Below are 143,463 nucleotides of genomic sequence, written 5' to 3' on the forward strand. Positions count from 1 at the left end.
TCTATGTATGTATGTATGTATGTGTGTGTGCGTGTGTGTATATATATATATATATATATATATATATATATATATACATACAAGCAAGTAAAAATGAACCAAAAATTTATGAATAAGCCAAAGCACCTTTAAAAAGTACCAAGTAGGGGACTTCCCTGGTGGCACAGTGGATAAAACTCCACACTCCCAATGCAGGGGGCCCGGGTTCAATCCCTGGTCAGGGGGACATGCATGCTGCACTGCTGGTGGGAATGTGAATTGGTACAGCCACTATGGAGAACAGTATGGAGGTTCCTTAAAAAACTACAAATAGAACTACCATATGACCCAGCAATCCCACTACTGGGCATACACCCTGAGAAAACCATGATTCAAAAAGAGTCATGTACCACAATGTTCATTGCAGCTCTATTTACAATAGCCAGGACATGGAAGCAACCTAAGTGTCCATCAACAGATGAATGGATAAAGAAGATGTGGCACATATATACAATGGAATATTACTCAGCCATAAAAAGAAACAAAATTGAGTTATTTGTACTGAGGTGAATGGACCTAGAGTCCCTCATACAGAATGAAGTAAGTCAGAAAGAGAAAGACAAATACCGTATGCTAACACATATATATGGAATCTAAGAAAAAAAAATGTCATGAAGAACCTAGGGGTAAGACAGGAATAAAGACACAGACCTACTAGAGAATGGACTTGAGGATATGGGGAAGGGGAAGGGTAAGCTGTGACAAAGTGAGAGAGTGGCATGGACATATATACACTACCAAACGTAAAATAGATAGCTAGTGGGAAGCAGCCGCATAGCACAGGGAGGTAGCTTGGTGCTTTGTGACCACCTAGAGGGGTGGGATAGGGAGGGTGGGAGGAAGGGTGACACAAGAGGGAAGAGATATGGGAACATATGTATATGTATAACTGATTCACTTTGTTATAAAGCAGAAACTAACACACCATTGTAAAGCAATTATACTCCAATAAAGATAAAAAAAAAAAGAGTTTGCACGTCACAACTAAGGAGCCCTTGAGCTGTAACTAAGGAGCCCGCCTGCTGCAACTAAGACCCAGTGCAACCAAATAAATAAATATGTTTTAAAAATAAAAAAAATTAAAAGTACCAAGTCTAGGAAGGAGCCATCAGCACTAGTGATTTCATAAAATTATCATGACCAGATAAAAGACAGTCCAGCAGTTACTCAGCACCAGATTAACAGTAAGCAAGTAAAAATAGAGTTCAACAGATATTCTAAAGATGAGAAAAGTGAATCAAACTTTCATCTCTCAGGTGATAAAACAACTAAATGGCCCTACTACTTATAATAAAATACTGGTTAGAAATACCTAAGTTTTCAAGCAGAATGATGTTATGTAATGGCAGGATGATTGATTAGGGACTATTGATCATGCAAAACTTAGGGCTTACAAAGTTTCCAGTATAGACACTAAGCTTCAAAAATTAAAAACCATAAGGACGACAGAGAGTTATGTCTTATGATATTTTTTTAAATTTTACTACTTAAAAAAAGGCTTTTAAATTAGTCTAAATTACCTTGAACATCAAAACTAGGTCTTAAATCCCAACTAAGAAAGAATTAGTTGATATCGCAAATCCCAGAACCTCAACTGGTCTAAAACTGCATTTTTTTCCTATTGAATTTGGTAATATTTCTGAAATCCCAGAAATATTTAAAATAATATTACTGAAACCTTAAGAAGATAACGAAGTATAGGTATAAACTTAAGAGGTATAAAAACAGTGCAAAAATAATGCAGTAATATTTAACCTACGGCATTGAATAGGTTAAATATAAGTGTAGTCAATTGTGTAATCTTTGCATTTGTACTTGCTTTGCTGATTTTTAAGGCATATGAGATATTCAAAAGTATCAACCAGGGACTTCCCTGGTGGTGCAGTGGTTAAGAATCCGCCTGCCAATGCAGGGGACACGGGTTCGAGCCCTGGTCCGGGAAGATCCCACATGCCATGGAGCAACTAAGCCTGTGCACCACAACTACAGAGCCTGTGCTCTAGAGCCCGCAAGCCACAACTACTGAGCCTGTGTGCCACAACTACTGAAGCCCGCATGCCTAGAGCCCATGCTCTGCAACAAGAGAAGCCACCGCAATGAGAAGCTCGCGCACCACAACAAAGAGTAGCCCCCGCTCGCTGCAACTAGATAAAGACAGCGCGCAGCAAGGAAGACCCAAAGCAGCCAAAAATAAATAAATAAAGTATCAGCCATATTAAATTTGTAACTGCAGTTTAAATTGTTTAAGGAAGTTAAAGTAATCAAACGTGTATTCCATGTTTAATGCTCAAGAAAAAGATGATTTCAACATATTGTTTATTAGAAATATGACTTTAGTAAATTGGGTGTTAAGCAACAAACAAGTAGCTGTGAGTATTCTCCCCCAGGCACAAAAGTCCCCTGGATGTAAAAGAATCCATCAAATATACTGAATCATGGGCTTCCCTGGTGGCGCAGTGGGTGAGAGTCTGCCTGCCGATGCAGGGGACACAGGTTCGAGCCCTGGTCTGGGAAGATCCCACATGCCGCGGAGCGGCTAGGCCCGTGAGCCATGGCCGCTGAGGCTGCAAATACTGAATCATAAGTCACAAAGTAGATAATATGCTTTTACTACTCCTTAGGAAGAAGGGAATGTAATAAATGGGGGACTGGAATAAAGGGTTGGTTGAAAGAATCAGGGAAACTGTGCCACATACACTTTCTGAGAAGGACAGACAACCAAACAGATAATTAGTCTACAGTGTGGTGAGTATTACAGAAGAGATACTCTGGGAGCACAAGGAAAGAGAAGTTAACTGAAAAAAAAAAAAAAAAAAAGAAGTTAACTCAACCTGTGTACCCTTTACATACCAGACATAATAAAATACTATGCAATTGGCCAGATGTTTGTAACCAAAATCACGGAAACCTCACATCCAATGGCCACAATCTGAATCCTTCGACCACCTAAATTTGCTCCACCTGTGAAATAATATATTAAGATATCCCACTTTCTGACTACAGCCTTCTATCTTTTCTATTTTCTCACTCAATTTCTCTCTCTAAAGCTATACTTCTATCTTATGAAGACATCTGGTTCCTTAATCAGTCTATTTTCATCCTATTAACCTTCCACTGTCTTCTCTTCCTTTTAGATTTTTGTACTAGTCACTTGCCAATACGCTCACCTTTCTCCTGTGGCCCTTCTGTTGTATCTACCTGGAAAAAACAACCCTGAATCAACTTCTCCACGCCTACACCTGGGCTGCTTACTATTGTTGGTAAAAAATCATACAGCCTACCAGGCTGGCATGAATATACATTCAAGTTCCTCAACCTCAACTGTGCTAATGGTATTGTCCAGAAATCTTCCCATGCCTTTTTTGTCAGTTCTCTCTTTCATTCTTCACAATGACTATTCAGAGTTTCTCCCTTCTCTTCAAATCTGTGACCCTTTCATCTCACTCATGGCAGATGACCTGACCTCTTAGTCCATAGAGAAAATACCATAGAAGCCATTAAATAAGAACTTCTTCAGTTCCTGGCACCAAACTCACAAGGTTTTCTGCAATTATACCAACCATTCTTTCTTTCCTCCAATTACAAAGGAGGGAGTGTCTCACCAGCTACCCCTTTATCTTCTTTGTCATAACAACACACCTCTTGGAAGAGCTGATTATACTCACTGTTTTCATTTCTTCATATCACACCCACTCTTGAATCCACTGCTATGATACCATATTCACTGCTTTGTGATACAATATTCTCGTACGCCTTGGTCATTTCTTTTTAATCTCTTTCCTATGTTCCCACATCTGTACTAATTTTTAAATTATCAGTGCTCCTCAAGGTCTCTCTCTTTGGTCTTCTTTTCACCTCATTGTACCCACAATAATTGTACTCTCATCACCCACTTCTGTGGCTATAATCATCAACACTGTGGTGACCCAATGCTATAACTCTTTCCCAGATGTTTCTTCTGAACTGTTCCAGCTGCCTATTAAATATTTTCCTTTGGGTATTCCATAGGACCTGAAACTCAACAAATCTAATATTGCACCCATTATTTGCCCCAGTGCCCCACCCCCTCAACTACTTCTCCTTCTCCTGTGTTCCCTATTTCATGGAATGATACCACCATCCACCAGGTTTTCTTTCCACCACCACCGCCCCCCCCAATTGGCAGTGGAAGTGCGAACTCCTAACCACTGGACTGCCAGGGAATTCCCTACCAGGTTTTCTGATCATCATGCTTAACTCCTTCATCTCATACTAATCCACAGTGATTTTCTCTTAAACATCTCTTTAATAGGTCCTTTTTTCTCCATCCCCACTTCTACTCCTGGGTCAGACCACCATCATCTCTGATTTGGATTACTACAGCAGTCTCTGAACTGGTCTTCAGAAGTGGTCTCTGTACCTACAGCTATTCTGCCCTTCCTACCCTTACCCCCAACCAGCCAAAGCAATTTTTCTAAAGTGTAAATCCGATCAAGTAACTTCCTTGATTAAAATTCTTTTGTCTTCCCACTACCCTTCCCACTCCCTAACCTAGTTTATAAGGCCCAACATGATGTGACCCCCATCTACTTCCAGCCTCAATTCTAGCTGCTACTTCCACTTTGTATAATAGGCTTCAATAATAGTGAATTTATTTCAATTCCTCAAATGCTTCAAGCTCTTTCTTGCCTCAGCCTTTGAACAGGCTGTTCCTGGAATACTCTTCCCCCTTCTCTTTGTCTGGCTAAGTCCTACTCAGACTTCTTATATCAACTTTTATGTTATTTTCTCCTGGAAGCCTTCCTTGACCTCCAAGCCTGAGCTAGATGGGAACTTTTATGGGCCTCCCAGCATCCCATACTTCCACTCTCATAGGGTCATGCTGGTAATACCTAGTTACATGTCAAAATCCCCCACTAGACCAGCTCTATGAAGGCAGGAATTTGTGTCTATCTTGGTGCTTTTTTTAATCCCTACCATCTAGTATAGTGCCTGTCACATAAACAACACTCAACAGATACCTGTTAATTAATAATAATAATTAATGATATTCAGCACTTACTTTTGGGCAGATATTATGCTTTATATACATTTTCCCGTTTGATCTTCTCAGCAACCCCATAAAGTATTATTGTCATTTCCATTTTACACATGAGGAAACTGAGGCTCACACAGGTTAACGCCCAAGGTCATTCAACTAGTAAATGAGAGAGGCAGAATTTACACATGGGCTGTCTGACTCCAAAGATAGTATTGTTATATGCTGATCTTTAAAATGGGAAGATGAGCTAACAGGAAAAGAATACTATTATTTCAGATATTACCAACTAGGTTGGCCCAGATTAAGTGACTCCAAGAGTTCCATGGAGGTCATGATGGAAACACTGGGGAACAGTGCCAAATGCCAGGCCCCTGTAAGATTTAATATCAGCTGAAAAAAATAAGCCAATTTCAAGGTGAATTTATTTAGTATTTGGTCATTTGTATTCATAGTCCAGAGACCGTAACAATGAGAAATAGAAACAAAGACATCCTGAGGCAGAAATGATACATTCACTGATCCATTCATTAAACAAACATTTATCGAGTGACTCCTTGTCCACTATTGTGTTAAGTGCTAGGAAATAAGATGTAAGAGGCAAAGACACCCAGTTTCAGAAACAGAGAAAGTGCACGTGAGGCAGAGATGCAGAGCAAGACTCACACAAAGAGTTTCGTCTGAGTTTGTTTGTGTGATAACCAGCAAATAAAATCTAAAATGTATTTCAAAGAATTGTCCTGAGACACATAATTAAAGTGCTTTAAAAAAAATTTTTTTTTAGCATAAAGAACCTTGAGGAGGGAGAAGGGCTCTTCAAGGAGACAAACAGAATTGACACATTCTTACTCTCCCTGTGGCACATTGTTCCACATATTGCCAGTTAGCTACGTACTCACAAGCTGGTGAAATCTCACACTACAGTTTTGCATCATTCTTTGACTCTTGATTTCTTTTTCCCAGCAAATTTATGAGGATTTTTCCCCATTATAAAAGTGATACAAGGTTATGGTTGGGGTGGTGGGGGCGATAAATAAATAAAGAAATAAATATTTTAAGTTGTAAGGGAAAAAGAAATCTACCCTCAGTCTCATTGTCTCAAAGACAGCAATTCTTTACATTTAGCATATTTTCCCTTATCTTCTTTCCGTGAGTTATTTTTTAAAATGTATTTGAAATGATGCTACTTATGCAATCCTCCATTCCAACTGTCCTCACTGTGTGGTAGCCATGTGCTTCAAAGAGGACTGATACTACCACTCAATTCCAAGGGTTGTCCCTGATATAATTCAGTAACAGTATCCTAGACTCCTTACCACACTAATTGGTTCAAAATCAGCACAAGATCCCAGATAGGCCAGCTGGTTGTGAATGAGAAAGTATACTCCATGGTAATGAGCTTGCTACCATGAAGGAGGCCAGCTTGAAAATAAAGTCAATCAAAGAAGGCAGAGCTGGGGCTTCCCTGGTGGCTCAGTGGTTGAGAGTCCGCCTGCCGATGCAGGGGACACGGGTTCGTGCCCCAGTCCGGGAAGATCCCACATGCCGTGGAGCGGCTGGGCCCGTGAGCCATGGCCGCTGAGCTTGCGCGTCCGGAGCCTGTGCTCCGCAAGGGGTGGGATAGGGAGGGTGGGAGGGAGACACAAGAGGAAGGGGATACAGGGATACATGTATATGTATAGTTGATTCACTTTGTTATACAGCAGAAACTAACACAACAATGTAAAGCAATTATACTTCAATAAAGATGTTTAAAATTTTTTTAAAAGGCAGAGCTTCATTATGTAATACACCTGAAACTAACGTACCTAAGTCAACTATATTTCAACTAAAAAAAAAAGAGGGTAGAGCTGAGAGAATTACAGAAAAATACAACCTAGTCCAGACAAGTATGGAGTTTATCTTCTTTCTATACTGTTCAATTTTATGACTCAATGCATTCCCTTTATTGTTTAAACCTGTTAAAGTTGAGTTATATAATACTTGCAAACAAGCATGCTAAATGGATATACTACCCAAATGGGATAATCAAATGAAGGAATTTTAGCACTAGACTCTAAAAAAATAAATGAAGCCTGTTTTTGGGGGGGGGGGGGCATAGAATACAAAGAATAAAGTTGTGGTATTAATTCCCATTCTTTCTGAACTCCTACTCTTGGGCCAAAAGCAGGATACTCTTAATATCTGGGTGTTTTCCTAAGGGTATGAATGTCATTGATTATGGATGAGATCCTGAGGGCTTTTCTTGGACTATGGCTTGACTCCTACTGGGCTTCTCTCTTTAGATACTTATTTCAAAGAGGTAAGTCAAGGAAACAAGTTGGGTTCCCATGCTTCATCCAAAAGTAACAGGTATGAATTTTAGGGCATATGCAAGTATGGAGGAAATAACTTACTTGTTTTCTCATAATCAGCTTAAATCTAAATCTGAGACCTCATGCTTACACTGGCAGAAAATTTAATCTCAGTCATTATTGGTGTTCCCGAGAAGAATGCCACCAGAGGTATGTATAGGTCCCATGGTGGGTCTTACTCGCCACCAAAGCATCATGGAATCTCTGCAGCTATTAGCTCAGTAGTCCAGACTGGTTACATCAGAGATGACCATTGCCCCAGTCTGCAGGTTCTCATCAGGACCAGTGGCTTGATCATGAGTATCTTCGGCAAGGATGTAACTCCTTATTCTCAGGGTCCAGCACTCTCCCCATAATGCGGTTGAAGAACATGTTGCAGGTCCCCTAAAATCACAGAACTATAGACCTTCATCCTCTTCCTGTAATTCTGAAATCTTTTCTTCCTTGGTTTCCTCTAAGGCATCTCTCTGCCTCCTGTCTCCCCTAACAACTCTCTCTCTCTCTCCCTCCCTCCCTGGATAATTTCATACTCTTTTCAGTCAGACTGAATTTTTACAAAACACGAGACCAGCTCTTGACTTCCAACAGCTTCTGCTTTTGGTCCTACTAAAATCCCTGAGATAATGATGCAAGGGAGGAAAAGTGTACAACAAATAACACAAATTAATATCTCAAAAATTAGATAACTGGGGCTTCCCTGGTGGTGCAGTGGTTGAGAGTCCGCCTGCCGATGCGGGGGACACGGGTTCGTGCCCTGGTCTGGGAAGATCCCACATGCCGCAGAGCGGCTGGGCCCGTGAGCCATGGCCGCTGAGCCTGCACGTCTGGAGCCTGTGCTCTGCAACAGGAGAGGCCACAGCAGTGAGAGGCCCACGTACTGCAAAAAAAAAAAAAAAAAAAAAAATTAGATAACTGCCCCATGAACAAGCAGTTTGCACACCCGATGGAAGTCCTCACCCAGAACGAGGATTCAATTTTTTTTATAGTGTTTTTTTTCTTTTTCCTCAGTCCTGTTATCAGAAGCAGAGGTATGCACTCACTGCTCCAGTTCTCTTAAAGTTTCTACACAAAAGGTAAGGCTTTTCTCATGGATATTTTTTACTCGTAAGAGTCATTCATTAGAAACAGGAGCCTATACATCTTATAGGCTGAACTGCTTTATCTTGCTGAGTGAGACAAACTTTATGAACCTAGAAAGTAAAACACATTTATTGTTAGGAATTGCTCATGAGTACATTTATTAAAAGACAGGATTTTGTGGACTTCCCTGGTGGCACAGTGGTTAAGAATCTGCCTGCCAATGCAGGGGATAGGGGTCCCATCCCTGGTCTGGGAGGATTCCACATGCCACGGAACAACTAAGCCCATGCACCACAACTACTAAGCCTGCGGTCTAGAGCCCGCAAGCCACAACTACTGAAGCCCACGCTCCATAACTACTGAAGTCCATGCACCTAGAGCCCGTGCTCCGCAACAAGAGAAGCCATCACGAGAAGCCCACGAGTAGCCTCTGCTCGCCGCAACTAGAGAACGCCCATGCGCAGCAATGAAGACCCAACGCAACCAACAATAATTAAACAAATTTATTTAAAAAAAGACAGGATTTTGTACTGCAAGTGACAGAAAACCAAGTCAACATAGGTTAAGAAAACCTAGGGCTTCCCTGGTGGCGCAGTGGTTGAGAGTCCGCCTGCCGATGCAGGGGACACGGGTACGTGCCCCGGTCCGGGAAGATCCCACATGCCGCGGAGAGGCTGGTCCCGTGAGCCATGGCCACTGAGCCTGCGCGTCCAGAGCCTGTGCTCCGCAACGGGAGAGGCCACAACAGCGAGAGGCCCGCGTACAGCAAAAAAAAAAAAAGAAAACCTAATGTCTCACATAATTTGAAAGTTCAAGAGTTGGACATCTGGGGCGTCCCTGGTGGCGCAGTGGTTAAGAATCCGCCTGCCAACGCAGGAGACAGGGGATCGAGCCCTGGTCCGGAAGATTCCACATGCCTCGGAGCAACTTAGCCCGTGCGCACAACTACTGAGCCTGCACTCTAGGGCCCCCCAAGCCACAACTACTGAAGCCCGTGCGCCCCAACAAAGAGAAGCCACCACAATGAGAAGCCTGCTCGCTGCAACTAGAGTAATCCTGTGCGCAGCAACGAAGACCCAACACAGCCAAAAACACAGCAAATAAATTAATTTATTTTAAAAAATAAAAAAAGAAATGTCCAAATCTGGCTGCCACCTATAATACATAGGGCTTCAGGGCTAAACTCCTAGTCCCTAGTCAGGGATCTGAACAGCCCCCTCGCCCACCCCCAAGGTTGCCTTTTCCTATTGACAGAAAAGTGGCCCAGAGGCTGGGTGGGCGGGGGTGGGCGGCGGATGCACTGCGCATGCTCGGCCGCAGAGAACGCCGGGGAAGGGGTGGGGCCTGCGCGACCGTTTCCCGTTGAAGTTCTTTTGAGAAACGTAGCGCGGCGACCGTCGGTGAGAGAAATTAGTAAGCCTCCTTAAGCGCTTGTAGTGTCGGTCTTTATTTCTGTGCTTTACCAGAGACGGGCGGAGAGTTTGGCCAGTCGGAGGAAGGATGAAATGTCTGGGAGGGCCGGGGTTCCAGGGACTCAGCCCTGCGTGCGGATGCCGCCATGTGGGGGCCGGGAATTCGGGGTCAGGCCCCTGGATAGTGTTTGTCGTCTCCTTTAACCTAGTCTGCAGAGAGTCGGGGCGTTTTGCCCCCCCCTCGACTCCCCCGCTAGCTTCCTGCGTTTCTCAGCGCTTACTCTGCTCCTGCGCCGTAACTGCCTTCAGCCTTCGGTCTTTCTCCATGGCCTCCGTTTCTAAAACATTACTTTGATCCCACCTGTGGCTCTCCCTCGTTAAGCAGTGATTTTTTTTCAAACTGAAAAAAAAATCATGGAACTCCTTTTGCAAATAGAGTTGTACATGGGATCTTAAATAAAAGGTATTTTTTAATTGTTATAAATGTTTGGCTCGTCATGAAATGGGATTTGAAATTTTGATTAGATGAAGGTACAGTCTTTGTCATTTTATGTTATGTCATTTTGCTTTTGTGTACAAGATTGAATCGAAAGTATCTTGGTTGCATGGACTAATGTTTACAAACGGTGACTTTTTTAACTTTCTCAGGTTGCAATCTCATCATACTTTTAAATTAAACTGACTGGAAAGTAGGTAAGTGGAGAATTTTCTCTTTAAGTGTTGAATCACTGATAACATCTGACGATAGCTTGTATTCCTCATCACAAATATATAAGACAAGAAGCCCCCGAAATTTATAACAAGAACTACATTTAGTCCTAACACTTTGCACATTTAACTCTTAGGTTGAGGCAAGAGTATTAGTTAAAGGAGTAGATGCCCTTGCTAAAACAGTAAATTCACTTCTAGGATTTTCTGTGAGTGGACATATACAGTTCAGAACAAAAAGTGTAAGTGCAAAGCTGTAAACTTCCTCATCAATAACACAGCTACAAGGCATTGAATTATATTCACCCTGATGGCAGGAAAAGCTATTTTCTGAAGGTCTCTGTTAATCTAGCACAAATTAATGCTTTGGAGGTCACCAAAATACTTCACATTTGGTATGTAACACAGTTAAGTGTATCTCATAATTTTATTAGTTTTTTTAAAGTAAATTTTTACTTAAAGAAATATGAAGTGTTTGATGAACCCCAAAAGCTACTGATGTACAAGACTTAAGTTCAAGGTTTTTGGTATTTAAGGACTTTCCGGATATGAACCACATCTGCTTTTCCAACTTCATTTCCTTCCACTAGCACTCTTGCATTTTATCTTCATCAGTAACTCCACTTCTTATAGTTCCCATATATTTGTGTTTTTCCACATACTGTCCCTATATCTGAAATATCCCCCGTGATTGCTTCATAGACACCTACTTGAAAACCTAGCTCAAATATAACCTTCTAAGACTTCTTTGACCATCTTCTCTTACCTCATTTCTGCTTTGTACCTCATGTATGCTTACATTGTGCTAGGCAGAGTGTTATGAGAGTCTGCATGTGGTAATTATCTCTATAGCCCCAGCACCTATGCACTTCATCAGTAGTGGCTCCCCATTGCCTACAGAACTAAAAATGGACATTTTAGTTTGGTTTGAGAAGCGTTTAGCCTTCTGCCTCCAGTCTTCCTATCATTCCAGTAAAAGAGCTTGCAGAACTCAACGAATAAAACAAATCTTTGGAAAGTGTAATGCGTAAAGAAGTAGCTGTAATGCAAAGAAATAAGAGTATACCTGCTTCTGGACTCTTACATTACTCATTTTATTTTTGCTTGTGTCCATACCATACCATCTTAACTACTGTAGCTTTTTAGTAAGTCCTCAAATTTTTTTCTTTTTTGAGATTGTAGTGCCTATTTGAGGTTGTGTATACATTTTATGTACATTATGGTCATCTTGCAGGTTCAACAAAAACTGGGATTTTGATCTGTAGCTCAGTTTGGGGAAAACTGACTTAATATTGAGTCAATCACTGTCTCTCTCCATTTATTTAGATCTTACTTTATTTCTCTCAGCATTGTTTTGTTTTCAGTCTAGAGATCTTGACGTATTTCATTAGATTTATTCCAATATTTGATGTTTTATGACACTATAGAAAAGTTATTTTAAATTTTTAAATTTCTAATTCTACAAAGAAATATAATTGATTTTTTTAATATTGACCTTGCTAAATTTACTTAATAATTTCAGTAGTTATTTGGAAATCCTTTTGGATTTTCTATGTACACAATATGTCATCTATAAGTAATGATGATTTTAATTTTTTTTTTTTTTTTTCTTCGGTACATGGGCTTCTCACTGTTGTGGCCTTTCCCGTTGCGGAGCACAGGCTCTGGACGCGCAGGCTCAGCGGCCATGGCTCATGGGCCTAGCCACTCCGCGGCATGTGGGATCTTCCCGGACCAGGGCACAAACCCGTGTCCCCTGCATCGGCAGGCGGACTCTCAACCACTGTACCACCAGGGAAGCCCTCACTTTTATTTTTGAAGGATGTTTTTACTGACTATAGAATTTTAGATAGATTTTTCCCCCCAGCATTTTAAAGTTATTCCATTGGCCTCTGGCCTTCATTGTTTCTGACAAGACAGCCTTCATTCTTATTTTTGTTACCCTGTATGTTAACGTCCTTTTTTTCTAGCTGCCTTTAAGATTTTCTTTTTATCTTTGGTTTTCACCAGTGTGACTATGATGTGCAGAGTTGTCTTTTCCTTATGTTTATCTTATTTTTATTCATAGAACTTCTTGAATTCGTGTGGTTTGAAATTTTTGTTCATTTTGGGGAAATTGTCCAGCCAGTATTTCTTTAAATGTTGCTCCTGTTTCATTGCCTGTTTTCTCTTATTCTCAGGCTCAGTTTACATGTGTGTCAGACCATTTTGCTATTTCCCACATGTTGCTTACATTATTTGTATCCTTTTATGTATCAGTCTGACTACTTTGTACTAACCTGTCTTCTAGTTCACTAATTTGATATTAAATTCATCTGTTGAATTCTTAATTTCCCTATTTTACTTTTCAATTCTCAAATTCCCACGATTTTTTTAAAAATTGAATTCCAGGATTCTGCTGAACTTTTCCATCTTTTTCTGTATTTTCTTAAACACATCAAAGTTCTTGCCTACTAACATCAGTATGAGCCACACTGTGGGTCTGTTTCTGTTGTCTTTTTTCCCCTTGGTTTTTAGTTTTGTTTTGTTTGATTAAATTATTTATTTGGTTGTGCTGGGTCTTAGTTGTGGCAGGCAGGCTCCCTAGTTGCGGCATGCAAACTCTTGGTTGCAGTATGCGAACTCTTAGTTGTGACATGCATGTGTGATCTAGTTCCCTGACCAGGGATTGAACCCGGGCCCCCTGCATTAGGAGCACGGAGTCTTAACCACTGCACCACCAGGGAAGTCCCTTCAGTTTTGTTTGTTGGGGGGTTGGGGGGAGTTTGCTCATACATTTTTATTCTGGACATTGTGGGTGAAAATTTTGAAAGACTCCTCCAGAGAGGACTGCAGTTCATTTAGGTGTGCAAATAGTACTAGCAGATTACATTGATCCTGTTGAGGGATTCTGTTAGGCATTAATTAGGGCTGATCTATTTAGGTTTGCCCTTTCTTCTAGGAAGTAGTCTTTTCTCCTGGGTTGTGGCCCTTACTCTTAGGGCTTGGCCTCCTGGAGTCTCAACTGAAAGTCCACATCTTTACCAAGTCCCCTCTTCCTTATCTGGGCTTAAATTTCAACTGTTCTTAGCTTTGCAAAGCTACTGTAATCTCTTTTAGCCTCCCAACTGCTGTTTTCTGCTAGGTTTTTTGGAGTCTTGCTCTGTAGATGTGCAGTTTAAGGGTTAGCTAATGAGTGGAGATGGGGAATATTTGTGTGCAAATTTGGGGGCTTATTTCTCTGAGGTTCTTTCCTCCCAGATTGTGCCTCTTGAGTTCCAGCTACTTAGGCACCCAGAACTCCTATCTCTGTAGCTCACGGTGCTGCTATTCTCTGCTTGGGCATTTTCCTTTATCCTGGAAGGTGCCCTCAGAGGTAAAGCCTGTTAATTTTTTTTTTTTTTTTTTTGCGGTACGCGGGCCTCTCACTGTTGCGGCCTCTCCCGTTGCGGAGCACAGGCTCCAGACGCCAGGCCCAGCGGCCATGGCTCACAGGCCCAGCCGCTCCGCGGTATGTGGGATCCTCCTGGACCGGGGTACGAACCCGCGTCCCCTGCATCGGCAGGCAGACCCCCAACCACTGCGCCACCAGGGAAGCCCAAGCCTGTTAATTTTATAATTGTTTCCAGTGGAAGAATTTAGCATACTAAAAGCTATTCTGTTATACCTAGATTTATCTTATCTAGGCATATCTTATTTTTAATTCTTGCCAATTTGATAAAATCTAGAGCTGAGTTGGTTTAGAAGCTGAGTAGAATTTGAATAGGCAGAAATGACTTTGCAAGTAGAACAGTAAGAGCACAAGTGTAGTGGGGAGGGAAATTCTCTCTTTCTTAGATTGACAATTAATTAATCTTTCATCGACAGGTTTATGTATGCAATATTGTACTAATTTTCCAGGAGGAAAGTATATACATTCCGTCTGGAGGTCTGTCTGTGTGTCTAGAAGTAACTGCTAATAGCTTGCCATTTCTTTGCAGTCTCAAGGGTTTTTGTTTGTTTTATTGAAGTATAGTTGATTTAAAATATTGTGTTAGTTTCAGGTGTACAGCAGAGTGATTCAGTTATATATATATTTCTTCAGATTATTTTCCATTATAGGTTATTACAAATATTGAATATATATATATATATTTACTGTGCTATACAGTAAATCCTTGTTGCTTAGCTATTTTATGTATAGAGGTTTGTATTACTTAATCCCATACTCCTAATTTATCCCTCCCCCTTCCCTTTCCTTTTGGTAACTGTAAGTTTGTTTTCTGTGTCTGCTTGTTTCTATTTTGTGTATAGACTTATTTGTATTATTTTTTAGATTCCACATATAAGTGATATCATACAATATTTGTCTTTGAGTGACTTACTTCACTTAGTATGATATTCTCTAGGTCCATCCTTGTTGCTGCAAATGCAATGTTTCATTCTTTTTTATGGCTTAATAATATTCCGTTGTATATATATACCAATCTTCTTAACCCAGCCATCTGTTAATGGGCACTTGGGTTGTTTCTATATCTTGGCTATTGTAAATAGTGCTGCTATGAACATTGGGGTGCATGTATGTTTTTGAATCAGAGTTTTCATCTTTTCCTGATATATGCCTGGAAGTGGAATTGCTGGATCACATGGTAGCTCTATTTTTAGCGTTTTTTTAAATTAATTTATTTATTTATTTTTCACTGTGTTGGGTTTTTGTTGCTGTGCGCCAGCTTTCTCTAGTGGCAGCAAGCAGGGGCTACTTTTCGTTGAGTGCGCAGGCTTCTCGTTATGGTGGCTTCTCTTGTTGAGGAGCACGGGCTCTAGGCGCACGAGCTTCAGTAGTTGTGGCTCACAGGTTCAGTAGTTGTGGTTCGTGGGCTCTAGAGTACAGACTCAGTAGTTGTGGTGCATGGGCTTAGTTGCTCCGTGGCATGTGGGATCTTCCTGGACCATGCCTCAAACCTGTGTCCCCTGCATTGGCAAGTGGATTCTTAACCACTGCGCCACCAGGGAAGCCCTATTTTTAGTTTTTTAAGGAACTTCCATACTGTTCTCCATAGTGCCTGCATCAATTTACATTCCCACTAAAGTGTAGGAGAGTTCCCTTTTCTCCACACCCTCTCCTGCATTTATTATTTGTAGACTTTTTGATGATAGCCATTCTGACTGGTGTGAGGTTATACCTTATTGTAGTTTTGATTTGCATTTCTCTAATAATGTTGAGCATCTTTTCATATGCCTGTTGGCTATCTGTATGTCTTCTTTGGAGAAATGTCTATTTAGGTCTTCTGCCCATTCTTTGATTGGGTTGTTTGGGGTTTTTGATATTGAGTTGTATGACCTGTTTTTATATGTTGGAAGTTAAGGCCTTGTCGGTCACATCATTTGCAAATATTTTCTCCCATTCTGTAGGTTGTCTTTTTGTTTTGTTGATTGTTTCCTCTGCTGTGCCAAAGCTTTTGATGAGGTCCCGTTTATTTTTGCTTTTATTTGTTTTGCCTTGGGAGACTGATCTAAGAAAATACTGTTACGATTTATGTCAGAAAATGTTTTGCCTTTGTTCCTTTCTAGGAGTTTTATGGCGTCTTACATTTAGGTCTTTAAACCATTTGGAGTTTATTTTTGTATGTGGTTTGAGGGGGTGTTCTAATTTCATTGATTTACATGTAACTGTCCAGCTTTCCCAACACCAGTTGCTGAAAAGACTGTCTTTTCTCCATTGTATTTTCTTGCCTCCTTCGTCATAAATTAATTGACCATAGGTGTGTGGGTTTATTTCTGGGCTCTCTATTATGTTCCATTGATCTGTATGTCTGTTTTTGTGCCAATACCATGCTGTTTTGATAACTATAGATTTGTAGTATAGTCTGAAATCTGGAAGCATTATGCCTCTGGCTTTGTTCTTTGTCTTTTATGGTTCCCTATAAATTTTAGGATTATTTGTTCTACTTCTGTGAAAAGTGTCATGGGTGTTTTGATAGGGATTACATTAAATCTGTAGATTGCTTTAGGTAGTATGGCCATTTTAACAATATTAATTCTTCCAATCTAAGAGTATGGGATATCTTTCCATTTCTTTGAATCATGTTCAGTTTCTTTTATCAATGTTATATCGTTTTCAGTGTATTGGTCTTTTACTTCCTAGTATAAATTTATTCCTTAAGGTTTTATGGGAGTTTCTAACATGATTTTGAATGAGATTTTTTTTTTTTAACTTTCTCTTTCTGATACTCATGTTTTCCTTTAAAAACATGTGACTTTGGTTTTCTGCTCCATGATATATCCCTCTTTGGTTTAAATTAAAATGTTTTAAATTACTTATTACCAAGTAGTACTAACTAGCAGAAAGATATTTATCCTATGACGGCTAATAGTCTCCAACATACATAGTTTAGCCCCAGTTGGGGAAGATGGGTGCGACTATGTTAAAAAGAGGTCTCTAGGATTTATTTTACTCCTTTGTTCATTGTACTGAAAAAGGAAGTAATGAATTTGTTATTCGTATATGTCTTTTGCTCTTTTTGGTTTTTTAGTAGCTAAAGAAATGTTATATACCATTTTCCTCTACCTCAGAAGTATATATATATTTTTTAATATTTAACTGCTCTGCCTTTTTTTATACTTTATTTATTTATTTATTTATTTGGTTGTGGCAAGTGTTAGTTGCAGCACGCAGGATCTTCATTGCCGGGTGCAGGATCTTCGTTGTGTGGCCTGCAGGATCTTTTAGTTGTGGCACGTGGGATGTTTAGTTGCAGCATGCGAACTCTTAGTTGCAGCATGTGAACTCTTAGTTGTGGGATGTGGGATCTAGTTCCCTGACCAGGGATCCAGCCCGGCCCCTTGCATTGGGAGTGCAGAGTCTTAGCCACTGGACCACCAGGGAAGTCCCAGAAATATATTTTAGATTAATTACACTTTCAGGGTACTTTCTATTCTTTGCCTATGTGATGACTGACATGTATGAAGGGATTCCTAGATGTTTTATTTTTAATTGATCTTTAGACTTAACATAGCATATTTACTTTCAGATGAAGGGAATATACAATCTAGTAGTTAATTTCCAGTGAGTTTTGCTTTGCTGGTTGTATGTAACACTCAGATGGGTTGAGCAGAGACTATATGAGCTTTTATTGCACTTCACAGTCAGGCCTTATTTAATTTTCTGCCTTGGGATAGGAGTATCAACTACAAATTAGCACTTGCCGTTGGCACTTGCCAACTACCTCTACAAGGATTAAATCATGAGCTGCTGCAGCTGCTGACTTTCAACACCCCCTGAAAGGAGTTCAGGGTGGAGAGCAGAAATGAGGCACTCTGTGCTCTGGGAAAAACTGGCAGAACAGGTCTTCAGATAGTTATATATTTTCAGGAGCCGATTTTATGAGCCCAATTCTTGTTATCTCCTCATATCTAGAAAAGCACTAAAATCCTTCATGGTGATGACTGCTCCTCCGACTAGCAGAAGTATACTCCCCCTTCACCAAAGTCACATATATACTGACCTTCCCCTCTACCTCTTTGGAGCAGTTTCTCAGAGCTATCTGAAATGCTGTCTCCCTGTCCTCATTTTGCCCCAAATAAAACTTAACTCGCAACTCTTACGTTGTGCATTTTTTAAGTCTACAGGAGCTTTCAGTAAGAGCTGAGTTAAAGATCAGTGAGTTGAGTGGCGGAGTCCCAACCTCAAAAATAAAAGACAATTACGGAACTTCGGGGTTTTCAACGTACTAACTCAGAATAAAACCAGAGACCTGGAGTTACTCCAGTAAGAACTTTAACTTAATCATATCTGTTTTACTTATCTCCTACCCTCCATAATCATTAGTTGTAAAGACCTTTTTTTAAAAGAGTATCCTTTTCTCTTGGAGGTGATGTAAGAGGAATCCAGGAGACTTGTCCTCTGCAGCCAAGTTAGGATTGCAGGAAGGGAAAGAGTTGCAAAGGATTTAGAATTGGAGGTGGCAGCTACAAGAAAAATGGAAAATAGACCTCAGTTAAGGAAAAAGAAGAACACAAGGAACCAGTCTGTCCTTAAGAGAAGAGGCCTTGGAGCTGAACAGTTGTTACCTGAAAACTGGGTTTGCCCCTTGGTGGGCGTCAAGCCAGTAGACGCAACCAAGCCAAAGATCTGGAGAAGGAAGGATTTATTTATTATTACTTGCAGCAAATAAGGAGAACACTGGGGATCTTTACCAAAGCAGTATCTCCCCAACAGCAAAATTGGGGAAGTTTTAAGCTAAGGGTACATGCCTGTTCATGAAGGGACTTGAGCAGAGGAGAATTCAGCGTAGAATTGGGGGAAAGGTCGACAGAGTCCAAGCTTTAGTTGATTGAAGTCTGGAGGCTCAGCATCATCTTTCCATCCTCCACCTGGGTGGGAGCCTTAGCTCTTACAGAACTGAAAGATATATTGTTATTCCCTTGAGGAACCAGGACCCTTGCCCCAAGGCTGCACTGTTGTTTCTTGACTGCTCCTCCCTTGTTTCTGTATTCCCTCAAGATCATTAATTACTGAGACCTGTTCAAGGCCAAGCATTGAGGCCAGGCTTAGATCACAAAATGGCTTAGGCCAAAATGGGTTCTCTTATGTCAGGAAAGCCATTCCTGGTTCTCTTCCTCCAGGGACCCCCTGAGCTATCTGCTTACACAATCCAAGGCTCCTGTAGTTCCTCAAAAGTTATAAAATGGAATTCTTTTTTAAGCTTGAGTGCACAGCAATCTTTTATATTGATTTTGGATTTTAGCTATTGTTTGGGGGTCTTTTTTGCAGTTTTTTGTTTGTTTGGCTGTATTGGGTCTTCATTGCGCGCGGGCTTTCTCTAGTTGAGGCGGGGTCTACTCTTCATTGCGGTGCGTGGGCTTCTCATTGCGGTGGCTTCTCTTTGTTGCGGAGCACGGGCTCTAGGCACACACGTTTCGGTAGTTGTGGCACATGAGCTCAGTAGTTGTGGCGCACAGGCTTAGTTGCTCTGCAGCATGTGGTATCTTCCCAGACCAGGGCTCGAACCCATGTCCCCTGCATTGGCAGGTGGATTCTTAACCACTGAGCCACCAGGGAAGTCCTTAGCTGTTGTTTAAAAAGAAAAAAAAAAGTCAACCCAGTAAATTTGAAGATCTAACTGACCTTATTCATGAATCTGGCAGTATCCCATCTAGTAAATAGCAGGGCACTCAAGGAACTGTACAAGATGGAACGTTTTTATAGGCAGAAAGAGGGTAGGACAAGAAAGCTAAAAGAGTGGACTAGTTTAGACAGGGTCACCTTCCCTTAGGGGAAAGCAGGGGGTCTTGGGCAGATTACCTCACTAGTGCTGACCAGGAAATTAAACTGATTGGCTTAAAATTCCACTCCTTGGAGAGGCTGAAACTACAGTTCTGTTAGGAATTATCAATAAGTCTTGGCGGGGCTTAGCACAGTTAAGGCCAGCTTGGGCTTGTTGTTTCTTCTTAACACTATTTACCAAAAAGGAATCCGTTGATGGGGGGGGGGGGATTAAGTATAATGGGGAAATAGCTTCAGGACATAATTAGAAGGTATATTTGATATAATTTGGTGATTAGATGTGGGAGAAGAGGCATTTAGGACTGTCCCTAGATTTCTGGCTTGGGAAATTGAGTATATACCATAGTGTCATTTCCCAAGAAAGGGAACATGTGTAAAGCAGGTTTATGTGGATAATATAAGAATATGATTTTAAATCTCCTGGACTTGAGGGACCTGTAGAACATACAAGTGGAGATATTTAATAGGCAATTGGGTATATGGGCTAGAGCTCAGGTATGTAGGGGAAAAATAGCCTATAGATGATAGTTGAATCCCAGGTTGTGCCCATAGAGCAAGCAAGAAGAGTCCTGAGGAATTGTGCTTTGGAGGAACACAGATGTTCAGAAGCAGGTGAAATAAATGTTTGAGAAAAAGACTGGCAAAGAGGTAGGAGGAGAGATAGGTCTTGGAGTCTTAAGAGTCAAGGAAGGAGAGGGACTTCCCTGGTGGTCCATTGGTAAAGAATCCGCCTTCCAATGCACAAGACATGGGTTGGATCCCTAGTTGGGGAGCTAAGGTTCCATGTGCTGCGGGGCAACTAAGCTCATGCACCACAAGTACTGAGCTTGTGCACCTCAAGGAGAGAGCCCGCGTGCCACAAACTACAGAGCCCATGTGCTCTGGAGCCTGTGCGCCACAACAAAGAGCCCGCACCGCAATGAAAGATCCTGCAGCCTCAACAAAGACCCCTGCATGCTGCAACTAAGACCCGACGCAGCCAAACAAATAAAGAAAATAAATAAAAGAAATCCTTCACCTTTAAAAAAAAAAAAAAGTCAAGGAAGGAGAGAATTTCAAAGACAAGTGAAGGAACAGTCAGAGGGAGGGCAGTAGCTTTAGAAATTTTTGAATGTATTTAAATGATTCTATGAGAGAAACCAATAAGGAGGGGAAGAGGCGACCTGAGGGAATAGAAATAGAGACTAGTCTCTATGCAAGAAAAAAGCATAAAGGTTTATCTACTGGAGAAGGCAGAAAGCAAAGCTATATTGGGGAGTAATGGATGAGGGAAGGAAGCTAGTGTTGTGAAAGAACGTTTTGTGCTTCCAGAAAATTACTATATTTGAAGGGACTAATGTTTAAAAATCAGATTCTTGAGACTTCCCTGGTGGTGCAGTGGTTAAGAATCCACCTGCCAATGCAGGGGACACACGTTCAATCCCTGGTCCAGAAAGACACCACATGCTACAGAGCCAACTAAGCCCGTGTGCCACAACTACAGAGCCTGCTCTCTAGAGCCCTCAAGCCACAACTACTGAGCCCGCACACCACAACTACTGAAGCCCGCACGCCTAGAGCCCGTGATGCGCAACGAGAAGCCACCACAACGAGAAGCCCGCACACCACAACAAAGAGTAGCCCCCGCTCACCGCAACTAGAGAGAAAGCCTGCGTGCAGCAGCAAAGACCCAACACAGCCAAAATAAGTAAAATTAAAATCAGACTCTTTATCAGTTCATATTTTATTTTAGGAATCTGGATACTGTTTTCCAAGAAAAAACCCATTAGTTTGGAACTGGAGGATTTCTTTGCATCAGACAGTAAGATGAAAGAATCAACAACAGATGGTGAATGTGACAAGGCAGTGGCGCCACAACTGAAGAGGCTAGATGAAATTAAGGCAGAACCTGACAATGCTCAGGTAAATATTTTACCTTATTTTCTATTTTCTAGAGTAGTAGTTAATTATAAATTTTAGTTATGCAGGTGCTGGTTTATCAGTTGAAAATCTTAATTCCTTCCCGAAAGCAGTTGACCAAGTAACAACAGGGTGTGCAGTAAGTGCTGTAGTGAGCATATGCAAGAATATGAGAGAAGGTTGGACTGTTTGGAAGTGGGTTTGGGGGTTGATAAAAGGATTGCTTAGGGTATTAATGGGCCTAACTGAGGTTAACACATTTTTGTTTTCATTTTTCTTAACTTGAAACAATACAAATAATTACTTATATGTTTTTATGTTGCTGTCTCTATTAAGTAGTAGAATTATTTAGTACATTTTAAATTCTTAGAATTTTTCTTTATTATTTGTTTATCCAAATTAGTTTCATATTTATCCTTAAACTTCTTTAAACATGTCAGATGCTAAAGAACCTATAAAGGAAAAACTGAATCAAGCTGTGAGTGTTTTGTAAGTAGGGCCAAATTTCCTTAGAATGTTTATATATGAACCAGCTGAAATTTATAGTGAAATGAAAAGTAATTTCATTTTTAATTAATTTCTAGTATTCTGTTTACAAATAGCTAAAGTAAATCAATACCAAGTAAGGGTATGACTCCCACTGAGTTGGTGACAATGGGAATATTGTCCATCTAGGAAGTACCCATTGCTCCTTCAGCCCGTGGACATTCAAAGACATAGATCAAGTTTAGGTAAATTGCCTGCTGCTCTGAAAAAAATCCTCCTTCGTTAGACTCATTCAGCCTAACCTAACAATTTTTGTGTTTAAGGACTTTATGAAGACAATTAGCTATTGGTGATCAGAACAAGAAGGGAAAATAGGATCATTGAGTATGTCTACTCTCTTTTTGTAGTAGCTAGTGAGGGACTCTGTTAACAAAACTTTATAAAGTCATATCTAGGTACAGTAGGAAATATTGTAGTAATTGATGGGTGTTATCAGCCAAAGGTCACCAAAAGGGTAGTGCTTACTTATGTACCATGGTTCAATTCAATTATGCAATTCACTGAACAGACTTGAGCATAATATATCATTTTCTATTGATTGACTGGTCGTTTTCATTATTTTTCAACTCTTTTTTAGGAGTATTGTCAAGCCCAACAGCCCAAAACTCAGGAGAATGACCTGAAAATAAACACTACGTTTTCAGACAATGGTAATAGAATTACTTAAGTTAATCATATTTATTCTGACCAATGTGATAGCCAGTTTATTCTGCTTTTTTAGAATGCCTTTGAATAGTGCATTGATTGTTTTGGGTTTCAAGTCCAAGACAAGTAACCTCTATGAGATAATGGAAGAATGCATGCTTAATATTATGTAAATACTAATTTTTTTCCTTCCTGTTTTGTGTTTATAGCTTCTCCGATGACTACAGGCATTCAGCTTTCTCTGGCATCATCTGGCATGAATAAGATGCTTCCCTCAGTTTCAACCACAGCTATTCAGGTTTCCTGTTCTGGCTGTAAAAAAATTCTTCAAAAGGGGCAAACTGCTTATCAGAGGAAAGGGTCTACTCAGCTTTTCTGCTCCACACCGTGCATCACTGAATACATTTCATCTCTCAATTCACCAGCTCTTCCGAAGAGAACTTGTTCAAACTGCTCAAAGTATATAATTTTAAATTATGGCCCCTTTTACTTCCCTACATAGATCTTGATCAGAATCTTGGTTGTAATTTTCTGCATGTTTTTTTTTTTTTTTTTCTGAAGAAGTAATCACCTAGGTTTAGGTAAAAGAAGCTACTTCTGCTTTTAGTTCCTCTAATAGATTCTTCAGAAATAGTTTTTTTTATCAAGAGATTTCCAGAAATTAAAATGATAGGAGCTGTGTTTCTCTTCACCTTTAAATAATGACTTCTGAAACTTATTTTCCTATTCTTTTCATTTGAAATTCTCTGTAAGTGGGGTTATTGCGTGCCCATTATATTTTATCATTTAACTGTATAGTGAGCAACCTACTAAAAATTTAATCATATAACAGTTATTTTTTTGACCTTCCAAGGTGTAAAGTTATTTAATGTTTATCTTGTAATGGCAAGTGAAGTAGTTTAATTGTTTTGAAAATTGAATAGCCTTAGGTAAACATAGATGTATGTATGTAATCTTTTTACGTTTTCTGTGAACTATTATTGGGGTCTTTTTTGCTAACGTTTTTACATATGTAAAGCAATTTAGATGAGAAGAAGGGAAGTAGTAGTGATTTCATAATGTCCAGAACTTTGAACACTACACTAAGATGTCTAAAGGATCAGTGCTTTGAGAGTCCCATAGTATTATAATTCTGGTTTGTTAGCACTCATTAAATGCTAGTGTTAAGTTTAAATGTCTTTGTTTCAGAACAAGAAAACGCATAGGCTACCAGTTTTGCCAGTAAATATAAATTCCTTTCAGATAATATCTTGTTTTGGAATCAGATTGCCACAATTTGAATCTTGCTTCCTCAATTTACATTTTGCTACTCTATGTGATCCCTGAGCCACTATACAGCATCATCATTTGGGAGCTTGTTAAAAATGCAGAATCTCAGGTGTCACCCAGGCCTATTGAATCAGAACTACATTTATCCCCAAATGATTCATATACGTGCTAAAGTTCGAAAAGCATTGAGAACTTCTTTTTTAGTATTCCCATCTATTTTGTTAAATGTATGTAAGAATTTTGATCATTAAATAATATATTTAAGTGATCAAAATAATATTTGCATGTAATAAGAACCCAGTAAATGTTGGCTGTCACTATTATTCTCTTAACAAACTCACATACCCTTTATACTGGTTGCTTCAGCTCCTCATTTGGCTGCTGCTTCAGGAGTTAACCTTTGCTTCAAGTCTTCCTCCCCAGAACTCTACTTACCTTTCTTTTGTGCTTTGTAAACCCTTTAACACTATACTGTGTCCTTTTTCTTTTTTGCTGTGAGCTGTATGGCACTCTCTTCAGCATGCTTTCTTTCTCTGCAGAGTCATAAAACTGGAAGGGACCTTAGAGATCATCCAGTCCAAATATTTTCTTTTGGTTTTGAGGAAACTGAGGCTCTGAGAAGTTAAAGTATCATGTTGCTGTGTTTGGAGTTTACCCATTATACATCTTCAGCGGAGCTCCCAGACAGATGACAGATTGAAAAGGCTGAAGCAGGAAAGATTTAGTGTGTAAGTTGTTCTCTAAGGCAAAGAAATCCAATATGAACAAAACATGAAATAAGTTTTACTTCCTTTGGAATAAAAATGTTTTGATAGAAAATACTATTTTATAGGTTGGTGGAAATGTGGTACAGTGATGCGTAGGCTGCGAGAGGCTGTCCATTGTTCAGAGTAACCTTTACTGTTTTCAGAACTTTTTACTGTACATTCATTAGCCTCTTGTATTAGGTATGTAGTTCTCAAGATTTTAGCTAATTATCAGTTGAGGTTTTTGATGAGGTTTTTTTTTAATAGTGATTTTAAATCTGTTCTGAGTCGCTATAGGTTTTTTTTTTAATTGAAGTATAGTTGATTTACAATGTTGTGTTAGAGTCAATGTAGTTTTTACTATGTTTCATGAACCAAATGAAAGATAACTTTGAAAATGACATTTAAAGTCATGTTAGAAAGATAAGACTGTTCTTTTGAGAGCTATGTATTTAAGTGTATTTCTGTACTTCTGTATCCCAATTGAAGCTAACCAGAGGTCCTGAAAGAAATTAGTGGAGTTTAAAATAGGCCTATGCACTAATGATGTAACACTTATTTGTAAGAAAGTTGTTCAGACCTATGCTCAGCCTTTGGTTAAGCTAATTTTAGGCACTTTTAACAAAATTCATTTTTGATTTTTTTTTCTTTAAATAAGGCCTTAGTAGATTAGAAGCTAGCAATCTAATATGCTAATAGCAGTAAAAGCCAATAAGCATTTTCAGACTTCAGTGCTTCTGCCAGTGCTATTTCTTCTGCCTTCCTTCCCATCTGGCTAATTTCTTACTATCTTAAAGGTCTGCCTCAAATATCTGTACCCTTTGTCTATTCCCATACCATTCCTTCCTCTTATTCCCCCCAGCCACCCAGATAATTGTTCCATGGTCTGTGTTTCCATAGTGTTCATAACTCCCAAAACATTGATTGTAAAATTAATGTTATTAAAGAATTGATAATGCTATAGTTAGACTATGAACCTCTTGACATTAGGGACCAGATTATACTCATTTTTATGTCCCCAAGGCCTAAACACTGCTTGGCACACAGTGAATCCTAGAAAAAAATTTGTCACAACTCAGATACTGCATGTAGAGCTACATCTTAAGCCAGTAAAATGACTGGTGTTGTGATAATGAAAATTAACCTGTAATTTTGGTGCTGTTTAAGGAGGCAGAAAGATTATAGTACAGATAGTCCCTAACTTACAATTGTTCTACATAATGATTTTTCAACTTTACAGCAGTGCTAAAGCGATACACATTCAGTAGAAACCTACTTCGAATTTTGAATTTTGTTCTTTTGCTGGGCTAGTATGATAGTATGCAGTATGATATTCTCATGATGCCGGGCAGCGGCAGTGAGCCCCACCTCCCAGTCAGCCACGTGATCACAAGGGTAAACAACCCATACACTTAAAATCATTCTGTACAACCATTCTGTTTTTCATGTTCAGTACCATATTCAGTAAACCACATGATATGTTCATCACTTTATTATAAAACAGGCTTTGTGTTAGATGATTTTACCCAAGTGTAAGCTAAGGTAAGTGTTCTGAGCACCTTTAAGGTAGACTAGGCTAAGCTATGGTGTTCTGTAGGTTAGGTGTATTAAATGCGTCTTTGACTTATGATATTTTCAATTTAAGATGGGTTTATCTGGACATAACCCCATTGTAAGTCAAGGAAGATTTGTACACTAAAAATTTGTAAATATTGAGGTTTAAAATAGTGTTGATTTCAGGAGTATTTCATCTGGAAAACTTACCCTGAAAGATTGATATTCTGAGGGATCTAGGTAGCCAGATATCTTGGTATTTCCTGTAGTAGCAGTTCTCACATTTTCTGGTTTCTGGACCCCTTTACAATCTTAAAAATTTTTGAAGACCCAAAGAACTTTAGTTTTTTTTTTTGTTTGTTTGTTTTTTTGCGGTACGCGGGCCTCTCACTGTTGTGGCCTCTCCCATTGCAGAGCAATGGCTCTGGACGCGCAGGCTCAGCGACCATGGCTCACGGGCGCAGCCGCTCCTCGGCATGTGGAATCTTCCTGGACCGGGGCACGAACCCGTGTCCCCTGCATCGGCAGGCAGACTCTCAACCACTGTGCCACCAGGGAAGCCCAGAACTTTAGTTTATGTAGCTTACATCTACCTATACATATATTGTGTTAGAAATTAAAACTGAGGAATTTTTAACTATTAACTCATTTAAAAGTAATAAACTCTGCATGTTGACCTAATTTTTTTTTTTTGAATAATAGCGTTTTTTAAAATTTAGGAGAAATTTTAAGAAAAATTTAGTGAGCACTGTTTTATTAGTTTTACAAACTGCTTTACTGTCTGGCCGGGTTCTCATATCTGCTTCTGCATTCACTTGGTTATAAAATGTTGTTTTGGTTGAAGTCTGAAGAAAAGCTGACCTTACAAATAAGTATTTGGAAAAGGGAGGAGTGTTTTAATAGCATTTCATATAATTGTGGAAGTTCTTTGATACTACAATTTTCTTAAAGGATACTACAGTTTCTTAAAGGTTAGTTACAATGTAGAATCTGAAGCCATATCAATGAATTTTTTGTACTGTCACATTAAAATTTATTGGTCTAGGGCTTCCCTGGTGGCGCAGTGTTTGAGAGTCCGCCTGCCGATGCAGGGGACACAGGTTTGTGCCCCGGTCTGGGAAGATCCCACATGCCACGGAGCAGCTAGGCCTGTGAGCCATGGCCGCTGAGCCTGCGCGTCCGGAGGCTGTGCTCCGCAACGGGAGAGGCCACAACAGTGAGAGGCCCGCGTACCGCAAAAAAAAAAAAAAAAAAAAAAAAAAAATGTATTGGTCTATTTGTACTTTGAATTGTTCTTCTACCCACAACTGATTTTTGCTTCATGCTATCATCATTTGGAAAATATTGATTCCTTGAGGTATACAGATCTAAATGTCGTGTTTCATTATGCAATATTTTAAAAATCACATTTTAGAAAATATCACTAATCTCACTAAGAAAGTCTACGTATTAGGAAGCTATCAAGCTGGAGGTTTTCCAAAATTCTAATTTTCAGTGAAAGCTCATATTTTATCATTGGCAATAACTACTGCCAGTTGTTTTCCTTGAGGTAACAGTCTTACTTTATTCATTTTTGAGAAAATATCTGCCAGATACCTACTTCTGGTTAATAGTTTCCCTGATAGTCATTCTTTGAAATAAATAGGTATTCCATGAAAAAAGTAGCTAACTCAGTTATTTGTTTGTTTGTTTGTTTGTTTATGGCTGCGTTGGGTCTTTGTTGCTGCGCGTGGGCTTTCTCTAGTTGTGGCGAGCAGGGGCTACTCGGGGGCTTCTCTTTGCGGTGGCTTCTCTTGTTGCGGAGCACGGGCTCTAGGCACTTGGGCTTCAGTAGCTGTGGCATGTGGGTTCTAGAGCACAGGCTCAGTAGTTGTGGCACACAGACTTAGTTGCTCCGTGGCATGTGGGATCTTCCCGGACCAGGGCTCGAACCCATGTCCCCTACTTTGGCAGTCAGATTCTTAACCACTATGCCACCAGGGAGGTCCCCTAACTCAGGTTCTAACTCTTAACATTCCTACATGAGATTTTCCTTGAAACAACCATCATACTTTGGTGTGCAGGAGAAATAATTTATGCCTCCGTCCCATTTCATCTCACAGAATCTTAAAAAGATGTACTGAAGGATTGAGTTTTAATAAAGTAAATAACTTACAACAAATTCATGGTTGTGAATAGTGCGAATACTGGTACCTTTTGGCGTCACTGCCTTGATTTATGCTAAATAAGGCTCTGGCAGTTTTACCCACCGTCGCTTTTTTTTTCTCTCTATTTATTGAGGTGAAATTCATATAACAAAAACCATTTCAGTACCTTTTAGTACATTTACAGTATTGTACAACTACCACCTCTATCTAGTTCCAAAACATTTCTATCATCCCAAAGTAAAATGCCTTATCTGTTAAGGAGTTTCTCCCCATTCCCCTATCTTCACTCCCCTCAACCCCTGGCAACCACCAATCTGCATTCTATCTATGGATTTATCTATTATGAATATTTTATATAGACGGAATCACAACTTGTGACCTTTTATGTCTGGCTTTTTTCCCTTAGCATAGTGTTTTCAAGATTCATTCATGTTGTGGCATGTGTATCAGTACTTCATTCTTTTTTTTTATAGCCGAATAATATACCACAATTTGTTTATCTGTTCATTTGTTGATGAACATTTAGGCTGTTGCTATCTGTTATAACTGTTAGGAACCCTTGTGTATATGTACTTTTTTGAGTACTTTTTTTCAGTTCTTTGGCGTATATACCTAGGAGTGGAATTGCAGGGGCCCACCGTTGCTTTTGCACCATCTGTTCAAATGTCAACACAGTGAAAAAGGCAAATAACATGTTAATATTATGAAAATAGTTTTGATCCTGTGGACCTCCTGAAAGTATCTGGAGAATCCCCAGGAATTTGTAGATCAAACTTCTAAATCCTCTGTCTTGTAGATTCCAAAGTTTGTCAGGTATGAATATGTGATTTCTCGTCATCACTCTATAATCACTAGCACCAACTAATACAGGCAAGGTAATCCTCAAACTGTACTATCAGATGTGTTTATAATCCTTAACGTTATAGATGAAGATATTAACATTTAGGGAATATAAATGACTGAATCACTGTTACTTAATGTAAGTGATAGAACTAGATACCAAATTCAGGTTTTCTTATTTCAAGGCTGATGTTCCTACTATTTCACAGTTCTTCAGGTAAATGAAACAACAGGGGAGAGGGTTATTTAAGGGAGTGATTTAGCTTATGAAAAGAAAGAAATAATTGTGGTAAAAGAGTTTAATGGTACCCTTGTTATTTATTTTTAGAGACATTGTAAATCTAAAGGATGTGATCAGTATGCAGCTGGAAGATACTACCACTAGCAAAACTTTTTGCAGCCAATCTTGTCTTTCATCATATGAAGAAAAAAGAAAACCATTTGATACCATATGTACTAATAGCATTCCAGCCAAGTGCAGCATGTGTCAGAAGACTACTGTTGTAAGTTGCAATATTTCTTAACCTTGAGGGACTCTGATTATTCTGCTTAAATATCAGAGTTTTTACTAAGTCTTTTTTTTAAATCCTAGATTCAGTATGAAGTAAAATACCAGAACATGAAACGTAGTCTTTGCAGTAATGCCTGTTTTTCAAAGTTTCACTCTGCTAACAACCTCATCATGAACTGTTGTGAGAACTGTGGAGCTTACTGTTCCACTAGCTCTAGTCTGTTCCATATACTTCACATGGAAGCACAGTCTCATTACTTTAATAATTCAAAGCGTATTACAGCATATAAGCAGGTATGAATAAAGATCTATTGCATAAAGTGAGGACCACTCCATTTGAATTTGATTGCATAAGACTCAAATGAAAAATGGAAGGTTGAGTTCCTTCCATTAGTTGGCTTGTGAATGTTTCCACTTTAGGAAACTGGCGGTATAGATATTAGTACCATTGGGAATATTTTTCGTTGGTAAGATGATGAAGGAGATGATATAAAAGACTTCTGACAGTTGTTTTTCACATAACAATTCATGATAAATGCTGCATGGAGATTTTCCTAAAGAATCTCAGGGTGATGATCTTGTCTTGAAGAAAAGGCAATCAGAGGGAAGCTTATTTATAAGTTAGATAGCAAGCATAACAATAGTCTATTGGTCAGTAGGACTCAACCACAGAAATGTTTTTTATTTTTTAATTCCATGTATTTCTTACACCTAAGCAAGGTTAAGATAAATCAAGAATGTCACATGCTTTTTTCTGAATCAGGAGTCCTAGTAGGCAATAAACCAATGAGAAATAATCCCCTATTTCTGATAGGAGAGCCTTGGATGGGTGGCTCTGAGAGCAGAGAAGCTGGCCCTGCTTTGCAGGACTAAGTGAGCTGAACACAATAGTGGTCTGAGCCCCTTTCATGAGGTGGACTGTCCCATGTCTTGCTTGTTCTGGTGACGCTTTGAGACCCAATTGTATCCCTATAAATTCTTCCTTAAAAACAAGCAACTGAAGATAGGAGTCTTAACAAGCCACAGTTCAAATAGGTCATTTGTGAGCCACAGCTTTTCTATGACAGAATGCCCACACCATGAGAGTACCCTGCCTTGGGACCAGAAATGGGAGAACAGAGAGCATAGAACCCTTTGTCTGAAAGCAGTTAATGCCATTCCTTCTTTTCTTTCTTTACCCCTCACACTCAATAAATAGACCTTCTCCTGTTTTTAAGAGCCTGTATTTGAGTACTCAGTTATTCCGCATATGTGATGGGGCACGGCTTATTTGGCTAGACGAGTTAAGAAGCACCACCTAACACTATGCCCTGCTGCATTTAAGATATTGTGTGATTGTGATAATGTAGAAAATCCATATTGTTAGTGAACTGTAATCAAGAATTAGATTCCCCGGCGGTCCAGTGGCTGGGACTCTGCGCTTTTACTGACAAGGGCCTGGGTTCAGTCCCTGGTCAGGGAACTAGGATCCTGCAAGCTGCACAGCGTGGCCAAAAAAAAAAAAAAAAAATAGTAAAGCACTCAAACTTATGAATCCAAAAATGCAAAAATGGGGTGGCTTTTTATTTTAAAAAGTTGATTGGTATAATTGTAATTATTTTGGCCACATCTTTTTAAAAATTAATTAACTTATTTATTTATTTATTGCTGCGTTGGGTCTTCACTGCCACGTGTGGGCTTTCTCTAGTTACAGTGAGCGGGGGCTACTCACTGCACGTTGTGGTGTGCGGGCTTCTCATTGCGGTGGCTTCTCTTGTTGCGGAGCATGGGCTCTAGGCACGTGGGCTTCAGTAGGTGTGGCACGCAGGCTCAGTAGTTGTGGCGCGTGGGCTTAGTTGCTCTGCAGCATGTGGGATCTTCCCAGACCAGGACTTGAACTGTGTCCCCTGCATTGGCAGGCGGATTCTTAACCACTGCACCACCAGGGAAGCCCCCAAAATTCTTAAAAGTATAAATTTCTGGGTCAACATACAGGGATACTTTAAATATTGATAGATATTAATGTTTTGTGAATCTTCTCAACCACTGTGCCACCAGGGAAGTCCCTGGCCATATCTTCTTACTAGAGTACATTAGTTAAGTATTAGCTTTCCCACATGAGTAATAAATTAGTTATAAATTATACCACTACTGTTGGTTAATGTAAACATTGGTGAGTTGTTATATTTCGTAAAATATGAAAATTCCTACTAATAAGGGACAAAAATAGTAATTTTCAAAATTACACTCTACTTTTTGTTTCATTGTTCCTTTGCCAATATCCCATTCTTTCCCAGAAAAAGAAAATCTGTGTAAGATATTTTCATTTGTCTTTGCACTTTGTGTACCCCTAAAAGCTGTTCCATTTCATCATTGTCGTTAGTGTTAACTTAGTATTAAGTCCAGGAATGATGGCTCCTGTTTCACCCGGAAGAGTAGGTGGTGAACCTCCCCATTTTCTATCCTTTTCCTTTGCAACCTTACTGCTTACAGAATGCACTATGTTCTGTACCTCTTACTGCTTGTGTGCTGCTTTTTTACAACGTGCTTGAATTTTCACCATGAAGTTAGGCTAGCAAAACAGTGTTTCCCACAGCATCTTGTAATGTGTGTTAGGCACCCTTTTTTGGCTCCTCCTTAGCACTAGTAAAAGGCTTTCCTTAGTTGATGCGCAAGTTGGCATTAAAGACAGACCTGTAATTATAAGACTTTTGTTGATTTGTCCAGTTGGCTTTAGTTGCCTGGGATGATGAACATCTTTTATGACCACTTTCTTCATTGCTTGCATATGTATTGTTATAGCTATTAATATACCTGACAAATAATACAAATAGTTACCTAATAGATTGATCAGTTTCCTTCACTTTAGTCATTACAATCTATAAGTGCCTTTTTTCTGTTTTTAAGAAAATACAAAAATATGACTTCATTGTTATTATAATATTTCAACTAAGCAATGGTTGTGAGCATATGTCATATACCAGGAATATGAATATTATTTTACTCTCTAACAGAAACCAGCCAAAACACTTACATCTGTTCTTTGCAAATCACTGAAACCCTCAGACGAAATGATTGAGACTACCAATGACTCGGGGAAGACAGAGCTTTTCTGCTCTGTTCATTGTTTCTCTGCTTACAGTAAAGCTAAGATGGAATCTTCTACAGGTACTATTTTTTTTAGCAGTTACCAAAGATTTAGTAACTGTTGAAGAATATTACTGCTTTCCTTTAATTTATAACCTTGATTCATTTCTAAATTAAACTGACTTAAAAGTCAAAACAATCTAAAACTTGTTTCAAAGAACAGTTTCCAGTATTTTTGCATAAAAGGAAGGCCACTTCATCACCAGAGATTTAATATTTATTTGTAAAGATTGTCATTTTAGAATATAGAATCTTCTAGTTAGCCCTGCTTTGTAAAAACAAGGCTATTAGTTACATTTTTCACATGGAGTAGAGCTAGTCGGAAATACTTTGATGTTCACTAATAGAAAGGGACAGAGAATCCAGAGCCAACTGTGTATTCTATCAAAGAGCCTCATATAGGACCAGTGGTGCTAATTTCATAGACGGTGGAATGAATGATTCCCCTGGGGCTTGTGCATCATGCAGACTGGCTTATTATAGAAAGCTCTTTAATACTAGCTTAGACACCAACTCAGCTCCATTCATATTGAGTTTATGAATCCTGGAATGGTTAGAAATGATACCCATTAGGAGATTCTCTAGCAATGTTCTTCATGGGTAATTTCACAGTAAAGATTTGCTTGACAGTTCAAGCAAATAATATAAAAGGACTGATAAACTGCGTGCAAAGGTAAAAGATATAAAATGATGGGAAATGTAAATTATCTGTTTAATGTTGATATTAATCTTATCCTAAAGAACCTGGATATTCCTAAGCCCTAATAAAAATTACTCCACCCCAATAAAGATGTTAAAAAAAAAAAAAAAAAATTACTCCAGTACCCACTAATACTTAAAGCAATTATTGATAGATATTTGCGTTATTCGTTGAAACACTTGTAATTAAACAGTGCTTTCTGACTGATTGATTCTGCCTGGTTTATAAGATACCATTTAATTTTTATCAGTAAATGTTTCCATGGTGCATGATGCTTCAACAGATCTCCTTTCTCCGAAGAAAGATACAACTCCAGTTATAAGCAATATAGTGTCATTGGCAGATACTCATGAAGCCCTGCCCGTCATGAACTCTGATGTATTACAAGGTAAAAATTGATGTGACATTCTTTGACATATACACTGTTTTGCCATACTTGATTAGAATATAGAATCTGTCTTTAAGTTTTCTTTTGGTTGCCTAATATGAAATAAGCAATTACATAGTTAATGATGCTATTTTATAGATTATGGTATAAGATCTAGAATTTATGCTTTATTTTAACAGGTACAGTTTCTTCAGTAACAGCAAATGTTGAGGATGTAAGTTTTATTCTTAATTGTTTTTGCTACTATCTTTTTTAAGCTTTCTTTTATAAACATATTGTGCATGTGTGTATTTGAGCATATTCATTCCTGATTTGATCATAGAGCTCAAAAATGTAGAGCAATAAACACCTTTTGTTATTCACGTTCAGTTTCCCAAATCTCAAGTTTGACTTGAAATTATTAATAAGAATACTAAGTTATAAATAATTGTTAATGTTTCCCCCTAGTGGAGCTCATACTGTTACCCACCCATTGATTTTTTTTGTTATTAGAATGGATATGTTCGATATTTTAATTGATTATTTGAAAACTGTTCAAAGAAATGTTATTTTGTCATTTTCTCCCAAGATTTCTAAGACTTCACCCAGTGAATCAAGTAATGGTGTTGCTAATAGTAATGTGGAACAGCCAAGCCTTGCACCATCTTCATCAGTACTCAGTCAGCATACAACTGGCTCCAGTATAGAAGTACAAAAAGATCATGTGTCAAACCAAGATGCTACAAACAGTATGAAATCCATGAAAATAAGAGATGGACTACGTCACCCAAAATTTACATCCAAAGTACAAAAAGTTAAAGGTAAATCACGAAGTATTAAAAAATCTTGGTGTTCAAATTTTCAGCAATTAGAAAACAGTATTAAAAAGGATGTGATATTCTGTTATTCGTGTCAGTTGTTCTGCCAAAAAAAATTTAGCTATGGAGGAGAGTCATTTGCAGCCCAAGGAATTTCCAATTGGAAAAAAACTCTGGAAAAATTCAGAAAGCATGAAAAAAGTGAAATGCATTCAAAGTCATTGCAATTTTGGAGGGAATACCAGTTTTGTGATGAAGCCGTTAATGACAGTTTATCTAATCATTCAAAACAGATTGAGGGAAATAAAAAGTACCTAAAGCTTATAATTGAAAATATTTTATTTCTTGGAAAGCAGTGTTTACTCTTAAGAGGAAATGACCAGTCTGTTTCATCTGTGAATAAAGGCAATTTTTTAGAATTGTTAGAAATCCGAGCAAAAGATAAAGGAGAAGAAATATTTCGACTTACGAATTCACAAGTTGACTTCTACAATAGTACACAAATTCAAAATGATATTATTGAAATAATAAAGACTGAAATGTTACAAGATATTGTAAATGAGATCAATGTCTCCTCAGCTTTTTCAATAATATGTGATGAAACAACTGATAGTGCCACTAAAGGGCAATTCTCTATTTGTGTAAGATACCCACAGAAAACATCAAAGGCTATATTAATTAAAGAAAGATTTTTGGGTTTCATAGATGTTGAAGAGATGACTGGAACCAACTTACACAGGAGTATTAAAACTTACCTGCAGCAAATTGGAGTTGATTTGGATAAAATACGAGGCCAGGCCTATGATAGCACCAGTAACTGGAGGGGAAAATTTAATAAAATTGCAGCAGAATTCAAGAAGGAAGAGCCAAGAGCTTTATACCTGCATTGTTATGCACATTTTTTGGATTTGGCGGTGATTAGGTTTTGCAAAGAAGTAAAAGAGCTCCGAAGTGCTCTAAATACTCTCAGTTCTTTGTTCAACACTATTCATGGGGAAATGTCTGTAAATTTTCAAAACATTTATAAGCTAAGTCAAAACAAAACATGCAAAAAACATACATCACAATCATGTTGGACAGTCCATGATCGTACGTTACTATCTGTGATTGAGGGTCTTCCAGAGGTTATTGAAACACTGGAAGTTCTATCAAGCCATTCTTCAAACACAAGTTTAGCTGATGAATTGAGTGATTTGTTGGCATTGGTTTCCAAATTTGAATTTATCTTTTGTTTGAAATTTCTTTATCGAGTACTAAGTGTTACAGGAATTCTTTCCAAAGAGCTTCAAAGTGAAACCATAGACATTTTTTCTTTGTCTTCAAAAATAGAAGCAATTTTGGAATGTTTATCATCTGAAAGAAATGATACTTATTTCAAAACTATCTGGGATGGAGCAGAGGAAGTATGTCAAAAAATAACCTGTAAAGGTTTTGAAGTTGAAAGGCCTTCATTTCAGAAAAGAAGAAAAATTCAGAAAACAATAGATCCTAGCAATTCAGACAGTATGTTTTTTCCTACCTCAACAGAAGAACAATATAAAATTAATATTTATTACCAAGGCTTGGATACTATATTACAAAATTTAAAATTGTGTTTTTCAGAGTTTGATTATTGTAAAATGAAGCAGATTTCAGAACTGTTACTTAAATGGAATGAACCGTTAAATGAAGCAACAGCTAAAGATGTCCAAGAATTTTATAAACTTGATGCAGACATCATCCCAGAACTTAGATTTTATCGGCAATATGCAAAGCTCAACTTTGTCCTAGATTATGATTGCATCAGCTTCAGCAATCTTGGCCATTTGTTTATTCAGCATGGTCTTCACAATAATATTCCTTGCATATCAGTGCTATTATATATTGCTTTGTCTTGGCCAGTTACTTCAGCAAGTGTTGAAAATTCATTTTCTACACTGTCTCGTCTTAAAACATATTTATGTCATACCAGGGGACAAGAAAAGCTTAGTGGCTTAGCCCTAATGGCTGTTGAGCAGGAATTGGTAAATAAACTGATGGAACCTGAAAGACTCAATGGAACTGTGGAAAAGTTTATCCTACAGGTGAAAGAAATATAAAACTTGCTAACTTGAATTTACCTGAAAGAATTTTGTATTTCTGTTGGCTATCAGTTTTTATTTCAAATTTTTGTCTTTTAAGAAAAGAAGTTTTTTCATCAGAACATGTAACATTCATTTGGTTCAAAATTCATGACACAGAATGATATACAGTGAAAAGTTTCCTTCCCTTTTTTAGTACCCAGTTTCCCCTCCCAGAAGTATTAACTGTTTTTTAAATATCCTTCTGGAGATACTTAATCATAAATGTACTGTGCAGTGCACATTGTTCTTCAGCTTGCCGTTTTCACTTAACATGATTTTTTGAGATTGTCCCATATCAGTACATAGAGTTTCTTGATTCTTTTTTTAATAACTGCGTAAGATTTAATCGTATGGATGTACCATAATATATTGGAGCAGTCCCTACTGACAAACATTTTCTTTCCAGTCTCTTACTCTTGCAAATAATGCTGCATTTAATAACCATGTACATAGGTCATGTTGCACATTAGTGAGTTGCTGTGAGAAAAAATTTTAAACTGAAGTTACTAGGTCAGAAGATTTGTACATTTTTATTTTTCGTAGATATTGGCAAATTGCTTTCTATAAGGATTGTATCATTTTATACTCCCACCAACGTGTGAGAGTTCCTATTTCCTCGAATCTTTATAAAGTATTAACAAACATTTTGATCTTTGCCAGTCTGTTGAATAATGATATGTTAATCTCTGTGGAGATTAAATCTCAATAGAATTTTTTATTTTCACTTAAAAATAAGGTTGCGTATCTGCTTGAGCCATTTGTATTTCCTTTTCTGTGAAACCTCATATATTAAACATTAAAACTCTAAATATCGCTGTGGTTTTGGTTGACTTAGCTGGGTGACACAATAGGAATTCCTAATCTACTTTATGAAAATATGACTAATTTTCAAATAATTCTGAAAGAAAGAACTCTTTCTGTCTTAACACTTTAGAAAAGTTTAGATAACAAGGGAAATGTGTTCCTCAGAGATTTGAAAGAATTTAGTGGTAGATATATCTGAGGCTGGTTTTCTTTTATAACTTGTAATTTTTCTAGAAAGAGCATCTATTTCATTGAGTCCTTCTTTCAAATGAATTTGCTTAGAGTTGTAGAAAGTATTCTCTTAATTTCTTCTATATACCTATACTTGCTTTCTTCATTGATCTTCTATACACATTTTCTTTCTTGATTAGGCCAAAACTAGTGATTTATTTTATTTAGTTGTTTTCCATACACATTCTTAGGTTTATTTATCAATCCTACTCTACTTTTTAATTATGGTTGATTTTTAACATAAAAATAAAAGAACGTAATAATTAACATTTAGTTCTATTAAATCCTAACATTTTGCCATGCTCCAGATTTTTACTTCAGAAATAAAATATTATAGATTGGGTTAAAGCTCCCTTGTAAATCTTTTCCTGATAATATTTTTGTTTTTCCACAGAGGCAATGATTATTTGGTGTGCATCATTCCATGCTTATATAATTTTATACTTAATACATAGCCTTGTTGCACATGATTGTAAACTTTATATAAAACTTTAAGTTGCATTGTGCTTATCTTTCTGCAATTTGCTTTCTTTCACTCAGTGTTGTTTGAGATTTATATGTGGATTTCTAGTTTGTTTATTCTAATTGCTGAATACCATTCCATTATATGAGTATACAAGTTCATCCTTTATTTATTTATTTATTTATTTTGTGTGCGCGCTGAAATTTTTTTTTTAACATCTTTATTGGAGTATAATTGCTTTACATGGTGTGTTTCTTTTGTATAACAAAGTAAATCAGCTATACATATACAGATATCCCTGTATCTCCTCCCTCTTGTGTCTCCCTCCCACCCTCTCTATACCACTCCTCTAGGGTGGACATCCTTTATTTAAATGGATATTTTATATGTCTGATTTTGCATTTTTATAATATTCCAGTGATCCTTTTTTTTATATAGTATGCACATTGAACAAATATTTATTGAGCAAGTACAATATACTAGATGCTATGCTAGCTGCTGGATATCCAGCAGAGAATAAAATAAGGCCTTGACTCCAATGAAACTTGGCTTTCTAATGTGGAAATCCAAGAAAGATATTAGAAGAGGTTGCTTACCAACTCTTCATGTAGATAGATAGATGATAATACAGAAAAGAATATTTGTATGCTTCATAGCATAAAAGATGAGGCTTTGAGAGCTGTGGCCACCTGAGGCTTTACCCTACTGGCCCACAAGTTGGGAAGGTCTGTTCTAAGGTACTTACTTAGAGGTGGACTTGATGGGCCAAGGCTATGTGCATCTTCCACTTTAATTAGACTTCTCAGTTATACCATTTTTCTACTCCCACCCACAGTATCTGTGTCTGTTGTTCCACATCCTTGCCAACATTTAATATGGTCATTTTACTCTTTTTAAAAAGTTCATTGATTTCTACTTTAATAGAAGGCAGTTAATCTTTAGTATTCAATGCTTATTGCTTACATTTTCATTCTTTTCTGTTTGGTAATGAAAGTGCTTAACACTATGAACTTTCCTCTGAAGTGACATTTGCCTACCATGTGTTCTTCTCATTTTCATTATTTTCTAGCTATTCGCATTTGTGATTTCTATCTTACTGTGGAAGCAAGAGTTAATTTCAAGAGGTAGGGTGGTTTTTTTCCCTTTTTTTTTTTTTTTACTTTTTTAATAGTCTACTATAAAGCCAGTAAAATAAGAGCTAGACCTGAAAAAGAAAAAAAGGATAACTACAGTAATTAAAACAGCTTTCCTGGGAATTCCCTGGTGGTCCAGTGGTTAGCATTCAGTGCTTCCACTCCTGGGGGCCTGGGTTCAATCCCTGGTCGGGGAACTAAGATCCTGCAAGTGTGGCCAAAAAAAAAAAACACAGCAGCTTTCTTTGTTGAATACCTACTATGTAACCTAGTACTTTTCTCAGTGCTTTATGTTATTTCACTTCTCACAACCTATTATTTTATGGGAGAAACTAAGACACAGAGGTTAAATATCACATAATTAGTAAACAGTGAATCTAGGATTTGTACCCAGGCAGTGTGACTCCATAGCTCATGCTTCTAATCACTGTGCTCTACTACCTTTTATATAAACTGTTATCACAGATATTCCTAAATAAAAAATTAACTACCAGAAGTACATTGAAGAATAGAAGATGACAGAAATAGCAGTGTATTTTTTTAATCTCCCAAATCCCTTCATAAAAGCAAAAACCCATGCATGGCATCTATAGCAAGTCTTGGTGACAAGGTATCCCCACAATCCCAAAATAAAATTAGATAGTGACAAACTCAAAAGCAACTGTAAAACCTGAGTAGTGCCATTTATGTATGGAAGGTCATGGATGAAAATCAGTGGGACGTCTGATGGCCTTGAGAATAGATCTCCCAAATCAACAGGTTTCCATTGGAAAGCATGGCTGGCCAATTTGAAAACTGCAGCCAAAAAGTGACCTGGAGATGCCAATTTGCAGGTGAGTTAAGGGGACTGTGCTAAATTCCAAATTTGTTGGAGTTATCTAGGTCCTTATGGGCTCTTGAAACTAACAAATGTAAGATTCATTCCAAAACAGAACCCTTTCAAGGAGAAACTGCTGGCTGTATACACCAAATTCTGCAGGACAGGGACAGTAGGGTCAAAAGAAAGACAGTGTATAGTGTGAAGTGAGGGAGAGAGGCAAAGGAAGCAGGTCTCAGAACTAGGTCATTTATTTTAGTCACTTTGTGAAAATAATAGTATTTCATGAACCTTGAAGACGGAAAAGTTAATTCTGTCTCAAAAGTACAGGTAAATGTTTCACTTAAAACTTAGCAACAGAAAAGAATTGTGAAATATACAAAATTATAAGAATAAAGAACAGTAAATCCTTACAAAACAAAAACCTGTTTCAAACCAAGCTAAAAGAAATTAAATGATAAAAGCTATAAAAGAACTGTAAACAAGAATTAGAAAAACTCAGATGAGTGGATAAAAGAAAGGTTTAAAAAGATAAATGACAAGAATTCAGGAAAGCATTAGAAATTAAAAGAAATAAAAGTCACTGTAAAAGTGAAAACTAATCTAGAAGGAACTCAAAAGTGAATAAACAATGGATAATCCCTAAGAGAAATAGAGGGTGGAAATGGAAAGAAGGAAAATGTTTTAAATCAAGAGAAGAGTGATATCACATATTGAAAACCTGATATCCATATAAATAGAGTCTGCAAAGAAATCCAAAGCAAGGGGAAAGAGCAAATACTAAAAACTATGTGCCAGTTATTATGCTATTTTCTATGCACCCACCCCTCTATACTCGGCTTTGTGGTGATCATTTCTGCTTTAGCAGGATTTATGTTAGCCTCTGCCAATAGGAGTCACTAGAGGGAGACTGCAAGTCTGAAGGAAAGGATTTGTTCCATCCTGTCTACTTTCTGTGAGCTTTATGTCTGCTTGTGGTTCTTGTGAGCATTATGCCAGCAATGCTGTTTTCATCCAGCACTTCCTTCCCTAGCAGCAGCTGAATGTGGTTGCAGTTTCTATTACACTTGCAGAAGCCTTATCGTCATGCTTCCTTCTGTCAGAGACACCTGCAGCCCCTCTTCAGGGATCTAGGTCTTAGGCCCAAGCTCAGAGACCAGCACCAGCATCATCCCTCCTCAGAGCTGTAACTTCCAGCTCCATGAGGCCCCTCTAAATTTAAATTCCTATCTCCTTTCTTTGTTCTCTCATCTCAGGATATTAGCTGCTACCTCCATGACATCTTGATGTTCTCTTTATCCTTTCAGTAACTTAGTTAACTTTATACTTAACGTGTTTTTACATTCTCTCTGTTCAGATAACTAGTATGGCTTCTGCTTCCTGACTGAACCCTGGCTGATGCACTGAATTCAAGACAACTTGCTTGAAATTAGAAAGACTTTATGCATTGAAAAGACACACTGTGCACCTAGGAACACCGACCCAGGATGGTCAGTGCTGAGTAATGGCCTAAAAAAAGAATGAAAAAATTTTTAAAGGGTTTTTTGAAGAAAAAGTCCTTTGAGAGTCCATGCCAAAAAAAAAAAAAAAAAAAAGGCAGGTATAGGGAAGGTAAATCCGATTATTTTCACACTTTTCCATAATGACACTCTATGCCAAAAGACAATGAAGTAATGTGAACTTACTCAGGATTTTATATCCAACCAAATGGACTTTAAAGCGTAAGAGTCACAGGCTATCATCAATATGCAAATTCATGGAACATTGTTTCCATGACCCCTACCTGAGGAATGTATTAGAATAGGGTTCAGATAACCAGATTGACTGAGAGGCACTGATGTAAAGCATGGTAAAGTTTTGCAAGTATTAAATGACGAATAAAATTAAAATAGTACCTTGTTTAATTAATGCATCTAGGCAATGATCATCATTGGCTGCTAACATCACTAATACAGCCAGACATTGTGTACTTCTAATAGACATATTCACCAGCTGAGATATGCATCCTTCTCAGAGGTCTGAATTTAAGGACTCTTCTTCCAGGCTTCTAAGTATTAATAATTCCAACTTCTCTTTTTTCTCCCAGTCCTAGCAGCTTCCTACAGTTGCTGCTGCTGTAATACCTTAGTGCTCTAGCCTTTCTAGTTCTATAGTTCAAACAACATGTGGTTCCAGTCTCCTGGCTGGACTTTGACTGATATAGCACTACCTATGAAGTAATCTTGCCAAATAATTTGATCTTGAATCTTATCAAGACCCTAGATCTAGCTGCATGTTTACTGGAAATACAGTGGGTCAGAGGAACATATTAAACAACATCAATGGGATTAACCAGCAAAATCAAATCCTAGGAGACTGCACAGGATAAACAAAAAAACTTTAACAAAAACTTACAAGGAAAACATAAGATGGCAGAGAATCCTATAGATTAAAGAAGTAGGAGTCATGTCAATGAATTGCAGTGTGTAAACCATGTTTAGATCTTTAAGCAACTGTGAACAATGGATATTTGTAATGACGTTGTGGTTATGTGTTTTTTTTTAAGTCACTTTTAGGGACTTCCCTGGTGGTGCAGTGGTTAAGAATCTGCCTGCCGATGCAGGGGACACAGGTTTGAGTCCTGGTCCGGGAAGATCCCACATGCCGCGGAGCAACTAAGCCCGTGCACCACAACTAATGAGCCTGCGTTCTAGAGCCCACAAGCCACAACTACTGAGTCTACGTGCCACAGCTACTGAAGCCCGCGTGCCTAGAGCCCATGCTCTGCACCAAAGAGAAACCACTGCAATGAGAAGCCAACACACCACAACGAAGAGTAGACCCCTTGCCACAACTAGAGAAAGCCCGGATGCAGCAACGAAGACCCAACGCAGCCAATAAATAAAAAGTCACTTTTAGACAAAAATACTTCAGGAATTAGTGGATGAAATTACATGAAATCTAGGGATTCAGAATAATAACGGGAGGGGGGGGGAGTACTTGAGGGTCAAGATGAAACAAGATTGTCCGTGATTTCATAGTTGTTGAATCTAGGTGATAGGTACATAGGGATTCATTGTATTGTTACTCAGCTTTCTTTTTTGGCTGCATTGGGTCTTCATTGCTGCGCACGGACTTTCTCTAATTGTGGTGAGCGGGGGCTACTCTTCATTGCGGTGAGCGGGCTTCTCCCTGTAGTGGCTTCTTTTGTTGCGGAGCATGGGGTTTTGGTGCACGGGCCTCAGTGGTTGTGGCTCACAGGCTCTAGAGCACAGGTTTAGTAGTTGTGGCGCACAGGCTTAGCTACTACGCGGCACGTGGCATCTTCCCGGACCAAGGCTCGAACCCGTGTCCCCTTCATTGGCAGGCGGATTCTTAACCACTGCGCCACCAGGGAAGTCCCTGTTACTGAGCTTTTACATGTGAAGTTTTCTATTATAAAAAATTTTTTAAGTGATGCACTATTACCCATTCCAGTTCATCTCAAGAATGTAAAGGTGTTTCAATATTAGGAAATTTATTTATGAAATGCAACAAAATATATCAAATTAAGAAAATGATACCAATATATACAATAAAAGCATTGATAAAGCTTTAACTTTTGTGCCTGATTTTTAAAACCTTGGTAAAATTAGAATTAAAGGTTTTTTCTGTTAACAATAAAATGTTGGTAATATATTTATTAATGTGTATGTATAGACCTAGACAATAGTATGTATAACATCATGCTTAAAGGTGAAATACTGGGAGCACTACCACAAAAGTATCAGAAACAAGACATAGATACTATCAACCATCTTATGTAACACTTTTAAATTAAGATATTTTTAGATAAAGTAGCAAGAAATAATACAGAAGGATCTCATATATCATTCACCCAGCTTCCCCCTATGGTAACATCTTGCATAACTATAATACAGTATCACAACAGGAATTTAAACATTGATACCATCCACTGATCTTATTCAGATTCACCAGTTTTACATGTACTCGTGTACTTGTGTTTACTTTTATGCAGTTTTATCATGTATGGATTTATGTAATCACCACTATAGTCAAGATACGAAACAATTCCACCAACACAGTGCTCCCTTGTGATACTTTTATAAGTACACCAACCTTCCTCTCTCCCTTCTATCCCTAACCATTGGCAACTACTAATCTATACTCCATCTCTATAATTTTGTCTTTTCAAGAATGAATGGAATCATAGAGCATATAGCCTTTTGGGACTGCTTTTTTCACTCAGCATAATACCCTTAAAATCTACCCAAGTTGTTAACGTGTCTAAATAGTCCACTCCTGTTTGTTTGTCCCTGAATAATGTTATTGATGTACTTGTTTAACAGTTCACTATTTTTTTTTTTTACAGTTCACGCTTTGAAGGACATTTGGATTGTTTCCAGTTTTAGACTATTACAAATAAAGCTGCTATGAACATTTGTATACATGATTTTTGTGTAAACATAAATTTTCATTTTTCTAGTCCAAATGCCCAGGAGTACCATTGCTGGTACAAACAAACAAAAAAAAAAAAAATTGCTGGTATAAAAAAAAAACAACCAAAAAAAATGCCAAACTATTTTCCAAAGTGGCTGTACCATTTTACATTCCACCAGCACTGTATGAGCGATCCAGATTCTCTACATCCCTTGCAACATTTGATGTTGTCACTACTTTTTATTTTAGCCATTCTGATAGGTGTGTAGTTATATCCCACTGGAGATTAGATGATAGATGATAGATGATGATAGATATAGATATATATACCCCCATTAATTTGCATTTCTCTTAAGGTAATGATGTTGGGGATATTTCCATGTGGTTATTTGCCATCCTCTTTGGTGAAGAAGTTGGCCTCAGCTAGAAATATGGACAGTTCATCCATTATAACAGAAGAAAAAGAATATGTAGGTACAGGGACTTCCCTGGTGGTCCAGTGGGTAAGACTCTGCACTCCTCATGCAGGGGGCTGGGGTTCGATCCCTGGTCAGGGAATTGGATCCCACATGCATGCCGCAACTAAGAGTCCGCATGCTGCAACTATGAGCCCAGATGCCACAACTAAAGATCCTGCATGCCACAACGAAGATCCCACATGATGCAACTGGGACCCGGCACAGCCAAAATGAATAAGTACATTTTTTTTTTTTAAAAGAAAATGTAGGTACAGATGTAGGTAGGTGGGGAGATATGACTGTAGAAGCTTGTGAAAGTTCTGAGTGTTTCTATTTTCTCAGTGAAACAGAAAAGGTCATCTTCTGAAAATGAGGATGAAAGAAGAGGCATTGGAGCTTTGAAGAAAGAGGATATGGCATGAAATAGAATTTAATAAAGACAAAAGTCGTGTGGTTGCTGGGCAGCAAAAAGGGATCCCTAGAGATCAGTAAGCAGACTTTAAAGACAGTCAATGTATATGGATTAGACAGAGAATTGGATTTTATCATGACTTTGATTTTTGCCAGATGAGTTCAATTAAGCAGAAGGCAGGCAGAGGAGTTAGAATGTATGCAATGCCAAATTAAACTTATCAGTATTAAGTATCTACCAGTTTCCCGAGTGCTTACCATCTACTAGGAACATTAAAAAGTAGCAAAGTATTGAAAGTAAACTTCTTATCTCAATCCATTCTTATATCTAGGAAATGGTGTTAACTCTTCATTCTGCTCCCTCTTTAGGCAGGCCAAATCTTCTAGGGAGATGGCAAGGGCAATAAGCACGCTGAAAAATGTTTCTAGATTACTACAATCCCAGGCCAGCTCACATGGGACAGTGGTAGAGAGCCTCCCTGTGAGCCTCCTTGCCCCTTTTCTTTAGTTCAAGGTTTTCTTCATGCAGTGATACTTACAAAATAGCAAACAGTCAAAACAAGGTGGGTATACAATTACGTGCTTCATTAATTACAATGACATTACTTGAGCCCTCAGGAGAAGCAGCACAGCTCCAATACCCTGAAAGTTCTCCAACACGCATGTTTAAATTTATATATGCATACAAAACCAAAAGCCCTCTCTTCTTTTTCCCTTGTTTGACTCCACCTGAGTGTCCACCAGTATGTCTCTTGGTAGAAGTCTATACCAGTTCCATGGACTACCCACTTTCACACCCCAGAGACCTTTGCTTTTACACCCATCTTGTTTTATTACCTTTATTAGTATCTGCTCAGTTCTTCCTTAATGCTAGTTATAATGTTAGTTGGTTTTCCTCCAAATATGTGGAAGGTATATTTTGCTTTTTAATCAAAAGTATGCCCCCCCAAAAAAAGTATGCCCCCCAAAATATATATATGTGTGCGTATAATCTATTGCTTCTGTTTCTCTGAAGACCCCTAAGATGTATATACTTATTCCACTAAATAAAATGAGTCCATAGAAAACCAAAGAAAATCTTTTCTTTAGGAAAAAAAAAAACTACTGAAACTCATATAAAGCAATGAAATTTAAAATATGACATCTATGTAGGAATGGATAGTTCACTGGGCCAGATATATAAAGAAATCTAGTATATGATGAAGACAGCTGAACTAGTGAAGGCAATTTTGATTATCAAGTGACCGAAGCAATTCTATAAAGCAGTGTTGGTAACTAGAGTCACCATGTTATACATTAGATCCTCAGATATTCATCTTATAGCTGAAAGTTTGAAGTGGTATTTCGGGGTTTTGATTTGCTTTTTTTGTTTTTGGCCAGACCGAGCAGCTTTTGGGATCTTAGTTCCACGACCAGGAATCAAACCCAGGACCCCTGCAGTGGAAGCTCAGAGTCCTAACCACTGGACCACCAGGGAATTCCCTGCACTTTCTTATTGACTAATGATGCCAAGCAACGTTTCATGTACTTAATTGGCATTTCTGTATACCTTCCTTGCAGAAATTTCTATTTAAATCCTTTGCCTATTTCTCAATTGGGTTTATTTTTCACATATTCTGGATACAAGTCCCTAACCAGTTATGATTTACAAATATTTTCTTCCATTCCATGAGTTTTCACTTTCTTGATGATGTCCTTTGAAGCAGTGATTAATTTTGGTAAATCCAATTTGCCTTTTTTGTTGTTCATGTTTTTGGTGTCATTTAATAATCTAAGTTTTATAATTTCATTCTTACATTTAGGCATTTCACTCTTTTTTAGTTAACTTTTGTATAGGTGTGAAGTAAGGGTCCATATGAAACTTAGAATCAGCGTTATCAATTTCAAGAAGTCAGCTGGAACATGGTAAATGAGTAAATTATTTGGGGGAATGCTACGTCAGTGAACACGGAATGTTTTTCTATTTGGATCTTTGTCTTTTTCCCCTCATTCCTTCTTACCTCAAGCACGTTTAGAACCCAACCCACTTTAGATGCAAAACATTACATGCCTGATAAACCATTTGTTAAAAATCTTGAGGACTGGGGCTTCCCTGGTGGTGCAGTGGTTGAGAGTCCGCCTGCCGATGCAGGGGACACGGGTTCGTGCCCCGGTCCGGGAAGATCCCACGTGCCGCGGAGCGGCTAGGCCGACGAGCTATGGCCGCTGAGCCTGCGCGTCCGGAGCCTGTGCTCCGCAACGGGAGAGGCCACAACAGAGAGAGGCCCGCATACCGCGAAAAAAAAAAAAAAAATCTTTGAGGACTTGTTTTGAGCTTAAGCTCCCCACTCGATTCCCCAACACACTTAAAATACCAACTAATCAACATACAACCCTGCTAGGCAGGGAATTTTTTTTTTTTTTTTTTTTTGGCTGCACTGGGTCTTGTGACATGCAGGATCTTCAGTTGCTGCATGCAAGCTCTTGGTTGTGGCACGTGGGATCTAGTTCCCCGAACAGGGATGGAAGCTGGGCCCCCTGCATTTGGGGTGCAGAGTCTTAGCCACTGGACCACCAGGTAAGCCCCTAGGCAGGGATTCTTAATCCTATTATAACATCATGTTAAGAGGTTATGGAAAAACTCAAACTTTTTGGCCAAACCAATATACAACTTGTCCAAGTTAAATGGTCTCTCCCACAAATCCCAATCCTCAGTCCTAAGGATCTATTACTAATTTCCCCTTGTGGACTCCACAGTCTAAAAGCTTACCAAAATTAACAATTTCCTATTCTCTATAAAATATAAAAATCCTGGACCTGTTGCCTGTGAACCCTGATGACTACTAAATTTGAAAATGCCACATGCTCCTTTTTTGTCTTCGTGCAAGTTCATTTATGTACACCCACCTTTTACCCCAATGAAGAAAAAGTAGTATGTTCATCCTATTGATGACCAAACTGCAGTTCAGGCAACTTGCCAGATAATGCAACTGGGCAAATTTCAGAATACTTTAACTCCAGTAGCAAGACCCCGTAACTCCTAACCAATATATTATACTGTAGATTTTTGCCGTGAGACCCATAAAGATGCTAAGCAAGCTGGCAATCAGAAAGGAGTAACAGGGCTTCCCTGGTGGCGCAGTGGTTGGGAGTCCGCTTGCCGATGCAGGGGACGCGGGTTCTTGCCCGGTCCAGGAAGATCCCACATGCCGCGGAGCGGCTGGGCCCGTGAGCCATGGCCGCTGAGCCTGCGCGTCCCGGAGCCTGTGCTCCGCAATGGGAGAGGCCACAGCAGTGAGAGGCCCGCGTATCGCAAAAAAAAAAAAGAGGAGTAACAGTTGAACCAAGACATGGACTCAGATGATTCTTGATTTGGGATCTCTCATTTGCCTCTCTGAAGATATGCCAATCACAGATAATCAGAATGATTATGAACACTTAGAGCAGGATCTTGGGCCTCATCCCTGGTACTGACTATACACAGCTTTTCAAAGCAAATTCCATGGGACCAGTGACTGCTGTGGCTTTCAACTCTCTCCCTTTGCAGTTACAAGGGAATTCCCCAGTGATCCAGTGATTAGGACTCTGTGCTTCCACTGCAGGGGGCACAGGTATGATCCCTGGTCAGGGAAACTAAGATCCTGCAGGCCATGTGGCACGGCTCCCCAAAAAAAACAAAACCAAAAAAAAAAAACACCAAAAAGCAAACCCCAAATTACTTTTAATACGTACCTCATATTAATTTGGTGTGAAAGATCCCTTTAACAGTTTGTCAAGTTTTAATGAGAGCTTCAAGAATGGAGGGGGCAAGCAGATTTTATAGCAAATTCCAGAATTTTACACTGCGTATAAAATTCAACTCCACTTTAAAGAAATTGCTACTCAGGGTAACCAAAATATGGTTATTTGGCAAGACGCAATTCAGTCTCTACTCGTTAGTGAAGTAATGTCTTGACTACCCATAACCATAATCTGATAATCCTTTTGTGATATACAAAATGCTTTTTAACTGCTAATCACACGGTAATCTCAGGAATAAAACTTACTAAGACTGAAGGCAATTTTAAAATAATGATGGCTAAATCAGGTGAGTTTGATAGTGTAGGGCCATCAGGTTGATTAGTAATTAAGAGGCTGAAGCAGCTCTGCCAAAAAGGCCTCAAGAAGTAGAGTCCTAAATTATGTAGTTTGTTTTATACTTACAACATGGAATGACTTTTTTAATGTCACCTAGAAACAAGTTGCTGACATATACAGAAAATTCTGGAAAACGGAAGAGTCCTCTAGTTAAAAACAAAACCAAAACAAATGGAAGGACAATCTGATTTTAAAATGTCTTTATTAAACAACAGGTTGTTTTATTCCTCTTTGCTCTCTTCCTCACTGGTTTTCGGGACAGAGTTCACCGGATCCTGTCAATTAAAGGAAACAATTACTCCAAAAGACCTAAGAATCACATATCAAGGTCTCAAATATTTATCAGCATCAACCAAGTAAACTTCCTAACAGCAAAGTAACATTAATCAAGGAATGTGGTAGTAATAGTATTTAATGATCTTTAGATAACTAAGGATTAAAGAAGCAGAAATGATTTTAATATCAGACTCACCCAATGAGTTTATTAAATTTTACTTCCATTTTCTACAAGAACTTTCTTACAAGGCAGATCTCTAACATTCAAGACACTCCATTAATTGGCACCCTCTTTCTAGGTATAAGATATAGCCTCAATTCTTCCATTTTTGTTAATTTCAAACTGATTATGACAGCCCTTTATACCTAAGTGATACCTTGAACGAATGCAATTTCTGTAAGATGAAGGGACAGTAAGGTACCATCTACAAGTCACCTTTTTGTAAAAAAGTTTTATTGGAACACAGTCATGTCCATCTGTCTATGACTGCTTTCCAGCTAGAACAGCAGAGTTGTTGCCAACCCTTCTAGATCATCATCTGTATTTATTTTTTCTTCCATCTGTTCTCAACTATAGGTAATCCCACCATTTAACTATCTGATGAAAAACAGGGAACTTCAAATCTTCTGAACCTTCTTCTACATGGTCTTATGGACCCAGAGATGAATACAGATATATATTTTTATTTAAAACTTAAGTCCTGTTTTTGTGAGGCTTTAGCCAAACAGACAAGGTCTACCACACCTCAGAAGGCTGTAAAAATGTTTAAATATTTAAGCGTGTGCTATAAAAACATATTTCCTGTAAGAAAGTTTTAACGTAGAATAAATTAAAATGAGATATCCACACGAGTAGTTATTTTTATACCACCCGAGAGTCCTCCTGAAGGCAGTTTACAGAGTAAGAATCACTCAACTCACCTAGATATTTCATCAGTCTAACAAGTTGTAGCTTTCCTTCTTGATCAGCTAGCTCATGCTGTGTGATGTCTTGAGAACAAATATCTTATCCACCTATCATTAAAATATTAACTGTGTTAAAATAACATATTCAGTATATATTACATTTTTACTAACATGTACATTTTATTCTGACATCAACAGGTTGAATGAACCTGTTGAAAACAGGTTTTCCCTCCTACCAATGACTAGACAACTGTTCCTCACAATTTATTATGTAAAAAGGGATGGGATTTTGAATTGGTCCAAAGTTCATTTTAAGAGTACTGAAAATACATGTCTCCACTAATTCAAGCCTTCTTTTCTGATCTAAATCTTTCATCTTTTTCTTCTATTGTTTGACATCTTTGTAATAATTTGTAATAATTGGGATTTGTAATAATCCCAATCTTTTCTCTTTCCAACTCACATACACCCACACGCATGCACACACATTAAAAAAAATAAATAAGGGTATTATCTTAGGAGAGGCGAACATCTTAAAAAAGAGTCAAACAGTTTTCACCCCACATAGCTAAATCAAATTATTTAACCATTAAATAGAAGTCAAACCCAAAATCCTCTACAGGTTAAACCTTCCAAGGAAACTTACTTCAACGGAATGAACACTCCAATATCAGCCAACATCAATCATTCTTACCTAAAGAATAATAAGAAAAAGTTAATATAAAAGACAAGGGCATAAAGATTTGAAAATGCTAGTTAATTTCAAAATTTAAAGAGTAAATTCCAGAGACAAAGATTGGGGGCAAGTTACAGCATAAAAAATAGGAAGAGACTTCATGGGGGGAAAAAAATCTAAAATCATTCTGACGTAAGGTAGCAGTAGACACCTGAGTTCGAATGAGAATTGTATCCTCTTTAAAATACAAAAGCCTAACTGCATTTTCACCAGTCTGACCACAATGAAGTTTGACTGCAATCCAAAATATACTATCCCTTATGTGAAGGTATGTGACAACGTTTACCTTACCAAATGAGTTTTAACATCGGCTCTTTTCATATAAAAGCACGTACCCTGCTCCCCACCAAGCATGTCTTCCATTCTCAGGTGGACTGACCACCTTCAGCAGGAGTCCACCAAGAGAGCCCTCCCCCTTCCACAGTACACAACAATGCAGTTGTTATCCTGCAATCCTATATATTTGCCTCATTCTTTCCCTCTTAAGTCCTCACTGAGTTTTAAGTTAGGGCAGGGAAGCTATGCCTTATCGGGACAGCAAGGAACCTGAGTTTTTCTGAGGGAGAAGACATTCACCTTCACTATATATGCCTGGCAGGGCCACAGTGCACAAAAACCAGAAAGATCAGCCTTAATTCAAATTCCAGGTTTTTCTTCCTCCCTGATTATCAGCAACTGCCAAGGGTATATGAAATAGTTCCCTGTTGCACATGTACCATCCATAAGGGATACTATATCGTTTTGCATTCTTCCTCCATTCTCCAGATTATCCTATGCTGCATCCAGCCCCTTTTTCACCCTCCAAATAAATCTTTTCAGCACTGGTGTTCAAAAGCAACATTTTTATGTTTGATGGTTTACCAACTGTGAGCTTTCCACAGTTGAGTCTTAAAAATTGCCAATCATTATCTAGCAGCAATGACAGATGATTGGGAGCAGCCAAATCCTCTGAATTCTTTCCCTAATAGGCAGCCATTTGAGAACTGCACTAGCTGACAGAGCACTGAAACATTATCAGCTAAAGCCAAAACCAAATAAAGGCCCAGAACAAACATCCTGGCTCTCTAAAACCTGTCCAAAATCATTAAGGGAAAGGCAGTAAATGCAGGACTGTGTATCATGTCACTGCAGCTGACAATGATTAACAATAGGAAACATGCAACCCCCATTAAGGTTAAAAGTCCAAAACTAGTCACACGCATCTCTTTATTGGGGAAAAGTGAAACTATTATGCATTCTTTGCAGGTTTTGCAACCTTATGTGAAGAGCACCCATTGCATTTCTTTCATCTTTCATAAAGCACCGGTACCTGTTCCAAGGGCCTAACAGTACGAAAATGCATTCTGGCATCACACCTCTGAACTTCCGACCATTCTCATTAAAAATAATTTTGGTTTGTAACAAGAAAAGACTATGAAATACAATGCGAGCACCTCGGTATATAGAGTTATTACTGAAACCCATTTATCCCCAGCTTTTTGACTGAGTGATTTTTTTTAAGACCCTCTGCACTAAGATTCACAAATTACAGCTACATACAAATCAAAACTAGTAAGAATTGACTAAAGTCACAGGTTTCTCATCGAAAGTGCAAAAGCCTATTCATCGAGATAAGCAGAATGAAGCAAAATTACCCCCCCACCCCAATGATGTCCATATATTGTAACAAGTACATTCTCTCAAAATTGTTATTGACTGTTAAGAGACAAACCTGCGCTTTTATTTCTAAACAATCACTGAACCACGGTAGCAAGTGCTGGCCACCGACTTAATGGATTATGCCACAGGAAAACCCCATCAGGGATGCATGCCAATTTAGTGACACTCTTGTCACTAATACTGAGCATTATGTTTGATGTGCACTGTATTACTAATATAGAGAGCTAAACTAGTCACCATTTGCTCTTTCATCTAGCAGGAGAGTCAAGTCATTTGGTTGAATGGACTACGTATTAAAGTACAAATTTGTCCCCACCTTGTGAATCGCTTGCCAAAGAACAAGCCATTTGTCTTGATACAATGAAAGAAAATTCTCATAGTCATGAAGAGTTTTACCAACATTTATGCAAAATAAACCAAACTTTCCAGTTACAGAGCAGAAAACATTATACACGAAAGCTGTTTCTCATGCATGCTAGCTAAAAACCAGTTCATAGACCAAAGTTCAGTTGAATTGAGGTCTGGAACAACAGTCGATGCAAAGCTTAAATCCTAAGCAACAAAGGAAGGTGCTTTTGAAGACTTACTGTTTTGGTAGTCGAACAGTTTGGATTGTAACATCACATCCCTAAAGCTAAGGGAACCAAATTCAAAAAGCTACTCTGAACATTTGCAGTTATCCTACAGAATACGACGAAGTCTTATGATGGGGAAATGATTCCCAACATGTATTCAATAGGCAAGTCAACATGCCACACCACTTTCCCCCAGGTTTAGAGTATAAACATATTTAGACAAATCACAGAACTTGAACTATTCATGTTAGATTCCCATCTATGCCCCAAGTTAGTAACAGAGGTGTTCCGATGGAGCCCATTTAAAAAAATTTTTAAATCACATTACAAAAAAAACTGTACTTTTAGTCTTAATTCACTCAACCTGCAGAGTAATTACCAAGATTACACTCAAACTGATATTGCTGACCTATGAGCAGGTCAGTTTGCTACAACAGAAACTAATTATCACATGCTATACAGTCTGTGTCAAGATGCTTAAAAAGCACTCTTACTTCCGAAGTATGGTATGGTCCCCTCCCCCACACCACTGATGTGTTTCATGTTATCTTCAGTTACAATACAACTAAAAACCACACAACTGAATCAGATATACCAAATAATCAAGTTTGCACTTTTTATCTGAGAACTGCAACAGCACTGAATTCTGCCTGACAAATTACAGCTCTAAACCCAAACCCACGCAGTTTTGATATAAGCTAGCTTTATCATACAGGTGTTAGGTGCTGCACTGTAATTTCATTGTCAGAAGTATGATGTCAGAATGCCCACGGAATAAAAGTACATAGCAAGTCACCAAGTTAGATTATATTGCTTGTTACCTACCTGTATGCAGTCGGCAATGAGAATCTCGGAGCAAGCAGGAATACTACATCCGGGTCCTAATGTCCATTGCCATTTGCGGTACTACGTTCCTCACAGTTACGCACTGCAGAAATGCTGGCTAAATGCAGTTATGTAGCAGGCGACTACTTTAATAGTGCATAATTGCAGTCCAAGAACACCAGAAAATATTCCGCCACAACTTAGTGGCTTGCCCAAGAAAAGCCAAGTCTCTAAATTTTTATCTGCCATAATATGCCACTTATAAAAATTGCACAGGCGTAACATTACAATTTCCCAAATTATTATGTTTATATTAGTGGTATAATACATCTAATAAAGAGTGGTGGGGCTTATAGTATTTCTTAGAAGTTTACCTAAGCAAAGAGGATTATGGTTTCACTAAACGTTGAGCCAATGGGTTAAGTTTCTAAAACACCTATTAAATACACTGGGATCTCTTAGAGAATGCAGTTTTTAAAGATTAGGAATTATAAGAGGAGTAATAAGTTTAAAAACAATCAGTGTTCCTCTTAAAACAAAATTATGAGAGAAAGTGGAGGAGGAAACGGGGGCAGGTGGTTTCTTTAAATGAGAAAAATGGCTAAAATACTTCAAAAGTACTACTTTCCCTTTCCCACCCCCAAGTTTCATAAATCAGCTTTTAGGAATCTACTTTTAAAGATGATTCAAATTCCCATTAGGCTAAAAACTATCATATACATTCCAAGACTTGTTGAAAGTCTATTTGAGTAGCTTACGACCCTTGGTACGCTGCTGTTTCAGTGATTAAAGTCAAAACTTAGTTGAAACTAAGCAACATTACTTGCTAAACAACGTTTAGCAATTCTACACAATAAGGCTATCAAAACCACAACTTTCAGGAGATTATCCATTAGCATCCTTCACCACTCTTCAAAGGTACAGTACTACCAAAAGCTTATTTTAGGGGTCTGTGCCAGCATCCCTTATAAAGAAAGGCATGTAATCTGAAAAATAAACTGAAACATTAATTTTATAGGCAGATTTTTCCATTTCCCCACCAGCCCCCGCCCACACATTCAAGTTCACCCTCTGTGGGTGTCCCATGAACACCCCTTATTTTCTTATCATTAGTGGAGTCCCTACCATACAATTCAATCAAATTGTAATGGACTCCTTTCAAATCAAGACCCTTGTTTCCGGTACAGAAAATCTCATACATTATCACCAATTAATAACTTGACTTGGGACAAAACTTCCTCATTGATATAATTCTGGTAGAACTACTCATTTCCAAGTGTCTTGGTGAACAGAAATAATGAACATTTTCTAATGAGATTCTCTCCCTTAATTAGTACACCAGGTACCTGTCAGTCACACAACCAGAATTCGGTGGCATGCCTTTATACTCCACTAGTGTTTTACTTTTAGTATTAACAGGTTTCCTATGCACGAGTGCTCAATTGTTTCAACAACAGGTTTCCCTTTGTACTCAGGCACAATACTAAGCCTTCAGTATTTAAACAAAGATTTGGTTTAGAATTTTACTTTTGCCAATTAACACCAACAGAGGTGAAAAGGAGGAAGACACATTCCATAGTAAGAGTTCTATAATGTACAAATTTGAATGGAAACATAACTAAGAACAAAGCCAAACCATTCAGTTACCTTACCTACTACTTTTAGGAAGTTATTCCTCTGCTAACAATATAAGCATGGGAAAGCAGGTTCCCATTGTACTAACAGACAACAGTAACGATCTATTTTATTAATAAGTCAAAATGTCTCTAATGAAAGGAGATTCAATGAAGTTGACAATAAACTGACAACACCATCGAAAAGCTCCAAAGCTTTATGGTGGGAGGAAAGGATATTTGTACTGTGTAGCACGAGCAACTCTCCAGATTTAGTGCTACATCAAAAGGAAACTATGGAAAAACACGTTAAAAATATTTCACAGTAAGTATAGTTCTCTGCAACCCTATTTGTTATTAAGTCACTACCAGCTCTTAGAAAAGAAGTTTTTTTTATAGTCCTACAGATTTTTGCCCAACAGAAGTACCACAAGGAGATGTAAAAGTTAGAGTACAAATGTATACATAGCCAAACCTACTTTATGATGACTATACCTTACTTTCGAGTTTAATTATTCAGACTAAACCCCATCTTTATAAATCACTTGAAGTAATACATGAAAAGACTTCATGTTTAACAATCTTTAATTCAGATGTGAATGTTCAATACAAGCCGTTCGTAGGGCTTGGGACTCGTTCTTTAAAAAACAAGAATGGAGGAATGCAACAAAATGATCTTTCCACTTGTTCTTCAGAAACTTTCAATGAAAGGATAGATCATAGGGCCGTAAAAGATCCATTTAAGTCATACCCACTTTCTCCCCCTACCAATAGTCTTACACCCATTCCATAATCTTAATACACATTCCTGAATGAAGATTTACAGTTCAGCTTTGCTTACATAGCCATTTGAAAATACTAGCACCGGCTTGCTTCCTATAATGCCAAACAAATCAAATCATGAAACTATTCAATATGCATTTCTTCTTTTTAAAACAAGGGGGTGCTTAAATGTAGAAAGCAATACTTAGCCTACAAATACATTTCCCAGAAATGGCATATGCCACTCAAAGGCCTAGACACTCTTATGCTTTCCAAGTGGAACACCTAGCCTAATGTGCATAGAAGCATGAATGGCAAAGTTGAAGATCAAAATCTTAACTATTTTTTCTATTTATTTGAAGCACAGTAAAAAAAAAAAATTGGTACACTTTGGAAATCAGTGGCACAAGGTACACTGCCATAAATTGAGGGACATTATACAGTTAAAAAAAAAAAAAAAAAGGAAAAAAAGGAAAAAAAAATTCCCCTGTTTCAAACACTGCATTACATAATTTTACCTGCCCAAACAGACCATTTACAAATATTAGGTCAATAAACTGCTAACATCCATAAAAAGGTAGCTTTCTTACTAAAATGCAAGAATTTAAAAGATTGCTATCTAAACAAGAAAAGACAAAAACAAACTGGAATGAAAGCCTAGATATCACATCTAAAATCGGGGTTTCTTGTTTGGGCCTTCATACTCTTCTCTCCCTCTACCATATCCTGCCGGAGTTCCAGGCCCCATTCCTCTAGGACCCTGTCCACCCACAGGTCCCGCACCTCCCTGCCCAAAGCGCTCAGTACGCTATTGGAACAGTTAAGTAACAGTTCATTATATGTAGTTGATGTCCATGTGTGTTAAGTAAATATTTTAGAAGGTTCCGTAGTCAACGTTCGTCGATACAATCACCAATGAGTCGATCCACAGGTACCGGGAACATAGAAAGGAAAAAAGGGTAATTTGAAAATTAGTTTACGATAATACATGCCTTGTGGTATGTTCCCACTTGAGCCATTCTCATACACCTGTTTCAAAGAATAGATCTTCCCTGTAGTGCTAAAAAATTTAAGAATTAGTGCAGATGTGAAAACCCATTCCAAAATGAGTTTTAAGAAATTTCACATCAGATTAACCCACTGAAAAGCTTACACACTTCTCACTTTCAAGGTCTGAACAGGAAATTTAATTTCCAAGTAAGCCTAACAAGCCCAACCAGACAGATTCAATTCACTCAATGAAGTGACAAAGACCTACTCACCAGTTAGTGGTATGTGCTGCATAAGAAACCTTGTGCTTTTCAAGATCTTAAGACACATCTGCTAAGTTGCAGAAACCTTAAAAGGTTCAAAGTTTTAATAAAATGCTACCAGACTACAAAAAGAAAAAGAATAAAAGACTAATAGATTTAGTCACTTAACCGGCACAGTAACTTGATTTAAAAGTGTGTTGCCATATTCTCACAGGTATACCACCTTCAGAGCCATCACTGTATAACCAGAGACAATTATGTTCACAGTACTGTTCTCTACAATTGCAAATTGACTGTATATACAGCCCACCCTCATAACAGCCCAACTTTCCCCTTAGGTCTGTAAAAAGTCCACTGACAGTTATGATTCCGTGTTTTGGGTGTCTCCCAAACAGCATTAACACCAAGCTTAAGTGACTGCAATAAAGCAGGACTTCATTATTCCACCTAGTTTTAGGTACTTCTAGTCCTAGAAACCTATGTTCCCAAACAGAAAAACCCTACAGATATGCAAAAGCACAGCAGCCTGAACTATCTTTCAAATTCTATTTAAAACAGACCAGTTATTCTGAGTATTGCTAGGAAAAAAACAAAACAAAACCCGAAAACCAGAACAAAAACCCCCCAGAAACTAAAACGGCATCAGGGTTTAACTGTTCCCATAAATGATTTCAACATGCTTCCTACAAAATACTACAGGGTTACTATAAAAATACTAAATCCTAATCCTTCAAACTATTTCAAAATCCTAAAATTCTTAGGTTTTCAGCGCGTTGTATTGTATGTTTTATCTCAAAAAGGTAAAGAGGAAATTTGGGGGTTTTACAATTATGTTATTACAGTATCTTAGAACCCAGGAGCTACATGTCACATGGACTACAGAATCTTAACTGTGGGAACATCATGTCAAATTACAGTTGCAAATCTGATACATACCTACACCTGCCTATTAAGAAGGATATAAACCAAAATGTTACCCACATTATTTTTAAAATTCAATTTGAAGAAAGCTAACAGCACTACGTTTAACCCAACCAGCTACTTATGATTCTAATTCTCAAAAGCCTTAAGTAGAGTTTAAATAGATGAGGCCCCATTCTAAATCCTTATGTTCTTATTTGTAAAATGAATCTAGTGAGCTATATGCTGCAGCTTCCCTCCTTTGCCAAAAGCCTGTAGGTGAACTAATCAGATTCAATTCAGTTGTGACAATGTACTTTTCTCCAAACCCACCTCTACAGCCAATACTCAGTTCTTCTAAGGATTGTAAAATCCTAATACAGCCACTCAGACCAACTCACTTGGTTGTTCTAAAGTATCCTGACAGACTATCTGTACAGCTAAAATATGACAGCATCAAGAAGGTTCAGATCAAATGCACACAACTAGTATGCTTAAAATTATCATTGACTTTTGCTACCCTGTAGCAAAACAGAGATGTCAGTTTATTTTAGAAGGTACACCTATAGACAGGCCCAACAGGTGGGAAACGACGAGTCCGAAGACTAAACAATTCCTTTTTCATGGGTAGAAGTCACACCAAATATAGGTCAAAGTCCTACACATTGCTAAAACATGCCTAAAGCTACAAACAAGTCTGATTCACACTTTTGGCAAATACCAGCTTAACGAATGACAGCTTGCCATTTGATTACTCTCACGTGGATGTAGAATAATGTTACATTATCTAACATTTAGAATTTGGATTTGCCATGAGCTATAGTGCAAAAGTACACAAGCAATATAATGGAAAGCACCTAAGTCTACTTATTGCCAAAGATAATTCCAACATACTACTAAAAGCATTGACTTTTTGTTGGCAACCTTATCTGTTTAGGTTACCACATTGAGTTCTTCTATGTTGCCAAAGTATTCCTCAATACTACGATTTACATGATAGGGGAACTAAAAGAGGTCCAGTCGCCTACTTAAAAACAAAAACAATAACAAAAAAACACACACACATAAGTTGTGAAAACGAGAATTTCCTTTTGAACTATGTCCCACAGGATACATTACCATGTCGCTTCCCATCATGGAACCACTCATTGTTGCCGGTGGAACTCCAGGATTAGCTTCATAACCTATGCCACCACCACCACCTAGAGGTGGAAATTTCTGGCCTCCTGAACCATAGGGATCTAGGAAACAAAAATGCTGGTTACAACTCAACCAGAATACTGCTCTTCAGTGGTATTACTAATTTAATTTTCATTCTTACCTCCCATGTTCATTGCTCCTCCACCGCCCATTCTCATGTCTCTTTCTCTCTGAAAGAAAAAAAACCCGTTCATACACCTGTACTAAATCCATACCAAGCATTCTTGAATACAAAAGAATTTCCAAAGCTTAAAAAAAAAATTGTTTTTCAACTTAAGGGAAAACAACAATAAGGTAATTTTAAAAATCAGTAATCTGAAACCAGGTGAGACTCCATTATCAAAAGACCTATAAAGCAAGCTTCTTCCCAACCAATGAAATCTTTTGGCCCACCCAAGGAAAAGATAAAACTCAAAGGAAAAGGCATATCAATCATAATACACCACCTGGGTTAAAAAGAGAAAAAATGGCAGAATAGCTATAATATGAAAGGTTATATTTAACTGAATAAAATTTCATCCTAGATGTCTACAAACTTTGTAGAAAACTCCAATTACACTGCAAAAGAAGTTTACTTACCGGATCCATGTAGCCCATCCGGCTATAACTTTCCTCTCTTTGGCGTCTCATTTGTTCTTCCATCTCACGTTGACGAATCATCATCTCTTCTTCCCTCCTACGTCGTTCCTCCTCTTGCCTAGAAACATTCATCAAACATAAAAACTAAAGTTTTATCCACATTTTAAAAATTCAATTTGAAAAAAACTAGTAGTTTGCTTAAGAGCATTACAAAGTCTAGGTTAGAGCAAATACACACAAAGGCTGGGACAGTGACTAAGAAGAGCCCTAAAGGTATTTCAGCAAAGTAAGTGAGCCTTATAACAAAAATCTTACACTCTATTTCAATTTAAGCATTAAACCAAAGCTGCCACAGTATTTAACACCTCTGTATTTCATCTGACTCACCTGCAAAATTTAGGTACACTTAATGCAGAAGCAAAGACTTAATTTAACAAGATTTTACCTCAACTGCATCTCTTTACGTTTCTGCATTTCTTGATTGTGAAGTTCTTCCATGCGTCTTAATTCTTCCTGGCGTCTCATCAGATCTGAACATTGGAAAATTTTGTTATACATTCACATTAGTGAAATTCTAGTAAGTTCAAAAGGCAAACGACCCTAACGGTAATATTTCACAGAGAGTCCTTTACCTTGCCGCAAAAGATTTGCCTGATGCTCATGATAGGCATCTTCCATTTCACTTTCCAATTTGTCCTTTGCATCTTTCATGTTTTTTTCAACTTGTTCCCGCTGCTGTTTTTCCATTTCATCCAGGGACTTCCACCTCTGAGAATACTCATACTCAAATGTGCCATGCTGGGCAAAACGAGGAGGGGTTTCTCTCTCCCTGACAATATTTAAATATGAACCAATTTATAGATGCACACAAGAAATATATCTGATTTCCCCTAAAAACAATGGTCACTTCACTGGCCTGTTACTGCTAAGAAATACTGAAAGGTACAGATCACCTTGATTCTTAATAAGGTATTTTTACAGCAAAAACAATACATGTTCCAGAAAGACATAGTCAACAGTAACATGGGCACTGAAGATAAATCCTACCTTCCTCACTTTCTATTTCCCTAGCCAAATTCTGATTCAAGAAATATTTTTTCAACCCTTAAAAATGAGGATACCGGGCTTCCCTGGTGGCACACTGGTTAAGAACCCGCCTGCTAACGCAGGGGAAATAGGTTCAAGCCCTGGTCCGGGAAGATCCCACATGCCGCGGAGCAACTAAGCCCGTGCACCTCAACTACTGAGCCTGCGCTCTAGCACCCGTGAGCCACAACTACTGAGCCTGTGTGCCACAACTACTGAAGCCTGTGGACCTAGAGCCTCTGCTCCACAACAGGAGAAGCCACCACAATGAGAAGCCCACGCACCGCAACAAAGAGCAGCCCCCACTCGCCGCAACTGGAGAAAACCTGCGTGCAGCAACGAAGACCCAACGCAGACAAAAATAAATTAATTAAAAAAAAAAAAGAGGATCCTTACAACACATCCTAACAACCATTAAGAACAAAACAAGAATGCATGTGAAATATACCTACCTCAGAAACAACACTAGGTATTTGAGTAACTGCTTCAAAACCTCTAGCTTTCTGAGCCTGAGGTTTTCATTATGCCCATCCATTTCAAAGAACTTTGCATATTTTAAGCAAAATTGAAAAATTACTCTAGCAAGTTCTCGTTTACACTTAAATTAAGAACTGCCCAAAAGTTCAACAGATCTTACTTTTGATACATTGGATTCTTCTGTGCAAGTTTTTCAGGAAGACCATCTTCATCATCTAACTGTTCAAGGGGTTCCACAATGACTGGACGAGGAGTTCTAACAACAAAAATGGTTCCATCTTAATTTTGTTCCAGTTTCATTGCATTTTCTTCATACAAGTTAATAAATAAAAGTTATTCGAATAAACATAAAAACTTACGTTGTTAGTAAGAAAACACCTTCACTGCATCTTTCAAATGCTTTTCTTGCTGCTGGTTTAGAAGCAAATTCAACAATGCCTTTCCCTGTAGATCTTCCACGATCATCCACAATTACAACAGCCCTTTCAATAGGACCAAACTGACTAAAGGCTTCTTCCAACAGTTCATTGGAAACATAAGGTGAAAGATTTCGAACAGAAAGGGCAGCAGCATGTGTGGCAAATCGAACCCGAAGCTGTCTACCTCTCATGGGTGTATCATCAAGTTCAGCTTTAGCAATTTCAGCTAATGCTCTAGATTCCTGAAAGCATCAAGACATACAGTCACGTTAATGACCTCAAAACTGGCTACTGCCCACCCTAAAATTGCCATAAGCCTAACTCCCGATCCTATTCTTCTGACAGCTCTCAGCTCAACTATCTCCAGACAGCACACCCTGACACCATTCAGAGGAGGGAGGTAAACACCTTACCCACCCACTCCCTTCCTTTCTTAGATACCAACAATTATGCACTGTACAACAGCTGCAACTTTTGTGTGAGTGATGAAAAATTTAAAAACTAATTTATTCTTGTTGGTTTAAAACACACTATGTTTGTTGTAGAAAAAAAAGACCCTTTTAATTCCACCAAAAAAACACACAAACAAACAAAAACAAAAAAACTCACAAGCTTAATAAATCCAAATCCTTTGCCTTTGTTGATAAAAACTTCTCCTGGTTCTCCATATTTAGCAAATAATCTTTTGAATTCATCCTCCGTGATATCAGCAGGTAGATTACCAACAAACAACCGACAACGCTGCGTGTAAGTTTTCTCTCCAGGCCTCCTCAAGAGAGACAAGTTGGCTTTAAACCCCTAGTGAAAAAGGAAAGGAATTTTCAGATACCAGTTACCTCTGCAAATAGGAAGACCCAATAATAATTTTCGTTTTTCCCAAACTGGGTATGTTACAGTCAAGTTGCTCTCCTGTTCCATTTAAAGTCAAAGATGCTACTACATTTACGGGATTTCCAATGTAATTAGTCCGAACATCAAAGACCCTAAACCATCCAGAACAGTCTCGAGAACAGCCACAAACCTCTCTATAGAGTAGACTCTGTATCAGGAACCTCGTCAGCGATTTATGCTAAATGTCAAAATCAAAATCATAGTGGGCAAAAGTTAAAATGGTGGTGGGATATTAAACAAAGAAAACGACCAAAATTCCGTTGTCGACAAGCCCTGGGCCTGCGCGTGTAAGACCAGGACTACCTCGATCTCTCCAATCCTCCACCCTATTCTGGCTCCCAGGATCCACTAGCTTTAACAAGGCCCACCATAGCTTCTCAGCGCCTCCTTCCGTCAGTTCTCCGCCAGCCGGGAGGCCTAACCCGGGGTGGGGGGGGACAGCTGGCAGACCCGAGCTGGCAGACCCGAGCCGTCCGCCCCTCACTGCAGCAGCCGGCCCCGCCCCCCCACCCCCGCGCGCAGGCGCCCTTTCCGGTCTCCAACAAAATGGAGGGCGGAAGGGGGGGGCCGCCGCCATCTTAGGGAAACCGACCCGTAGCGCAGGGAGACACTCACCTCGGAGTCAGAGATCTTCTCCTCACTGCGGCCCCCGGGCCCGCCGGGTGGCGGCCCTTGGTGGTGCTGCTGGTGGTAGGGCGGGTGGTGTTGCCGGCCCCCGCGGGGCTCCCCGCCGCCTCGGTGCGGCGGCTTGGGGTGGCCGCCAGGAGTGCTTAGGCCCGGGCCGCCGCCGGGCTTCGGCCCGCCTGGCATTTTGCCGCCTTTGGGGCCGCCGGCTCCTGGGCCCTGCTTAGGCCCGGGGCCCGGGACCCCCGCGGGTGGAGGCGGCGGGCCGCCAGCCTGAGGGGGGGTGGTGGGGACCCCGCTGCTCGGCGGCGCGGGCGGGGGCACCCCGGGGGGCGCCGAGGTGACAGCGGGCGGCGGGGTCGGGGTGGGGCCTGGCCCCGTGGGGGCCCCCGAAGTCGGGGGTGTGGCGGGCGGCGCCGAGCCGGAGGCCGGGGGAGCGCTGCCTACTCCGGGAGCAGGGCCGGGTCCCTGAGGGACGGCAGGCTTAGATGAGTCCTGTGGCGGCGGCGGCGGCTGATGCGGCGGCTGCGGATGCGGCGGCTGGTGCGGCGGCGGCTGAAGCGGCGGCGGCTGCTGTGGTGGCGGCTGCTGCGGCGGTGGCTGCTGCTGTTGCTGGTGCGGAGGCGGTGGCGGGATCGGAGGCTTGGGGCCGCCCTGGCCCGGGCCGGGCCCCAAAGGTCCGCGGTTCTGATTGAGGCCCATGCCGGGTGGCGGGGAGCGGAAATCGTGGAGGCCGCCGCGGCCGCCTCCCCCTCCGCGTCGGTGGAAACCGCCACCGCCACCGCCCCGACTTCGGAACCGGTCCCGAGACATGTCTGTGATCAAGGGGCGGTCGAGGCAGAAGCGAAGAAGACGTTCGGGGAACGTGGAGGCCACCTTGCTTCGCACAAGATGGCGGATGACACAGGCGGCGCGCCGCCTTTGTCCTCTTCTTATATAGGCCGGCTGGCACGGCCCCGCCTACTTCTCGATCTGTAGCTCCCAAAGCCAGTTGCAAGTACTGTACTTGATGACGCTAAGTTACGAGAAACTAATCTTTCCTATTGGCTCCCGATGAGAGGCGGGAGGCGTGGAGTGGTTGAAGTTTCCAGTCGGCCAATGAGCGGAAAAGGAGTTGGCTGTAGGCCACAGTGATTTGCTGGGAGATATTTGAATGGGTTCTCCAGAGCAATTTTCCCGTGAAAGCAAATAGCCAGGGCCCTATCAGCAGCTCCTAGGGAGAGATGTTAGAAGGCTCCTTCCTTTCTTGATTGCTCTTAGGAGCAGCGTGCTGGTATCCTTCCCCAGAAAGAACAGCAGTCTCTGGTTCAAAAGCATAAATGAAGTGCCTGCTATCTCTTCCACCTCGTGCTGGGCCAATAAAATTAGAGAAATAAAATCTTAACCGATTTCACACACACCATCTTACTGATTTTATTTTGGAACCTCATTGGAGTACTGGTTTGGTCTAGCAGTATAAATGGCTCAATAAGCTTCAGTGCCCTCTTTGTTAAAAGAGAAAGGCCTTGATTTTGTGTGTGTGTATATAGACTAGTAATTTACAAACACGAATCACAGAAAGAATTTAACATTTTTCTTAATTCTGCTACACTTTATGAACAGATTAAGATACTTTAAAACTACAATATTAAAATATCTAGAATTGGGAGATTGGGATTGACATATATACACTAATATGTATAAAATGGATAACTAATAAGAACCTGCTGAATAAAAAAATAAATAAAATTCAAAAATATATATATATGGGGCTTCCCTGGTGGCGTAGTGGTTAAGAATCCGCCTGCCAATGCAGGGGACACAGGTTCGAGCCCTGGTCCGGGAAGATCCCACATGCCGCGGGGCAGCCAAGCCTCTGTGCCACAACTACTGAGCCCGCGTGCCCGCCTAGCGCCTGTGCTCCACAACAAGAGAAGCCACCGCAGTGAGAAGCCCGCACACCACAACAGAGAGTAGACCCCACTCACCACAACTAGAGAAAGCCTGCGCACAGCACCGAAGACCCAACGCAGCCAAAAATAAATAAAATTAATAAATTTATTTTAAATAAATATATATATATATGGAATCAACAAATGGACAGCATCCTTCTTACTTCAAAATCTCCAACTACTTTGAAGTGCATGAGACATTTCCCTTAATACCTCTCCTAGTTAGTGTTATCTATGGACCTTTGGGTGGATCATTCCTCCCTCAGTTAATACTAGCTCATGGCTCACTGTCTTTCTTTCTACTTCTGTACATCATTTAACATCTGTGTGGATGACCACCCAATACTCTGTTAATCCTTTACCTACTCACCTCCAACAATCTTTCCCTGCATCCTATGTCAGCCACCCCACCCACATCATATATAGTTATTCCTGTTTGTTATTGCCAGGAATAACATCCCTAAAAAATCTCTATTTCAAGCATCCCAACTAACATAGTAACTTTGATACTTTGGCTTCGTCAAAACCTCCAAACCGGGACTCACCTAGCGGTCCAGTGGTTAAGACTCCATGCTCCCACTTTAGGGGGCATGGGTTAGATCCCTGGTGGAGGAATTAAGATCCCACAGGCTGCGTGGCCAAAAGCAAAAAACAACAAACAAAACGCCAAACCATTAAATGTATGACTTTTTCACTCTCACATTTTTATATTCATAACTTGTGTTAACCCAGTTTAGATGTTACGATTGCCACAACTCTTGTTTTTCTCTTTCCCCATATACTCACCTGGTAAAACCCCAATTCTGGTTGGACCAAAGAATTCACCTTCTTTAACAAGGGCTGAGGCTTTCACTTTAAATTTTGACCACGGACCAGAAAAGGGCATTAGACTTTCCCTGGCAATCGTACTGAATTTCTCTAGTAAGTTCACTTTCCTACTTCCAGAGATAGTGTATTTCATGCTTTCTCTGTTCAAACTCCTACACCCTCTTCTCTCACTCTACCATAAATAATGACTTCTCATAGTTCTTTGAGAAAACAAAAATCAGGATCATTCTCATCCAACTAGGAGCTACAAGCCTACTTGCATCTGCACCCATTTCTGACTTCCTGGTACCATGAAAGATGTGTCTCTGCCCCTACCAAAGGGCAAACTCCACCCCCAGTGCTGTGGATCCCACACCACCACCCCCATACCGTCTCAAGGATTTTTCCTTGCTGTACCATCAGTTACTTCTACTGAATCACTTCCGTCTTAAAAATAAACAAACCCTCCCTTTTACCCAGTCATCTCATTTCTTCACTCCTCTTTGCAACAATACGAAAACAAATTGCCCACACTAGAGGTCTCCATATCCTCACCTCTGTTTCCTCTTCAATCCAACTCAATCTGTCCACCCTTCTCTTAAACCTGAGAAGGATACCAATAAGCCACAAGTTGCCAAATCCAATAAACAGTTCTCGATACTATCTCTTTTTACCTGTTAGCAGCATTCGACATAGGTGGTACTCTGTCTTTCATGAAACACTTTTCTTACTGGCCTCTGTGACACCACACCCTTGTGATTTTCCTCTTGCCTAAGTGTCCTGTCTCCTTTGCTGACTTCTCCATCTTAGGACCCCTAAATGATGAGATATTTCAGAGCTCAGTTCTGGGCCCGGTTTAACAACTAGGTTCTCTTATCTAGTCTCTTCAAGACTTCAAACACCATCTAAATGTTAATAATCTTTTTTTAAAAAGGGGTCTAGTTCCCCGACCAGGGATCGAACCCCTGCATTGGGAGCACGAAGTCTTAGCCACTGGACCACCAGGGAAAGCCCTAAATGTTAATAATTTTTACATTTTATTACCATGGTAGGATAGAGCTCTCCTCTGAGCTCCCAACTTATCCAACTACTTATTAGACACCTACATTTGGAGGTCTAGCTGGCATATCAGCTCATGCTCATGATTTTATCAACCTATCCTGTTCCTTCCAGTGTTCCCCAGCATGATAAATAGCATTATATAGTTAACAACAACAAGGATTTATCCTCTGCACGAAATCAAAAAATCAGTTCTACCTCCAACATATATCTTTTTTTTTTTTGGCTGTGTTGGGTCTTCATTGCAGTGCACGGGATTCTCATTGCAGTGGCTTCTCTTATTGCAGACCACAGGCTCTAGGTGCATGGGCTTCCGTAGTTGCAGCACGCGGGCTCAGTAGTTGTGACACACGGGCCCTAGAGCGTGTGGGCTTCAGTAGTTGCGGTGCGTGGGCTCAGTAGTTGTGGCACATAGGCTTAGTTACTCTGTGGCATGTGGAATCTTCCTGGACCACGGATCGAACCCGTGTCCCCTGCATTGGCAGATGGATTCTTAACCACTGCGCCACCAGGGAAGTCCCTGCTTTCCCAGTCTTATCTCTCTAGTTCTCAGACCCCGTCCACAGGGAGCCCTAATCTTTTCTTAGGATTTATCAAGTTACTTTGTCTGCATGCTTTTTGCCTCAAGGTATTTGGTCTTGCTGTTTGCTCAGCCCAAAGTGCTCTTCCCCCAACTTTCTGCAGTGTTATGGCTTCTTCATTCTTCTATTTCAGCTTGAATGTCACACAGAAAAGCCCTCCCTGCCTCTGTTACACCATCCTATATGTGATGTAATGTATATGAGATCTGTCTTCACAATTTGTAGTATTTATCTTGTTTATTTCTTCACTTGTTTATTGTCTGTCTTCTCTGTTAGGCTGGGATCCTGTCAACTTTTTTTTTTTAATTTATGTATTTGGTTGCACTGGGTCTTAGTTGTGGCAGGCGGCCTCCTTAGTTGTGGCATGCAAACTCTTAATTGCGGCATGCATGTGTGATCTAGTTCCCTGACTAGGGATCAAATCCTGGCCCCTTACATTGGGAGCTCGGAATCTTAACCACTGCGACACCAGGGAAGTCCCTCTGTCAGAGTTCTTTAAGGCTGTACCTTTGGTACCTAACAGACATGAGGACAGTGATGCTTAATAAATATGCCGAATGAATGAAAGAAAACGTAACCGTTTTCAGGCTCTGGTTTCATCTCCAGGGCCTTGTCCCAAGGTCCTTCACTTTTCTCCCACACTCCTTAGGGAAGTTGTGAGGATTATGTGAAGTGTTTTAGGGAAGTTGTGAGGATTATGTGAAGTGTTTAGTATACTTGCTAAGTGCTCAATAAATACTAGCTATTGTTATGAAAAAAATCAGAGGCTCTTGAATGTTATAGCCCAGAAGACAAATTGAGTTCAGTAATGAAAGTCTGGATAGGGCTTTCCTGGTGGCGCAGTGGTTGAGAGTCCGCCTGCCGATGCAGGGGACACGGGTTCGTGCCCCGGTCCGGGAAGATCCCACGTGCTACGGAGCGGCTGGGCCCGTGAGCCATGGCTGCTGGGCCTGCGTGTCCGGAGCCTGTGCTCCGCAACGGGAGAAGCCACAACAGTGAGAGGCCCGTGTACCGCAAGAAAAAAAAAAGTCTGGATAGTGTATTCTTCTTGAAGAGGCAAGGTTTGTAATGACTTTTATTTTTTTTTATATAAAGCTTATTGAAGTATAGTTGATTTACAATGTTGTATTAATTTCTGGTGTACAACAAAGTCAGTTATATACATATATATATAATATATTCTTTTTCACATTCTTTTGTGGTTTGTCACAGAATATTGAATATAGTTCCCTGTGCTATACAGCAGGACCTTGTTGTTTATCCATCCTATATATAATACTTTGCCTCTGCTAATCCCAAACTCCCATTCCTTCCCTCCCCTACCCACCCCGCCTTGGCAACCACAAGTCTGTTCTCTATATCTGTGAGTCTGTTTTTGTTTCATGGATACGTTGATTTGTACTGTATTTTATTCTTTTTTAAAAATTTTGCTTATTTATTTTTGGCTGTGTTGGGTCTTCATTGCTGTGTATGGGCTTTCTCTAGTTGCAGGGAGCAGGAGCTACTCTTCGTTGTGTTGCACGGGTTTCTTGTTGCGGTGTCTTCTGTTCTTGCAGAGCACGGTCTCTAGGCACTTGGGCTCAGTAGTTGTGGCACGCAGGCTCTAGAGCGCAGGCTCAGTAGCTGTGGTGCACGGGCTTAGTTTCTCCGTGGCATGTGGGATCTTCCTGGACCAGGGCTTGAACCCGCGTCCCCTGCATTGGCAGGCAGATTCTTAACCACTGCACCACCAGGGAAGTCCTGGAATGTCTTAATATTAGGAAAGTGATTAAGATTTTAGAGGAAAAGTATTAAGCTAATACATCCCATCAATAAATCAAATAAGAAAAAGCATTTGGATGAGAAAAAGGCATTTGATAAAATTCAACACTCACTGACTTTTGAATTTTTTTAAAATTTGGAACAGGAGGATAATTCTTATAAAAAAATCTTTATTATTTTATTGGGTGAAGAAGTGTTCAGATTATACCAGTCACCTCTGGAAGTGGAAATGTGCTTATTTCCTCCATTTCACATAATGGAATAGCTGCCACTTAGTGACCATTTACTTTGTACCAGGCACTCCATTATCTCAATCTTCAAAACAATGCTATGATCTAGATACTATAATTATTCCCATTTTACAGATGAGGAAACTGGGGTTTACAGAAGCTAAATAACTTTCCCAGAGTTACACAGCTAATGATAGAGCTGGGATTTGAATCTAGATCTCTCTGACTAAATTTCAGGCTCTTAGCCATTCTGCTATACCTTTTCCTCTTTCATTCTGGATATTGACTCTTAGGTTCAATTACATGCTTAGTTATTAATTTTAAAAAATTACATGAGTAGTACATTAACTATAAAGGATTCAAGTAATGAATATGTTTCTAGTGTAAAATCCAATCCTCATTCACTCACTCACACCCTATTGTTAAAAGTTTAGTGTGTGTACCAGAAGGAAAATTCTTTAGTATGATAAGAGATATCTGCCTCAAATAATAGCCAACATTATAACAATAGCCAAAAATTTTTTAAATATTTATTTATTTATTTTGGCTGCACCGGGTCTTAGTTGTGGCATGTGGGCTTCTTAGTGGTGGCATGCGAACTCTTAGTTGCAGCATGCATGCGGGATCTAGTTCACCGACCAGGGATTGAACCTGGACCCCTTGCGTTGGAAGCGCGGAGTCTTACCCATTGGACCACCAGGGAAGTCCCACAATAACCAAAATTAATTGATCATTTACTATATGCTAGATACTGCAGCAAGTACTTTATATTGAATCCTCATTACAATGCTGAGATTGATAGTATTGTTTTACCCATTTTACAGATTGAAAAACCACCACCACTGTAATCCAAGCTATCATGGTAACATGATTTCACACCTAGACCTTTGCAAAAGCTTCCTAAAAATGGTGTCACAGGGCTTCCCTGGTGGCGCAGTGGTTGAGAGTCCGCCTGCCGATGCAGGGGACATGGGTTCGTGCCCTGGTCCGGGAAGATCCCACATGCCGCGGAGTGGCTGGGCCCGTGAGCCATGGCCGCTGAGCCTGCGCGTCCGGAGCCTGTGCTCCGCAACAGGTGGGGCCACAGCAATGAGAGGCCCGCGTACCACCAAAAAAAAAAAAAAAAAAAAAATGGTGTCACAATTGCCCTCTTTCTTTCTATTTTCCAGGCAGCAATCAAAATTATCTTTTAAAAAAGCAAATCTGATGCTTCTTACTCCTCTCTTTAAAACTCCTTGTTGTCTTTGTATTGCCCAAAGGAGAAAAATACAAACTCTTAAGTTCCCAAGGTGAACCTCCATTTCCTGGCCATCACATTTCTCTCCAGTCATCTCTCCCTCTTGCATTCTTTGTCGCAGTCACACTGGCTGCCTTTTAGTTCTTTTAACTTGCTCTCACCTGAAAAAATCTTTCCCTAGCTACCTTCTTACCACTTTTTGGTTAGCTCCTATCCATATTTTAGGACTTGACTTATACCTACCCTTCTCTGAAGGCTATCTGTGACCCCAAAGAAAGACAAAGTTGCTTCATTTGATTGGCACCCTGTACTTGTACTCTCATAACACTCATCCCACTGTATTGTACAGAGTTTCTAAATTGTACCCTCTAGTCTGTAAGCTCATGAGGGCAATGACTGAGATTTTCTTAACCACCAAATCCCTGCAACCTGGTGGTGGATACTCAATATATTTTTGAATGAATGAATAAATGAGTGAATTAACAAATCCATTAATCTCCCTTTTCTGAACCACTGAAGAATGCCCCTAGTCATAAATGACTAATTTCAGATATTAAACATAACTCCCTAGTTCAAATGTGTGGAAAATTATGCTGAATCGCATGTAGAACAATCTTCAGCCTGTAATATTCTGAATATTGGTGAACTTACAATTCAAACTATAATTTCAATAAATAGAAAGTATAATTATCCTCTGGTTTGACTTTTTATGAGGCGTAGAAGGTAGGGGATGGAGATAATATCCTTGATGAAACACATTGCTGCTCCCTAATGAATATTAATTGAATTGGCTAAATTTATGTCTTCAACTCTATCCCAGGACCTGAGTTACCATGTTGGTCAGCTTAATTTGTGTTAATTTAGCTTCACAGATCCAACTTTGCAGAGGCCATTCAGTTTCCGGATCTATCAGCACTTATCTCTGTAGCTTCACGTAAACAATAGAGGCCTCAAGTTATTTTGGAGCAGAAAAGAGGGCACCTAAGCTCCCCAAACCCACCCTCCCTGGTAATAAGGGGTTCCTAGAAGGGCCCAGCTGGCAAACTCTAACGATGCAGTAAAGATCCTCACCACTAGGTGTCTCAGTAGCCATGCCCCTTCCTCCATCTCCTTGGAAAGCAGCTAGCTGCGCACACTCCGTCACTCTATTGTTATTGAGCCTCCAAGCAAATAACCTATTGGAAGGCTTGATCTCAATACCTGGGTAAATCTTCCAGCAGATCTAATCAGAATCTAGATCACCTCTCTCAATAACAAATATTGGATTAACTGAAGTGTCTCACTCTGTTATGGCTTTCCTTTGTTAAGGGAAAACATGCTGTGTTTTGTAGAACATTTATTTATTTATTTCTCTATCTGTTTATGGGGGGAGGGTGGGGAGTCTTGGCTTCAAGTGATTATGATGTTCTACCTGATCTTGATCACCTCTCACCCCCACAGTCAACTAAGTGTCCTTCCAGGCTTTCTCCACACAGGTACTATAGTTTTGAAGGCAGTTATCACTCTGACTGAAGCTAAATTGACCACTTGGATTGATTTCTTTTTTAATTGAAGTATAGTCGATTTACAATGTTGTGTTACTTTATGGTGTACAGCAAAATGATTCAGTTATATATATACATATATTCTTTTTCATATTCTTTTCCTGGATTGATTTTAAACATCAAAAAAAAGTTAGAATTTAAAGAATTACCAAATGGAGGAAGATAGCCCAGAGACAGATCCCATATATATGAATTTTTACCATAAGGGGACATCAGAAATCAATGAGAAACGAATAGTCAACAAATGATATTAAAATAACTAGCTTACAAAAAGAAAGTTACCAAACTAATTCCAGGTAGATGCATTAAAGAGGTAAATATATTTTAAAATCAAATCCTGAAAGAAATAATGAGAAAAAAATAGAAGTGAATATCAGATCTTTGTCAGGAAAAGAAATTTCTAAGATTTAATATGATAAAAATAAATTACAAAACAAAATATCAATAAATTTCCCTGCATGAAGGTTGGAAATCACCATATGAAAAAAAAAGACAAAAATTAAAAGTTAAACTGAAAAAATAATTGCAAAGAAAAATTATAAGTGGTTAATATCTTTATAAAGAATTTATATAATTTCATAAAATCACAATAAAAAACAGCCAAAATAAATGAATAAGCATATAGAAAATATTCATCTTCACTGATAATTACAGAAATGCAAATAATAATGAGATGCCATTTTTCATCTAAGTTAACACAAATTGGGGACTTCCCTGGTAGTCCAGTGGTTAGGACTCTGTGCTTTCACTACCAGGGGCCTGGGTTCAATCCTAGTCAGGGAACTAAGATCCCACAAGCTGCGCAGTGTGGCCAAAATTAAATAAATAAATTAATTAAATTTAAAAATTAAAAAAAATATGTTAACACAAATTGAAACAGCCACTACTGATATAACCCTTTTGGAAAATAATGTAGCATACTATTTAGCAAATTCATCCTCTCCTTTCTATTCCTTCCATCTCATTCTGCCTATCCCTCCAGTCCTTCCCCCCTTTCATTCATTCATTTTTATTCAACAAATACCCTTTGTGTGCCTGCTAGGTGCTGGAATCTAGCCTAAATTCTAAATACAGAAAAAACTTTATGTACAAATTTGTTCATCTCAACACAACCAGTAATAGCCTCAAATTGAAAACATCCTACATTTTCATCCACAGACACGGTAACCAAATGTCCCATTTTGCTCAGGACACTTGGTTTATGCCTGATGTCCCAGTGTAATTATTAAACCGTGCCCCCATTTAGATAACTGCCTGGCTAATGGCAGTCAAGCATCTTGAGGAAGGGCCAACTTTTCTAATTTGTACAGAAGCACCACTAGGATTAGCCACTGCCCATCAAGTTACTGAGATTGGGTGATTTCTGGTTTTGTCTCTATTTTTCTATAATTTCTGGATTTTCTAAAATGGACTTTATATGCATATGGGCTTTACATGCATTAACTCATTTCATTTTCACAACCTTATAAGACATACCTTGTTTTATTGTGCTTCTCTTTATTATGCTTTTTACAAATTGAAGGTTTGTGGCAACCCTGCCTTGTCAGATGATGGTTAGCGTTTTTAGAATTTTTAAATTAAGGTATGTACATTTTTTTAGACATAATGCTATTGCACACTTAATAGACTACAGACTCGTGTGAATATAACTTTTATATGCACTGGGAAACCAAAAAGTCATATGACTAGCTTTATTGCAGTATTGGGTTTATTGCAGTGGTCTGGAACCAAGCCCACAATATCTCCCAGGTATGCCTGTAATTTTTTTTCTTATTTCACTGCTTTTTTAAAGATGAGGAAATTGAAGTACTGAGAGATTACTTATTTAGAGTCACACATTTATTAAGTGGTGGAACCAAGATTTATACCTAGGCAGTCTATCTCCATACCCTTAAACACTATGGTATCCTGCCCATAGAGACAACTATATCCAATTGGGCTTGTTATTCATTTATGGGGGAATAAAGACTACCTATATTGGGCTTCCCTGGTGGCGCAGTGGTTGAGAGTCCGCCTGCCGATGCAGGGGACACGGGTTCGTGCCATGGTCCCGGAAGACACCACATGCCGCGGAGCGGCTGGGCCCGTGAGCCATGGCCGCTGAGCCTGCGCGTCCAGAGCCTGTGCTTTGCAACGGAAGAGGCCACGACAGTGAGAGGCCCGCGTACAGCAAAAAAAAAAAAAAAAAAAGACTACCTATATTCATAAATGTTATTTGAAAGGTGCTTACTAATAATAGCCCAAAAAGGTCACTCTTTAGCTCTTAGAAACGTAATACTTTCTCTTAAGATGACTAATTAGAAACACAATATAAATAGTTGATTTTTTTAGAAATATAAGATGCAAAAATTCTTAAATAAGTAAACCATAAGAATCCCAAGCATCAAGTTACAGGTGTCCTTTTTGACATACGATTATATTTCCATTTAAATTTCAACACACCTTAAATACACACGGTTAAAATACATTTAACCGTGTGTATTTACCGTTAATAACATTTAAAATGTTGTAAATGTGTTGGTGGGGGGACTTCCCTGGCAGTCCATTGGTTAGGACTCTGTGCTTCCACTGCAGGGGACATGGGCTTGATCCATAGTCAGGGAACTAAGATTCCGCATGCCTCTCAGCCAAAAAAAAAAAAAAGAAAAAGTGTTGGTGGACAAATAATATTTTTCTTACATGATTAATTTAATTTTTATTTTATTTTTGGCTATGTGCTGCATGCAGGTTTTCCCTAGTTGCAGCAAGCGGGGGCTACTCCTCGTTGTGGTGCGCGGGCTTCTCATTGTGCTGTCTTCTCTTGTTTGTTTTGGAGTACAGGCTCTAGGCATTCAGGCTTCAGTAGTTGCAGCACGCAGGCTCAGTAGTTGTGGCTCACGGGCTCTAGAGTGCAGGCTCAGTAGTTGCAGCGCACAGGCTTAGTTGCTCCCCAGCATGTGGGATCTTCCCGGACCAGGGCCTGAACCTGTGTCCCCTGCATTGGCAGGCGGATTCTTAACCACTGTACCCCCAGGGAAGCCCCCAAATTTTAAAGTATCTCCTTAAAAGGGACCCCGGTATACTGAAGTATCACCTTACCTGTCTGAATAATACTATGTTGGTATTAATCAATTAAATTTCTTTCATGGGCTTGAGTGTTCCTAAGTCTCCTCGACTATAGATTTACAGACCATGTTGAAGGTTGGCTGTAGATGCCTCATGCATTATGTGTTGACATTTCCTAGTTTCATCTCAGACACTGAAAACATCATAGGTCAGCTATGGAATGAAACAGATTCCAGGTTCCCATTCCATCTCCATCTCAGGTCATTTGTCCTTGGGCAAGTTTCTGAACCTCTCTGAGCTTCAATTTCTTCATTTGTAAAATGATAAGGGTAATAATACCACCTGGTGTTGGCTTAAGGATTAAGTGAAGTGGGTCATACTCCTAACAGAGTCTGGCTTCTGGTAAGTTCTCAATTGAATTTAGTTATTATTATCAATGTGACATCCAAGTTCTGGGAACCCAACTAGGGCTCTTATGTGGTGACTCTGGTTGGACGGGGACAGTTTTGAAAATAACGTCTCTGCTTTGAGTACTTCATTGAGTAAAGGACACAATGGAAGCACAGCTTGAGGTGACATTTCCCGAGAGAACACAAGGGAACAATCTAGAAGGGTAGGGCAAAGCAGGCAAGATCATCAAGGCTGGTTGGTTTTTGGCAGGCAGGCTAGGCACGGCAGGGGTGTATCTGGGGCAAGCTGGAGTGAATTTTAATATCCTTCAGACCACAAAGGGGATAGGCTTCCTGGACTTTTGACACTATAGTGAAAGCCACTTTGGACACTGGCCCTCCCTTGCTAGTCGCTAGGACTGCAGCATGAGTAGCAAAAGAGCCTTTGTCTCATCTGCCTGCCCTCAGGCCCAGAATGAGGCCTTTGCTCCAGGTTAAGTCTCACTATTCAAGGCTCTCATTATCTTCTCCTAACAGCCTAGAGGTAGTACCATGGGCAGAGGAGGGCTGGAAGAGACTGTGTGCCTCCATTTCCTTTTGCTGTCTTTCAAAGTTCAACTCAGGATCAAGGCTGTAAGGATTAAATGAAATAGATGATGCATATTTAGTGCAGTGCCCACCACAAAATTTTGGCTGTTATTCCTGTGCACCCCCATGCTCCACGTGACCTGGAATGCAATGGACATTGGTTAATTAAAGGTCATCTTCCCTGGACTTCCTCAGGCAGGACCTGTCACTTGCTCCTTTTTTGTTCCTAAACACTTTGTTCTTAGTCTGTCATTGTACTTAATCACTCTACATTGCATTTCTATTGTCTGCTGACTTGCAGATTTCCTCCACAAGGCTGTGAGTTCTTTGAAGTCAGGGGCTGCATCTTTCATCTGTGAATTCAACCTGTGAAATCATATCTTAGATGCTTAATGAATGTTTCATGACTGTTAAATAAGGCAAAGTATGTTGAGAAAAGTATACATTGTGGAATTTTTACAGATCTGGATTTGAATCCCAACCTCGGCATTAAAGCTGTGTGTCCCTAGCAAGTTACTTCACTCAGTGTTTCCGTTTGCTCACCCAAAAACATGGGAGACCTATATAACTCCCTCCTAACATTGTTGTAAGGGTTAAATAGATTAAATAGAATAGTGTAAGAAAGAATATAGCCCCCAGATCTAGCCACTTTTAGGTGCTCAGTAAATGAGTTTCCTTCCCCCTGTAGGAACTTACACCAATAAATGAAAGAAATGAAAATGCAAATCTCCTGGACTCTGAGTCTCCTTCATTTGCAAAATTCTCGTGGAGTAAGAAGATATGAGATAAAGGTTAAGTACATGATGTCTTTGGCTAAACAATGGCTGTGTTAGCTGAAGGTGTTATTTACTGAGCTTAATTAAGTCTTCTCTGATATTCTACCAAAATGGATGAAAAGACGTTCTCCTTGGGGTTAATTCAAGGAACGCTACTCACAAGAGGGAAAGCCTGGGGCAGAAGCTCCACCCCGCGCTTCACGCTGCAGCGTTTCTTCTCAGCCCTCTTCACAGACAGTAATAGACCCTGCTAAGTGCATCCTCCTCCTCCCCTGGGGCTTCTTTGTGAATCACCCCAACCAGACCAAGGCTGGAAATACGACTCAGGATTCATCTGGCCTGGTGGATGGCTGACAACAGGGGCTGAGTCTGACAGCGGGGGTTGACTTTAGATAAACGCAAATCCGATTGGACAGCGGGTAAGAGCTGAGGGGAAAAGAGGTAAACCAAAGGGGCAAATGGAGAGATTTTCCTAGGAATGCCGATGGAAGCCAGATCCCGGGGTTGCTCAGTAGCTCCTCCCCAAGTCCTGCATTACCCACCTGCCACCCCTCCCCCACTGCCTTTTCACTGCTGCTGAATTTAGACCATGAACCACGTGCCGTGCCGGCTGCCTCTTCAGAGCCCTCCCGGGGGGTGAGAATCTGATGCTTCCGAAGCAGCCAGGTGATCCACCGCACAAACAGCCTGCTTCTTCTCTTTTTTACAGTTGGCTCCAATTATTTGGGAGGAAACGAGGCAGTCACGCAAGAGATGACACCAGGAGGCAATGGGCTAAAATTCTGAACAGCGTATTCACAAAACTGGATTAAATCTATCACCCACCCCCAACCCCTGTGAGTTATCATTTTGGCACTCATCCGCCACTGTCCACTGCCTCCTTTCTCTTTCCCACTGTGGCCCACTCAGGGGAGAATGGCCTCTTCAACCCCACTGCCTTTCCCGGGTTAAAAAATTTTTCAGAAAATTACCTCAGCCTCACAAGTCTGAAACCATGATTTTGAAAAAGCTCAAAACTCTTAATTCTGAAACATTAGCACCTTTTCTTGGGATGCTTTATCCAACTCCATAAGAAAATTATCTATCCCTTGTTTCTCATCCTCTCAAAATTCTCAAGGAATGGTGGACCCTAGATGTCTTTTTTATATGTCACTTAAAGGAAAACAGTTCCTTTTTAATAAAAGAAAAACAACGACAAAACCAAAAATGTTTCAGGACAGAAAAAACTCACTCCGGGGAGGTAAGCATAGCTTTTAAGCAGTATATAGAATTCTAGAACCAGACTGTCTGTTTGAATACTGGGTCTGCCAGTTTTCTAGTTATATGGCTTTGTCAAGTCTCTTAACCTCTCTGGGCCTTAAGGGATGTTTCCTTACTTGTAATATGGGGATGATAATAATAGTACTTACTTTTAGAATTAGGAGAATTAAGTGAGTATTTAAAACACACAGAACAGCACATGAGACCTGCTGTAAAGATGTATTCTATGATTTTACTAGAATGTAGATTTGAATTCCATTATATAGATGACAACTGGAACTTATAGCCTAGATCTTTTTTTTTTAATTAATTAATTTATTTATTTTTGGCTGCGTTGGGCCTTCGTTGTTGCACGCGGGCTTTCTCTAATTGTGGGGAGCGGGGCTACTCTTCATTGCAGTGTGCAGGCTTCTCATTGCAGTGGCTTCTCTTGTTGCGGAGCACGGGGTCTAGGCACACAGGCTTCAGTAGTTGTGGCACGCAGGCTCAGTAGTTGTGGCGTGCGGGCTCCAGAGCACAAGCTCAGTAGTTGTGGTGCACGGGCTTAGTTGCCCCGCAGCATGTGGGATTTTCCCGGACCAGGGCTTGAACCCATGTCCCCTGCATTGGCAGGCGGATTCTTAACCACTGTGCCACCAGGGAAGCCCAGCCTAGATCTTTAATAGCTCAGCCACCCTGATACATTGTGACAAACCACCATTCCCATTCATTCAAACCTTATACCATTCTCCTACTTGGCCACCTGAATGCTTGTTCTTAAAAGAATAAAGTACCTCCCATCCTTGAAAGAAGAGGAATGAACCCATCTGGTCAGAATTTCTACTTTGATGAAACTGTAGTGGCTCAATTTCTAGGTACGAAGAGATTTCAATTCATGGAAATGAAATTGTTTGCAAAGTTGAATGGAGGGAGAGCAGCCCTCAAACCAGAGACCAAGGACTGACCTGTGAGTTAGAAGGGTGAGCAGAATCCATAATCATAGAAACAAATGATGGATTTCAATGCCTTGAAATTCAGCTTCTTGTGCTTTGAAAGGTCACTGATGTCCTTTTTGAGCCAGTCCACGCCTTTCTTTAGCCCTTATCCTTCAATATTTGTAATTTCTTCTTGGCTCTGCACCAAAGCCTTCAAGCTCCTAAGAACTTGTTCAGGGGACAGTGGCAAAGGCACTGTTGAAAGGTTACAAGGTAGGGGGAGTTAGTTCCCTGGCAGTCCAGTGATTAGGACTCAGCACTTTCACCGTGGTGGCTAGCCGCACTGTGTGGCCAAAAGAAAAAAAGAAGAAAGTTTACAAAGTAAAAGTTGTCACCAGAAAAAAAATTCTAACTAAGTGTGGTGATGCATATTAACTAGACTTATTGTGGTGATCATTTTACAATATATACAAAAATCAAATCATTATGTACACGTGAAATTAATATAATATTATATGTCAATTACATCTTGATGAAAAAAATTTTTTTAAAGGTTACAAGGAAACTCCACTACAACGTAGAACAGTGGAGATGACATAGGACGGAAAAGATGGAGGAAAAGGGATGAACTCTACCAAAAGCTGCTGGTTTAGACTTATTTCCTTCTCCCCCCTTTTCTTTCTACTTGCTTTTTTTTTTAATTTTATCGAAGTATACAATGTTGTGTTAATTTCTGCTGTAAAGCAAAGTGAATCGGTTTTATATATATATATATTTTTTCATAGTCTTTTCTATTATGGTTTATCACCGGATACTGAATAGAGTTCCCTGTGTTATACAGTAGGTCCTTGTTGTTTATCTATTTGCTTTATTCATGCTAAGTATAAACTACATTACAAGGAGAAGAAACCTTTCTGGGGAGGAGGTAAGAGATTATAAGTATGTAGAAAAATTAATAATGTTTTTGTTTCATGATGCTTATCTAATTTATCATTTTATTAATTGGTTTCTTGGTTTTTGTCCATTACTCCACTACATTGTAAGATCCAGGAGGGCAAGGAACAGACCTTCAGTCTTGCTTATCCTTGTATCCCTAGCAACCAACACAATGCCTGGCATACTGTTATAGATTTTGACATAGAAAACAAGCTATTAAAATACTACAAGGAAATATTGGAAGACATTTATTTTTAAATTCTTGGGGTACATAAAACCTTCCTACACAAGAGGGAAAATCGAGAAGCCATGACTGACTACACACACACACACACAAAAATCTTTCCACCTGAAGTATAATAACCAGCAGTTATTTGTCACTTTATATGACAGTTTCTGTTCTAAGCACTTTACATCTCTTAACTCATTTAAGCATCCTAATAATCTTATGATACAGGCACTATTATCATTTCCCTTTTACTATAAGGAAACTGAGGCACAACAAGATTAAATACTTTGCCCAAGACCAGCTAATATTGTGGAGCCCCGGACTAGAACTCATGCAACCTAGATCCAGGGTCCATGCTCTCAACCATTATGTTACAGTTACCCTTGAAAAATACTATGGCAAAATTTTAAAATTAGGCAAAAGACTGGGAGAAAAATTTTGCAACATATGTAGCAGACAAAGGCTTAATATTCATAACATATAAGAGTTTCTAAAACTCAAAAAGAAAAACACAGATAATCCAGTTGAAATATTGGCAAAGAATATGAATCAAAAATTCCCTGAAGAAATAAACACATATGGTCAGTAAATATTCCTCATTAGTAAGCAGTGATTTCAAAACCTATAATAATAGTGAGCTACTACTTTTTATCCTTTGATTGGCAAAACGTAAAATAGTGCTAATATCCAGTATTGTCAAGGGTATGGGGAAACAGAGTAAACTGTTAAAACTGCTTTCTTACTTTATTCACTGGGTTATTTGTCGTTACTGTCACTAATGACTGACTAATCAATGAGTGTTGACTTTCAAATTGTTCTAGATTTGACCCGTGGTAGCCTCTTCAAGCTGGCTCATGTGTACTTTTGACATGTCCCATCATTCTTTGAGCACTACTTACTTTCTGGCACAACAAAATATTTGCAGGCTCATTCTGTCCCAGCCCTGTAATCAGTCATTTATCTAAGTGTTCCTTGTTCCAAGGGTATTCAATGTTATTGTAGGGTCATTGCTTCTAGTCCTCATGAAGGGCTAGAAAATGAATGTGCATAAAAATGCTTAATGATGGGACTTCCCTGGTGGTTCAGTGGCTAAGACTGCGCTCTCAATGCAGGGGACCTGGGTTCGATCCCTGGCCAGGGAATTAGATCCCACATACCGCAACTAAAAGATCCCATGTACCGCAACTAAGACCTGGTGCAGCCCAAATAAATACTTAAAAAAAAAAAATGCTTAATGGGGCCTTCCCTGGGGCTCAGTGGTTAAAAATCCTCCTGCCAATGCAGGCGACACGGATTCAAGCCCTGGTCCAGGAAGATCCCACATGCCGCGGAGCAACCAAGCCTATGCATCACAACTACTGAGCCTGTGCTCTAGAGCCCCGAGCCACAACTACTGAAGCCCGGGTGCCTAGAGTCCGTGCTCCGCAATAAGAGAAGCCACCACAGTGAGAAGCCCGAGCACAACGAAGAGTAGCCCCCACCCACTGCAGCTAGAGAAAGCCCACGCCCAGCAACGAAGACCCAACGCAGCCATAAATGAATAAATAAATAACTTAAAAAATAAATAAATGTACCACAGTTGGCTAAACCATTCAAAAAAATGCTCAATGATACATATTAAGTAAAATAATCAAGACAGAAAATTGTGTACATGGTATGGTAGTTTTCATTCAAAACACACAGACAGATACAGCAAAATTTGGGTTGTAAGTTTTTGTTTAATTAAAGTATAGTTGATTTACAATTTTGTGTTAATTCCTGCAGTACAGCAAAGTGATTCAGTTATACATATATATACATTATTTTTTATATTCTTTTCCATTTTGGTTCCTCAGAGGATACTGAATAGAGTTCCCTGTGCTATACAGTAGGACCTTGTTTTGTTTGGAATGATGTTTTTGCTTTTTTTTTTGGCCGCGCCATGCGTGCGTGCTTGTGGGATTTTAGTTCCCCGACCAAGGATTGAGCCCAGGCCCTCCGCAGTGACAGCACAGAGTCCTAACCACTGGGCCACCAAGGGATGTGGGAAGATTTTTAAATTTTCAATTTTTACTCCAAATTTTCTGAAACGATGCATGTTATTTGTTTTTTAACTGCATTTTTTTTTTTTTTTTTTTTTTTTGCGGTACGCGGGCCTCTCACTGCTGTGGCCTCTCCCGTCGTAAAACTGCATTTTGATGCATGTTATTTTTTAATTACTTTTTCAATAAACTTTTTATTTTAGAGTAGACTTAGATTACAGAGAAGTTGCAAACATAGAAGAGAGAGTTCTCTTATACGCCACACTCAATTTGCCCCATTATTAACATATTTTGTCACAATTAACGAACCAATATTGATCATTATTATGAATTAAAGTCCATACATTCTTTAAGTGAAGTGTTATTCATGCTTTACTTAAAGGATCATTTATACTTTAACTCCGTACTAAAAGGACATTAGTTTTTACCTAATGTCGTTTTCCTGTTCCAGGATCCTATCCAGGATACCACATACAGTTGTCCCTTGTTTCCAGGACTCCCGCAGATACCAAAATCCGAAAATGCTGAAGTCCTTTATATAAAATAGCATAGTATTTGTGTGTAACCTACACTCATCCTCCTGTATACTTTAAATCATCTCTAGATTACTCATAATACCTAATACAATGTAAATGTTATGTAAACAGTTGCCAGTGCACAGCAAATTCAAGTTTTGCTTTCTGGAACTTTCTGGAATTTTTCAAAAATATATTTGATCCACAGTTGGTTGAATCTGTGGATGTGGAACCCATGGATGTGGAGGGCTGACAACAGATTTAGTCATTATGTCTCCTCAGGCTCCTCTTGGTTGTGACAGTTTCTCAGCCTTTCCTTGTTTTTGATGACCTTGATAGTTCGGGGGATAGTCAGTTGTTTTGTAAGATTTGTATGATGTTTTTCTCCCAATTGGACTGGAGTTATAGGTTTAGGGGAAGAAGACCACGGAAATAGAGTACCATTCTCATGATAACAAGTGTAATTATTTCACTTGTTGGTATGTAATTTTTTTTTTTTTTTTTGCGGTACGTGGGCATCTCACTGTTGTGGCCTCTCCCGTTGCGGAGCACAGGCTCCGGACGCGCAGGCTCAGCCGCCATGGCTCACGGGCCTAGCCGCTCTGCGGGATATGGGATTCTCCCGGACCGGGGCACGAACCCCTGTCCCCTGCATCGGCAGGCGGACTCTCAACCACTGCGCCACCAAGGAAGCCCGGTATGTTATTTTTATAATGAAAAAATAAATGCGCTTTTAAAAGTTCTGCCTAAGAACAAACATAATGCATTTTTGTATATTAGTTAAGGAGGTAAGTTTGGTTGCTATAACAAAAAGAAAATATTAAAACATGATAGAAATTAATTTCTTTCTATCAAAAAGGTATAGACAGCACAGGCCAGAGCTGATAAGGCAATTTGCTTCACAAGGTTGATAAAAGACCCAGGTTTCTTGTATCTAATAGCTCTGTTTAACAAGTAGCTGCTGTGGCTACAGTGGGAGTTTCGGTTGTTGCATGGCTAAGGTGGGTGCTGTAGAGCCTGCCATTGCATCCACATTCAGTAGAAAAGGGACAATATACTCTTTGTTTTTAAAGACACACCTGGAAGTTGCACATTTCATTCATTCTGCTCATATTCCATTGGCCATGAACCTAGTCACATGGCCATACCTAGCTGCAATGGAAGCTGGGAACTGTAGTCTCATAGCAGCTCTATGCTCAGCTAAAGCTTCTATAAAGATTAAAGAAGGGGAGGCTGGATTTTGGGGAGACCATCAGCAGTCTCTGCCAAAGTTGGAGTGCAAGCATCCTAAGGGTGATATGGGAGGACTTCCCTGGTGGTGCAGTGGTTAAGAATCCACCTGCCAATACAGGGGACACGGGTTCAAGCCCTGCTCCGGGAGGATCCCACGTGCCACGGAGCAACTAAGTCCACAGACCACAACTCTTGAGCCTGCGCTCTAGAGCCCACGAGCCACAGCTACTGAGCCCACGTGCTGCAACTACTGAAGCCCGGGCACCTAGAGCTCAGGCTCTGCAACAAGAGAAACCACCGCAATGATAAGCCCACACAGCACAATGAAGAGTAGCCCCTGCTTGCTGCAACTAGAGAAAGCCCACGCGCAGCAACGAAGACCCAACGCAGCCAAAAATAAATAAGTAAATTTATAAAACAAAAAATTAGTTGCCGGGCTTCCCTGGTGGCGCAGTGGTTAAGAATCCGCCTGCCAGTGCAGGGGACACGGGTTCGAGCCCTGGTCCGGGGAGATGCCACATGCCACGGAGCAACTAAGCCCGTGCACCACAACTACTGAGCCTGCGCTCTAGAGCCCGCGAGCCACAACTACTGAGCCCACGTGCCACAACTACTGAAGCCTGTGCGCCTAGAGCCCGTGTTCCTCAACAAGAGAAGCCACCACAATGAGAAGCCCGCGCACCGCAACGAAGAGCAGCTGCCACTCACTGCAGCTAGAGAGAGCCCGCGCGCAGCAACGAAGACCCAACACAACCAAAAATAAATAAATAAATTTATATTAAAAAAAAAGATGGATATGGGAAAATCCAACACTTTAGTAGCTATTCATCATTGCCTTCATTACTTTACCACCAAAAATTGCAGTGTGAACACCAGGCATTCCTTTTTCTAATGTTATTTGGCTCCCCCACTGCTAAGGAATTCATACCAGCCATTTTCACTCTACAGAGTCTCCAACCTCATGCCCTTTCCACATTTCTCTGTCCCATCCCATTCTTCTTTCCTCTCCCTCTCAGGGGCAAACCCAAAGTCCCCAATTTGCTTGAAGTGGTTTATCCAGCCACAGTCATTCCCCGAGGGTTTCACCTTCTACTTTAAGAGGATTATCAAGATATTTTCTCAAAGAAAAACTTTCCCTTAGCAAAGCTGTTAAAATTTTTGCACCTTTACACTAAGAACATCCTTTTCATCCACAGATGAGGTAAAATTCCCTAGTGTCTAGCACTCCTTGAACATTTCTTCACATGACAACCAGGAGTATTAGCTGAAAACTATTGTCCTTTGCAGGCTCCCATGTAAGACTATAATGTTGGAAAAGTTTGTTTTCAGGTACCTTCAGTTTTTTCCTACACTCGTCCCCTGTCCCTCATCCTCTCCCCTCCTTCTTTTCCCTTTATGGCACTCCCAAGCGGTTCTCCTGCCTCTGCTTTCTCAAAACAATTCATGAACCGCTTTTGACTAAGTCATAAATAACAGTGGGGCATCTAGTTACTAATTTCAGGGTCATTTACATTTCAACAGGGACTAAAGGCTGAAGCCTAAGAGGTAAATATCTAAATGGGAGAATTTCAGGTATCTCAGTTCTCAGGAGAAACTTGATCCTTGATGGTATTCAGGTAAAAAAAATGAGGTAAAAACAAACTTTTACTGAAAAACTAGTCCCTACTAGGCATTGCGTACAATTTCACATAAGTTAGTGTATTTAATCCGCACATTAATTATGAGTAGCAATAGTATCCCTATTTTATGGATAAATTGAGGCTCAGAGAGATGTCACAACTGGAAGCCAGATCTGTCTGAGTTTCCAAATCTGCATTGTTATCACTATAGAAGCTGTGAATATTTGCCTGAAGAAAAGAAATTAAGGATTACCACAATCCCAAGGGACAAAATCTTCCCTGGAACTACCTCCAGATAGATCTTGGAGCAGAATTGGCAACATAGGGAGTGGTTGCAAGAGATAACTAAATTCTATACCCAGCCAGACACAGTCCCTTTCGTGGTGTTTCTCAAGAAGTGGCCCAGGGACTTCCCTGGTGGTCCAGTGGTTAAGAATCCACCTTCCAATGCAGGGGACACAGGTTCTTTCCCTGGTGGGGGAACTAAGATCCCACATGCCAGCGGGGCAACTAAGCCCCCGTGCTGCAAACTATGGAGCCCATGCACACGCCACAGCTAAGACCCGACACAGTCAAATAAATAAATAAATGAATAAATATAACTGCAGGCACTGTCTTAAACATTAAAAAAAAAGAAGTGGCCTACATCAGAATCACCAGGGGCCATTAATCAAAATGTGGCCTCCTGAATCCCTTCCCAAACTACTGATTCCAACCTCCAGGGACACAGCCCTGGAATCTGCATTGCAAATAAGACTCTCAAAAGCAAACTCAGTTTGCAAATCACTGGTTCAGTGAATAAACACTCCTCTTTCCTACACCTGCTCATATTTTTGTAATTTTATAGTTTCTTTGCACTCTTGTCAGAGACTGAGAACCAGAAAGGCTAGGATTTGTTCTTCTAAATTATTCATTTAACAATTATCTATTGCATGCCTTCAAATGTGCCATGCATAGGAAAGCCAACACATTGCTTTTGAAATGTATTAGAAGGGAAGGAAAAACAACAGGGGGGAGGGAGATTTGAAAGCAAAGGTCAGGAAAAAATTGAGAAGTTATTTGAATGGTCAGTCACTCACACAGACTCTCAGTGTCCCCAGTGAGGTAGCTGGAATAATCTGGGACTATATAGAGTCTCTGTTCACCCGTGTGCTCCATGTTATGGTATTGGACCCTACCTGCCTGGATTTGCTGGTCAAAGATAAGGAAACAAGAGAACCATTTCTCTTCTGCTTCCCGTGAAGAAGCCAGATCACTAGCTATTATCTGGCTTGGGAGGGATGTGTTTTTATATATGCAGTGGATCCAGGTTTTGTAGGACCTGAGCTTCTACAGTTCTGAAGGCCCTCTCCAAGAAAAAGAATACAAAATTATGAGTACAATATTAAGTATGAATGTGAATATTTCTTTAGAATAAGAAAAGAGATCAAATTATTGAAGACTCAGTTTCAGATACTCTTTTCTGAGATCTTTAGGCAATTTTCCAGAAATGCTTCTTGACTGCAAACTACTTCCTCTCCTCAACTCCCAGACTACAGCTCCCAGCGACTCCCACCTCTCATGGGGTCCCCTGCAAGTGAGGGGTCCTGAAACTTAAGCTTCATTAACTTTACAATAAATCTTATTTCCTTCCTTCTTTCCTTATAGGGCAAAGTGCTAATGTTTGCTCCAGTGGCCTTTGCTTGTAGGCTAGCTCCAGCAAATATGCACAAGGCCAGTTGTTAAACTGATTTAGCTGAGGGAGCAATCTTCACAGAGTAACGTCTGATGATGGTGGGGGTATAGGGAGGGAAAAATGAATGATTGGATCTCAGAGAGTTAGCCCACCCCATTCACCCTGAGGAATCTGAAAATGGCAATGGGGGTCTGTGAGGATTCCAACATAGTTTATATATTTGCTTCAGCTAGGCTGTGCAAGCTGGGTAATAAAATTCTTTTGGCTTGAATTTACTAATTAACTTAGGCTGCAAGAGGTATCTCAACCCTGCTATTCAGAAATTCTCATTGACTGTCACCCCTTCTCTGAGTAATACACACCAGGAAAGAGAATAAATAATTTCTTAGTAAATGCAATTTGTTCAGTAGGTAAAAACATGATGTTCAAAGTAAGGGCCTTAGTGGAAAAATTTTGAGGAGTACTGGTCCAAGCACCTCATTTTACAGATGCTAAAACTGAGGTCAGAGAAAGGAAGAAATGTGTTCAAAACCATGTAGTCAGGCAGTAGCAGAGCCAGAACAGAATTGCTGGTCCAGGCTTCTCTTTCATCAAATAAACTTCCCAGCTCAAAATCTTGGCTTCTAATAGAAGGCACAGGAATGACCCCGGAGGCAAATAAGAATAACCTGTTAAATTGGATTTGGAGCTGCTGACAACCTGGTGTGGAGGTGATGGGCCAGGCTAGCCCTCTGTTTATGGGAAGGCAAATCAGCCTAGCCCTGCTAGAGAGTTATTTGACAGCTAGTATCAAAAACCTTGAACAGGAACTTCCTGGGTGGTGCAGTGGTTAAGAATCTGCCTGCCAGTAGTTAAGAATCCACCTGTCAACGCAGAGGACACGGGTTCTATCTCTGGTCTGGGAAGATCCCACATGCTGCAGAGCAACAAACCCCCATGCGCCACTACTGAAGCCCGCACGCCTAGAGCCCCTGCTCTGCAACAAGAGAAGCCAACGCAATGAGAAGTCCACGCACTGCAGGGAAGAGTAACCCTCACTCACCGCAACTAGAGAAAGCCTGCGTGCAGCAATGAAGACCCAACACAGCCAAAAATAAAGACATTAATTAACAATTTTTTTTTTGGCGGTATGCGGGCCTCTCACTGTTGCGGCCCCTCCCGCTGCAGAGCACAGGCTCCGGATGCCCAGGCCCAGCGGCCATGGCTCACAGGCCCAGCCGCTCCGCAGCATGTGGGATCTTCCCGGACCGGGGCACGAACCCGTGTCCCCTGCATTGGCAGGCGGACTCTCAACCACTGCACCACCAGGGAAGCCCCAATTAACTAATTTTAAAAAATTGATTACAAAGAAAAAGAATCGGCCTGCTAATGCAGGGGACGTGGGTTTGATCCCTGGTCCAGGAAGATCCCACATGCCGTGGAGCAACTAAGTCCAAGCGCCACAACTACTGAAGCCCGAGTGGCTAGAGCCCGTGCTCCGCAACAAAAGAAGCCACCGCAGTGAGAAGCCCGCACACTGCAACGAAGAATAGCCCCTGCTCGCCGCAACTAGAGAAAGGCCGTGCACAGCAAGGAAGACCCAATGCAGCCAAAAAAAAAAAAAAACAAAACAAAACCCAGAAAACAAAAAACCTTAAACATATGCATGCCCCCAACTTTGAAATTTTATTTCTTAGAATTGATGGTAAGGGCATAATCAGAAGTGAGTATAAAGATATATATATTGCAGCATCATTTATAATTTAAAAAAATTAATATAAAGGTTTTAATGTACATGTAATTAAAATATAACTATGACCTGGCTTATGAAACCTAGTCATCTTTTGCATACCAGTCCCCACCCACTAATTCCACTCCCCAGACTCTCAACCGTGTTACCTATATTTTTTTCTGGTATCTACTTTCATGTCTCTTAATCATATGCTCATACAACTATTTTTTTTTTCTTTTTTTTAAGGCTGCTCCATGCGTTATATGGGATCTTAGTTCCCCAACCACGGATCGAACCCATGCCCCCTGCATTGGGAGCATGGAGTCTTAACCACTGGACCATCAGGGAAGTCCCTGTAACCTGAGATTTCAAGAATGTGTGCGTTAAAGTGAGCCTCTTTTCGTTCATTTGGTAGGCTCTTTCAATCTAGAGGCAATTTCTCTTAACATAAAGGTATATAAAATATCAATTGTGCATATATTCTTTCTTAACACACACATAGTTTGATTCTCTTACACTTTTCTGTATTAAATTCTAAAACTTCCCAGTCTTAGAAGATGCAGGGGACTTCCCTGGCGATCCAATGGTTAAGACTCCGTGCTTCTACTTCAGGGGACGTGGTTTCAGTCCCTGGTCAGGGTAATAGGATCCTGCATGCTGCACGGCCAAAAAAAAAAAAAAAGAAATAATGCAGACCAGAAAGGGAGACATTTACTGAAGTTATGAATGACCACAGAAATACTGAACCCTCCTTAAAATTGTTAAATCAATACTCATTAACTTCAAGTGGAGTATGATAACAAGCCCATGTTAAGTATACACATTTCCTAATTTTTCCTTCTTCTCACCTTCTACTCATATTAATTAATTGATTGAATTTTGCATTTCTTTGGTTCTTGAATATGTATACGTCATTTCTTCCTAATTCTTAAAACCACTGAATTTGAGGGGATCCAAGGATATGTTGTCTTCCACTTAAATTTTTGAGTTTTAAATACTTTGGAACTTGAAGGAATCTTAGAATCTTGCATTCTCACATATTCCTAGAATGAGACAATTATTCATTTTGAATATTTAAAATATCTCATTTAATTTTGAATATCTCATAGATTTTGTGAGACTTGCAGCAACAGCTGAAAACATCATTCCACCAAATTTTGAGTGCCCAGGGTTCTCCAGGGAAGCCTAAAAAGAATCATGAGACCAAATCTGCATGAGGAAAGTCAGAGGACCATGGAGAGAAGACTAGATTTTCCTTGAAACAAAGAATTTGCTCCAAGTGTTCTAACAGCAAATGTTAGGCCTTCATAATCCTAGTATTATTTATTAATAACCAATATCAAGATCACAAACATTTCTCTAAATCCCCTTGTTGTGAATTTTACAATGCTTCCTATCAAATCTGTTGATTCATCTGTTCATTCAACACATACTGAGGGAAGCAAAGGCCTTCTCATTTATTGAGGGCCTACAATGTACCTGGCACTAGGCTAGGTATCCATAGACATGACCTTATTGAATTTTCCCAGGAACTTGCAAGATGGGTGTCATTATTCCCTCTTTACAAATGAGGAAACCGAAGTTAGGATGGCAGCTAATTTGCCCAAGTTCACCCAAGAAGGCGCTTTGCTGAATATGCTGTGAGGGAAACAGGCTCTTACTCTGGAAGTTCTACAATCTACTGGCAAGACAGATATACAAAAGACTATAATATAAAACAAAGGGAATAAATGAGAAGGTAAAGATACAAGCAAAATATCCAGAGAGCACACAGGAAGGACAATTTTTCCTGACTTGGTGGGGACAGGTATTCGGGCTGGACTCTAAAGGATGAGTAGGATTTTAAATAAAATAACAAGGTAGGGGGCTTCCCTGGTGGCTCAGTGGTTAAGAATTCACCTGCCAATGCAGGGGACACGGGTTCAAGCCCTGGTCCGGGAAGATCCCACATGCCGTGGAGCAGCTAAGCCCATGTGCCACAACTACTGAGCCCGCGTGCCACAACTACTGAAGCTAGAGCTTGCACTCCGCAACAAGAGAAGCCACTGCAGTGAGAAGCCCATGCACTGCAGTGAGAAGCCCACGCACTGCAGCAAAGAGCAGCCCCCACTCGTTGTGACTAGAGAAAACCCACGCGCAGCTACGAAGATCCAACGCAGCCTCCCCACAAAATTAATTAATTAATTAACTTAAAAAAAAAAAGAAGGTAGTCCCTAGAATGTTGCTTGAGCAAAGCCAGAGAAGTGTGAAAGTGCATTTTGTGTTTGGGGAATAGCTACTGTCTGTGTGGTTGAAGCACAGAGAAGTAGATGCAGAGAAAGGAAATGAGGCCAGATCACGAATTGTCCTGAAGGCCATGTTGTGGAGTGTGGACTTCATTCTGAAGGTAATCGGGAGCCCACAGATGATTTATAGCAACAGTTCTCAAGATGTGGTCCATGAGAGTCCCTGAGACCTTTTCAGAGTGTCCATGAGGTTAAAACTATTTTAATAATAATAACTATTTTGCCTTTAAAAATGGTGGTAGTGGTTAAGACCCTGTGCTTCCACTGCAGGGGACACGGGTTCAATCCCTAGTTGGGAAGTAGATCCTGCATGCCACATGGCGCAGCCAAAAAAAAAAAAAAAAAAATGGTGGCAAAAAGCACACTAGGGCTTCCCTGGTGGTGCAGTGGTGGAGAGTCTGCCTGCCCATGCGGGGGACGCGGGTTCGTGCCCCGGTCCGGGAGGATCCCACGTGCCGCAGAGCGGCTGGGCCCGTGAGCCATGGCTGCTGAGCCTGCGTGTCCAGAGCATGTGCTCCACAACCGGAGAGGCCACAACAGTGAGAGGCCCGCATACCGCCAAAAAAAAAAAAAAAAAAAAGACAACTCTTAGAATGGGAGAAAATATTTGCAAATGAAGCAACTGACAAAGGATTAATCTCCAAAATTTACAAGCAGCTCATGCAGCTCAATAACAAAAAAACCAAACAACCCAATCCAAAAATGGGCAGAAGACCTAAATAGACATTTCTCCAAAGAAGATATACAGACTGCCAACAAACACATGAAAGAATGCTCAACATCATTAATCATTAGAGAAATGCAAATCAAAACTACAATGAGATATCATCTCACACCAGTCAGAATGGTCATCATCAAAAAATCTACAAACAATAAATGCTGGAGAGGGTGTGGAGAAAAGGGAACACTCTTGCACTGCTGGTGGGAATGTGAATTGGTACAGCCACTATGGAGAACAGTATGGAAGTTCCTTAAAAAACTACAAATAGAACTACCATATGACCCAGCAATCCCACTACTGGGCATATATCCTGAGAAAACCATAATTCAAAAAGAGTCATGTACCAAAATGTTCATTGCAGCTCTATTTACAGTAGCCAGGAGGTGGAAACAACCTAAATGTCCATCGTCGGATGAATGGATAAAGAAGATGTGGCACATATATACAATGGAATATTACTCAGCCATAAAAAGAAACGAAATTGAGCTATTTGTAATGAGGTGGATTGTCCTAGAGTCTGTCATACAGAGTGAAGTAAGTCAGAAAGAGAAAGACAAATACCGTATGCTAACACATATATACGGAATTTAAGAAAAAAAAAATGTCATGAAGAACCTAGGGGTAAGACAGGAATAAAGACACAGACCTACTAGAGAATGGACTTGAGGATATGAGGAGGGGGAAGGGTAAGCTGTGACAAAGTGAGAGAGTGGCATGGACATATATACACTACCAAACGTAAAATAGATAGCTAGTGGGAAGCAGCCGCATAGCACAGGGAGATCAGCTCGGTGCTTTGTGACCACCTAGAGGGGTGGGATAGGGAGGGTGGGAGGGAGGGAGACGCAAGAGGGAAGAGATATGGGAACATATGTATATGTATAACTGATTCACCTTGTTATAAAGCAGAAACTAACACACCATTGTAAAGCAATTATACTCCAATAAAGATGCAAAACAAACAAACAAAAAACACTTATCTCACACACACAAAAAAAAGAACAAACTCTTTTATGTATTCATCAAAACAACAACAACAAAAAAAGTGGGTCAGCATAACACAGTGGCCCCAAACTGAATCTGTATTCTTTTTTTTTTTGAATCTGTATTCTTGTTGTGTTTTTTTAAATTGTTTATTTATTTATTTATTTGGCTGGCCAGGTCTAGTTGCTGCGTGCGGGATCTTCATTGCAGCATGTGGGATCTTTTAGTTGTGTCGTGCTGGATCTTTTAGTTGCGGCATGTGGGATCTAGTTCCCTCACCAGGAATCCAACCTGGGCCCCCTGCATTGGGAGCACGAAGTCTTAGCCACTGGACCACCAAGGAAGTCCCTGAATCTATATTCTTTACTGTCACATAATCCCAGTAAAACAAGTGTTCTTGATGAAGCAGTAAAAATGATTAATTTTAATTTTATTAAATTTCGACTTTTGAGGACATATCTTTTTAATATTCTTTGTGGCAAAATGTGATGAAGGCATAAAGCAACTGAGCTGCGTATCAAAGTATGAGGTTTATTTCAAGGAATAGTTCTTGTGAGATTGTTTGAGTTGGGAGCAGATCCGGCTTTTTTCACGTAACACCATTTCTACTTGAAAGAATGATTGACAAATGATGGTTATACAGACTTGCATAATTGGCAGACATGTCCTCAAAATGGAACGAAATGAGACTATTACCTCAAGGAAAACAACTGACAGTATTTGTTTCAAGTTTTCATGTGAAATTATAATTTTGGAAAACTTGTATCTACTATCATGACCTTGACAGGTTTGCAATACTTGAAGACTTTTATGATAAGATTTATGGTGACATTAATGAATGAGATTTTTGATATTTCATAACGAAATCTGTCAGCATTTGGAAGATTAGCATAACATAATGAATCAATATTTTCCATATGACCAATGCATGGTGTTATAAAATTATTCTTGGGTGGAGCATCTATTCAAGGTATAAGATAAACCAATGAATTTTAATGTAACAGAATACAGAATTCATTGATATGGCTTCAGATTCCACACTGAAACTAACCTTTCATAAACTAAAATACCAAAGAAGAATATTCACATCCCCAAAGGCTTTTAAAATACTTTCCCTTTTCCAATAATATATCCGTGTGAGGCCAGACTTTCTTCATAGACTTCAACCGAAATAGCATATTGCAATAGATTGAATGCAGAAGATATGAGTATCCAACTGTTTCTATTAAGCCAGACATGAACGAGGTTTGCAAAAATGTAAAGCATTTCACTTTTCTCTCTAGTTTTTTTATTTTGGAAAATATAGTTATTTTTCATAAAATATGTCACTTATATTAACACACAGTTGGTTTATTGCTATCATTTTAAGGAAACTAAAATATATTTTAAAACTTTCTCAGCTTTAATTTCAAATATGTACATAACAAAACATAAACAAAAACTCAGTAATATACATAAACAAAAGCTCAGTATACATATACATAAGCAAAAGCTCAGTATATAAATAACAAAAGCTCAGTAATTTTTAAGAGTGTAAAGGGGTCCTGAAACAAAGAACTTCAGAACTGGTGATTTAGGGGCTGAGTGCAACATGATTAGGACTGTTTTTAAGAGTGTAATTCTCAAGATGCTATCTGGAAAGTCTGAAAAGTTTAAAAATTGAAGATAGGGAGGTCAGTGAGGAAGCTATGAAAATAGTTGTGATGAACATCCTACAATCCGAATGCAAAGTAACAAAAAGTACAGGGAAAAGGTTTCAACCCAGTAGAAACTTTAAGAATACTCAAAACTACAGGAAGATGCCATTTTTTCATCTAACTGATTGGCAGTGCTCAAGAAGTCTGGTGATAGACTGAGTAGGTGAAGGTACAGAGAAACAGTCACTTTTATACACAGCCGGTGGATGGACAGATATTCACAAAACATTAATATCTATCAATATTTAAAGTATCCCTGTATGTTGACCCAGAAATTTATAAGAATTTATGGGGCTTCCCTGGTGGCACAGTGGTTAAGAATCCGCCTGCCAGGACCTCCCTGGTGGCGTAGTGGTTGAGAGTCCTCCTGCCGATACAGGGGATTCGGGTTCCTGCCCCGGTCCGGGAAGATCCCACATGCCGCGGAGCGGCTGGGCCTGTGAGCCATGGCCGCTGAACCTGAGCGTCCGGAGCCTGTGCTCCGCAACGGGAGAGGCCACAACAGTGAGAGGCCCGCGTACCGCAAAAAAAAAAAAAAAAAAAAAAAAAAGAATCCACCTGCCAATGCAGGGGACACGGGTTTGGGCCCTGGTCCGGGAAGATCCCACATGCTGCAGAGCAAATAAGCCTGTGAGCCACAGCTACTGAGCCCGCGTGCCACAACTACTGAAGCCCTAGCACCTAGAGCCCATGCTCTGCAACAAGAGAAGCCACCGCAATGAGAAGCCCGCGCACCACAACTAAGAGTAGCCCCTGCTCGCAGCAACTCTTTTCTTTAAAAAAAGAATTTATACTACAAATATATGCACATTTATTCAAAATTACACACACACACATTGCATACTTATGTACGGAAAGACTCTAAACGTCTGTAGAGAATGGTTAAATAAGTTAAGCTCTCCATACAGTGGCAAAGTATGAAGCCATTGAAAAGAATGAATCAGTTTTATGGGTACAAATATAGAACTATCTCCAAAATATATTGTTAGTAAAAAAAAAAAGGTTGAGAGCAATGGGCATAGTGTGCTATCACGTGTGAAAAATATGTGTGTGTGTGGCAGATTTGTAGCTTCTGAAAAGATATACAAGAAACTTGTAAGAGTGGCTGCCTCTGACGTGGAGATAGATGGCTGGGAGACAATAGTGGAAGGGAGATTTACTTTTTACTTATATAACCTATATATAACCTATATAACCTTAAAACATTTCCCATCAGATATATATGTATTATTATTCAAAATTTTACTTAAATAATTAAGAAAGAGAAGATAGTTTCAGTGACAGTTGGCGAGGGTCTTATCTATGATTGATGCAATTAAATGGAGAGGTGGAGACAGGACAGACATTGTAAAAGTGGAATTGATTGGTTCTGATAACTGGTTTGATTTTGAAGGTATGGGTGGTGATGGGGCTGAAAGCAAAGACAAAGAGGCATTAAAGATGATTTAGTTTTCCAGACAGAGTGACTGATGGTTGCCATAACCTTGAAAGAAACAAAAAATAAGGAGCAGGTTTATGGGGGTGGTAGAGAGGGGATGAGAAATCATGAGTTTCAGGCTCAGATGCTTCTATCATTTGTGGAGGATGCACCTATAATTTACTAAATATGTTTTTCACCAACATCGTCTCTTGAATTCAAACCAACAAATAAAATAACTGTACAAGGTAGGAATTACTCTCCCTGTTTGATAGGGACAAAATAGCCTCTTCAATGTTAAGAAACTTGCCTAAGGCTGAACATCTATTAACTGGGAGAGGTGGCCTTGAACGTAAGCTGTTCTTATATTCCAGAAATGTTTTTCTTCCCATATACCAAATGCCAAGCTTTAGACTGGCAGAAGAGGCTAAGAGACCAGGCTGTGGACTTGAACAGACTTGGATTCAAAACCCAACTCTGCTAATTCCAACCTGTATGACCTTGAACAAGTTACTTCAACTTTCTAAACCTCACTTTCATCCTCAGTATCTAGTAATGAGATTTAAATTAGTATATGGCAGCTCAACTGTCGTATTGATTAGATATGGGAACTATCAGTTCAGTAAATTGACAGTAAGAACTTTACATCTGGAGTTAAGGAGGGAGGAATATAGATTTACTTCCCATAAAGATCGTTCAGATAACGAGTTTTTGCCACAATGGCTCTTAAAAAATTATTCCATTTTTCAGTCAATGACTCATTTTCCCCGGTGCTACAATTTTTTTCACTTAAAAAGCAGTATCCTCTCTTTTTATCATATAATATTTCAATACTATGGCTTTAGGTAAAGATACACTCACCACTTTATTTGGCACAGCAGATTTAGAGAATATCATATGAACACATTTGAATTGTGCTCTAGATTTAGATGAACACAAATGTTTTGTTTTGTTTTGCATATGTACGCCAAGTGAGAAAAATGAAGCATCTCCTATGATCAGTCAGATGTGCTTATGTCATGTCCATTTTTCAAAGCGCTTTTGGATTTAGCCTTTATTTTGTTCTAGAGGTAGTTTTTCTTGTTATAAATTTATTTTTAAATGCAGTTTATGTGCAAGAAAACCATGAGCTCCTAGGGACTTCCCTGGTGGCACAGTGGTTAAGAATCTGCCTGCCAGTGCAGGGGACACGGGTTTGAGCCCTGGTCTGGGAAGATCCCACATGCCATGCACCACAACTACTGAGCCTGTGCTCTAGAGCCCACAAGCCACAACTACTGAGCCCATGTGCTGCAACTACTGAAGCCCGCGTGCCTAGAGCCCGTGCTGCACAACAAGAGAAGCCGCCGCAATGAGAAGCCCACGCACAGCAACGAAAAGTAGCCCCCGCTGGCTGCAACTAGAGAAAGCCCGCGTGCAGCAAGAAAGACCCAACACAGCCAAATAAAACAAAAAACAAAAAACCATGAGCTCCTAAAAGATTGAAAAATTGGTGAAAATGGGCAAGAAAAGAGTACATCTTCTAAAGAATAACTTCCTTGTACCACTCCTCCACCAACCATCTCTCACAGTCAAGTCTTCTCTTCTTCCTTTGATAAGTTTAAAAATTAATTGAATTATATTTTATGTACAAAAGATACTAACTTGCAAATAGCTGTTTATTTGAAGATTAATATGGTATATTACATGGTACACTTCATATTATATTAGGCAATGGTATATATTATATTGTAATTATATGTTATATATTATAGTATGTAATGTATAACATGTAATATACCATATAATGGTATATATTTACAATTATATATTATATTACAATTGTGTACCATTATATATATAATATGGTATAACATATAACTATGATTTTTGAGTGAAAATAATTATATATGTTATAAATCATATTATAATTATAATATATATACCATTATATAATTGTATGTATATTGTATAACCTATTGCATAATAGATTATACAATATAATTATATATAATTTATATATGATATAATTAATATACGTTATTATATATTATATATTATAAGATACACCATTATAACATTTATTTATTTATTTATTTATTTATTGGCTGAGTTGGGTCTTTGTTGCTGCACGTGGGCTTTCTCTCTAGTTGCGGCAAGCAGGAGCTACTCTTCATTGCAGTGCACGGGCTTCTCATTGCAGTGGCTTCTCTTGTGGAGCACTGGCTCTAGGCAAGGGGGCTTCAGTAGTTGTGGCACTCAGGCTTAGTGGTTGTGGCCCACAGGCTTAGTTGCTTTGCGGCATGTGGGATCTTCCCGGACCAGGGCTTGAACATGTGTCCCCTGCATTGGCAGGTGGATTCTTAACCACTGTGCCACCAGGGAAGTCCTACAGTATATAATATTACATAAACCTATTTTCATTGCTTAACTGATATATTTCTTTATCTTTAAAAATTGTTTGCATATCTTGGGTTCCAAATTGGCTCCCCAAATTTCCATCCCTTTGTGTACACATTCTATAAAATCCCTACCCTTAAGGATGGGTGGGACCTGTAAATATGATGGGATATAATTTTGTCATTAGGTTATTTTATATAGCAGAAGTGAAGGGATTTTGGAGATGTAATAAGGTTTCTAATCAGTTGACTTTAAGGTAACTAAAAGGGAGATTATCCTGGGTGGGCCTGACCTAATCAGCTGGGCTCTTTGAAAAGGGGCCTAGAGCTCAGAAAGAGAAGTCAGAAAGATTTGAAGCACCAGAGATGCTCATCTGTTGGCTTTAAAGAGGCAAGTTGCTATGTTATAGAGAGGTCTGTGTAGCAGGACATGGTGGTTGGCCTCTAAGAGCTGAGGGCCTCAATCCTACGACTAGAAGAAATTGAATTCAGCCAACAAGCAGCAAGCTTGGAAGAGGACCCTTAGCCTCCGATGACATCAAAGTCCTGGCTGACATATTGATTTCAGCTTGATAAGAACAGAGCAGAGGACCTAGCTTACCCATGCCCAGATTTCTGACCCATAGAAACTGAGATAATGAATGTATTGTTTTAATCCACTAAGTTTCTGATAATTTGTCATGCAGTGGTAGAAAACTGGTACAGATGTGTGTAAATTATCTATCGCCACAATAATTCTGTATAACAAACCATCCCAAAACTCAGCAGCTTAAAGGAACTACCATCTATTATTTGTCATGACTCTAGGGGTCACCTGGGCAGCTCTTCTGACCAGGGCTGGGCTAGGCCAATCTCAGTTGGAGTTGTTCATGAATCCATAACACCTGTCAAATTGCCTGGGGGTTGGCTAGTCTAGAGAGGCCTCAGGTGGGATGACTTGGCTTCACTCCACATGGTCTCTCATCTTTCAGCAGGCTAGCCCGTGTTTGTTCCCATGGTAGTAACAAGGTTAGAGAAGAATTAAAATTACAAAAGCAAATTTTCAGTAGTTTGTATCAAGTTTGCTATTGCCCCTGTAATGAAAGCAAGTCACATGAGAAAAGAAATGAAAATATATCCATACAAAGAGTTGTGAAAAAATGTTTAGAGTAGATTTATTCGTAAGAGCCAACAACAGGAAACAATCCAAATGTCCATCAGTAAGAGAAAGAATAACAAACAACCCAATTAAAAAATGGGTGGAAGACCTAAATAGAAATTTCACCAAAGAAGACATACAGATGGCCAAGAGGCACATGAAAAGATGCTCAACATCACTAATTATTAGAGAAATGCAAATCAAAACTACAATGAGGGGCTTCCCTGGTGGCGTAGTGGTTGGGAGTCCGCCTGCTGATGCAGGGGACACGGGTTTGTGCCCCGGTCCGGGAAGATCCCACATGCCGCGGAGCGGCTGGGCCCATGGGCCATGGCCGCTGAGCCTGCGCTTCCGGAGCCTGTGCTCCGCAATGGGAGAGTCCACAACAGTGAGAGGCCCGCGTAACACACACACAAAAAAAACAACAACAAAAAACTGCAATGAGTTATCACCAAATACCAGTCAGAATGGCCATCATCAAAAAAATCTAGAAACAATAAATGCTGGAGAAATAAAAGGATTGTCTCGCTTTAAGATTAAAAAAATGCTGGAGAGGGGGTAGTGAAAAGGGAACCCTCCTGCTCTGTTGGTGGGAAAGTCAATTGATACAGCTGCTATGGAGAATAGTATTGAGGTTCCTTATAAAACTAAATATAGACCTACCATATGACCCAGCAATCCCACTACTGGGCATATACCCTGAGAAAACCATAATTCAAAAAGAGACATGTACCACAATGTTCATTGCAGCACTATTTCCAATAGCCAGGACATGGAAGCAACCTAAGTGTCCATCAACAGATGAATGGATAAAGAAGATGTGGCACATATATACAATGGAATATTACTCAGCCATAAAAAGAAACAAAATTGAGTTATTTGTACTGAGGTGGATAGACCTATGGACCTAGAGTCTGTCATACAGAGTGAAGTAAGTCAAAAAGAGAAACACAAATACCATATACTAACACATATATATGGAATCAAAAAAAAAAAATGGTACTGATGAACCTAGCTGCAGGACAGGAATAAAGATGCAGACATAGAGAATGGAGGTTGAGTGGAAGGGGGCATAAGGGCATTCTCTGGGTTCATGGAAATGTGCTTTATCTTGATTGGGGTGCTGGTTAGAAGGGTATATTAACTTATCAAAATTCATTAAATTGTACACTTTAGATTTATGCATTTCACTGTATCAAACTTTTACCTTAAACAAACACTGATGTAGTAATAGTAAGAACATAAGCTTTGGTGTTAAAAAGGCTTGTATTGGAATACCATTTCCAATTCCTAGCTGTGTAAAGTCACTTAATCTTGATAGACTTTATTTTTTTAATCTATAAAATAGGAAATTTGTTTACTTCATTTTTTTTATTGTGGTCAAGTGTATATAACATAAATTTACCATTTTAACCACTTTTTTAATAACCATATCCCAGTCCCAATTTCTTCTTCATTTTTAAAATATTTATTTATTTATTTTGGCTGCTCCAGGTCTTAGTTGTGACACACAGGATCTTCGTTGTGGCATGCATGTGGGATCTGGTTCCCTGACCAGGGATCGAACCCAGGCCCCCTGCATTGGGAGCATGGAGTCTTACCCACTGGACCACCAGGGAAATCCCCATTTTAACCATTTTTTAAAGTGTACAGTTTTATAGCATTTAGTACACTTATATCACTGTGCAACCATTACCATCATCCATCTCCAGAACATTCTCATCTTCCCCAGCTGAAACTTTGTACCCATTAAACACTAAATCTGCATTCTCCTCTTCCCCCAACCCCTGTCAATCCCCTTTCTACTTTCTGCTTCTATGATTTGGGCTACGCTAGATACTTCATACAAGTGGAATTGTACAATATTTGTCCTTTTGTGAATGGCTTTTTTCATATATCATAATTCTTCAAGGTTCATCCATGTACTGTATGTCAAAATTTCTGTCCATTTTTTAAAAAATAAATTCATTTATTTTATTTATTTATTTTTGGCTGTGTTGGGTCTTCATTGCTACGTGCGGGCTTTCTCTAGTTGTGGTGAGCAGGGGCTTCTCTTGTTGCAGAACATGGGCTCTAGGCACGCAGGATTCAGAAGTTGTGATGTGCAGGCTCAGTAATTGTGGTTTGCGGGCTCTAGAGCACCGGCTCCGTAGTTGTGGTGCACAGGCTTAGTTGCTCCATGGCATGTGGGATCTTCCCGGACCAGGGCTCAAACCCATGTCCCCTGCATTGACAGGCGGATTCTTAACCACTGTGCCACCAGGGAAGCCCTTCTGTCCTTTTAAAGGCTGAATAATATTCTATTATATGGATATACCACCTTTTGTTTACCCATTCATCTGTTGATAGACACTTGGGTTGCTTCTACCTTTTGGTTACTATGAATAATGCAGCAATGGACATGGGTATACAAATATCTGTTCAAATCCCTGCTTTCATTTCTTTGGGGTATATGTCCAGAAGTAGATATGTTGGATCATTTAATAATTCTATGTTTAATTTTTTGAGGAACTGCAATACCCTTTTCCACAGTGGCTGCACCATTTACATTCCTACCAGCAATGTACATGGGTTCCAATTTCTCTACATCCTCATCAGCACGTGTTATTTTCTGTTTTATTTTTTTATAATACTCATCCTAATGTGTATGCAGTGATATCTTATTGTGGTTTTGATTTGCATTTTCCAATCCTTTTCTTTTTTTAAATTAATTTTTATTGGAGTATAGTTGCTTTACAAGGTTGTGTTAGTTTCTGCAGTACAGTAAAGTGAATCAGTTATACATATACATATATCCCCTCGTTTTTAGATTTCCTTCCCATTTAGGTCACCACAGAGCACTGAGTAGAGTTCCCTGTGCTATACAGTAGGTTCTCATTAGTTATCTATTTTATACATAGTAGTGTATATATGGTTGAGCACCTTTCTTTATGCTTATTGGCCATTTGCATATCTTCTCTGGAGAAATTCAAATCCTTTACCTTTTTTTTTTTTTTTTTTTGCCACCCCACACGGCTTGCTGGATCTCAGTTCCCTGACCAGGGATTGAACCTGGGCCTCAGCAGTGAAAGCCTGGAATCCTAATCACTAGGCTACCAGGGAACTCCCACCTTTACTAATTATTTAAAATTGTTTTGTGTTGTTGTTGTTGAACTGTAGGAGGTTTTTTTAAAAATTTTTATTTATTTATTTTTGGCTGCGTTGGGTCTTTGTTTTTGCGCACAGGCTTTCTCTAGTTGTGGCAAGTGGGGGATACTCTTCATTGCGGTGCGCGGGCCTCTCACTGCGGTGACTTCTCTTGCTGCATGGGCAAGAGAGCATGGGCTCTAGGCACGTGGGCTTCAATAGTTGTGGCTCACGGGCTCTAGAGTGCAGGCTCAGTAGTTGTGGCGCTCGGGCTTAGTTGCTCCGCGGCGTATGGGATCTTCCCGGGCCAGGGCTCAAACCCGTGTCCCCTGCATTGGCAGGCGGATTCTTAACCACTGTGCCATCAGGGAAGCCCAGGAGTTCTTTATGTACTCTGGATATCAAATGATATGCAAATATTTTATCCCATTGTGTGGGTTGCCTTTTCACTCTGTTGATAGTATCCTTTGATGCATAAAAGTTTTGAACTTTGGGGGCTTCCCTGGTGGCGCGGTGGTTGAGAGTCCGCCTGCCGATGCAGGGGACACGGGTTCGTGCCCTGGTCTGGGAAGATCCCACATGCTGCGGAGCAGCTGGGCCCGTGGGCCATGGCCACTGAGCCTGCGCGTCCGGAGCCTGTGCTCCGCAACGGGAGAGGCCGCAACCGTGAGAGGTCCGCGTACCGCAAAAAAAAAAAAAATGTTTTGAACTTTGATGAAGCCCAACTTATCTCATTTTTTTTCTTTTGTTGCCTGTGCTTTTGGTGTCATGTCCAAAAAATGGTTGCCAAGTGCAATGTCATGAAGTTTTTCCCTTATGTTTTCTTCTAAGGGTTTTATAGTTTTAGCTCTTATGTTTAGGTCTGTGATCCACTTCGAGTTAATTTTTAATACAGTGTAAGGTAGGGGTTTAAACTTCTTTTTCTTTTGCATGTGGATATCAAGTTTTCCCAACACCATCTCTTGAAAAGACTATCCCTTTCCTGTTGAATGGTCTTGGCCCACTCTTGTCAAAATCATTTGACCATTTATAGGAGAGCTTTTTTCTGAGTTCCCTATTCTACTGCAATGGTCTATATGTCTGTCTTTATGTCAGTACCACAGTATTTTAATTACTGTAGCTTTGTAATTTTATTTATTTATTTTTAATTAATTTTTATTGGAGTATAGTTGCTCTACAACGTTGTGTTAGTTTCTACTGTTCAGCAAAATGAATCAGCTATACATATACATATATCCTCTCTTTTTTGGATTTCCTTCCCATTTAGGTCACCACTGTAGCTTTGTAATTTTAAAATCAGGAAGTATGGGACTTCCCTGGTGGCGCAGTGGTTAAGAATCCACCTGCCAATGCAGGGGACACGGGTTTGAGCCTGGTCCAGGAAGATCCCATGTGCCGCGGAACAACTAAGCCCATGTGCCACAACTACTGAAGCCTGCGCACCTAGAGCCCATGCTCCACAACAACCAGAAGCCACTGCAATGAGAAGGCCACGCACTGCAATGAAGATTAGCCCCGTCACCCCAACTAGAGAAAGCCCGCGTGCAGCAATGAAGACCCAATGAAGCCAAAAATAAATAAATAAATAAAAAACATGAAATTTATAAAAAAATAATAAAATCAGGAAGTCTGAGTCCTTCAGCTTTGTTCTTCTCTTTCAGGACTGTTTTTGCTATTCCAGGTTCCCTGAGATTTGAGACGAATTTTAGGGTGAGTTATTTTAGTTCTGCATAAAGGTCATTGGGATTTTGATAGGGATTGCATTGAATCTGTAGACCTCTTTGGATAGTAGTGACATTTTGACATTAATAAGTCTTGTAATCCATGAACGTGGGATATGATTTCATTTATTCATGTTTTCTTTAATTTCTTTTGGAAATGTTTTGTAGTTTTCATTGTATGAGTCTTACCTCTTTGGTTAAATTAATTTCTAGGTATTGTATTCTTTTTAATGCTATTGTGAATGGAATTGTTTTTGTAATTTCCTTTTCAGATTATTCATTGTTAGTGTACAGAAATGTAACTGATTTTTGTGTTAACTTTGTATCCTGTTACTTCGCTGAATTCATTTATTAGGTCTAACAGTTTGTGTGTATGTATGTGTGTTTGTAATCTATAGAGTTTTCCACATTTAAGATTATGTGTCTGTAAAATCATCTATGAAAATTTTACTTACTCCTTTCCAATTTGGATGCCTTTCATTTCTTTTTCTTATCTAATTGCTCCAACTAGGATTTCCACTACTCTATTGTATATAAGTGGTAAAGGATCATCCTTGTCTTGTTTCTGATCTTAGAGAAAAAGCTTTTAGTCTTTCACCATTGAGTATGCTGTTTGTTGTGGGTTTTCATATGTGGCCTTTATTATATTGAGATACTGTCCTTCTATTCCTTGTTTGTTGAATGTTTTTTTATCATAAAAGTTTGTTATATTTAGTCAAATGCTTTTTCTGCATCGCTTGAGATGATCATGTGGTTTATTTTCTTTATTCTGTTAATGTGGTGCTGATTGATTGATGTTCATTGATTGATGTTCATACATTGAACCATGTTCATACATTGAACCATCCTTGCATTCTAGGACTAAATCCTATATGGTCATGTGTATAATCCTTTTAGTATGCCATTGAATTTAGTTTGCTAGTATTTTGTTGAAGATTTTTGCTTCAGTTTTCATAAGGGATATTGGTCTATAGTTTTGTTTTCTCGTAGTCTCTTTGTCTGGCTTAGTCATTAGGGTAATGCTGACCTAATAGAATGCATTAGGAAGTATTCTCTCCTCTTCAACTTTTTGGAAGAGATTGAGCAGGATTGTTGTTAATTCTGTAAATGTTTGGTGGAATTCACCAGTGGTGACATATGGTCCCGGGCTTTTCTTTGTTGAGGGTTTTCTTATTATTACTGATCCAATCTCCTAACTGGTTCAGATTTTTTTCTTCATTATTTTGTCCTGGTAGGTTATGTGTGTTTGGGAATTTATCCATTTCATCTGGTTATCCAATTTGTTGGCGTATAATTGTTCATAGTACTCTGTTATAATATTTTTTATTTCTGTGGTGTCAGTAGTAATGTCCCCACTATCATTTCTCATTTTAGTTATTTGAATCGTCTCTCTTTTTTCTTAGTCAATCTAGCTAACGTTTTGTCACTTTTGTTGATCTTTTCAAAGAAACAAGTCTTGGCTTCATTTATTTTTATCTCACTATGTTTTGTGAGGATTAAATAAGATAATGTAATACCAATTTCTAAAGAAGAAATGCAAATGGTCAAAGTCATATTTTAAAGAGTTCAGCCTCCTTAACTAATTCAAAGGAATTAAGTTAACAGTAAGATACCATTATTTTATCTAATTGTCATAGTTAGAAGCAACCCAGCTAAAAATCACCCCCTTGTGTGTGAGTTTAGTTACTAAAAGGAGAGAGTTAGAAGGGCTTTAAGGAGGCTGGTAGTATTTTATTTATTGACCTGAGAGCGGTTTGATGTTTTAAAAATTCATCAAGCAATTGGGCATTATTGTTTACTAGGTACAGAATTTCAGTTTTGCAAGATGAAAAGAATTCCTGAATTGGACGGTTGTGATGGTTGCAGAACAATGCGAATGTACTTAATACCATTTGTACACTTAAAATGGTAAATTTTATATTATGTGTGTTTTATCACAATTTATAAAACCCATTGAGTGCTCGCTTCGGCGGCACATATACTAAAATTGGAATGATACAGAGAAGATTAGCATGGCCCCTGTGCAAGGATGACACGCAAATTTGTGAAGCGTTCCATATTTTAAAAAAACAAAACAAAACAAAACAAAATCCCATTGAGTTGGACTTCCCTAGTGGTCCAGTGGGTAAAACTCCACACTCCTAATGCAGGGGCCCTGGGTTCGAGCCTTGATTGGGGAACCAGATCCTGCATGCAAGCCACAGATAAGAGTCTGCATGCCGCAACCAAGAAGTCTGCGTGCCGCAACAAAGAGTCCACATGCCACAACTATGAGCCCACATGCCTCAACTAAAAGATCCCACGTGCTGCAATTCAAGATCCTGCATGCCGCAATGAAGATCCCATGTGCCACAACTAAGACCCGGTGCAGCCAAATAAATAAAAAAAATATTTTTAAAATATAAGCCTTTGGGCTTCCCTGGTGGTGCAGTGGTTGAGAGTTCACCTGCCAATGCAGGGGACACGGGTTCGTGCCCCGGTCTGGGAGGATCCCACATGCCTCGGAGCGGCTGGGCCCATGAGCCATGGCTGCTGGGCCTGCACGTCCGGAGCCTGTGCTCCACGATGGGAGAGGGCACAGCAGTGAGAGTCCCGCGTACCGCAAATAAATAAATAAAATAAAATAAAATATAAGCCTTTGGAACTTTCCTTTTGAAAAATAATTTTCATATTATTGAAAGCAATGTTATTATCGTTATTGTTATGGTAGAAAATAAAAATATCTCATAATTATTCAGCTAGCCTACGACAATTATTGCCACTTGCCAGGCTATGCCATTGATCTTTTCTTTCTGAAATTTCAAAATACCTAACTCATCAGTGTTAAATATGCTCACCTTTAATATATCCTTGTTAGTCTTGAATTTTACCCCCTCTGCTATGACCTGAAGAACAAGGTTTATACCAGCAGCAGTACAGTGATATTTACCTTCTTTCACTGAAAGAAGCCAATAACTATGACAACTCTACAGAATGCATTTCCCAAAGATTAAATGTTGGATGGAGCATTGGCTTCTAAAGATGGCTTGACCCCATGATGCATGATTTCCTCTTTTTGACCCACCTCATCATCCACTTCCTGGCCTTTATTTGCTCTTTCAGCCTTGTCTCCATAGCTTGTGCCATCTTGGAGGCAGAGGTCTTTGATGTTGTGTGGTCCATTTGACCTTTCTAATATGTTTGGTGATGCTTTACTATTTTTAATATGCTTTAATGAACCCCATCTTAAAAAGAACTCTCTTGACCCACAATTCCCCATATAGTATAGTGTTGCCTTGAAAGGATTTTTAGGTTCTCACAAGTCATGTCAGGTCCCCATAGTTTGCATTTCATCAGCTTTTAGTTTCTTGAAGTATAAGTTTGGGTGGGAACAAAGTTAATGAGCTCAAGTTGAAACATACTTGTAATAACTGGAGCCTACAAAGCTTGGGTACCCTTTCTCTGTGCTCCCTACCATACTGGACTCACTTCTCTCTTACCACCCAGTTTAATTGTCTAATTATATGTCCATATCAGTCATTATCTTATTTATAAGATAATGTGCCTAATAACGTGCCTAATTTCTGGCATGTGCCAGGCTTGCAAATAAATAAATTATGTTAAATCATCATGCAGTGGATATGAGGTTCTAGAGCTCCGATAAAGGTCTGGACTGAAGATATCAATAGAGGCAGCCAATGAATTATGTGGTGGATGAAATTCCACCAGGGAAATTTCCCATCTTCCAGGCCCTGTAAAGCTGACTCTCTTCTGAGCCTCTCTCACACACCTGGAGTACATTCATGCCTTACTGGGTCACTTTTTGTGAAGGGAAATGGGGAAAATATCTTGTTCACATGAAGACAATACAATGTGCACTCATTGTTTAGGCGTTATACCCTTCTAAATATCTGTGATAGGAGATTTGTACAAAGGACACTTCTGAAAAAATTGAATTGAAAATGGGGACATTCTGTTAATAAAAGGTACAGTAAACTTGTCATAAGGAATCCAAATAACTTCAAATCAGTAACAATTTTTCCTCTATTTCCTGAATACTACTTTTTTGAAAAATGACAAACAAAATGTCCCTTATTTCTCCAATGTATGTCAAGATGTAAGTCAGGAATGAGTCAGCCCAGCCCCCCATACCTTCTGTTAGAGAGCTAGTATGTTTGACTTGATGACCCAGCAGCACTGCAAAATCTTGGAATGTCTTCAAACCACCAAAGCAAGATTAAATTGTAGTCTGAATAGTTTTTTATGTGAATTATACTCTCGTATTCTAAATTTTTGAAAATTAATTCACGCACAACATACATATTAACTACCCGTTAAACTGAATAGTCACCCTTTTTCCTAATATTTTTGGTAGATAGATGTTAATTATATTTATATTTATGTATTCAGTCCTCTGAACTACACTCCTCAGGCACATAAGTCCTTGAAGCTGAAAAGTTTCCATGGTCCTTTTCACTATTATTTTTTATTCTTTCAAAAAGGAACAGAAATATATTTTATTACTTGCTTAATTTTAGTTTTTCCATTGTCCTCATTTCAGAATGAGAATCTTTAAATTGTTTTTTAATTTAATTTTTTTAAAAATAATATTTGAAGGTCATTCTTTAAGTCAGAACTTTCTGCACAATGGCCTGGTATGTGAAAAGGAGATAAGCAGTATTTTCTCCATTTTAGGACAAGAAAAACAGGGGTTATCCTTTAACAAAAGAATCCTTCTCCAGGTTTTGTTTTTCTTCTTCAGCTAATTAAAAGGCTTTGTTTCAAAGAAAAGCTATAGACCAGATTTCTAAGTCTTCATTACGCAAAGGGCAGCGTCAAATTGGAGGATCAACTTTTTTTCCATTCCTTCTCTCCATTCCCACTGACACAACCACAAATACTTAAAACAGTGAAATTTAATTGCTTTATCTCAACAGCAGTCACATGAGTTTATAAAATCAAAGAAATCTAGAATTAGGAATAATTAGTAGAGCATTTAACTTAGGGATGGGATATGTGATGGGCAATGTAGCTCCCCTCCACCCCGGCTCATCTGTGGCAGACATCACTAATCAATTACTGAACCTAAATGTGGCCCAAAAGATGTTTTCTGCATAATGCCCCCAGCTGTCATTACCAAGTAATTGGAGCTCCCAGTGAGATCCTATCTGAACTAATCTAATCACCTTACATTATAACATTGAGGCCCATAAAGGTAAAGTGACTGGCCCAAGGTCACTCAGTGGCTGACAGAGAACCCCTACATTGTATAATGTAAGAATCTGTTCTCTTATGAGCCTTGAATCAATTGACTATGTCCCAGTTCCCAGCAAGGGCACATAAGAGTCTATACAGGGTAGATCATTTCTATCTGGGAAGACAGGTTCCTATGGCATCAAGAAACTCAAGGGAGCAGCCAGAGACAGACAGCAAGACATTACTGTTCCTCCTCGTATTCCAGTGAGGGCAGGGGATAGAGAGGAGGAAAATTAAGATCTTCTACAAGCCTTATAACTATGGAATTCTTGAAACTGTCCCACCAGGTAGCAGGGAAAGAAGGAAGGTGTCCCTCTACAAGTGGCAGTCCACAAGAAGGGTGCCCAACTCCCCTTCTGTTGTACTTGTTCATGTTCCCACAACCAAGGTTTAGAAGTTGTTCAGAAACTAAATAACTAAAGTAGTCCTACTCTAGTCACTTTTTATCCCAGCACCCTGTTTTATTTTCTTCTTAACATTCTCAGAATTTATTTAATATATCTAAGCATGTAATTTTGTTTAAGACATATTTGAATCTGACAGATGAAATTCCTTTAGGTAATAACCTCTTTGGGGAAGAAACACCAAGTATTTCCTACAACTTCTCTCTGCTTCTGCACATGTCCCTAAAATAGCGTTGTTGGCGTGTAGGAAGCGTTATATTGCTGAGGAAGCCTGAGACCTTGGATCCATTTTGTGTCCTTGTACTATTCTCTGACTTCTCTGGATGCTCAACAACCTGTTCATCGCGAGCAGTCTATCTTGTAGCTTGGCCTCACTAAGCTTGCTGAGAACATGGGGGCAAACCAGTTCTTCCTGAGATCTGGCTGTTACTACTTTTTGTTCCCAGCCCGATCTTCAAAGCTACCTCCCCCTATTCTTGCCAGCCAGTTCTCTTGGCTACCTTCCCTATTCCTCCACAGGGTGTTTGGGAACTTCTGGATACATTCCATATCACACTGGAGCTAAGGGCCCCTCACTTGCAGAGCTCCTTCCAAAACCCTGTATCTAATTTTGTATATGGAATTCTGTGGGAAGACAAAGGCATGTGTCTCTCAATCGTTGCCTCTCTTATCTCTCTCTTCCTTCTTCCCTCTACCTTTTAATTAAGAGTCAGGCTTTTCTTTTACTTCCCTATGTCACAGGTTCATGGCAGAGCTGTCCTAGATGGAAGGAGTATCTCCTCTGGAATGTGGGAGAATATGAGATTCTTATGATGTGAACTTCATAGGTTAAACAGAATTAAGGAAATTTAGCAAATTCTTTTTCTCTCCACTAAGCCTATTCTAGTCTCTCCTGATTAGGGAAATAAGTCTCAGAGCTACTTCAGACAATAGTCTATAATGGAACATAATTTAAAGAAGAAAATTAAAATCAATCAGTTTGATATTCACAAAATATTACACCATTATATTCTACATTTTTTAAAGAGAAGTCAGAAAATTGGATTAGTATGTGAAATATCCCTTTTTAAATGTTGGCATATAATCAATATCTTAATTTAAAAATTATAAAAATATATAAAATAATATGCTCTTTTGCTGTTAGGAACCAAAAGTGTTCTAAGAGACTTAGAGGTATTAACTAATTATCCCAAAAACCTATTTTACAGATGAGGAAACTGAGACACAGAGCAAGTAACCTGACTAAACTGTACATGGTGCAAACCAAATACATGACTGTGAGAAAAATTTGTCTGCAAAACCACCAATCTGCAACCTCCTGTTTATGATATATTTGCATAAGCTAGAAAGACAAAGGCTTTGAATTCTGACTTGGCTTCTCTGCTGAATGATATTGGACTGTCACTTAAAAAAACCACTTAACCTTGCAGTGCTCACTAAGTGGTGGTTTTCTATTCTCTCCTTCCCCCCACATGGATGATTGCTCTGAACGCTCATGGTATGCTTGTATATTATCTGGAATGCATAAATCCTGCCTACTGTTCAAGACCCAGCACACTCCCAATACCTCTAGAAACAGTCTGATATAGGAGACAGCCCTAGGCTCTGTTCCAGTTCTGATATTGTTCCTAATCCTTTGTGTGATCTCAAGCAAGTCACATCTTATCTCTGGGCCTCAGTGGCTCCGTCTTTAAAATGTGGAGGAAATCAATGGCTTTAAACTGTATTCTGAGAAACAGAACATTTCTCTAACAGTGGGGGCATGAAAGAAGGAGAACAATGAGTGCAAGGGGGAAGCTGGGTGAACAGGCGTATGGCTTCTCCATTTCCACTTCAAATTTAGCAACTCCATTTTAAGCCGCCAGATTTTATTAGAAGGAAATGACTAGACCTTTTATGTACCCAAATTCCCTGGAACTATCTTTTCTTGGCTTCTCTTTTTTTTTTTTTGCGGTACGTGGGCCTCTCACTGTTGTGGCCTCTCCCGTTGTGGAGCACAGGCTCTGGACGCGCAGGCTCAGCGGCCATGGCTCACGAGTCCAGGCGCTCCCGGCATGTGGGATCTTCCCGGACCGGGGCACGAACCCGTGTCCCCTGCATCGGCAGGTGGACTCTAAACCACTGCGCCACCAGGGAGGCCCTCTTGGCTTCTCTTTTGAATTCCTTCTTGTTCTTAACATGGAACTGAAGGGTCTGACGCGTCTTTTAAATTCTGGCTAAGATAACACTTATTTATTTATTTATTTATGGCTTTCTCTCCTCTTTCCTACCCAAAAGTGAAATTAAAGGTGAACAAGAGTAAGCAAAGACCAGCATGGAAACTTCTAGCAATCTCACAGAGAGTTTTCAGCAAAATGTGATGGATTAGGAAACTTCTTAGTTTCAAAACAGCTACCAAGTAACATATAAAAGTTAAAGTGACACACAAAAGTTATTATCTCATTATCCTGTAATTTTATGAGTTGCTCCTTTGCATTTGAATATATCTCATCATGGGGAATGCCTTTCAGGAAGCAAATTCTTTGTATTTCTTTCTTATATGATTGCCCCGAAGCTATCATTATAACTCCATTAGGGCAATTTTTCTCCATCTGAGGGTGGGGCACTGGAATGGATGAAGAGGAATGGATCAAGCCCTCATTTTCTTCAGCCATCTTCAGCTCTGGTTTCAGGGCAAGATAGACCCAAATCTCCTTCCCAATTTTCTGCTTAGAGAATAAGATGCTCATGCTTTGAGTCAGATTCTCAAAGTTCCTTCGGTGGAGGTGAATGAGGACACACAATATTTGCAAACCATCACACATCTTCAGAGGATAATTACAGTATTCTTGAAATATCATGAACTTTCATTTTTAATCTTCTAGATTAAAATGAATTTATTTCTTGTTTCGAAGACAGCTTGGTGCATTGAAAACCCTGGAGGGTTGATACTCAAGTCTTGATTCTAATTTCACACCAACCTCTACATGCTTTGGGGCAAATTACTTCCCCTGACCAGGCTGCACTTTTACCATTGGGAACTTCACAGTAGATGGTTCCTGAGATCCTTCTCGATTTAGATATTCAAAGGACAAATTACTACCGGGGAAATTATCTCCAGTTGTTTGTTCAGTCTTCAAAATCACCAAAGGATTTGGCTTTGACATTAGGCTATCAAAGTTGGCCCTTAATAGTCTATGTCCTGTGCTTCAGATCGGGCTGTCTAAAGGCAGGCAAGCTGGATCTTCTTGAGATGACTGGCTTGTTCCCTCATTGCTTGGGATTCTTCACATTCAGAGGTCCACTGTGAACCTCAGCTCACCACCATCTTCCCCTTACAATGGTATCTCTGCAGTCAAGTGTAAGATGGTGATCTGGACCCCTCACTGACATTTCACCCAATACTCCAGACAGCCCTTTTACTAATTTCTTTCATTCCTCCTTCATCACTGAGTCATGGTCCCTTTAAGGGAGCGGCCATAGTTGAGTAGTGGGAGCAGCTGCTGGCTGCAAAAAGACTTGCAGGATTTGGCCTACCCTGGGCCACTCAACGCGCACGCTCGGGACCGGGGGCTTGGTGGGAAAGGAAGGAGGGGCTTAGGGTGCGCCTGCGCATCAAGGGCGCGCGCAAGGGGCTGGTTTGGTGATCCCTTTAAGAAACCGCAGGCGGAGGAATTTCTCTGAGAGAAAATAATCCTACTCACGGGGCCCCTTGGAGGCCATTAACCCCCCGAGTCCCGGCCCCCCCCCCCTTTCCCGGGCAGGCCCTACCGCCTACGCGCGCACCCGTGGGATCTCAAGATCTCCGACCCGGCGCGCGGCATCCGCCCCCTCCCCACTGTAAGCGCCAGGCTCGGCCAGGTCCGGGGAAGCTGCCGCGAGGCGGCCGTGCCTGCAGTGTGGGCGGGGGCCGGGGGCCCGAGAGGTTCCGCCGCCACAGCGCTGGGAGCCGCAGTGGTTCCGAGCGGGGCTCAACATGGCGGAGAGAGAGGTGGAGTCCAGCCCCCGAAAGAGGGTAGGTGAGGTGAGGCAGAACTCGGGCGGCGGGCGGCGGGGGGCGGGGCGGGGGCCGCGTCTCGGGGCCGGGGCCGGGAATGGGCCATGCGTAGTCTCGTGGAGGGGTCGCCGAGGCCCGGTTGGGGAAAGGTTGCGGGCAGGACTGAGGCAACCTTGGGTCTGGAGCGCGCTTAGAGTGGTCCTTCGGCAGGTGGGACAAAGATTTGCTGCTGGTTGGGAGGGGGAGGGGCGGGGGCTGTTGTTTGGGTTTCTTTATTTTTCCAACACTGGGGGTGGGTTATTTGGGTCAGGGGAGGGAAGGTGTCAGATACTTAAGTGCATCTTTGGTGAACCAGAGTCTGGAAGTTTAACAGGAGAGAGGTCAGGTGGGGGTGGTGGTGGCGGGAATGAGTGGTGGAGGGGTCTTCGGTGATACCATCGCGAATTCATTTTCCTGCCTCCTTTCCACTCCCCCCCCCACCAACCGTTATCAAGACCAAGGTGGAGGTGGTGCTCTTACCTGAGAAGAAGTGGGGTCGTTGGCATGCCCTGATGTATGAGAAAGATTTTGGCAACTATGAATGTCATTTTCTAGTCTAGCCCCTTTACCAACATTTAAGAACGGGGAAGAGTGTGACAAGTTTTGTCATATCAAGGATGTACCCAAACAACCTGCAGAGGCGAAGCCAATTCCACATAGTTGTTGAGTGCCTTTTAAAGTTTGTCTTGAAACTTTTCTTATTTAATTCTGAGTGATTTTTTTTTTTCAGATGGAGAATAATACAGTACTGTCGATTGAGCAGTATTTTTAGATTTTTTCTTTTACCCCCCGCCGCCCTCCCGCTTAGCGTGTTAAGCAGTAAGTTTACTACCAGGAATCTTCCTTTTTGTGAATGGTATCAAAATGAAGTTAGTGTTAAGCTAACTGCCTAAAAAATTACTGCGTAATCTTTATTGAGAACGCCCTTTCGATTTATCATAAAGTTAGCAATCTCATATAGATAATACAACTAACATTTTGAGTGCTTACCATGTGCCTGGCACTGTGCTTTATAGGAAGAATTAAACCTCACATTTACTATGTAAAACACATTTTGCAGATGAGGAAATGTAGGCGTAGAGGGGTTAAATAGTTAAGATCAGATAGTTAAGAGGTTGAGCTGGGATTTGAATCCATGTTTGTCCCAACTACGGTGCTTGTTTTGCATGCCACATAGTTTTTAAAATCTGTGTTTCTCTCCTTAAAAGCTTAAATGGTAAATAACGAGGGAATTGTCAAGCAGTATTTTTTCCACAATTGATTAGGAAAATATTTTCAACTACATAGCTGAAAAAATTTACAGGGAGTGTCCACAGTATCCACCATCTAGAGTCTACCGTTAACATTTTACTATACTTGTTTTATCACGTATTAATCCACATTTACCTCTTTATTCATCAGTTCTTATTTTAATGCATTTCACTGTAGTATTGAGCAATTAAAATTTATTGTTGATAGTCTTAGGTTTATAAAATTTTAGATCTTCCTCATGCAATAATTAGATCTTCCTCATACATAGGACAAATTAAGCCATGTGATAGTATGTCCAAATAGTTCACTTAGTATAAATATTGGTTATGGAATGCATGTGTTTTGAAAATTTAAATTGTTCTTCATGCTGTGAGCCAGTTTTAAACTGGATCCTCATTATGCTTGAGTGAAGGCGTATGGCATGTGGTCCACCAATTAAAATATAAAGAATAAATTATTTTAGATGTGTAATGTTTATTCAAGGAGGTCTCTGAATCCAGTTAATACTAGTGCTGTTGTCATTCACAGTATAAGATAGAATGTTTTAGAAAACATCTGTGTGCTTTGGTAACAAATTCAACTAGATATTAAATACTTCTTTCTCTTCTAATATACTTAAAAGGTGCCACACTGGTAGCAGTCTAAACTTTTATTATTATTTTATTTTATTTTATTTTTTTTTTGCGGTACGCGGGCCTTTCACTCCTGTGGCCTCTCCCGTTGCGGAGCACAGGCTCCGGACGCGCAGGCTCAGCGGCCATGGCTCGCGGGCCCAGCCGCTCCACGGCATGTGGGATCTTCCCGGACCGGGGCAAGAACCCGTGTCCCCTGCATCGGCAGGCGGACTCCCAACCACTGTGCCATCAGGGAAGCCCTAAACTTTTATTATATTTTAACAGTATGTAATATACAGAGCACTCGTACAGGTTTTCCCCATTATTTTACCAGTTTCATTGTGGAGGAAGGTTACAGTCAGTGTCTTTTAGGCTCCATAATCCATTTTGGTTTTGATAGTTTGGTTAGAATGTTCAGTAGAGTTGTCTTAAATGGTACACATGGTGCATGTGCTTTTTTCCTTCATTTTTCGTCTGTGCCTGTGCTTAAACTCCACGTGGATTCCATATGTGTACTCCAAGCAGATTAGTGGGGACTGTGTACAAAAGTACAGTATCTTATAAAATAGTCTGCCTTGAGGTAGTTAGGCCTAGATAATAAGTTTAGATTATTTAATCTGAAGTTTCATTGATGACATGGTATTGTATTTATGATGCTTACTGCCTTTGACTTTTATAATCATAAGTCACAAAAAATTGTTGAGTACCTGTGCTAGTTCATGAACTATATGCTAGGCATTGTGCTGTGGTATATGGTATTTATGATAATTTAGAATTATATATTCTGACTCTTCTGCTATATTGTGAACTCCATAAGGGTAGGGCCATTATATGCTTTTTGCATCTCCAACACCTATGACCTTCACATAATAGGAACTCAAAAATGGATTTTTGGTAAGAAAAGTTTACCTGTTGCATTAGAGGCTCTATGGCTTGGGTACCAAGTTATCTGGTTTGTAATTCTGGGACCTTCAGTTATCTTTCATATCACCCTTTACACCCTAAATTCTCTTCTGAGAATCCAGATTTAAGGATCTTGTGATCGTTCTGGATTACGGTTAGATGGGAGAGTGTGTTTTAAAACCATTGAGTTAACAACCTTAAACTCTTTGTAGGTCTGCCTGGTGTCTTATGTTTGTCGGCACTTAGGACAATAGGTATTAATTAGGTAAGATTGATTTGATTGTATTCAGACTATATCTGAATGCCAGTCTCTCAGTTTGTGAACACGGGGAAGCTGAATATGTGGGTGGGTGAGCACTACATCCATCTATCATCTCTGCCTTAGAAAGAACCAAGTTCAAATGAAGGCCAATATATATATATTTTTTTAAGACACTGAGGTTTTTTATTTTGTTGTGGACCATTTTTAAAGTCTTTATTGAATTTTGTTACAATATTGTTTCTGTTTTATGTTGTTTTGGTTTTTTGGCTATGAGGTATGTGGGATCTTAGCTCCCTGACCAGGGATCAAACCCGCACCCCCTGCATTGGAAGGCGAAGTCTTAACCACTGGACCACCAGGGAAGTCCCTGAAAGCCAGTATTATACACACACACTCACACTCTCTTACTTTAAAGTCAGGATACTTTTGAGATATTATTTATGTGTTTTTTAAAGACTGTAAAATTTTTATTTTCTGAAATAAGTTTTAAAATTCATTGCGTAGGCTTGTAAGTAGAGGGGTTATTTTATGCATGGTTATTATAATAAACTGTTAGAAGCATGAGATCTAACTAAATCTGGTGGCCATATTTTTTTGTGAAATCCCTTTATCTTTTCAAAGGTTACATACAAAATAATAATAACTTTTGTAAATGTATGTGTTATTACCTGGTCTAGTAAGTTGTGTCCATTTTCATACTTAAACTTTTCTGTATGTTAAATTTGAGGTATATGTATTTGGCATGCTTAATAGAAAGAGAAAGCATATGTATAAGTAGTATGCTTCCATTTTTGTAAAAACAAAGTGATCTTTCTTCCTCACATATGTGTCTATACTTGTATATGTATGAGCTTGGAGAAACTTGTGGAGGACACATGTCAGGCTGTTACCATTGATTACCTTCAGCAGGTGGGGATGAGAAAGGAAAGTGAGACTAAGGGGCAGAATTTTGCAAAATGGAAAAATACTCGGGGTATAATATTAAGTGAAAATGTAATCTACTTTGTTATTGTAAGTATGTAAAAATTGAAAGTGCATGTTGACAGGGATAGAAAATAACATGAACAAATGAAAACATTGACTTTACTACTGATGGAATTATGGAGTTTTGTTTTGGATTTCTGTTATTTTAATATTTTATAATAAAATAATTGCAAAAGGTTTATCCCTCTTAATTCCTTAATGAACTTTTTATCTTTTGGCTAAATGTGTTGCTTAAAAACATGGTGGTACATATCATTAAAAATATTTGCAGATCATGTGTACATAGTGTAAGTTATCTACTTTAAGAATGCATTGGCTCTTCGTATAGAGAGCATTTCGAAGAGACCATTCTAGTGTTGACAGTGATCCTGTATTGTTTTCACAGTGCCCCTCTTGTAACTAGCAGAGGCTTCTGTAAATAACGATAATACCTGGTATTTATAAACATTTTAATTTCCAGTCATTCTAAATATTTTATATGTAGTATGTTTTTTAATCCTCATTAATTCCATAAATAGTAGTTACTATTATTGTCCCATTTTATAAATGAGGAAACCGCAGCACAGAGAGAGCTCAAGGTCATGATATAATAGGCTAAACCAGGATCAAGTACCATTTGAAAAACTGTACTGTTTGATAAACAGTATAGGTTAGAATTCATTATAATAACATGCAGTAATTAAAAAATATACATTAGTTATTAATATATATGATATATAGTAATATGTGTAAATAATAGTATAGGTTCAGAATTCATTATTTGGAATTTTTGGTTGTTAAAATAATATTGAATTAGGGACTTCCCTGGTGGTCCAGTTGTTAAGACTCCGCACTTCCTCTGCAGAGGGCGCCGGCTTCGATCCGTGGTTGGGGAACTAAGATCCTGCGTGCTGCGCGGTGCGGCCTCCCCCGAAAAAAACCAGGAAGAAACAAAACAAAAAACATTGAATTATATTTAAATCAAATCGATGTAAATTACTTCTCAGGAAGCATCAAATTAACTTTCTGCCTATGGAATATATGAGATAACCTTAAAACATATGCAGTTCACATGTTTATTTTTAAGAAATATATACCAAATATTTTAAAACTATGATTCATTTTAAAGATAAAGCTATGTGCTTCCTTTGAAAATGGAATGATTTTATTATATACTAAAGAGAATATAAATAGATAAATGTACAATTGCAATTTCTCTGGATATTTAGAAGATATTTTTGAGTTCTGTATTAGGAGACCAACTTTTAAAGAAGACTAACTACTACTACTTTTTAAAAAAGACTGATATTTCCCTTAAATATTCTGATTATTTTACTATGAGTTAACAGTATGTAATTATTTTAGCAAAAGAAAGAAAAAGAAAGCATTTTAACATAGTATTGGGCTCTACCATACAAAGTTGCTAATATTTGACGTACAGAAATGCCTTTTCATATGGCTCAACCCAATAGTAAGAGCATGGGCTTTTCAAAGTCTGGTTATGTTCATCCTCTGGTATTTAACAATAATATACCCACACTTCCTTTCTTATGCTTAGGGAATACTTATAATGTTATTTTAATTTCATTCTTATCGTTCTGGCCTCCCAGAATCTTGAGTTAGCTGCCTTCCTGCCTTTGACCAAAGACAGTACCTGAACAAACCTTTTTTGTCCAACATATAGGCTACCCACTAATCTTTGAGGTCAAAGATCATATGTGTTCATCTTTCTTTACATTTCCCAAAATGTCTTACAAATTTATATATATACACTCACATGCATACTACACATTTATAGGCAAAATTAAAAAACTTTGTTTCACAATTCCATATCAATATAGAATATAAAATATAGATTGGTACAATAAACCCCATGTTCTTAATACCCAGTTTTGACAACTAAACAGTTATTAACATTTTGCCATTCCTGTCTCATCCAACTTCTTCCTTCATTTCTCTTTTCCTTTCTTTCTTTGATTAAATAACTTCAAAGAAATCTTAGGTATCACATCATTTAATCTATAAATACTTCTGTATGTATTTCTAACAGATAATTAAAAAGAAATACAACCACAATACTATCATACCTAACAAAATTAAGAGTTTCTTAATCCAGTTCAGATTTCTCTGATTCTTTAAATGTCTTTTTACAATTGGTTTGTTTAAGTCGCTATCCAAATGAGATTTACCATTTCATTTGGTTTATATGTCTCTTAAGTTTCTGTTAACTTTAACCATCCCCCCCATCCCCTGTCCCCTATAGCCCCTGCACTTTTTCTCATGCTATTTATTTGTTTAAAAAAACTAGCTTATTTGTCCAGGAGAATTTACCGCATTCTGGTTTTGGCTGATCGAATTCTCGTGGTGTTTAACGCGTTCAATTACCCTTCATATTTTCCACAAAATAGTTAGATATAGAGCAGTGGTTCTCTATTTTGGCTGAAACATTAGAATTACGTGGCGAGCTCTTAAATATCCTGATTCCTAGGTCAATTAAATCAGAATTCATAGGGTGGATTCTAGGCATCAGTATTTTAAAAAGTTTCCCAAGTGATTTCAGTCTGCAGCCAAGGTTGAGAACTTGAATTGGTAGAGCTTTATGAGATTTAGGTTCAGTTTCTTTGGAAAGAAAAATTCATAAATAGAGTGATTGTATAATTTATTTCCCATCAGACAATTTTAAGAATGAAAGGGTGTGCTATTTAATAATTACAGTGGGACAATAGCCATGAACTGGGACTGTCCTGTACTAATTAGGACGTATAGTCACTCTATTAGGTGATGCTGCAAATTCTTAATTGCATCATTCTAGGAGGCAACTAAACAGTTATCGATATTTTGCCATTCCTGTTTCATCTAACTTCTTCCTTCCTTTCTTTTTCTTTCTTTCTTTCCTTTCTTTCTTTCCTTGCTCCCTCCCTCCCTTCTTTCCTTCCTTTCTATGAAATAACTTCAAAGAAGTCTCAGGTATCACATCATTTAATCTATAAGTACTTCTGTATGTATTTCTAACATAAGAATTAAAGAAAAATACAACCACAGTACTGTTATACCTAACAAAATTAAGAGTTCCTTAATCCAGTTCAGATTTCTTTGATCCTTTAAATGTCTTTTTACAATTGGTTTGTTTAAATCACTATCCAAATGAGATTTACCATTTCATTTGTTTTATATGTGTCACACTTAGTGATACTAAAATTGATCAGTTTAGGTTCTGTCAGCAGAATCCAACATAGTTCTTAACTTTTCACCTAATGGATTTATCAGCCATTGATGATTGTTGCCTACATCCACTATTTCATTAGAAGAGTGATTTTCTATCATCTCTCCTATATTTATTCACTGAAATTCTTTCATAAAGAGTTCCTTTATCAATTATTTGGTTACCCTGTCAAATCATTTATACAGGAGAAGCAGAATAAATCCTTATTTTTTCCCCTTTGTATACCAGTCTTCAGAAGAATGAATTGATACCTTAGCAAATCCCAAAGTTGAGGTTTGGGAGGGGATACCACTGTGAACTCATGAATTTTAATATAGTTTATATATTTAAATTTATTGTGGTTAGTATTCTTTTTTTTTTTTTTTTTTTTTTACGGTACGCGGGCCTCTCACTGTTGTGGCCTCTCCCGTTGCGGAGCACAGGCTCCAGACACGCAGCCTCAGCGGCCATGGCTCACGGGCCCAGCCACTCTGCGGCATGTGGGATCCTCCCGGACCGGGGCACGAACCCGTATCCCCAGCATTGGCAGGCAGACTCTCAACCGCTGCGCCACCAGGGAAGCCCCCTAGTATTCTTTTTGATGTTTAAATTTGTCAAATTTTTGATCAGTGGGTGTCTGTATTAGTTTCCGAAGGCTGCCATAACAAATTACTACCAACTTGGCTTAAAACAACAGAAATTTGTTATCTCACAGTTCTGGAGGCTGACTGTCTGAAAATAAGGTGTTGGCAAGGTAGTGTTCTCTCTGAAGGCTGTAGGAAAGAATCCTTCCTTGCCTCTTCCAGCTTCTTGTGGATTGATTTGTGTTCCTTGATTTGTGGCAGTATAACTCCAGTTTCTGCCTCCATCTTCACACTGCCGCCTTCTCTCTATGTCTTTCAGTGTCTTCTAAGGATACTCTTCATTGGATTTAGGGTCCATCCTAATTCAGGATGCTCTCATCTCAAGATCCTTGCCTTAATTACATCTGCAAAACCCATTCTGCACACATTCTGAGGTTCTGTGTGGACATGTCTTTTAGGGGCCACAATTCAACCCACTACAGTCCTCCCTTTTGTCCCCAAACTTCATGTCTATTCTGTATGCAAAGTACATTCACCTCATCTCAACACCCTGAAAGTCTCAACTCATTACAACGTGAATTTTTAAGCCCAACTCATCTAATATCATCAGCTCAAAAAGTCCCAAATCTCAGTATCTCAACCATCTAAATTAGGTATAGGTGTGACTCTGGGTATGATCCATCTGGAATAAAATTTCTCTTTATTTGTGGACCTGTGAAACCAGAAAACAAATTTTCTACTTCCAAAATACAATGGTGGGACAAGCATAGCATGGACATTGCTTTTCTAAAAGGAAGAAAATGGAAGGAATAAAGGGATCACTAGTCCTAATCAAGTTCAGAACCCACAAGGACAAGAGAATAATTCTCAAGACCTGAGAATAATTCTCTGTGACTTGATCTTCTGCCCTCTGGGTCCATGAAGGCACTGTAGACCCCTGTTTTGGGCCTGCTTCTCTAGCCTCTGCCTTTGTGTCTGTGGCTCTGTCTTTGGAGTCATTTTTCTTTTTCTTGAAGAGTAGCACTTGTTTGCAGCTGAGTAATTTTATTAGCTCTTTCCTGCCCATAGAATTCCAGAAGTCAGTTTTTTTTTTCCCCACTTTGTCTAGTCTCTGTTCCTTTAAGAACAGTCTGGCCGTGTTTTTTCTGGTTTAATAATGCTCAAAAACCTGTGAGTCTCCTCTATATATTAAGGGTATCCACACAGTTAGAAAAGATAGTTCTTCACAGATCTTTCCTGGATAACCCCATCTCTATTCCTGACTTAAGTTGAGATGATTAATTGGATCCATGAGTCACACACAGTATCTTCAGTAAGTGGTTGCCCAGCTACACCCTTCACCCTCTCCCTAGAGCACACTTTTCTTATAATGGATTTCCTAATTTTAGCATCCTTTGCAATCTAGATAGGCTCAAATCATTAAGAGTTGTTTCCTTTTTGCTTAATGGTTCCTTCTTCAGTTTACCTCTTTCCTTTCCCTTTTTCCTATAAGCAGCAAGGAGTATCCAGGCTCACCTCAACACTTTGCTTAGAAATCTCCAAGTTCATTGCATCCAAGTTCTGCCTTCTACCTAACAGTAGAACACAATTCAGCTGAGTTTTCTGCTCCTTTCTAACAAGGATCACCATCTAGTTCTCAGTAACATATTCTTCATTTCCCTCTGAGATCTCACCAGAAGCACCCTTAACATTTTTTTCCAACATTCTGTTCATAGTATATGTATTCTCTAAAGTAATAGTAGCTTTCTCTTTTTTGCTCCTCACTTCTTCCTGAACCTTCATTAGAATTGGTGAATACAGATATATCTATATTTGTACCAACCATCTCTTCAAGGCAATCTAGACTTTTTCTATCATGCTTCTCAAAATTCATCCACCTTCTACCCATTTCCCAATTCTAAAGTTAGTTCCACATTTTTAGGTATTTATTACAGCAGCACGCCACCTGTATATACCAAAATCTGTATTATTTTCCTAGATTTGGCATACCAAATCACCAGAAACTTGGTGGCTTAAAACAGCAGAAATTTATTTTGCACGGTTCTGGAGGCCAGAAGTCCAAAATCAAGGTGTCAGCAGGACCATGCTGTCTCTGAAGACTCGGGAAGAATCCTTTGTCTCTTCCAACCTCTGGTGGACCCAGGTGTTCTTTGATTTTTGTGGCAGCATTCCTCCAGTTTCTGCCTCCACCTTCACATGGCCTCCTCTCTCTGTTTCTTCTTTTCTGTCTAAGGATGATCTTCATTGGATTTAGGGCCCACCCTAATCCAGGGTGATTTCATCTCAAGATCTTTATATTAATTACATCTGCAAAGAAGTTTATTTCAAAAAGATCACATTCTTAGATTCTGGGTGGACATATCTTTTGGGGGCCACAATTCAGCCTACAACAGGGTCTTTAAGGTTAGTACCTGCATCCTTTTTAAAAATTGTTATTATTTTATATTTAAACAATTACCTTAAAAATTTCTCATGTCTTAAAATATACACAACATAAAATTTATCATTTTAATCATTTAAAGTTTATAATTCAGTGGCATTAAGTACATTAACAATGTTGTGCAACTATCACCACTATTTCATCCCAAACAGAAACTTTGTATGTACATTAAGGCATAACTCTCCGTTGCCTTTCCCTCCAGCCCTTGGTGTGTTTTCTGCCTATTCTAATCAGAATTTGCCTATTCTAGGTATTTCATATAAGTGAAATCATAAATATTTGACCATCGGTGTCTTAGTTCACTTAGCATAATGTTTTCAATATTTATCTATGTTGAAGCATGTATCAGAACTTCATTTTTTTAATGGCCTAATAATAGTCCATTGTATGTATGTAACACATTTTGGTGGCTGTTCCTCTGTCGATTGACGCTTGGGTTGTTTCTACCTTTACGTTGCTGTAACCATTGCCATACAAGTATCTGAGTTTCTGCTTTCAGTTGTTTTGAGTATGTACCAAGAAATGGATTTGCTGGGTCATATAGAAATTCTATGTCTATCTTTTTGAGGAATCACCAGACTGCTTTCCACAGAGACTGCACCGATTTCCATTCTTACTAGCAACGCATGGGGGTTCTGATTTCTCTGCATCCTCTCCAACGCTTGTTCTTTTCTTTTGGTAATAGCTATCCTAGTGGGTGTGAAGTGGCATCTCATTGCGGGTTTTTTCCCCCTGTTTTATTGAGATATAACTGACGTACAGGATTGTATAAGTTTAAGGTGTACAGCATAATGATCTGACTTACATACATCATGAAATGATCATCACAATAAATTTAGTGACCATCCATCATCTCGTATAGATACAAACTTAAATAGAAAAAATTTTTTTTCTTGTGATGAGAACTCTTAGAACTTATTCTGTTAACAACTTTCATGTGTAACATACAGCAGTATTAATTGTATTTATCATGTTGTATTCATTGTAGTTCTGATTTTTTTTCAAGTATAGTTGATTTACAATGTTCAGGTGTACAGTAGAGTGATTCAGTTATACATGTATATAATCTTTTTCAGATTCTTTTCCATTATAGGTTATTACAAGATATTGAATATAATTCCCTGTGCTCTACAGCAGGTCCTTGTTGTTTATCTATTTTATATATGGTAGTATGTATCTGTTAATCCCAAATTCCTAATTTATCCCTTATTGTGGTTTTTTTGTTTGTTTGTTTTGCCCTAGCGACTTGGGGATTTTAGTTTTCCGACCAGGGATTGAAGCTGGGCCCTTGGCAGTGAGAGCAGAATCTTTTTTTAAAATAAATTTTATTTATTTATTTATTTTTGGTTGTGTTGGGTCTTGGTTGCTGTGCGTGGGTTTTCTCTAGTTGCGACGAGCGGGGGCTGTTTTTTGTTGCGGTCCACGTGCTACTCATTGTGGTGGCTTCTCTTGTTGCAGAGCATGGACTCTAGGTGCGTGCGGTTTAGTAGCTGTGGCTTGTGGGCTCTAGAATTCAGGCTCAGTAGTTGTGGCACACGGGCTTAGTTGCTCCACAGCATATGGGATCCTCCCAGACCAGGGATTGACCCCATATCCCCTGCATTGGCAGGAAGATTCTTAACCACTGTGCCACCAGGGAAGTCCCAAGAGCACGGAGTCTTAACCACTGGACTGCCAGGGAAGTCCCTTGTTTACACTGTTTTGATTACTGTAGCTTTGTAGGAAGTTTGAAATTGGAAAGTGTAAGTCCTCCAACTTTGTTTTTTTTTCAAGATTGTTTTGGCTACTTGGGGTCTTTTAAAATTCCGCATGAAATTTAGGATTTTTTTCTGTTTCTGTGAAAAGTGCCATTTGAATTTTGATAGGGATTGCATTGAATCTGTCAGTCTCTTGGGAAGTATTTTTCATCCCAACACTATTAAATGTCCCAATAAATGGGATGTCTTCCAATTTATTTAGGTCTTCTTTAATTTCTTTCAGCGATGTTTTGTACAAGTCTCGCAGTGTGTAAGTCTTACACCTCCTTGGTTAAATTTTTCGAAGTATCAGTGAGTGTAATACACCACATTGATAGAATGAAGGAAAGAAACACATGATCATGTTTGTTGATATAGGAAAAAAAAGCATTTGAAAAAAAACCAACACCTTTTATAAAAGCACTCAAGAAACTAGGAATAGAAGGGAACTTTCTCAACATGATAAAGGCCATATATGAAAAATCGTAGCTAACATCATATTTGATGATGAAAGACTGAAAATTTTTCCCCTCAGAATAGGAATAAGACAAGGATACCCTATTTTGGCATTTCTACTCAATGTATATGAAGTTTTAGCCTGAGCAGTTAGGCAAGAAAGAAATGAAAGACATCCAAATTGGAAAGAAAGAAGTAAAACTGTATTTACAGAGGACATGATCATGTATGTAGAAACTTCTAAAAATCTACCCCCCCACCAAAATCAAACCCTGTGGGAAATTCAAAAAAGTTCAGGGTAAAAAAATCAACACAAAAAAATCAGTTGTATTTCAATACACTAGTAATGAACAATCCTGAAAGGAAATCAAGAAAATGATTTCATTTATATTAGCATCAAGAAGAATAAAATACTTAGGCGCCTGTATCCTTTTGACTTAACTCCAGTTGTCCTTGAAAGAGTCTTCCCTTTTTGGCCAAAAAGATGTTTCTAGGCTCATCCTATACATTACCATTTCAGATTTGGAATTAACTCCAAGAACTTCCTTTCAGTGGGAAATGGTAGTTATAGACTACAGTTTGAACTCAGGCAAGTCTTTTGACTTTGGAGTTTTTTTGAGATGGTATCAGCTGTATATTTCCCATTCACTGCTCAACCACATCTGCTTTTCCTTCTGTTTCACCACTGAAATTCTCTTATTTTTAAAAAAATTTTTATTGGAGTATATGGTTGCTTTACAATGTTGTGTTAGTTTCTACTGTACAGCAGAGTGAATCAGCTATATGTATACATATATCCCCTCTTTTTTGGATTTCCTTCCCATTTAGGTCACCGCAGAGCATTTAGTAGAGTTCCCTGTGCTATACAGTAGATTCTCATTAGTTATCCATTTTATACATAGTATCAGTAGTATATATATGTCAATCCAATCTCCCAATTCATCCCACCCCTCGGAAATTCTCTTTAAGGTCACTGAAATGATCTAATAATCACCAAATCTAATTGATGCTTTTTCAGAACTTTCCTTTTTTTTAAAAAAAAATATTTTTTTATCTTATTTTTGGTTGCGTTGGGTCTTTGTTGCTGCGCGTGGGCTTTCTCTAGTTGTGGTGAGCGGGGGCTACTCTTCCTTGTGGTGCGTGGGCTTCTCATCGCAGTGGCTTCTCTCCTTCTGGAGCATGGACTCTAGGCAGGCAAGCTTCAGTAGTTGTGGTGGGCGGGCTCAGTAGTTGTGGTGCATGGGCTTAGTTGCTCCGCGGCATGTGGCATCTTCCCGGACTAGGGTTTGAACCCTTGTCTCCTGCATTAGCAGGCGGATTCTTAACCACTGCGCCACCAGGGAAGCCCCTCCTTTTTTGATCTTTGTTAGACATCTGACCCTATTGCCCACTCCTTCCTTGAAACTTCTTTATTTATAAGAAGGCATTCGCATGGTTCTTCTCTTGAATTGCTGCTTTTCAGTCATTTTGACTCTTTGTTTGCCCAGTAGGACTTGTTCCCTCAGCCTGCATTTTTCTTGGGTAATCCCTTCTACAGTGATTTTAACCACTACCCATTAAATACATTATGTGATTTCCTTTCTTCTTTGCTCCCCTGTTGTCTCTAAAACTCAGAATCAGTGTTTTCAAATGTGAGCTTTGACTTGTATTTTGATGTCTTACAAATATTGCTAAGTCATTATGCCTAAAATGGAAGAACTCTCTGTATCCTTGACAAGTACTTACTCTCCCAAATAGTGCTTTGTTCCTTCTTAACCTGTTTTTCTTCCTGTGTTATCTCACCCAAGTTAGAAACTCTGAGTTATCTTGCTTCTTCCCTTTCTCTTATTAATCCAGTTTTTGTTTTTGTTTATTTATTTATGGCTGTGTCGCATCTTCATTGCTGCGCTCGAGCTTTCTCTAGTTGTGGTGAGCGGGGCTACTCTTTGTTGCGGTGCGCGGGCATCTCATTGTGGTGGCTTCTCTTGTTGTGGAGCACGGGCTCTAGGCGTGCGGGCTTCAGTAGTTGTGGCTCGCGGGTTTTAGAGCGCAGGCTCAGTAGCTGTGGCGCTCAGGCTTAGTTGCTCTGCAGCATGTGGGATCTTCTTGGACCAGGGCTCAAACCCGTATCCCTTGCATGGGCAGGCGGATTCTTAATCACTGCACCACCGGGGAAGTCCATTAATCCAGTTTTAATTGGTAAGTCTTGTTGAGATTATCTGATATGATTTTAATTAAATTAATTAATAAAAATTAAATTTATTTTTAAAAATTTATTTTGGCTGCTTCGGGTCTTAGTTGCGGCACGTGGGATCTTTTGTTGTGGCGTGCGGGCTTAGTTGCCCTGCAGCATGTGGGATCTTAGTTCCCCAAGCAGGGATCAAACCCGCGTTCCCTGCATTGGAAGGCGAATTCTTACCCACTGGACCACCAGGGAAGTCCCATGATTTTTTTTTTTTTAAATAAATTTATTTATTTTTTGGCTGTGTTGGGTCTCTGTTGCTGTGCGGGGGCTTTCTCTAGTTGCGGCGAGCGGGATCTACTCTTTGTTGTGGTGCGCAGGCTTCTCACTGTGGTGGCTTCTCTTGTTGCAGAGCATGGGCTCTAGGCACGCAGGCTTCAGTAGTTGTGGCATACAGCTTCAGTAGTTGTGGCGCACGGGCTTAGTTGCTCCGTGGCATGTGGGATCTTCCTGGACCAGGCATCGAACCTGTGTCCCCTGCATTGGCAGGTGGATTCTAAACCACTGTGCCACCAGGGAAGTCCCAACTCTCATTTTTTTATAAGGTGAATGATCCAGAAATACTAAGTTTTCAATCTTGTTGAAAGTCTTGGAAGTCCCAAGTCCCATGATTTTTAAAACTTTATTTCTCCTGCCACCACCCTAGTTCTGGTACTTGTTTTACGTGCTTTGTCTTTTTACTTTCCTTGCCTTCACGACTCGTTTTCCCTTTCCGTTCTCTACTGTTTCCTCTACCCCATTCATTTTATGCGTTGGAGACTGATTTATCTTCAGAAATGAAAATCTGTTCATCTGTAAGGTAACACATTGGCTCCCCCACTACTATTCTAATTCTCCAAGATAGGTCCTCTTTGGATTCTCTCCCTGTGGCAAGCGGCAGGTTGCCTCACAGCTCTTACTCTCATCCTAGTTTACTTTTCCTTCATGGGAGAGTTTCTTTTTGGTTATCTCTGCTACTATCATGTTAGCTTTGGTAGGGGTTCTGCTTGGGCTCTGCAGCCCAAATGTGGAGACAGGATCTTTGCTTAATTCCACCCAACACAGCTGAGATCAGGATCAGGCTATGACTTTTACACAAGGCTATTAAAAGTTTAGCATAGTAGGAGGGAATTAGAAAACAAATACAACTGGCTCTTATATATGGCTGATCTAGGAGAAATGGGCAACATTTATCTACTAAGCCTTCAGCTTGTCTAGTGAGCAGAGGATATCTTTTCTTTGGAACTTGGAAGCAGTTTGACATCTGGGGGAAAGAACTCATTCCCCCGTCCTTCTAAGGAGCTAACATCCTGAACTATAATTTCTTGTTTTTTGGCTGACTAACATTAAGAATAGCAGTGCACTTCAGGAGATTCAGTCTCCTTTCTTCGGAGATGTAGTGTCTTATTAGTCTTTGGCCCCAGTGGAGCAAATAGAACAACATTAGTGTAAGAGAGATTGGTTCATTCAACAAATACTTAAGACACATTTCACACATGGTTTTAGGTGCTAGAGAAATAATAATGAACAAAAGAAAAAGAAAGTCAAGGTTTGTGCTAATGGGGGGGCAAGATAGAAAATAAACAAGAAATTGATAAAGTAATTTCAGGTAGTGAAGAACATAAGAGAGCACAGGATAATATGATAGTTAGTGATTGGGGTGGGAAGAAACAATGTTAGATATTTCTCTGAGAAGCAGTTTGTGGTATTAAATATGAGCTCTTAAAAAGATTCCTTTAACTCCTGTGTGCAGGATGAACTTCAGGGAGCAAGGTGGGCAACAGGGTCAGTTAGGAGGCTCTTTGGCTGTAATGCTTGTGTGAAGGTAACCATTGTTTGGGGTAGGTGGAGATGGTGAGAATTGGTTGTGATACATTTTAGAGATGGAGTCAATAGGACTTGTTGATGGATGAATGTAGAAAAATAAAGAAGACTGCTGACCCCTAGGTTTTCACCTTGTTAAACTAGATAGTTGGTGGCACTATAAACTGAGGTGGGAAAACTGGAAAAGAATATACGTAGTAATGGGGATGAAGGAGGAAACTATTATTTCTTTATATAACAACTTCATTATAAAGTGTAGGTTAGAGTTTCTCAGTCTCAATAACATTGGCGTTTTGGACCACGTAATTGTTTGGGGCAGGGCGAATTGTTCTGTGCATTGTGGATGTTTAGCAGCATACCTGCTCTCTATCAACTACATGCCAGTAGCCCTCATTCCCCATTTGTGAGAACTAAAAATACCTCCAGGCACGGCGAGATGTCTCCTGAGGGGCAAAATTGCCCCTGGTCGAGTACCAGTTCTCTAGATATTTTTACTATATATCCTAAAGACCTGTCCAAATTGTTCCAACTACTTCTCATTCCATTCTCTAATAGAAATTCTGATAATACAGCCACATTGATTGACAGGCCATTTTTTCTTAACCTTCGTGCCTTTTTAAAAATCATAATATTTCATTCAGGCATAACTACTACTTACATAATTTTGTTTCCTGAATTTTTTTAACCTAAATTTTTGTCCTAAGCACTGCTTCTGTTATTAAAAATATACTTAACATAATTTTAATGACATTGTAATATTCTTTCCTACAGATAAACCATAATATAGGAATATTCTCCAGTTCTTAGGTTGTTTAAAATTATTTCCTATCAAAAATGAGGCTAAACTAGGGGAAAATGCTGGGACAAGGGAGTGATAGACAAAGGGTTTGAGATTTCTTTCTGGGGTAATGAAAATATTCTAAAATTGATTGTGGTCGTGGTTGTATAACTCTGAAGATACTAACACTGATTGAATTGTGCACTTTAGTGTTTTTTTTTTTTTTGCGGTACGCGGGCCTCTCACTGCTGTGGCCTCTCCCGTTGCGGAGCACAGGCTCCGGACACGCAGGCTCAGCGGCCATGGCTCCCGGGCCCAGCCGCTCCGAGGCATGTGTAATCTTCCCGGACCAGGGCACGAACCCGCGTCCCCTGCATCAGCAGGCGGACTCTCAAGCACTGCGCCACCAGGGAAGCCCTGAATTGTGCACTTTAAATGGGTGAATTATATGGCATGTGAATTATATCTCATTGAAGTTGTTACTGAAAAAGGCTAAAGCAAACAGTATTATGTGTAATTTTTGTCTGTAACTGTAGAAGTGAAATTACTGATTCAAGGCATGTGAAAAATATATTTAAGGTGTATTGAGGTAAAATTTATATAGAGTAAAATTTACCTTTCTTATTGTACAATTCAGTAAGTTTTCACAAATACATATATTTCAGTAGCTACCAACATAGTCAAGATGTAGAACAGTTCCATCAACCCCCAAATTCCTTCATGTCCCTTTACAGCCAGCCTGTCCCCTACCTCTAGCCCCGATCTGTTTTCTTTTCTGTAATTTTGTGTTTTCAGAAAGTTGTATAAATGACATAATACAGTATGCAGCCGTATGAGTTTTGCTTCTTTCACTTAGCATAATGTATTTGAGATTCATCCATATTGTTGCATGCATCAGCAGTTGCTTTTTATTGGTGACTAACATTCTATTTTATGGATGTAGCACAATTTGTTTATCCACTTGCCAGTTGAAAGACAATTGTATTTATAGTTTTTGGTATTTATGAATAAAGTCATAATATTTGCCTATAGGTTTTTAAAAAATACTATATTAAGAATGTACTTAATACAGTAAGAACATACCTTTAACAATTTGCTGTTTCAAAAAATTTAAAGCAAAGTATACAAATGGGAAAAAAACCTCTTCATAAGTTTATTATGTTGGGTATAATTTGTTTTTTTCTTTTGGCCGCTCTGCGCGCAGCATGTGGAATCTTAGTTCCCCAACCAGACGTTGAACCTGTGCCCTCTACAGTGGAAGCCCGGAGTCTTAACCACTGGACTGCCAGGGAAGTCCCTGGGTATAATTTCTTTATATTTGTTTAAACTTAACCCTTTCCACAATGAATTTGGGGCAGTTCATAAAAATATATATGAAAAAAAGATTAAAAGAAATAAGGACAGGGGAGGTGGGAGGAATTGGGAGGTTAGGATTGACACATATACACTATTGATACTATGTATAAAATAGACAACTAATGAGAACATACTGTATAGCACAGGGAACTCTGTGTAATACACTGTGGTGACCTACATGAGGAGGAAATCCAAAAACGAGGGGATCTGTGTATATGTATAGCTTATTTATTTTTCTGTACAGTAGAAACTAACACAACATTGTAAAGCAACTATACTCCAATAAGAATTAATTAAAAAAAAAGTAGAAACAGACTTAAAAAAGGACTGCAGTAGGAAAATACAGATAATTCTAATGTTGTGATTGATCAGAGAATACGATTATGTAAGTGTGTGCCATTATTAAACGGAGCAAACATTACTGGATCCACTTAAAAAAACTAGTATTTTCTAGCAGTGATTCTAAAAGTAATTTCAGATGTGAATCTTCAGTAGGAGACACTGAGATATAAGGAACAATAACATTTCCTTTTTAACAGAAAACAACTGAATTTCTTGCTTATAGGTTTTTGTATACACATACGTTTTCATTTTAGGTAAATAATTAGGTGTGGGACTGCTAGGTCATATAATGTTTCCTTACATTGCATTTTGAGAGTTATTTATGTATTTTGGATACAAATCCTTTATTAGATATGTGTTTTGCAAATATTTTTTCCTAGTCTATGGCTCAATTTCATTTTTTTTAAAGTGTTTTTCAAAGAGCAGAAATTGAGATTGATAAATGTACTCACAGACACAAATTTAATTTTGTGGGAATCAGCACATAGATCACATCAAAGGACCCAGGAGAAAACATATCATGGTGTATTTCTTTTTCCTATTTTTTTCCAAAACAAGTAAATTTTTATTGAAGTATAGTTGATTTACAGTGTTGTGTTAGTTTCAGGTGTACAGCAAAGGGATTCAGTTATACATATATTTACCTATTTTTTTCAGATTCTTTTCCATTGTAGGTTATTACAAGATATTGAATGTAGTTCCCCTGTGCCATACAGTAAGTCCTTGTTGTTTATTTTATACAGAGCAGTGTGTATCTGTTATTCCCAAATTCCTAATTTATCCCTCCTCCCTCTTGCCTTTTGGTAACTGTAAGCTTGTTTTCTATGTCTGTGAGTCTATTTCTGTTTTGTAAATAAGTTCATTTGTATCATTTTTTTAGATTCCACCTATAAGTGATATATTTGTTTTCTTTTCCAACTTGCTTCACTTAGTATGATAAATTCCATCCCTGTTGCTGCAAATGGCATTATTTCATTCTTTTTTATGGCTGAGTAATATTCCTTTGTGTGTGTATGTGTATATATATATACATATGTATATATATTCTATATATTCTATATATATAATCTTCTTATGCATTCAGCTGTTGATGGACATTTAGGTTGTTTCCGTGTCTTCGCTATTGTATATAATGCCACTGTGAACATTGCGGTGCATGAATCTTTTTGAGTTAGAGTTCATCTTTTCCGGATATATGCCCAGGAGTGGGATTGCTGGATCATATGGCGACACTATTTTTAGTTTTTTAAGGAATCTCCAGACTGTTCTCTATAGTGGCTACACCAGTTTATATTCCAACGAGCAGTGTAGCAGGGTTCCCTTTTCTTCACACCGTCTCTAGCAGTTATCATTTGTATGCTTATTGATGATGGCTGTTCTGACTGGTGTGAGGTGATATCTCATTGTAGTTTAGATTTGCATTTTCCTTAGCGATGTGGAGCATCTTTTCATGTGCCTGTTGGCCATCTGTATGTCTTCTTTGAAGAAATGTCTATTTAGGTTTTTTGCCCATTTTTTTTTTTGTTTTGTTTTTTATTTATTTGGCTGCATTGGATCTTAGTTGCAGCATGCGGGATCTTTCGTTGTGGCGCGCGGGCTTCTCTCTAGTTGTGGGGCGTGGACTCCAGAGTGTGCAGGCTCAGTAGTTGTGGCATGTAGGCTTAGTTACCCCATGGTATGTGGGATCTTAATTCCCTGAGCAGGGATTCAATCCACGTCCCCTGCACTGGAAGGTGGGTTCTTAACCACTGGACCACCTGGGAAGTCACTGCCCATTTTTCAATTTTTTTGTTTGTTTGTTTGTTTTTTTGGTATTGAGCAGTCTGAGCCGTTTCTAAATTTTGGAAATTAATCCCTTGTCAGTTGCATCATTTGCAAATATTTTCACCCATTCCATAGGTTTTCTTTTCATTTTGTTTATGGTTTCCTTTGCTCTGCAAAAGCTTTTAAGTTTAATTAGGTTCCATTTATTTATTTTCGTTTTTGTTTCCATTACTCTAGGAGATGGTTCCAAAAAAATTATTGCTGCAATTTATGTCAGAAGAGTGTTCTGCCTATGCTTTTCTCTAGGAGTTTAGTATCTGGTCTTACACTTAGGTCTTCAATCCATTTTGAGTTTATTTTTGTGTATGGTGTCAGAGAATGTTCTAATTTCATTGTTTTACATGTAGCTGTCCAGTTTTCCCAGTGCCACTTACTGAAGAGACAGTCTTTTTCCACTGTACATTCTTATTTCCTTTGTCTTAGATTAATTGACCATAAGTACATGGGTATATTTCTGGGCTCTTTATCCTGTTCCATTAATCTGTGTGTCTTTTTTTAAAATCTGTTTGATTGCTGTAGCTTTGTAGTATAGTCTAAAGTCAGGGAGCATGACTCTTTCAGCTCCCTTTTTCCTTCTCAAGGTTGTTTTGGCTCTTTGGGGTCTTTTGTGTTTCCATACGAATTTTAAAATTATTTGTTGTAGTTCTGTGAAAAATACCATTGGTAGTTTGATAGGGGTTGCACTGAATCTGTAGATTGCCTTGGGTAGTATGGTCATTTTAACAATATTGATCATTTCTAATGAAGAACACAATATATCTTTTTTCTTTTTTAAAATAACAACTATTTATTTATTTATCTATGTTGACTGCACTGGGTCTTTGTTGCCGTGTGTGGGCTTTCTGTAGTTGCGGTGAATGGGGGCTCTTCTTTGTTGTCGTGTGCGCCCTTCTCATTGCGGTGGCTTTTCTTGTTGCAGAGCATGGGCTCTAGGCGCTTGGGCTTCAGTAGTTGTGGCATGCAGGCTCAGTAGTTGTGGCTCATGGGCTCTAGAGCACAGGCTCAGTAGTTGTGGCGCACGGGCTTAGTTCCTCCGAGGCATGTGGGATCTTCCCAGACCAGGGATCAAACCCATGTGCCCTGCATTGGCAGGCGGATTTTTAACCACTGTGCCACCAGGGAAGTCCCCATTCAGTTTCTATCTATCCTAGACCTTTTGAAATAGAATTGAGGGAGAAAGTGAAAGATTGCAGAGTAGGAACCACTGGCAGTAGAATTTGGCTCTGGTCCTTACCAGTAACATGGTTTGTGTTTCTTTATGGGTAAAATGGAAATAAAGACACTCTGAGTCTTAGTAGTTTTCAGTAGGTTAGTGCACATGAAATACACTAGGTGGTGATTTCTAAAAGCAAAGGGGAAAGAGTAAGAACCAAGGGTAATGTCATGGAAGCCTTAGAAGTCATCATTGCCAGGAAGTGGGAGTGAACATTACTCCTTTCTTTTCTTACGTTCCATTCTATGTGACACTTGAATTATTTTAGAAGGAAATGTTTGCTCCAATTATTCTTTTTATTCAACCCCTTTTTTCTCCTAAAATTGACTGATGTTTTTGGAAGTTCTCAAATTCCAATATATCATAGTAACTTCTTTGCTTTTTTTATATGATCTTCATATGGGTTTTTATGAATTTATGTCAAAGTTGAAATGCTTCTCTAAAGATAGTTATAGAAAATACGCATGTTTACTGACCTTCAGGTTTCCTTCATGTTTGATGCCTTATATATGTATTAGAGAAGTGAGTACTTTTTTACTGTAATTTTTATATATGGAAAATAATTTCATTTAATTGGAAGAGTATTTGACCATAATGAAAAGGAAAAAAGGGTCCTGTGTCTATTAACAAAAGAAGATTTGCTGTATTCATTTCGTTGCCATTTGTTGGAAGGAAAGAATACAGAAAGACCCCCAAATAATTATTTTTAGGGTTGTTGTAAGAAGTTTTATTTGGAAAAAAGCTGCTTGTTTAGTGTGAGGAATACAACTGTGTTTAAGAGGTTTCTACTTGATTACTACTTTTTTCACCTTTGTTATGAAAATTTTCAAATATAAATATAAACGGATCGTTCAACTAATGCTCATGTATTCATTATTCATCTTTTTTAAGAGTCATCAATTTTCTGCCTCTTGTTTCTTCGATTCCTCCCACATTTCTTTGCCTATAAAATTTTAAAGCAAATCCTGGATATATTTCTTTTCACCTATGAATACGTAATGTACGTATCTCTAAGAGATGAATCTTTTTTTTTTTTTTACAAATCATAATTCTAAATAACATTATCACACTTAATAAAATCAGCAGTAATTCCTTAATATCACCTAATACTCTGTTCAATTGTTGAAACTGTTTATTTCAAAAAGTTAGGAGCTTAAATGAGATTCGTGTGTTTCTAAAACAAGGTCTTTGGGTTGCTGTGTCTCTTCAGCCTCTTTTCATCAATAAATCTCCCCCATTTAAAAAAAAGTGCCATTTATTTTTAGAAGACACTTTGATTTGTTTTGTAGCATTTCCTACATTCTGGGTTTTGCTGGTTATATCCTGGTGTCATTGAACATGTTCCTCCATCCTTTATGTTCCCTGTAAGCTGTTAGAAGTATGATTAGATTCAGGTTCAAAATTTTTTTTTTTCCATAGAGTTCTTCTTAGGTGGTGTTGTATTCTTCCTACGACACCCCTACTGGAAACACGTCACTTTTAGTGATGTTTATCCTAGTTCAGGTGATGTCAGCCTAATCCATATATTAAGAAATTCCCCTTCAGTTTTGACCTAATGGTTTTTATTTTTTAAATTTTATTTTTGGCTGCTTGGGTCTTAGTTGCGGTACGCAGGGTCTTCATTGCAGAATGGGGGATCTTTTGTGGCACGCAGGCTCTTTGTTGCGGTGTGCAGGCTTCTCTCTAGTTGTGGTGCACGGCTCCAGAGTGCGTGGGCTCAGTAGTTGTGGCATGAGGGCTTAGTTGCCTCACGGCATGTAGGTTCTTAGTTCCCCGAGCAGGGATCAAACCCCTGTCTCCTGCATTGGAAGGTGGATCTTTTTTTTAATTTTTAAAGAAACACTTTAAAATTTTCTCTCTTTTTAAAAAAATAAATTTATTTATTTTTGGCTGCACTGGGTCTTCGTTGCTGCGCGCGGGCTTTCTCTAGGTGAGGCAAGCAGGAGCTACTCTTTGTTGTGGTGTGCGGGTTTCTCATTACAGTGGCTTCTCTTGTTGCGGAGCATAGGCTCTAGGCATGCAGGTTTCAGTAGTTGTGGTATATGGGCTCAGTAGTTGTGGCTCACGAGCTCTAGAGCGCAGGTTCAGTAGTTATGGTGCATGGGCTTAGTTGTTCTGCAGCATGTGGGATCTTCCCGGACCAGGGCTTGAACCCGTGTCCCCTGCATTGGCAGGTGGATTCTTAACCACTGCTGCACCAGGGAAGTCCCTGGAAGGCGATTCTTAACCATTGGCCCACCAGGGAAGTCCTTGACCTAATAGTTTCATTGTTCATTGATTACTTCTTGATTCACTATTTCATTAGGGGTTATAAAATGATGGTTTCCTAATTCTTTTATTTTTCCGGTATCTGTTAGCTGTGATTATTTTATAGAGAAAAACTTGTCAATTAGCTCCCTGGTTTCCTTATTACCTTGAAATATTGTTAATACAGAAAAGACAAGATAAATACTTTATTCTTGTATTTATCGTTCTTAAGAATGAGTTGATGCCTCCACAGCCTCCACGAAAGACTGCTGAAGGTTGTTTTTTCAGGGTGGGGGATTAGGGAGCTATCCTGTTCAGTCATTAAAAATGGATTTTTGTATTATTTATTGCATTGTATGTCAGTCTGTTGAACGTCTTTGGTCAGTAAAAGCCTACTCAATTAGCTCTTTAGTCGTTTTGTCATGACTTCAGTAGTCTTTGGTATTATACTTGCTTTCTGGTGCAAGATGAAGCAGCGTCATCTGTATATTCTCTGCTGTAGATCTGAAATCAACCATTACTCCCAGGAGACCTGGTTCCTTTTGTTCAGAAATGGTATTTAGAGACTGTAACACTTGATAACACTTTTTTTTTTTTTTTTTTTGGCTGCGCCACACAGCTTGCGAATTCTTAGTTCCCTGACCAGGGATTCTAGAGCCTGGGCTCTAGAGCATAGGCTCAGTAGTTGTGGTGCATGGGCTTAGTTGCTCCACGGCATCTGGGATCTTCCCGGACCAGGACTCAAACCCGTGTTCCCTGCATTGGCAGGCGGATTCCTAACCACTGCACCACCGGGGAAGTCCCCTCATTGTAGTTTTCATTTGCGTTTCCCAAATAATAGAGACATTGATCATCTTTTTTATGCTTATTGGCCATTTATATATCTTCTTGGGAGAAATGTGTGTTCAAGTCCCTTGCCCCCTCCCTTTTTAATCAAATTTTACTTTTTGGTGGTGCCACACATTATGCGGGATCTTAGTTCCCCAACCAGGGATTGAACCCATGGCTCCTGCAGTGGAAGCGCGGAGTCTTAACCACTCGACTTCCAGGGAAGTCCCCTTTGCCCCTTATTGAATTGGGGTGGTTGTTTTTTTGTTGGGTTTTAGGAGTTTTCTATGTATTCTCGATGTTAATCCCTTACCAGAAGATTTGTAAATACAGTTGACCCTTGAACAACATGGGGGTTGGGGCATCAACCCTCCATGCAGTTGAACATAGTTAAACAACTATGTAATTCATAGTTGTTTCTCTGTATCTGTGGTTTCTCCATATACATGTAGTACTGTAGTATGTACTGTTGAAAAAATTCATGTGTAAGTGGACCCATACAGATCAAATCTGTGTTGTTCAAGGGTCAGCTGTATTTTAACCCATTCTGTGAGTTGTCTTTTTTTTTTTTTTAAGATGTTGGGAGTAGGAGTTTATTGATATATTTTATTTATTTTTGCTGTGTTGGGTCTTTGTTTCTGTGCAAGGGCTTTCTCTAGTTGTGGCAAGCAGGGGCCAGTCTTCATCGCAGTGCGCGGGCCTCTCACTATCGCGGCCTCTCTTGTTGCAGAGCACAGGCTCCAGACGCGCAGGCTCAGTAGTTGTGGCTCACGGGCCCAGTAGCTCCGCGGCATGTGGGATCCTCCCAGACCAGGGCTCGAACCCATGTCTCCTGCATTAGCAGGCAGATTCTCAACCACTGCACCACCAGGGAAGCCCTGTGACTTGTCTTTTTACTCTGTTGATACTGTCTTTTGATGCACAAAATTTTAAAACTCTCATGAAGTCTAATTTGTTTATTCTTCTGTTACCTGTGCATTTGTTGTCATATCCAAGAAGTCATTGTCAAACGCAGTGTCATGAAGTTTTTGCCGTATGTTTTCTTCTAATAATTTTATGTTTTAGGTCTTACTTTTAGGTTTTTGATCTCTTTGAGGTAACTTCTACATGTGGTGTGAGATAAGGGTCCAACTTAAGGGTCCAACTTCATTCCTTTGCATGTGGAGATCCAATTTTCCAATCATTTGTTGAAAAGATTGTCCTTTCCCCATTGAATGATATTGGCACAGCCTTGTCGAAATTATTTGACCACATACGTGAGGGTTTTTTCTGAGCTCCCTGTTTGATTGGTCTGTATGTCTTTCTTTATGCCAGTACCACACTGTTTTGATTACTGTAGCTTTGTAGTACGTTTAAAATCAGGAAGTGTGAGTCCTCCAGCCTTGTCCTTTCTTTCAGGACTGTTCTGGTTATTTGGGGTCCCTTGAGATTCCATATGAATTTTGGGATGGCTTATTCTAGTTCTGCAAAAAAAAGTCACTGGGATTTTGATAGGGATTGCACTGAATCTGATTGCTTTGGGTAGTATTGATATTTTAACAATTTTAAGTTTTCTAGCCCATGAACACACTGTATTTCCATTTATTTGTCTTATTTACTTTCTTTCAGAAATGTTTTATAGTTTTCATTGTATGATTTTTTCAATTCCTTGGTTAAATGAATTTCTGGGTATGGTTTTCTTTCTGATGCTCTTGTTAATAGAATCATTTTTGTAATTTCCTTTTCAAGTTATTCATTATTAGTGTATAGAAATGCAACTGAGTACTGATATTTGTGTATTGGCTTTATATCTTGTGCTACTTAGCTGAATTCATTTATTAGTTCTAAAAATAATTTGTGTGTGTATAATCTGTAAGGTTTCCCACATTTAACATAGCATCTGAATAATCATCTGAAAAATTTTTATTTCTTCCTTTCCAATTTGGATGCCTTTGATTTCTTTTTCTTGCTGTCTAGGACTTCCATTCCTATGTTGTAAGTAAGTGGTAAGTGTGGGTATCCTTGCCTTATTCCTGTTAGTAGAGGAAAAGCTTTCAATATTTCACCATTTGGTGTGATGTTTGCTGTGGGTTTTTATGTGTGGCTTTAATTATGTTGAGATAGTGTACTTTTTAAAAAATAATTTTTAGAAATATTTATTTGGCCGTGCCGGCTCTTAGTTGCGGCACGTGGGATCTTCGTTGCCGTGTACGGGACCTTCGTCGTGGCCTGAGGGATCTTTTAGTTGCAGCATGTGAACTCTTAGTTGTAGCATGTGGGAGCTAGATCCTTGACCAGGGATTGAACCCGGGGTCCCCTGCATTGGGAGCGTGGAGTGTTAGCCACTGGACCACCAGGGAAGTCCCAAGATAGTGTCCTTTTATTCTTAGTTTATTGAGTGTTTTTATCATGAAATGGTATTACATTTTTTCAAAAAAATTTTTTTCTGCATCAATTGAGATGATTAGGTAATTTTTTTTTCATTCTGTTGTTGTGTTATATTATGTTGGTCTATTTTCATA

The 143,463-nt window shown here is 39.3% G+C and overlaps 3 protein-coding genes across 17 annotated transcripts in view; 2 read left to right on the forward strand and 1 right to left on the reverse strand.

Annotated features, from left to right (window-relative positions):
* Window positions 1-9,826: 9,826 nt before the first annotated feature.
* On the forward strand, window positions 9,827-44,191 carry ZMYM1 (zinc finger MYM-type containing 1). 11 transcript variants are annotated; one of them, XM_079933181.1, is made up of 12 exons: window positions 9,850-9,890; window positions 10,551-10,595; window positions 21,587-21,756; window positions 22,877-22,949; window positions 23,154-23,403; window positions 29,829-30,003; window positions 30,093-30,305; window positions 33,005-33,158; window positions 34,088-34,225; window positions 34,405-34,439; window positions 34,794-35,025; window positions 41,930-44,191. In XM_079933181.1, exons 3-12 carry the CDS (start codon window positions 21,661-21,663, stop codon window positions 41,935-41,937), a joined length of 1,374 nt encoding a protein of 457 aa, XP_079789307.1. In that variant the 5' UTR covers window positions 9,850-9,890; window positions 10,551-10,595; window positions 21,587-21,660; the 3' UTR covers window positions 41,938-44,191. The 11 variants fall into 11 exon arrangements, with proteins under 11 accessions (XP_079789310.1, XP_079789307.1, XP_079789306.1 ...); XM_079933180.1 differs by lacking the exon at window positions 41,930-44,191 and adding an exon at window positions 36,625-38,617; XM_079933179.1 differs by lacking the exon at window positions 41,930-44,191 and having other exon boundaries at window positions 34,794-38,617.
* A 5,284-nt stretch (window positions 44,192-49,475) lies between these two features.
* SFPQ (splicing factor proline and glutamine rich) lies at window positions 49,476-65,764 on the reverse strand. 2 transcript variants are annotated; one of them, XR_013831729.1, is made up of 12 exons: window positions 64,749-65,764; window positions 63,852-64,040; window positions 63,183-63,484; window positions 62,984-63,079; window positions 61,893-62,089; window positions 61,706-61,790; window positions 61,261-61,378; window positions 60,803-60,851; window positions 60,601-60,722; window positions 51,805-51,852; window positions 51,174-51,266; window positions 49,476-50,251 (listed from the first exon to the last, which is right to left on the reverse strand). XR_013831729.1 is itself a non-coding variant. In XM_079946551.1 (10 exons), exons 1-10 carry the CDS (start codon window positions 65,568-65,570, stop codon window positions 57,999-58,001), a joined length of 2,118 nt encoding a protein of 705 aa, XP_079802677.1. In that variant the 5' UTR covers window positions 65,571-65,764; the 3' UTR covers window positions 57,134-57,998. The 2 variants fall into 2 exon arrangements, 1 of the variants encoding a protein (XP_079802677.1); XM_079946551.1 differs by lacking the exons at window positions 49,476-50,251; window positions 51,174-51,266; window positions 51,805-51,852 and adding an exon at window positions 57,134-58,136.
* A 49,744-nt stretch (window positions 65,765-115,508) lies between these two features.
* ZMYM4 (zinc finger MYM-type containing 4) overlaps window positions 115,509-143,463 on the forward strand; it is a 175,316-nt gene continuing 147,361 nt past the window's right edge. For 3 of the 4 annotated variants that reach the window (XM_079917190.1, XM_079917191.1, XM_079917193.1), the window contains exon 1: window positions 115,512-115,918. In XM_079917190.1, coding sequence (XP_079773316.1) covers window positions 115,880-115,918 — 39 coding nt within the window. In that variant the 5' untranslated portion in view covers window positions 115,512-115,879. Of the gene's footprint in view, window positions 115,919-143,463 lie in introns of all 4 variants that reach the window. The other variant, XM_079917194.1, reaches the window with a different exon arrangement.

The sequence above is a fragment of the Stenella coeruleoalba genome (genome assembly GCF_951394435.1).
Source record: "Stenella coeruleoalba genome assembly, chromosome: 1".
Classification (NCBI taxonomy): domain Eukaryota; kingdom Metazoa; phylum Chordata; class Mammalia; order Artiodactyla; family Delphinidae; genus Stenella; species Stenella coeruleoalba.

Excerpts from the sequence above, each read along its gene's own strand:
- ZMYM1 (XM_079933184.1), top strand. The coding sequence starts at position 21,661 with ATGAAAGAATCAACAACAGATGGTGAATGTGACAAGGCAGTGGCGCCA. Across the intron at positions 34,226-34,404 it reads GAACTCTGATGTATTACAAG|GTACAGTTTCTTCAGTAACA; the intron begins GTAAAAATTGAT and ends TTATTTTAACAG. Across the intron at positions 34,440-34,793 it reads TAACAGCAAATGTTGAGGAT|ATTTCTAAGACTTCACCCAG; the intron begins GTAAGTTTTATT and ends TTTTCTCCCAAG.
- SFPQ (XM_079946551.1), bottom strand. The coding sequence starts at position 65,570 with ATGTCTCGGGACCGGTTCCGAAGTCGGGGCGGTGGCGGTGGCGGTTTC. Across the intron at positions 64,041-64,748 it reads AGAAGATCTCTGACTCCGAG|GGGTTTAAAGCCAACTTGTC; the intron begins GTGAGTGTCTCC and ends CTTTTTCACTAG. Across the intron at positions 58,137-60,600 it reads CCATGATGGGAAGCGACATG|CGTACTGAGCGCTTTGGGCA; the intron begins GTAATGTATCCT and ends CTGTTCCAATAG.